This window comes from Phodopus roborovskii, unplaced genomic scaffold, assembly GCF_943737965.1.
Source record: "Phodopus roborovskii unplaced genomic scaffold, PHOROB, whole genome shotgun sequence".
NCBI classification, from domain to species: domain Eukaryota; kingdom Metazoa; phylum Chordata; class Mammalia; order Rodentia; family Cricetidae; genus Phodopus; species Phodopus roborovskii.
Genome location: NW_026125489.1, coordinates 1,722,545 through 1,851,249, shown reverse-complemented (window position 1 = coordinate 1,851,249; position 128,705 = coordinate 1,722,545). Strand labels below are relative to the sequence as shown.

The 128,705-nt window shown below is 55.1% G+C and overlaps 5 protein-coding genes across 6 annotated transcripts; 2 read left to right on the top strand and 3 right to left on the bottom strand.

The window, feature by feature from the left end:
• Positions 1 to 1,638: 1,638 nt before the first annotated feature.
• Stac3 (SH3 and cysteine rich domain 3) lies at positions 1,639 to 6,745 on the top strand. The gene is made up of 10 exons (XM_051176104.1): positions 1,639 to 1,898; positions 2,130 to 2,227; positions 2,420 to 2,492; positions 3,261 to 3,358; positions 5,555 to 5,621; positions 5,735 to 5,787; positions 5,981 to 6,066; positions 6,221 to 6,272; positions 6,354 to 6,491; positions 6,622 to 6,745. Exons 1-10 carry the CDS (start codon positions 1,685 to 1,687, stop codon positions 6,718 to 6,720), a joined length of 978 nt encoding a protein of 325 aa, XP_051032061.1. The 5' UTR covers positions 1,639 to 1,684; the 3' UTR covers positions 6,721 to 6,745.
• Positions 6,746 to 12,633: 5,888 nt separating this feature from the next.
• On the top strand, positions 12,634 to 14,718 carry Ndufa4l2 (NDUFA4 mitochondrial complex associated like 2). Its single transcript, XM_051176103.1, has 4 exons — positions 12,634 to 12,773; positions 13,043 to 13,131; positions 13,863 to 13,923; positions 14,028 to 14,718. Exons 1-4 carry the CDS (start codon positions 12,717 to 12,719, stop codon positions 14,082 to 14,084), a joined length of 264 nt encoding a protein of 87 aa, XP_051032060.1. The 5' UTR covers positions 12,634 to 12,716; the 3' UTR covers positions 14,085 to 14,718.
• Shmt2 (serine hydroxymethyltransferase 2) lies at positions 14,686 to 19,825 on the bottom strand. Its single transcript, XM_051176102.1, has 12 exons — positions 19,687 to 19,825; positions 18,312 to 18,509; positions 17,776 to 17,855; positions 17,436 to 17,636; positions 17,124 to 17,205; positions 16,861 to 16,983; positions 16,594 to 16,733; positions 16,238 to 16,403; positions 15,986 to 16,085; positions 15,747 to 15,902; positions 15,553 to 15,660; positions 14,686 to 15,430 (listed from the first exon to the last, which is right to left on the bottom strand). Exons 1-12 carry the CDS (start codon positions 19,717 to 19,719, stop codon positions 15,303 to 15,305), a joined length of 1,515 nt encoding a protein of 504 aa, XP_051032059.1. The 5' UTR covers positions 19,720 to 19,825; the 3' UTR covers positions 14,686 to 15,302.
• A 3,101-nt stretch (positions 19,826 to 22,926) lies between these two features.
• On the bottom strand, positions 22,927 to 31,120 carry Nxph4 (neurexophilin 4). The gene is made up of 2 exons (XM_051176101.1): positions 30,914 to 31,120; positions 22,927 to 23,802 (listed from the first exon to the last, which is right to left on the bottom strand). The coding sequence occupies exons 1-2, from the start codon at positions 30,968 to 30,970 to the stop codon at positions 22,945 to 22,947; spliced, it is 915 nt and encodes a 304-aa protein (XP_051032058.1). The 5' UTR covers positions 30,971 to 31,120; the 3' UTR covers positions 22,927 to 22,944.
• Positions 31,121 to 34,420: 3,300 nt separating this feature from the next.
• Positions 34,421 to 112,976, bottom strand: Lrp1 (LDL receptor related protein 1). Of its 2 annotated transcripts, XM_051176099.1 has the most exons (90): positions 112,486 to 112,976; positions 105,235 to 105,357; positions 102,575 to 102,712; positions 100,571 to 100,690; positions 97,964 to 98,092; positions 97,595 to 97,858; positions 88,077 to 88,239; positions 87,763 to 87,985; positions 86,579 to 86,768; positions 85,924 to 86,067; positions 84,048 to 84,284; positions 82,737 to 82,917; positions 81,882 to 82,104; positions 80,671 to 80,872; positions 80,280 to 80,405; positions 77,657 to 77,797; positions 77,416 to 77,541; positions 77,011 to 77,127; positions 76,594 to 76,674; positions 75,557 to 75,607; positions 74,619 to 74,786; positions 71,751 to 71,933; positions 71,228 to 71,428; positions 70,017 to 70,262; positions 69,612 to 69,809; positions 68,519 to 68,723; positions 68,206 to 68,370; positions 67,530 to 67,774; positions 67,234 to 67,362; positions 66,516 to 66,743; positions 66,151 to 66,325; positions 65,959 to 66,053; positions 65,377 to 65,526; positions 65,075 to 65,215; positions 64,546 to 64,680; positions 62,808 to 62,939; positions 62,431 to 62,565; positions 62,132 to 62,261; positions 61,882 to 62,008; positions 61,151 to 61,302; positions 60,692 to 60,816; positions 60,169 to 60,546; positions 58,137 to 58,326; positions 54,719 to 54,923; positions 54,243 to 54,435; positions 52,881 to 53,006; positions 52,632 to 52,760; positions 52,387 to 52,506; positions 52,100 to 52,213; positions 51,330 to 51,479; positions 51,134 to 51,256; positions 50,786 to 50,902; positions 50,509 to 50,637; positions 50,142 to 50,264; positions 49,912 to 50,052; positions 49,635 to 49,825; positions 48,961 to 49,144; positions 48,692 to 48,777; positions 48,477 to 48,596; positions 47,935 to 48,122; positions 47,625 to 47,830; positions 47,085 to 47,273; positions 46,508 to 46,656; positions 46,047 to 46,140; positions 45,625 to 45,741; positions 45,332 to 45,451; positions 44,922 to 45,044; positions 44,623 to 44,748; positions 44,130 to 44,246; positions 43,399 to 43,505; positions 43,175 to 43,307; positions 42,368 to 42,487; positions 42,139 to 42,261; positions 41,788 to 41,928; positions 41,437 to 41,571; positions 41,238 to 41,357; positions 40,234 to 40,502; positions 39,123 to 39,301; positions 38,608 to 38,714; positions 38,242 to 38,358; positions 37,720 to 37,896; positions 37,470 to 37,610; positions 37,197 to 37,370; positions 36,850 to 37,011; positions 36,376 to 36,550; positions 36,135 to 36,236; positions 35,928 to 35,992; positions 35,732 to 35,822; positions 35,501 to 35,645; positions 34,421 to 35,359 (listed from the first exon to the last, which is right to left on the bottom strand). In XM_051176099.1, exons 1-90 carry the CDS (start codon positions 112,556 to 112,558, stop codon positions 35,219 to 35,221), a joined length of 13,689 nt encoding a protein of 4,562 aa, XP_051032056.1. In that variant the 5' UTR covers positions 112,559 to 112,976; the 3' UTR covers positions 34,421 to 35,218. The 2 variants fall into 2 exon arrangements, with proteins under 2 accessions (XP_051032056.1, XP_051032057.1); XM_051176100.1 differs by lacking the exon at positions 75,557 to 75,607.
• Between the last annotated feature and the right edge of the window lie 15,729 nt (positions 112,977 to 128,705).

The window sequence follows — 128,705 nt, the reverse complement described above, 5'->3', positions numbered from 1 at the left end:
GAGCAAGTTCTGGGACAGCCAGGGCTACACAGAAAAACACTGTCTCAAAAAACAAAGGAAACAAAACCCAAGAAAGTGAGTGAAGTGAGCCCAGGGAGGGTAGAATTGAAAAGGTTCTTTGAAAGTTAAGGGGAAAGGTATAGAGCATAAATGTAAATCTCGTGAGTGAGTAGGGGGACAGAAGCCCCTTTCCTGCTGGGGTTCTAGCTTGGTGGTCAAACACATGGTCAGCATGGCAAACCCTGGCTTCAGTCCTTGGAGTGGGGTAAGGTGCTACAGTATTGGGTAGAAAATGCCCCTGATGAGCTAATACACTTCAGAGCGTATACACTCTGAAGAGCAGGGGGGGGGGCGGGGGGGAGGAGTCAGGGCCCAGCCCTGCCTCAGACCTCCTGGTTCCAATTTCTGCCTGTCAGCTGTGCTCCAGCTGTCCACTGTCCTCCAGCCCTGTCATTTCAGCTCCGCCACCATGGTGAGGGGCTAGGAGGCCTACCAACACTGTCTGAATAGCTGGCGTGAGCCCAGAAGGTACTGGGGGCTTAGCCTTGGAGGAAGAGGACGAGCCCTCCCCCAGCAATACCATCGAGGTCTTAGGGGCTACCTCTCTCCACACTGAACTGACTTAGGGAGTCTCCAAAGTAAGTCATCTCTTCATCTTTCACATCCTGTGTGTTCAGCTTCTTGTTTCTGTCCTTATCTGTGAGTAGTTTGAATTTTCCAAGTGAAACTGTTGCACTTGAGTCAGGATTGGAGGTGGGATGGATAGGCTGCCGTGGGGTCCAGGGAATGGGACAGGAAGGGAAGGAAAGGCTCATGTTACTCTGAAAACCAAAATAGCAGAGACCTGAGGCAGGCCAGGACAGAGCTAGGCACAGGGCCCCCAAGGCTCAGGGGAGGGCAACTCTCAGGACACACCTTCATACATGTAGACAAGGACACGGGTTAAGCCTGAAGCCGTGAGAAGGTGTATATTGCATCAGTCACAAATACATGTAAGACGGTGGCTCTCAGTGTGTGAGTGGTCACATGTCAGATCCCCTGCATATCAGACATTCACATTACAATTCATAACAGGAGCAAAATCACAGTTATGGAGCAGCAACGAAATAATTTTACGGTTGGGGAGGGGGTCATCACAACCTGAGGAACTTTGCTAAAGGGTCGCAGCTGCAGGGAGGCTGAGAACCACTGATTTAGGAGAACCCTTCCTTGAGCAGCATACTGGGTTCCCCCAGAGCTCCCCTTGGAGGTGCAGCAGGGATACAGGAGCAGAAGAACAGGCAGTTGGGGATTAGATCTCATTGTGGGCTCCAACCTCTTGCAGGATGACAGAAAAGAAGGCATTGGAGTCCCCTAAGCCCCCCTTCCCAACAGAGACTCCGAAAGGTGGGGTGAGTGCATTTGTGGTCGCTGGGCAGAGGTGTCAGAGGGGCTGGGAAGCCTTCACTTCGTGGTGAAAAGTGCTCCAATAGATCCCCTTTGTGTATGGCTCCTTTGTTGTTGGGTTAGCCAGCACTGGCAGCCCCAATCCACTAATCAAGGGCATTGCTTTCCCATGTTAGAAAAAGCAAGAAAGTGGCCGTCCTTTAACACTGAGTTTCCTTCACCCCTCCCCACCCCACCCCACCCTCAGCTCGGAAGACTGAAGCAGATATTCAAGAAGGGCTCTCCAGAGACAACAGAAATGGAGCTTCCCCCAGAGCCCGAGGCCAATGGGGAGGCAGTGGGGGCTGGGGGTGGGCCCATCTACTATATCTATGAGGAAGAGGAGGAGGAGGAGGAGGAGGAGGAGCCACCCCCAGAACCCCCGCAGCCTGTCAACGACAAGCCCCACAAATTCAAAGACCACTTCTTCAAGAAACCCAAGTTCTGTGATGTCTGTGCCCGGATGATTGTGCGTGAGTCTTGAAGGGGAGCAGAAACAGTCAGATGGGAGGCTCATGGGGTGGGAGAGGACTTAGCAAAGCCTCGTGGGTGTGTATAATGGACACTGTGGTGAGAATCACCCTAGGAAAATACCGACATTGACAGCGTAGGGTACCAGAAGGGGGTAGGCCGGTCAGAGCTGAAGAACCAAGAGAAAAGGGACCCAGACCCTTCCTCACTCAGATGTTTCCCCCCCCCCCAAGTCAATAACAAGTTTGGGCTCCGCTGTAAGAACTGCAAAACCAACATCCATGAACATTGCCAGTCCTACGTGGAGATGCAGAGATGCTTCGGCAAGATCGTGAGTAACTGGGCTCTGGGGAGCAAGAGCGTAGAAGAGGAGGCCCAGGCCATCAACTGCTGCCTGTCCCCTGAAGCCATGTCTTCCTCTCTCTGAGCTCATCCCTTCCTCTGAGAAGGGCTGAGCTCTCGGGGGAGGGATGCTGGGCCCTCCCTTGCTTCTTCTAATGGCTCTCCCCGTCCCATCCTACAGCCGCCTGGTTTCCATCGAGCGTATAGCTCCCCGCTCTACAGCAACCAACAGTATGCCTGTGTCAAAGACCTCTGTGAGTGCCCACATAGGACCTGGGGGAGCGGGCAAGTCTCGGAGATGGTTTCACACCACCTCTCTGGAAAGTGAATTCTAAAATGGAGTCGTTCTGGTTCCGAAGCTCTCCCTCAGTCTAGTGTTTTCACAGCTGTACTTGGATGCATGGACTCGTCCTTGGTTTATAGCTGGGAGAGATGCTAAGCGAGAGCAAGGATTCTGGCCTGTTTTCACCCTGCTACAGCGGGACACCACTCTCAGGGTTAGCCTGTGAGCAATGGGTATGCCCCCGGACAAGAGCGTAATCTGGGAGCCCTTAAAAGTAGATTCGTTGAGGCTGCAGTGAAGATGCACACCTTTAACCCCAGCACTCATGAGGCAGAGGCAGGCGGATCTCCCTGATTCCCGTATGTAGCCTGAGCTACATAGGGAGACTGTCAGGGGGAAAAAAAAAAAAAAAACATGTGCATTCGCTGGAAGTTACTCAAATGCATTTGGCACAGAGTAGCATGGGGTCGGAAGACTGCTGGTGGCAGCCCCCCAGCTTGCACGTGGGCTACTGAGCACAACAAAAGCCAGCAGCACGGTGCACAAGGCATTTCCCATGGTGTTTTAGAGCCCTTTATAGATTGGTAACCGAGGGTTTACAGAGCTGGCCCTGTCCTGTCCTCTCCATCTCCGATCCCCAACAAGTGCCTGTGAGTGAGTGCCCACTGACTCTCAGATGTCCCTTCGAGGCCTCCCCTGCCTTCCTAGTAATATGGTCTTCCTTCTCCCACCCCACCAGCTGCTGCCAATAGAAATGACCCTGTGTTTGAGACCCTGCGCGTCGGGGTGATCATGGCAAACAAGGAGCGGAAGAAAGGACAGGCAGATAAGAAAAATGTGAGCTCCATGGGACAGGTCATTTCCCCCTCGGGAAAAATGATAGGAGCTTTGCGCCCGCTGCCCCCAAATGGTGCAGCATTACCAAGCAGAAATATTCCTGTGGGAAGTTTTTTTTGTTTTTGTTTTTTTTGTTTTTGTTTTTTGTTTTTTTGTTTTTTTGTTTTTTAAGAAAAAGAAGAAAGAATTCCTGCCACAGGGCTGAGAATATAGTTCTGTGTTTGCCTAGTATGTTTGTGTGAGGCATCCTGGTTTAATGCCCAACATCAAAAAACAAACTCACTCCAGCCATAGTGCATGCTTCTGCAAGTCGTTCTAAAATTGATGATTAAGTACCACAGAAGGCCAAGTCCCTGACCTGGGCACTTGGGGTAACAGGCAAGATCTGTGTGTTTTGCATCTGGGGAAGAGGATTTGTCATTGCAAGTGACTAAATAATTCTAGAGCCAGCAGGTATCCATGAAGGTCATCTGACGTGACCTGTTCATCTTGTAGATGAACAGACACAAAGCTGTTACTGGTGAAGGGCAGTCTCCTTGTCTTTTACAGTAGAGCTACAAACTTGGTAGTGGTAATTAGTTTCTCCCTGAACCACCTTATGAGCTAATATAGATGGTGCTAGTTAAAGCAATTCCAGTCCTGGGGTCTCTGTGGGTACCAGGCATGCACACAGAGTACAGACATACATGCAGTCAGAGCTCTCATACAATAAATAACAACACATAAAATAGCAGTAAATAAAACCCTAGAGAGAGAAAACAGCAAGCATTCTTTACCATTGCCACTCTCCAGCAAGCCCCACCCTAAGCCAGCATCATTCTCCTTTAGCTAAAGGTGTTGTATACCCTCCTGCCTCCACTTGCCTCCCAGGGGTTACAGATGCATGCCATCAACCAGCTCTATGTGACAGGAGGGATCAAAACCAGGGCTTCATGCATGCTAGGCAAGCAGTCCGCCAGCTAAACTACACCTCTAACGTGTATTCTGTTCCATTCTGCTCTGTGTAGCCGTGGCTTCCTCTTAAGTTGCTTTATAGCCCAGTCTGCCCTTGAATTCACAGTTCTGCCTCTGCTGGAACTGGAGGCATGCACAGCCTTGCCTGGCTTTAATAACTTGAAAGTCCAGCTGGATGGTAATGGTGGCACCTTTAATCCCAGCAGAGGCAGGTGGATCTCTGTGAGTTTGAAGCCAACCTGGTCTACAAAGGGAGTTCTGTGGCAGCCAAGGCTATTACCCAGAGAAATCTGTCTTGAAAATAATAATTATTTGAAAGTTCATAAAGGAAACTGTACTTTTCTTGTGGTAAAAGCAAAACAACAAAAAGTTCCTGGTAACAAAACTTCAGATCTAATCTCCACGTAGTTGATATAAAGCTTGGTTACAGATGACAGATTTCAGTCAATTGAACTATGAATGACAAGGCTGGTTCAGGAAAAACATCCTTAAAAGTTCTTAAGAGGGAACGGTGGAAACTATGTTGCCAGACAGGTAAAGTGATGCACACCCGAAATTCTAGCATGCCTAAGCTGGAGGTCAGAAGACCAGGAATTCAAGGTTATTCTGGCCACATAAGGCGTTTGAGGACAGCTGGGCTGCATAAGACTCTACCTCAGAATAACCAAAAAAAAAAAAAAAAAAAAAAAAAAAAAAAGGAGAAGAAAACTGTGCTGGGTCCATCCACCCCCCCACACACACACACACTGTCTTACACAATGGAGGATTTTTTTAAAAGCAGATAGTACAATGAAGGACCTGAAATCTCGATCATAGGGTTGATTTGCAGGGAAGAGAAGCCAGAAAGGATATATCTACTGTTCTTAGAAATTTAGAGAGACTGTATTTGTTTCACATTCAAAGCCCTAAGAAGGGAAATCAAGACAACTAACTACAGATAACGGGGAAGCTGATATAGGCTTAATAAAAGGAATTTGAAAAGTAAAATCACGTGGGATTATATTGTAAGGTAGTGAACTCCCTGCCATTACTGTATTCAGGCATAATGCAGATAGCCTTGCCTGACAGCATATTTCAGAAGAAATTCCTGCATCAAGTAGGTGGTTGAACTGATATTTTCTCCAAGTATCCTTCCAATGCTTAGATGCTATTATTGGTCTACAACTCTCTGGCCTGCCTGGGGAGGCAGGAAAGACACAGGTTCCTGAGACAGATCCTCTCTAACCCTGGTAACCCCTCCAGCCTCTAGCAGCCATGATGGAGGAGGAACCGGAGTCAGCCAGGCCAGGGGAAGGCAAGTCCCAGGATGGTGAGTGAATGCCACCCTCCCCATCCACACTGATGGCATGGAGTCAGTGTAGTCAAGGGTGGGGAGCGAAGCGTTGGGGAAGGGATGATGGTTGTCCATATTTCCCCTGCAAGGAAACAATGCAGAAAGGGACAAGAAGGCGGAGAAGAAAACACCGGATGACAAAGTAAGCATCTTGTCTACCTGTAGAAGTCCAGTCTTCCTCCTCATCAAGGCTTGACATCATTTACAGCTTCCTCAGCTGTTCCCATCACCCTCCACCCTGAGACCGACCCACACACGGAAACCAATAAACTCCTGTCCCCGAAGAATTGGTAAAGGAGACGGGAAACGAACTCATCCCCCCTTCCACTCCCCAGCACAAGCAGCCCGGCTTCCAGCAGTCTCATTACTTCGTGGCCCTCTATCGGTTCAAAGCCTTGGAGAAGGATGATCTGGATTTCCCGTGAGAAGCCTTCGAGAGAGGCGGGAGTGTGGGGGGCCGGGAGGAGTAAGAGATGAGCTCTCGGTGCGGTGGAGAAGGGCGGGTGCCCTGGGCTGCTGGACCGCTAGGAACTGGCATCTGAATGCAAATCAGAAAGCTCTCCTTCCTGTCCCAGGCCCGGGGAGAAGATCACAGTCATCGATGACTCCAATGAGGAGTGGTGGCGGGTAAGACAACCGGCTAGAGCCAAGGTGGGCTATGGGGAGGGTCTAGAACCTGAGATGTCAGCCATCTACTCCCTTCTCTAGGGGAAAATCGGAGAGAAGGTGGGATTCTTCCCTCCAAACTTCATCATTCGGGTCCGAGCTGGAGAACGTGTGCACCGTGTAACCAGATCGTTTGTCGGGAACCGAGAGATCGGGCAGATCACCCTGAAGAAAGACCAGGTGGCTCGGGTACCCTAACCTAACCGCGTCCACACACGTGGGAGGTGTACCCTTCGTGTAAACGCCCCTCCCCCGCCCGCTCTTCCGTCCTTAACTCAGCCCCTGCTTCCCCAATGCTCTAACTCCCTAGATCGTAGTGCAGAAAGGAGACGAAGCTGGCGGCTACGTCAAGGTCTACACCGGCCGCAAGGTGGGGCTGTTCCCCACCGACTTCCTGGAGGAGATTTAGGTGTGCTAGCTGACACCTGCCGGATGGAGACACCTACACCTGGTCCTGGGCGGGCCCAGTGCGGGCTGGGGTGGGAAGGGGCGACTGGACTCCTGGACGAGGAGAGTTGGAGAGGCTACCCGGGTGGGGCGTGAGGGTGTGTCTGGGGAGGCTCCGACCCCCTCCCACCTCTCCCCTGCCTTGGGCTTCGGATTTCCGGGGCGCTGACCCTCAGCTTCAGACCCCTCCGACCTTCAGGGGGGGTGTGTATCCATAAAGGGGCGTCTAGGGCCGAACTTCAAATGCTGCGAATGATTAAAGTTTTGACAAAAGTTAGAGAAGTTAGTCCTTGTGGCCTGCGGAGGGGGAAGAATGCTCCCGGGCTGCCCGACCTCATGCCTTCAGGATGTGGAAAACCACGTTGGTGGGAGTGGGCAGACTTGCACACGCTCGCCCAGGCTTATGCTGGAGGGTGGGGGAAGAACGGGACTGGAACGCCACCCCAGCGCCATGTGGCTGGGGGAATAGCGCGCAGGGCTAGGTACCTCCGTCTGGTCTGTGCGGTTCAGAACCTGGCTCAGAGCCCAGCGTGGCCGCCAGGGGGCGATGCAAGATCACAGTTGGAGAGAGGGATGGGGAGGGGCGGGGGGTGGCTAAGGGGAGAGAACCGGAGACACCAAGCCTGAGACCCTAGGCCTGGGAGGGGGTGGGGTGCGTGCCGTCTCCATGGCAACACTTCCTCCAGTCCTCCGGGAACGGAGCTAGCGAGGCCGGGGGGCCTCGCCCCTCCCGCGCGGCCCCTGCCCCAGCCCTCCAGCCCTCTCCCGACAGGTACGGAGTGAGAGGGCGCCTGGCAGACAGCTAAGCGGTTCTAGCGGAGACCCCCCCTGCGGCGCGCCATATGCAAATGTTATTATTTGCATATGCAAATATGCAAATGTGCCGGCCCTGGTCAGGGCGGCAGGTGGCGAGGAGCGGGAAGGTGTGCAGAAGGGAGCAGAAGGAGACAGGAGTTTGGGGACCTAGGAGCCCACCGTGGAGAAGCAGCTTGGGGTGGTCGCTGGAGTCGGGCAGGCGGAGGGTCTTGGGTTTGCTAGCGGGTGGGGGAGGGTCGGCCTGGCCATCCAGAAGCTCCTCTTGTAGTCTATGGGTTGTCTGCCAGGACTGAGGTTGGCACCGCCTAGCAAGGTTGGCAGCGGGAGCCCGGGCACCATCTGCTGCTGGAGGAGGGGGGAGGGCAGAGGCTCAGCTGGGCTGGGAAGAGGAGGGCCCCGGGACGGGCACCCCTCCCCTTCCCTACAGAAAGATGGGGTGAGCCTGGGGTAGGGAAGCACACAAAACTCACTCGTCGTGAAACAGGGCTCAGTTTCTCGTCCCCTTTGCCCTTGGCTGTCACTTCCGAGAGCCGGGCAGTGTGAAGGCCAGGGCCTTAGAGGAGCACTCGGACAGACAAGGATGTCCGTATCCATCAAGCGGTCTGAGGGACTCGAAAACTGAGCCCCTCCCCGGGACTGTCAAGAGCCCCCCAAAAATGCTGAAGCAAAACCAATTTACTGGCTCATTGGGCGGCAGTGTTGATGTAGGGGTGCAGGGAGAGCGGCTGTTCTCTCCCTATACTCGCAGGGCGCCCCCTCCTCCCTCGCCTTACCGAGCCGGCAGCTGTCCCTAATTAGAGCGGCGGTTTAATTGGATTTATCAGCAGTTAATAGGAAATTAAGCAAAGGGCCCGAGAGAAGGGGGGCGGGAGGAGCCGGGAGACAGGCTGCGCCCGGCTGGGAGGAGGGGCGCGGGCCCCAGGGGTGAAGAATAGTGTCTTGATTGAACCCGGTGATCATACCCTTCCCCTCAGTATTCAGGCGCTGGGTTGAGCCCTGGCCAATCCCAGGAGAGGGCAGGAGGTATGACAGGGACACTGTTTGCCCCCCCACTCCCACAAGCCAGCTGCCTGGGTGATGGATGGCGCTGCCACACACAGCAAAGGTCATAAGTCTAGGCCAAGGAGCAGACTGAATTGAAAATGGAGCAGAGGAAGGGCCAGGGTATTGTAGGGTCCAAGCTACGAGGTGCACCCACCCCTCTCCAGGTTCTAATCACTGATATTTAATGAGAGAGGCCGGGAAGCACCCTGCAGGTGAGGTAGGACCGACCCTGTCTCCAACACTCTCCTAACCTCCGCTGGGGTCCCTGGGGATCCCCTGGGCTGTGTCCCACCAACCGTGGCTCTCCCTCTCACCTGTTTTTAAGTTGGGGCTGGCAGGGCCAGCGGGAATGGCTAGGGCAGGGACAGCCAGAGGTCTGTACCTGAGGGCTGAGAAGGGAGCTTGTGGGCCAAGCAAGGCGGGAGTGGGGGGCGCTAGGCCTGTGCGTCCACAGCCCCAGGCACCCCAGGCACTTCCTCATCACCTCGCTGGGCTAATGGGGGCTAACAAGGCCCGTCCCAGCCACCTCTGTCACACAGGCAACCCCGCAGGGCACAAATGGCAGCCCCTGCCTTTGCCCGGGTGCAGCCCCTCGAATGCTTGTGGGAGGGTCCCTTCCTCTGTGCTCCTGGTGCATGGTGTATGCGTGTCTGGGGGGGCAATGTATGCCTATATCCGAGCCCCAGATGTGTGTGTTCCTGTGTGTGTCTATGCAGCCCGGTTTGTCTCCCCCCATTTCTGCGGTTTCTGTCTATAAGTCCCAGGGTGGCTAGGTGTGCTGAGCGTTCTTTCAAATGCTTTGACGTGTTGACGCGTCTGTGCGCTCTTTAAATCTGGATGTGCCCCGGTGTGCAGGCGCCTGTGCCTCCAGGATTGGATTGTTATGTGTGAAATTCAAGAGCCACTGCCCTGTGTGTGTGTGTGTGTGTGTGTGTGTGTGTGTGTGTGTTTGTGCGCGCGCGAACACTGCTCTGGCGTCTGCTTGCAGGTGTGTGTCTCAGTGACAGTGCGTGGGCGTGTGCCTGGGTGTGAGCTGCGCGGCAGCATGTACCCGAATGACAGTGTGACGCCCGCGCCCGCGTGTGCGCGTCCCCGTGCACGAGGCTCTGATTGAGTCTCCCGCCCCCGCTGGCTTCTTTCTCTCCCCATTTCTATTCCTCTCTCCTTTCCCGGCCGGCTCGCCGTCCGCATCATCTCCATCCATTATTGAAGAAACAGCCGCGTCCTCTCCAATCACATCAACACCCCGCCCCCTCCCTGTTCTGCTCTCCCCGTGGCCCCTCTGGCTGTCAGGGAGGAGGGGATGCATAGGCAGAGAGGGAGCCCTGGGCAGACGTAGGTTCATGACCCCGTGCCCGGGTCTGGGCAAGGCACCGGGACACCAGGGTCCCTAGCGGTGAGCGCTTTGCATAAACAGATGGCGCAGGCGTCTTTGTCTCTGTCTTGCTAGCCTGCTCGCCGCCAGGCTCCTGGCTCCACTTCTGTCTGGCTGCTGCAATCATGATCATCTCAGAGCCTCGGGACCCAGCGCCCTTAATAGTGGCAGCGGGGGTCAAGGGCCCCCGGGGCTCCTGAGCATAAGCAGGTCATTGTGGCTTCCCTCTCGGGCGCCCTCTCCAGTACCTCAGCTGCAGCGGGAAGACAGAGGCCGCTGCGAGGTGACAGGAACATGGAAGTGATGGGGAGGGGACCCTGAGCAGTGTCCCCAAGGTGTCCGCGAGCTGTTCCGTTGGGTTGCTGCAACTCCCCAGGGATGGGTTTTAAACCACAGACTAGAAAAGAGCTAAAGAATGGATGGAGAGGGAGAAGGAGAGAGAGAGAGACCACAGCAAGGTGTAACGGGAAGGAGACACAGAGAAACAGACACGGAAGGACAAAACTAGGTCAAGAGCAGAGTGACAAGGAGAGGCAGACATACCCAAAGACATAGAGCTAGAGACCGCGTGAAGGAAACGAGCAGGAAGAAGGTCGGCCTGGGGCTTAGGGAAGGCCAAGTCAGAGATGAGGCCCCAGGTGTGTGAGGCCAGCCTGGAGAGAGAATCCAGCCTGAACCTGGATGCTGTCAACACCTGGCGAGATAAGAGTCCTCGTCCCATCTGTGTCCTCTGACTACGCCACAAGAGCAGAGGCAGAGAGGTCCCACTACCTTGGTTGCACCAAAGAGCAAGCCCCGGGCACAGACCCGTGTATGCACACTGCAGGCGCAGACTTAACGAGCAAACCCTGGGAATGCACAGCAGGCGCTGCCCGACAGGGGGAGCCCGAGACCTCTTCCCCGAGTGGGAGTGTCTCGGCCTCCAGAGGGCGCCCGCACCCACGGACCCCCTCAATCTGCTCGCTCTGGAGAGCCCAGCTGCATTTGACTTGCTGCGCCGCCAGCCACACGGATTAGTATCCTGGAGCGGTTTAGAGTTGAAGAGTCTGGTCCCCTTGGGACCACGGGCTGTGCCTAATCCTCGGCTAACGACTCCTGCTGTCCCTCACCTGCTGGGCAAGCGCGGCCTGAGTTACTGTAGGGAGACAGTGCAGGGGAGGAGATGGGGACAGACCTGAAACCCCAAGGATCACGATCCAGATATGGGGACACAGGAGGGGAGGCGGTCTCAGAGACAGGCCCAGGTGGAGCAGACGAGGCGTCGAGAGCAGAAAGGCAAGAACAGAAGTGACCCAAGGAAGGGCGAGCAGTGGAGGTTCCAGGCCAGGCTCTGGGTCTCCCCAGCCTAGGTCACCAGGACTAGGCAAGCAGGCAAGCGAGGCTCACGGAGTACCAGATGTGCAGCCCAGCTGGGCAGCTGCTGGAGTTACAGCTTCAAGACTGGCGCTTAGCACCCGTGCACTCCAACCCCCCAGCGGTCCGGGCTGGGGGGAGGGGCACTGGTGACAGGCCACATCTTCCCTGGCCCAGCCCTAGAGGTGCTGCTGGGCCCTGCTCCGCCACAGGCTCTGACGTCCCATCAGTCCCCCACCCCCACCCCACCCCACCCCCATCCCAGCGAGTCTCTGTCTCTTTGTTCTCGCCATGTCTCTGACACTTTTTCTCATTATCCGCCGGAGGGAGGCGGAGAGCCCGGACCCCGCAGCCTAATTACAGCAGAGCTTGTCAGCTCCAGGGGCGGGCGAGGTATCGGTGTGTAAGGACGGGAGGGGCCCCTCAGGAAGGGTCGCAGGGAGGCCGCGGCGGGTACACAGCTCATCCCAGCGGGTGCCCACCATAGGACAAGTTCTTTAGGGGAGAGGTGGGCGAGCTTCGAAGGATCAAGCAGTGGAAGCTAAGCGGGAGGGGGGTGAGGGAATTAGCATGGGAGTGAGAAGGAGCTGAGGCTCATCTCCTGTGTCCCCAAAATCCGTCCTCCAAAGATGGGGGTGGGGGAGACTTCCTGCCCTGGCCACAGAGCAGATACCTGAGTTGGCTGTTATCTTTCCTGTTGAAGTCTGCTTCCTTCAACCAGAGCTCTAATCCCCAAACCAGAGATGAGTAGTGGCCTCCTGGGACGGAGCTCTACCTTCAGTGTCTCAAGTCCCTGAACTGCCCCAGCCATTGGGTTACGTCTGGAGCAGTGCAGAGATTCGTAGCCTACATCCTCCGCCCCAAAGACTGCTCAGAACAAGAGGGGCTGGCAACATTACCAATGCTCAGTTGCCCCCTCCTCCTCAGCATCATGCTGAGGTATAACTTTGTTCTCCAGGCCTGCTAGCCCCCGGGAGGTCCCAGGAGTGTAGCGAAAGATGCTGTCACTGTCCCTTGGTCCCTCCAGTGGACACTCCACACCCTCATTTCCTTAGGGGTCTGCTTGCCAGTCCCACATATGGACCTCCCTTCAATCTCTGGATGCCAGAGCCGCTCCTCCTTCAGATAGCCAAAGCCCCAAGTATAATGGCGTCTCGTGGGCCGGGTTCCCCCATCAGTAGGAGAGAGTCGGGAAGGAGAAACTTCAAGACGTCCCAGCTATCTCCAGCCTTCTTTGGACCTGGGATTGCTGGGAGGAAACAAGCTGGGTGGGGCTGGCTGGGCTAGGCTGACCCCTCCCCGATGGGGGGCGGGACCCCAGGGGGAGGAATAGACCAGCTCCATCGGAGGAGCCCAGACACTGGAGAAAGATGGCAGGAACCAGCGCAGGGGCCCGCTTCTACCGGCAGATAAAAAGACACCCTGGGGTGAGTTCAGTCCCCAGGCTCTAACTTCCCTCTCAAGACCCTCCCAAACTCTGCCTCCTGCCTCGTTTCCTTAATGCTCCCAGATCTTCCCGGGGGTCCCCCACATTCCTTCTCTGCAATATAGACCTTGTCCCTGGAATCTACCTTGGCGGGATCACCGCAGGCCAAGGCAGAGTGTGGTGAAAATGTGACTGTGGGGTGGCACCAGGACCTTGGGTGAAGATGCAGGGCAGAGTTCAGGCCCTCAGAGCACCTGGTTCTCCCCGCAGCTCATCCCAATGATTGGCTTCATCTGCTTGGGCATGGGTAGCGCTGGACTCTACTTGCTGCGACTCGCACTTCGTAGCCCGGATGTCTGGTAACTATGGGGGGGGGGGTTAGTAGGCAAGCAGGGGTCCTGGGCGGAGCCAAAGGGGACTGCTTAGGAATAATGGTCCTGGGTGACCCAAGAAGGCGGGGGTTCGGTGCTTGGACTATGTCCTCATCTCCACTCTACCACCCAGCATTTGGGAGGGCTGGGGTGCCTGACCCCCCAATCCGGACCACCTGGAGGCTCACTTGTCAGTGGCTAGCCACGTGGGGCATCTGGAATCCCAGACCGCTCGCCACTGGGTTGCCATGGCGACACAGCTCTATGGCCATGTTTAGCTTTTAGGTACATCTACGCCTGCCCAGAGGTGCTGGAGGTCTGGCAGTGTGGGGCTACTGAGGGTCTTTGGTGGCACTGGGAGTTGTTCGTATCCTGCCGGGACCAACAAGCTGTTCCTTGAGAAGCCAGTGGCCAGAACACCTACCCACCCTGACCCTGGAGTTTGAGGCACAGCGCTAAATCCTGCCTGCTCTTCAGGGTTTCTCCTGGTTCCCAGGCCTCTGCTCTGAGCGGTTAACCGAGAGGAGGCAGGAAACCTGGGAGATCTATGGGCTAGACTCGTTCTGCCATTCGGCACCTGCTAATGTGTCCCCCCTCCCCCCCTCCATCACTCTGTAGGAAGGATGCTCCCTCCCCAGGGCAGGAAGCCAGGGGTGGTGATGGTGAGGGTTTGTTTAATACTACTGTCCAGGTCCCTGACTTTCCTGTCCTCTTTACAGCTGGGACAGAAAGAACAACCCAGAACCCTGGAACCGTGTGAGTCCCAATGACCAGTACAAGGTGGGCCTGCAGTTCCCCCCCCCAGCCTCCTTCCTAGGCCCCAGACCTGTACCCCACACGTAAAAGGGGGACAAGAGACTCTAATTCTCCTTCCCTCTCCCTAGTTCCTTGCTGTCTCCACTGACTACAAAAAGCTGAAGAAGGATCGGCCAGACTTCTAAGGCAGAATGGAGAGGTCCGTGCATGGCAGGCTTTCTTCACTGCCTGCCCCAGACCCTAGGGCCTCAGTCTAGCAACCCTGCCCAGCCTTTGCTCACAGGGGCTGGGTTCCCACGCGAATGCCCCACCTCCAACCCTCCTCTCTTGCTCCCAGGAGAGGAAGAGCCTCTGACCCTCGGCTTGAGTCCCACGGTGGGGGAGGGATCCAAGACTTCAGGCAGAAGCTGCGATTGACCCAAAAGGCCCAAGCCAGCTCCTCTCTCCTCCTGCCCCCCTCCCCACGCCTAACTGGGTGTGGCACAGGCTACGTGTTGAGCGTGTCAGACGTGTGCCAACAGCAAGCAGGGGCCCTTGTGCCAAGCGACGTGGCAGGCTCCACGTTAGTGCAGGTTTTGAGCAAGTTCTGGGGGGGAACGGTTGCCCAGGCTCGACTGGGCTCGTCCTGTCACCCAAGCCTGCCTCTGATTGGGGAGCCTCCATAAGGGGTGTCCCTCTACTGCCCAAGCCTGTGCCTACCACCACCTTGTACCTGGGCTTCCCATGCTTTTCCCACTCCACCCTTCCCTAGCTCCTCAGTCCCTGGGGACCAAACAGAAGCAGCCGTGGGCAAAATACAATTTCATTTAACAAATTGAATTTGCTGCGCCTGCTAATCACGTCTGGTGTCGGCTCTGATCAGAGACAGAGAGAGGCGGCTACAGCCCCGGGGGTCCTCGTGGTGGCAAGAGGGAAGAAGAAATACATGCTGGCCCAGGGGACCCCCCCACAGTAATAGGAACTCTGGGCAGGTTAGCATTTTATTAGATAAAAACAGGAAGGAGGGCGCCTACCCACCCCTTCCTCTCAGCACGCAACTCCCCAAGAAAGAGCAGGAGCCTGTAACACTGAGCTATGGCAGAGGGTGAAGTTAGGTGTGATGGTGCATACCTACAACCCAGCATTTATTTGAAAAATGGAGGAGCCTCAGCTAAGTGAGACCGTGTCTCGAAAACAAGCTGGGTGTGTGTCAGGGGGGAGGGGGCTTCTAGAAATGATTACAAAACAGAAGAATCTCAGCTACAAATTCCAGAAAGGAGCTTATGTCTGGCTCTTGCCCTAAACAGAAGGCCTCCCTTCCTCCACCGAAACCTAGAAAGATCAGTGATGTCTTTTTTTATGGTCCAGGTAGGCAGAAAAAAAAAGGGTTAACTTCCAGTGTGTGGGCCTTGGTTCCTGGGCCCTCAGTGTTCATCAAACCCGGGCATCGGGAAGGCCCTGGCAAACTGTTCCACCTGTTGCCTGAGGTCGGCCAAACGCTGACTTGTTTCTGCATCTTTGAGCAGGAAGGATTTGAAATCCTGGAGCTTGGCTGAAAACAGAAGCAAGTGTGAAAAGGCGGCCAGAGCTCTAGGCAGGGCGGTGAGCTGGGTCAGAGAGGGTGGACAGACAGTAGGGGACACGGCCTGGCTGGGGACCTTCGTGGCTACTCACCAGTCTTGCGCTTCACCTCCAAGCCAATGTTGACTCCTTCATCGATAAAATCAACGACCCTGCGGAAGTCATCCTCTCGGAACTGCCGAGAAGTGAGTGCCGGGGCACCTGGAAGGCACAGACACTCAGCCCAATGAGCATCAGGAGGCCTGCCCAGTGTGGAAACCCTTCCCTCCGCAGACCCCGGGGCCCACCAAGCCTCAGGCCTCCAGGAGTGACGGCACTGCGGTCTCCGGGGCAGGTGTTCTTGTTGGCCGTGATGGACACAAGCTCCAACACTCGCTCCGCTCGGGCTCCATCCAGGCCCTTGGGTCGCAGGTCCACCAGCACGAGGTGGGTGTCCGTGCCTCCTGAGGGGACAGTGACTGGGGAGTTGGGGAGCCCGGGGCCTCTGCTTGAGGCCACACAGGCCTTCACCCACCCACGGGCTTACCAGACACCAGTGAGTAGCCTCGCTTCAGCAGGGCGTCAGCCATGGCCTGAGCATTTCTCAGCACCTGTAGGGCATACTCCCGGAACATGGGGGTGCAGGCCTACAGAGAAGACAGTAGCCCCTGTCACCCCAGGGCTGAGTAGGGGTCCGGTCTACTGCTTATACTTAGCAAGTCTCGCCGACTCCCACGTTACCCACTTCCCTTCACCAACACAAGGGAAGGCTCCCCAACACAAGGGAAGGCTCCCCAACCTGCTTGAGAGCCACAGCTACTGCAGCAATGGCGTGGTTGTGGGGGCCCCCCTGTAAGGATGGGAACACAGCAAAGTTGATTCGGTCCTCGTAAGTGTAAGGGGTCTCTTGGCCAGTCTTGGGGTCTACGGTCCGCACACCCTTCCGATAAAAGATGAGTCCTGACCTGCGTGGAAGACGAGTGGTTTGGGATCTAAGCCGATACAGGACAATTGATGGGAGAGAGGAGGCGGCCAGTTTAGACACTCAGAGGCTCCAAGTCCCCTAAACTACGCTTGCTGAGCTGGATCCAAGCCACTAAAGGGGTCATTCCATCCAAGTCCCCTAGCGAGGTCTTAACCCCAGGGAATTCTGACCTGGCCCCTCGAAGAGTCTTGTGAGTGGTGGTGGTGACAATGTCCGCATACTTGAAAGGCGAGGGGATCACCTTGGCAGCCACGAGGCCACTGATATGGGCCATGTCAGCCAGTAGGTGTGCCTTGACGTCATCGCACACCTGGGCAGGTAGAGACATGCCTCAGCCCCAGGAAGACCCCTGCACATGCAGGGCAGCTGTCCTTCCCAGTCCCCCACCCCCGACCCATGGTGGTGGGAGTGTGCTTGACCTCCAGCCCCTCACCAACCTCTCTCATGCGGGCATAGTCAATGAGGCGGGCGTAGGCACTAGTACCGGCTATGATGAGCCGAGGTCGGAAAAGCCGAGCAGTCAGCGCCAGCTGGTCGTAGTCAATGAGGCCGGTTTGGGGCTGGGTAAATAAGGCAAGCAGCTAAAGCCTTGAGGCGGCAGCAGGTAGGGCTCATGCTGAAGGCTGCCCAGACCTCTAGGTCCTCCCACTGGCCAAGAGCAAACCGTCAGCGCCAAGGGCCCAGGCCGTAGAACACTTACATTGAGCTTATAGGGCATAGATTCAAAGAAGATGGATGTGGCGGAGATCCGCTTGACGTCAGACATGTAGCCATGAGTGAGGCTAGAAAGAACAGAAATCTTCAAGCGAAGAGACCCGACTTAAGCAGCCCCTTCCAGCCCTACAACACTGCACCCTGTCCCCCCATGCCGGGCGGTAGGGTCTTGCCTCCTCTGTTGTAACGGGACAAGTGTGGCCCATGCTCACAGGACCAGAATCCGATAGGTATTAACTCAATAATTCTTGCCCCACATCATTACTGCCTGCCAGACCCATCATTTCTTCATACTCACTGGCCCCCATCGGGCAGGTCCAACCCCATGATTCGATCATGGGGCTGAAGAACAGCTGTGTACGCAGCCAGGTTGGCTGGGGACCCCGAGTACGGCTGTACGTTGACTCCCCACTGTGCAGGGTCCAGGTCAAAGGCTTCCAAGGCCCGGCGCTGGCAGAGCAACTCGATTTCATCCACAACTTCTGCTCCTCCATAATACCTACCGTGGAGAGGGTGCATGAGGGTACAGAGAAAGCCACTGGCTGGGAAGGCCACTGCTCCACAAGCACTAACGGGGTTCAAGAGGGTTCCGCCACTAGGGAGAGATGCTGCCCTCCACCCTTTGGTCTAGCCCTCACCTCTTGCCAGGGTAACCTTCCGAGTACTTGTTGTTCAGACAGGACCCCAGGGCCTCCAGCGCAGCTCGGCTGCAGAAGTTCTGGGGTGGTGGGGGGCAGTGTCAGAAGGGGATGAGCCCTTGCCCTGGACTCCCACAGCCCCACGCCCTGCCGGAGCCCACAGGCTGGAGGGAGGGAGTGGAGACAGGATCCATAAAAACACTCTGGGGTCCTTGCCAGGCGAGAGGCAGGACCAGAAAGAGCATTCTCAAAGACTCAGGTGCTGCCATGACGGGTGGCCTTCCTGGGGCCACCCATCCACTCAACCTATGCTTCCTGAGTCTTCTGACAAGAGTGGGAAGAAAGGAAGACAAGCTGTAGGGACTCTAGGAGCTAGCTCCCTAATGCCCCAGCCCCACACTCCAGATTGGCCTAGCTTAACGCTTCAGGGGACAGTACAGAGAGGGCGAAGGCCCAGGGGAAACGGCAGTAAGATGGTATGCTATTTCCTGTATTTCCTGGTAGTTTGCTTCTTGGCCCACATCCTCATTCCCTACCTCTGAAGCGATGAGCTCCAGGCCACGACACTGCCTGTCCTTTTCTCTCTGCAGTAGCTCCCACATCTCAGGGTCACTATCTGCCAAAGTCTCCTGGCCTGTCCAGCCTCCAGCTGCTTCTCCAGCCTGTGTCTGGGCCACCTTGCTGTGCTGAGCCCGAGCAGCCGTCCAGACCAGCTGACCACATCTCTGCAGAGGCTTAGGAGAGAAGAGCCAGGGTTGATTAAAAATTGTCCAGACCTCTCCCAATTACCCTCCACCACGGGTACAGACAGCCCTCTGGCTAAGCAGGCACCCTGGTCCAGCAGGCCAGCTCAGTCCTCGCCACCCCCACCTTCACCTTGAAAAGCAAGTTCTAGAGTCAAGGTTCAGATCAGTATCCAAAGGGCAGTTCTGACCAGCTCTACTCAACCCCCCTCCAAATCTCGTCCATAGAGCAAAGCTTGCCCTCCAGAAGCCCATGTTCCCCAAATTGGGGCTCCCCAGAGGGGCCTGCCTTTCTGAGTCTGGAGAGATGGCTCAGTGGTTAAGGCCACTTGTTGCTTGTATACAACAAGGCAAAGGACAGAGGTTTAGCTCCCAGCACCCACATGGCAGCTCACAACCATCTGTAACTCCAGTGGGGGGCGGGGGGGGGGGGAGATGGTGCCTCTTCTGAACTCTGTGGGTACCTGGCCATGCATGTGATGCGTATACATACACGCTGGCAAAATGTTCATGAGCGTAAAGGGAGTGGGGACTCCTGCAGGGCCTCCATAAGAGACTACCCCAGTGAGAGAAGGCAGCAAGTTAACAGAGCTTAACGCCACAGGCTGTAGGGTAGTTTCCAAAGCAACCACAGTAGGAGAATAGACTTTTAAGCAGTTCTTGGAAAGAGGTGTGTACTGGCGGGAGCGGGGGTAGGGGGGAGGTGTTTGCTCAGAGGAAAGCCAAAGTCTTAATTTTATCATACACACACAGCGCCTCCCTACTTCCTCCGCCCACGCTGCAGCGGGACCCCTGCCTCCTGAGAGCACGGAGGCCCGGTTGCATCATCTCCACAGCTCAGGGCCGGCGGGAAAAATTAAACTAGCGCATCGGAGCCGGGAACCCCGCTTGCTCGCTAGGACAGTGCTAACTCGGGGTCTGCGGACCCCGCCTGACGCGTGGGAACCGGGCGATCACAGACCCTGGGACGTCCGATCGCCAGGACCGGGGGCGGGGGCCCAGGCACGGCACGTGCGCCCACGAGGGTCAGGGGTTTCCTGCTTAAGCATCCGCTCCGCGAGGCCCCGGAGCACGTGCGGTGAAGGAGCCGGGGACCCCACTTGGTGAAAGGGGACTAAAACGGGGTGGGCCTTCCCCCTGGCCACCCAGCATCCATACCCGTTCTTACCCGAGTGGTCCAAAGCAAAGAGAAGGGCACCATCGCTACCAGAGGTCACAGCAGGACCAGCCACCAACTCTGGTCCGGAGTAGTAACGGGCGGGGGGGTCGGAAGCCGGCTGGTCTTAAGGCGCATGCGCGAGAAAAATGCCCCCGCGAAGCCGGAGCTAAAAGGGAGTTTCCTGCGCACGCGCATCTTCGGTCTCTAGAAAATGGCCTTCTGGGAATTGTAGTTTTTCTTCATCCTTACGTCTCGTCTGTACCTCGGGGTTGCCTGAAAGGGTCTTCAGGCTCAGGGTTGTTGTTGTTGTCGTCGTTTTTCCTACCAGTTGTTCAGACAAGCGCTTTTTGGTTTGTTTGTTTGGTTGGTTGGTTGGTTGATTGGTTGATTGGTTGGTGGTTTGAGCCTACCAAGTAGCCAGCACTATAACGTCCCTCTGGGAGATTCAGAGACACACATAGAGGGTAAAGACCTTTGACACAGTAGAAACCAGTATAATTTTAAACAGTAGAAGACCCTAATCCCTGCTTTAGGATTACAGCAAAATAGCATCACTGGTCCTTGGTTTCTTCACTTGTAAAACCCTGATAAGACAACAGTCGTGATGGCCCATGCCTGTCATTCCAGCACTGAGGGAAAGTGGAGGCAGGATGACTAGAAGTTCAGGACTAGCCTCAGTTAGCTACACATGAAGCCAGAGGCCAGTGGGCCACATGTGAGCCTATCACACTGGCCCCCCAACATAATAAAACAGTTTATGGTGGGGATGAAGTGGAATTTTGCATGTGCACAAGCTCCCCTGTGGGTTGTCCTCCTACCTCACAAACCTACTTCCTTCACGGCCATCCACCCATCAACTGCCAGCAGAGAAAGCCATTTCTCCTCTTGTCATTACTTATTTGCATGATATCCCAGCAATCACCAAGTTCTTGAAATTGACCTAAGTGATTGTTGAGTGTGGGGGTGGCGGACAATGACTCACTGACCTCTCCAGGGGAAGAGTCTATGTGAGCTGAGCTGGGGACAGCTTCATGAAACCTCTAGTCCAAAGCTCTCAAAGACAGCCATGGAAGACACACGACCAAACCGCTCTTGGGGGTCCCAGTAAGCCTCACGGACCTGCACAGCCATTTTATAGACACTGAGCCACCCAGGCATGGCTTAGCCCTGGAGAGACAGGGCTCACTGACTGATGGGAAGAGGTAAACAGTGACAACATCCAACACCTCATTCTGTTCTCACATGTACAGAGTGGGAGGACAGAGCCTTGGAGGAGGAATGTTGGTGAGTGACAGACAGAAAGAGGATCATCCGAGGAAGGACACGCACGCTCGCGGGCGCCACTGTGGGCTCGTTTGTTTTGCTTTCCTCTGAGCTGCAGACAGAATCTAGGGTCTGATGCACACATGCTGTTTTATTGTGGGGTTCCGGTCATCGCCACCCCACCCGAGGCGTTCCCACCTGGGTCTCAGGGAGGGCGCTGTCTTCTAGAGCTGGCTGCTGGCTGTCCACAGCTTCAGTCCCAGCAGCTGGCCCACAATAGGGAAACCACTCCCATTTGCCTCTCCTCTCACTCCAGGCGGCTCTTTACCCTTCCTTCCTTTACTTGTGTATTGAACCCAGGGCCTTGTGCACGCTGGGTAAGAGCTACATCCCCAGCTGTAGATGTTTACTTTCTGCCCACGCTCTTTTCACTCTGGCCTGTCCGGGTCAGATCCGCCTCTATACTCAGTATCCGACTGAGCTGTGGGCCATCCTGTGAAGGCTACTGCTCTCTTCTCTGTGGGCACCTTTACCAGGGACTCCAGTGATGTCTGGCTGAAGAGGAAGAGACACTCTGCCTCAGCTTGCCTGCACCCCCACCCAAGCCCCAGTCAGGGGGTCCCAAGGGGAGGGGGGCTGCTAAGCTGAGAGCTGCTAATGAAGCTGCAGCCAATTAACGCCCGGGCCAGGGTTGGGGGCGGATAAAATTAGCAGCCAAGGCTGCAGGAGGGAGCAGCCGGCGGAGGTGGGGAGGGTGGGCAGCTGGCTGAAGGGGGCTGCTTGCTAGCGGCTACCAGCAGCGACTCTGCCCGGCCCTCCATCACCTCATCCCAAAGCTCTCCCTCCCTCATCCGTCTGCAAACTCAGCGCCCACGAAATTAGGAAGGAAAAGGAAGATCGATGACTCCAGATGCCGCAAACACGGTTCCCCCTCGCTCCCAACCTGCCGCTTCCCTCCAGCCTCGTGGAGCTTACCGGGTTTCAGCCCTCGGCCTACACTGTCCCTACTTCTCGTCCCTTTCAAGGTCTTAACCCTCCTTCCCCCTAGGCCTGTCTCCCAAACACACTGCCGGAAGTCCCAGTTTAGGTTTAATCCCCACTCTATCTGCCTCCACTGCCACCGGCTCTCCTTAGGAAGATGAGCCCCACCTGGGCTGACTTCACTCATTGGTCGGCCACTCCTAGATCAGGTCTCAAATGGACACGCGGTGCTGAGTCTATCAGCCTTTGCCTCGGTTTCCCCCAGCAGCCGCCGAGGAAGGAGGCATTGGCTCAGCCTCCACCGGACAAAAACCCACACCTGCCCCCCCCCCTTTCCTACAAAGGTCTCACACAGGCGAGTATTGGATTTCGCTTTATTTTGTTCCCTTTCCCGTCTGTTTTGGCGTAGAAAAAAAAAATATCACGAGCAGCCAGAGAGGGCAGGTGGAGCCGGACTGCAGGCGGGCGGGCGACAGGGGACAGGGCGAGCGAGGGAGGGAGGGAGCAGAGCGGGGGGGGGGCAGGCAGAGCCCCCTGCTCAGGACTTTTCCTTCAGTAAGGCTGGCAGGAAAGGGGACTGACCTAGGGCACGCCGGAAGGGAAGGGGCTAGATGGGCTGGGCCTTGGGGACTTCTACAGCCTTGCGGGGTGGGTAGGACCAGCGCTTGGGGTAAGAAAGAGGGCCAGGCCAGGCGTCGTAAAAGCTGCAGGCTGGGCTAAGGGGGAACCAATAGGCATTCCTAGGGGACCCAAGAAAGCCTCCAAGCCCGCCCACCCTGGGGCTGTGCTCTTCCTCCCCCAATTTACCGTTGGGGACTACCCCAGCCTCGGGGCCACTCGGGGCCACAAGGAAATGGAGAACCACGCTGGCTTGGCTGACAGTCCCGGCCGGGGAAGGCTGTCCTCCACCCCACCCACAGCGGGAGGAGTGGGGGGGCAGTCACAGGAAGTGGGGTACAGGGAAGGGTCCCACCCAGCGAGGCTGCGATCTGGCGGGAAGCTCAGGGCCCAGGACAGGGGGAGCTACCCAAAGTAGGGGTGCTCACTCTGGAAGTTATAGTCTGGGCACACCTTCTGCACCAGTTTGTAGTCAAAACTGAGGAAGGAGACGAAGATGCAGATGACTTTGAAGGGCTTGGCGCAGAGCCAGGCGGCCTGGCTCTGCGTGTGCTCGGTGAAGCACACCTGGGAAGGGTCGTACAGGCACGGGCGGTGCTTGCGAGCGCGGTTTGTCTTCTCGTATTCCACGTGGCAATTAAAGGCGCGCGACTCCTTGGCCCCCGGCACTCCCAGCGCGCCTCCCAGTGGGCCGGCCAGGGCTCCCCCAAGGTTGCCCCCCAGCCCCTGCCCGGTCACCCCGAGAGGGGGCCCCAGTCCGGGAAGCACCCCTTCTAAAGCCAGCGTAGACTGCAGAGGATGGGGGGCAGGCCCAGGCAGCCAGACGCCCCCGAACTCCACACGCTTGGAGGGCGGCACGATACTGACACTCAGGTTACCCAAGCTGGACGAATTGTGACGGAAGTAGACACTGAAGGTGCCGTTCACATGGTCCACGATCTTGCCGGTCACCAGCAGCGAGAACTTGAGGGTATGCACGCGAAAGTAAAAGTCCCCCCAGCCGAAGATCTTCTTGGCGCGGGCCGCTTTAATGGATGGCTTCCTCTTGGTGCGCGGCGCGGGCAGGCCTCCGGCAGCCCCAGGCTTAGCCAGAGCCCCGGTGTGGTTAGAGGGCCAGGCCCAGCTCCAGGAGCGCGCAGAGCCCAGGCCCTCGGAGGAGCCGGGCGCCGGGAGCTGTGCGCTGCGGGCGCCCCCTCCGGCCATGGCGGGTCGCAGTTCCAGATACTGCGGCCTTCCCGACTCCGCGATCTGGCCGCTGACCGCCTGTGGGGGAAGAAAGAAGAGAGACTCTGAACTGGGCAGTCCACAGCGGTGGCTCGGGAGTGTTTTGGGTTAGGCCTTGGAGCCCTTTCCGAGCTCTGTGATCTTGGCCAAAGTCACTTCAGGTGTGAACCCTAGCTTCTACACCCGTGAAAACGGCGGCTGTCCCCGAGCTCCAGTGTGGGCTCAGACGGCCAGTTTTGGTGTGGGAGGGGAAAGGGGCGACCCTTTCTGGGTAGTCTGCCCTGTGATGTTCCCAGTGATGAGCCTGACCGTGGCATCCTCAACCCCCAGCATCAGGAAAAGAGCTCTTTTCTGCTGCTTACTTCCGGGAGGGGCCTCTAAGGACCCAACAGTGCAGACAGAATCTCACACCACCGGTTGAAGCTGGAAAATAAAAGGGGCGCTCCTCCTGTCCCCACTCCTTAGCATGGAGGAGCTGGAGGAGTCACCCTGCCAGCCCACCGTGCCGGCCTGACTCAGGTGGCGGGCGATCTAGGAGACAGCTCTGATGCCCGTACAAGATGGATCGAGAGGCGGGAGCGACGGGGCCAGGCCCGGGCCATCAATTATCTTGGGGTGTGTGTGGAGGGGGTGGCCGGGAGTGAAGGAGCTGGGAGAGAGCGATGGGAGAGTGAGAAGAAATATGGAGAGGCTGCTCTGGCAGGCATGAGAAGGGAGGGAGAGGAGCAGAGTGTGTCAGAGTGTCAGTCAGCCGGTGCTAGACACGCTGCTCGCCGTAGTAGGGCTCTGACTGCCTGCGAGTCCCTTGAGAAAGGCAGTTCTGTGTGTGCCTGGGGTGGTTGTTATCCTGAAATGGTTGTGTATATGTGTCTTCGTGTTCTGTCTGGGGTAGCTTCAGTCTGTGAAGGCTGTGATGATTTTCTCTGTGTATGTGTCTGTCTGTATGCCCGTGCATTATCAGCAAGAGGAGGCTGTGTGTGTGTGTGTGTGTGTGTGTGTGTGTGTGTGTGTGTGTGTGTGTTCCCATCTACTTGTGGCTGCCCATCCATTGTGTATTTGTGCTTGAATTACCTGGGGTGTGTGTGGGGGTATGCATATGCCCCAATCTCTGTGTGTGTGTGAAGCTGGGTGTCAATTTGTGGTTGTGATGTGTGTGTGTAGCTGTGGTAGTTGTGTGCCTGTGTGTAGAGTGGCTGTGTGATTGTCTAGAGGTGTCATTTTTCCTGCATGAATCCGTTACTTGTTCATGTCAGGGTCTTTCTAAGGGGGTGTCTCCACAGTGACAGTGGCCTGTGTTCATACCACAGAAATGAGTGTGTGTTCCAACAAGCATGCGCACATGGTATATGGATGCCAGGGTGTGCTGATTTGCAGGCTGAGAATAGAGTGGTAAAGGACCCGGAAGCATGGGTGACCCCTCTGTTTGCATCCACCCGAGTAGTAGACACTGTGTCCACAGGGGACAAAAATGGCAGAGCTGGTCTCTGTCCCTGCAGCCTTGTGATCCCGGGTTATTAATGCTGCCGCCACCCGCACGTCATACATATTTATTGCCCCCCTTACTCCTCCATCCAGCTCTCCTCCCAACCCAGGTGAGGGGGGCGGAGGCGGCAAGAGTGATTGACTCAGACAGACAAGCTTGAGCTGGCATCTGACACCCGGAGGGTTCACCTGAGTAGGGCTAGGGGAAGAGGCTGGGGTGGTGAGGGCAGGGAAGACACCCCAGGAGATGGGCTGAACCCCAGGAAGGGGGTTGGAGGTAGGAGTAGGTAAGGCTTCAAGGGCAGCAAAGGGTGTGCTGTTGAGGTCTTAACCCTAACTTCTCCCACGGTGGACTAAACCTCTCCTATTTCCAGCTCTCCCAGCCTTCTCCCCCCCCCCCCAAAGCAGCTGGCTCAATGCTAGGATGCCTCCAGCTATTGCTTCCTAGGACATCCTGGCACTCTGTGTCCTGCACCCAGTCTGGGACTGCTCAGGGCTGGTGGATTCAATCTCCTCAGAGGAAGGGATGGGGTGGAAATGAGGTTTGGCAGGGCAGAGAGAGGGGCCAGGATGTTCCCCCCCCCACCTCTGATCCCAGACAAATTGCTGTCTGCTTCTGTGATCCTTGCAAATCCCTGGGCTTTGGTACCCACAGCCCCCACCCCACTGCTGAAGACTGCTAAGATAAAAGGGAAGAGCTGGGTGGGGGGAGGCAGCTGAAGCGACCTTGGGGATGGGGAGCTTGGACCGGGAGGGGCGAGAGCCTGAGAGGAAACGAGCCGAGAAATGGGAACATGGAATAAAATAAAATCAAATCCTCCCTCTGGCTTCCTTGATCGCTCAGGCTCTTCTTGCTCCCTCTCCTGCCTGCTCTCCCTCGTCCCCTGTTTTCCCATCTCTCTCTCCACCGTTTCCTCAAATCTCTGTCTCCAATTTCCAGTTTGGGGAGTGCCCCCACCCCGTGACATTGTGACATTTCTGTGGCCCTCTCCTCCTCACATCAGTCTCCAGCAGTGGGTTGGGAGCACAGGACTCGGGGGGGGGGGACAAGGTGTGGTAAGGGAGCCCCCTGCGAGCCCCCTCCAACGACTAAGGGGCCTGAGCGATGTGTTGTCCAAGGAGGGAACCCCCCTAACTTGAAAGCTAGTTTAATTAAACTAATTGGGCTCTGTGACATTTGCAGAGGGGAGAGGCTAGCCGGCTGGCTGTCAGCTGGGGTGGGAGGTGGAGGTGTGTGGTGGCTGGACTCCTTCAGGCCTGTTCGGGAGGAACTCAGCCAGGCAGGAACACTTTGCCCCAAGGCAGCAGGCCCACGCACCTGAGGGGGAGTTGAGGCTACCTCCTGATGCTAAACAAACTCCACCGAGGCGGGAGGCAGGGGCTCTTTGGGGACAGGACTGCTGGGAACTGGGAGGGAGGATAATAAGGCTGTCAGGCCCTCAGCCGCATTGCAGGGCGGGCGCACCTCCCCTGGGCCTCCAGCCTGGTCCATAGCTTCTCTTCTTCCCCTTGGGTCAGACTGGGCTTAGGGTTTATTCATGGGGAGGCGGCGACAGCACCCTGTGTTTGGGAAGGGAACAGTTTAGGCCTGGGTTGGGGAAGCAAGCAAATAGCACCCTGAGTCCTTGTGAGTAGAGAACTTGCTGCAGTCAGGTCAGGGAAGGGTGAAGGGGTGAAGTCTGCCTGGGAGCTGGGCAGAGTGACAGTGTGCATGGGGGGGGGCAGATAGGACGGGCTGAGGTATTAGGGCAGAGATGGACCGGGACTAGGATTGGGTACTGGGCTGTTGGAAGTGTGGGCTGCAGAGATGAGGCTGCCACAAGGGTAGTCATGGGGGCAAGATTGGAGAGACTGGAGATGGTGACTAGGTGTTTGGGTAGAGACCAGAAGAATGCAGAAATGCAGAGAGGGTATAGAGGAAGGTAGGTGCTAAAATGGCCACAGGCATGAGCAATGACAGATGGGCAGTGGACCCTGGCTGCCATGAGGATGGGACAGGGAGGCAGTGATGGGGCGAACAGGAAGATGGTTGTTAGGTAGAGACAAGGTTGCGGAAGGATAGAGTCCTAGGACGGGGTGAGGGAACCCACTGGGGACCCTGCAGTGGGAAACGGGAGGAGGAAAGAGATGGGCAGCATGGACAGAGATGGGAGCTTGAGGACAGGTATTCAGACGAGGAAAACGGCAGAAGGCCGGCAGGTGGGCCTGGGAATCAAGTTTGGGAGGGGCCCAGGCCCGTGGAGGCAAAGGGACCTCTCCAGACACTACAGAGCGGGGATGAGGGCCCGCTGGTGAGGGGGCTCTGTCCTTGGGCCAATCGCCCTCTCCCCTGCAGCCCCACCCGCAGCCAGCCCGCGGCCTGCTGTGCAAGGCTCACCGTTATCTGAATTTTGATTTTATTTTATTTTATTTTATTTCCCTGCTTCCTAGAGCCGGCGCGGTCCCCCCGGGAACGGCTGCCCCCCCGCCCCCGCCCCCCGCCTCACTTTATTATTGCAATAAATGTGCCTATAAAGGCGCCAGCTCCAGGGCGCGGTGGGGGTGGGGGGGGGAGCCGCGGAGCGGGGATGTAATTTCCCGAAGCCTGAGCCGGAGGGGGAGTGGGCGGGGTAGCGGTGGAGGAGGGGCAGGCGTGGGGAGAAGGGGAGACTCGCCAATTTCCAGTGCTCAAGGCCGGTTCGCTTTTCCTTCTACTGTATATCCTGGGATCCCCTTTGAGCTTAAGCTGGAAGACCTCTCCATTGAGCCCCTCTCCTGTTAATCTTGCCCCCTTTGCCCGCGCCTAAACTGAGTTATTGGAGCTCTCTCTATCCAAAGTTCCCAAGCTCCTTGCCAATTATTCCACAACTGACCCCCTCTCCTTACCTGCTGTCTTTCAAGGGTCATCTTGCCACTATTCAAGCGTGGGTCCCTGCCCCCGGTGACCCTGCCCTGCCTTCCTTCTGCTTCGTTACTTCACCGTGGTTACCTCCTCCTAGATCTCTTATCTAGCTGCTCACCCAGCCCAAGCATGACCCTTTGCAAATTCTCCTTCCCAACGGTGCCCCTCCCATTCAGGATGTGAGGCTTGGCTGCAAGCTCTGGCCCAAGGGAACTGTCACTGTAAACCCCCCCCCCCTGTCTCTGGCCCAGCTGCGGCCCCTGATTACCCCCCCCCCAAATCCCAGCCAGCAGCTCTGGGCCCAAGCCCAGGCTGTGCGTGCCTAAGTGGCCCAGCCAGAGATTAGCTAGGGGGCCTGAGGAGGGTAAGGAGGTGGGAGGCGGTGGTTGGCACACGGTTGTGGCTGGCCTAGGCTGAGAGAGGTCTAATCCTTCCCTGAGGCAGGATAGAGCTGAAGGGTCCCACAGGCATCCCCACCCACCCTCCCCCAGCTAATTAGTAATTAGTGATTAGTGATTAGTGACTATTGATTGCCTGCTGTTTCTCCCAGTAGGCGGCTGCTTTGGCAAGGGGCAGGGAAGGCAGAGGTATGGATGGAAGAGAAGTGCTGAAGATTGTATTGGGAAGATCCTGAAGCAGCCAGGCCAGCCAAGAAGCCAAAGCCCCCAGGGCAATGGAAACCAAGTGTACCAGACCCTGAAAGGAGTCTCAGGGCCTAGAAGTAAAGGAAGAAACCAAACTGGAGAATTCCTGAGGGAAGGTAGGGCTGGTAGTATCGACGATCAAGATTTCCCAAGGAGCTGTCTTGTAAACTGTGCCCACCAGTGTCTTCAATGTGACGTTTGCCCACTCCCAACACTGGCATCAAGATAACCCTGAACGCAGACACACTGACGAGTGCCCATGTTTACATTCAGGTATGTGAACATCTCTGCTGAGGGCTCACAACCCATGCTCACACTCGACTGGACTCCAAGCCACGGGCAGAGCTCAGGGATATACACTCACAAACCCAGACTCACACAGAAACAACAGATGTGCCCCAGCGTGCAAATACATCCGAGACCCTGGGGGGGGGTCTACACATGTGTACACACCCCACTCACAAGTCCATATGAGAACACATCTCTTCACCCAATTCTCTGTGCAAAGTTGCACACATTCTCACATGTCCACAGGCTGGACCAAATGGCAGAGAGGCCCTTCCCTGCCGATTCCCACACAGCCACCCCACAGCTGCAGCTCTCTCCCGGGCAGATAGACCTCATCTTTCATAGCTCCATGCTTCTTCTCCCTCAAGTCTCCGCCAGATGTTTTATTCCCCTCCAGGGGGCGAAGGAAATTAAACCAGATCTGTCCACGGGGGAGTTAATTTGATGGGGGGGGAGTGGAGAAGTTGGGGGTGGGGTGGGGAACAGGGCAATGGAATCCTTCCCTCTTTGACCCCAGGCCTTCATACATTGTGGTGTTGAACCTGACCCTCTCCTACATCCCCCCTGGTGTAAAACCTGGCCTCGGGGTCAAAAGAAACTCCCACTAGAGGTAGCAATGTTCACACAGTGCACCCCCCCAGCTTCCATCCAATCAAGGTCACTGGGCAGGTGGCTTCGGGGGAGTCACAGGACTCTCCTAGTTCATGTGGGCAGGCTCTACCCTACTGTAATTTTTGAGGACACTGGAGGCCCAGGTGTTTCAGAGAATAATTTGCCTCTTCTGGACTCTCTTAGGGGCTGGCGACTGAGTTCCACGAGAGAAGGCTATGGAGCAGCCACCTGCTCGTCCTTAACCGAGCTGGGTCATAGCTGTGAATGGAAGCTGTGGGTCACACACCCGGGCCCATAGATGGCTGCACTGCGAGGCAGGTACAGTGATCCAGGCAAAGACGGCTGGCGTCTCCAGGGCACACCAGCATCAACATTCACTCTGGGCCCCAGTGCTAAACACCGAGCCTGGGTTCCCTGGACACACGCTAGCACACAGGGGTTGGTGTTAATCCACACACTCCACAAGGGCACGTATGAGCACACCGTGCATGTGAGCTGATGACAGACAGTTTCAAGGAACGGGTCCGGTAGGAGGAGGTCTGGGCCCTTCCTAGCCTTTGGGTCTTCACCCAAAAACCCCAGGAAAAGAGGCAGCGAAGAAGGCTGGGGTGGAGGGCGGGGGGGGGGGGGGAGACTCCCCTCCCAGACAACCCCCACCCATCGGCGCGAAAGGGGGGTGTGTCTGTGAGGTTGTGCAGGGGAGATGGTGTCTCCGCGGGAAATGTGATGGGGGACTGTGGCCAAGTTTGGCCCTGCTGGTGCGGGTCCTGTAAGCGCGTGCCTGGGCCGTGTATGCTCGGATCTCAGAGCCTACCTGGCTTTGTGACAAGTAAGGAGGAAGAGAAATGGGAAGGTAGAGGGTGAGGGGTGGAAGGACAGACAGAAGAAGGCAAGCAAAGTAGGCGCGGAAAGAAGGCTAGGCTAACACCCTCTGGCTTGTCTGTCTGTCTCGCACTCCTTCCCTGTCTGGCGCACTCGCGGGTCGCGCTTCGTCCCCTCCCCCGTCACGCCTGAAGCGGATCGGAGCCCGGCCTCCACCCCGCGCCTTCTTCTAACCCTTAGCCAACTTGCGCTGGGCACCTGGCAGTGTGAAAGCGGGCAGTCTGTCTGTCCGCGTCCCCCCACGACGCACAAAGTTGGGACGCTTAGTGCTGGGGGCGGGGCGGACGCACCGAGCACCCTGGCACGCAGGGTTCTGGGCGTCCGGGACCCCGCGCCTTGGCTCCGGTTCTGTCACCCTTACCTTCCTAAGGAGCCACGGCCCAAAGAGCAAGAGGAGCCATTCCGGGAGCAGCCGCATCTTCCCGGGAGGCCGAGCGGGTCGGGCAGGGCGGGTCCTGGGGTGGGCCGGGCTGGGCGCAGGCAGCACTCGGGGCTCCGGGCTGAGGGCGGCGGCGGGAGCGGGCGGCTCGGCCCGCGGACTGAGCGCCGAGCGAGCGGAGCGGAGCGCGGCGCCGGGGGCGGGGCGCGGGCGGGGGAGAAAGTTGGGTCTGAGTCGGGCGGGCGGGCGGGCGGGAGGGGCGGGGCTCCGCGGTGCTCCAATCCCGGCCGCGCCCCGCGCGCCCCCTCCCGCCCAGCTGGGGGCACGGAAGGTGACTTTCACCGCGACACGCCCCGGACACGCCCCTGGCTCAGGTGTGGAGCCCGAGAGGGTCCAGGGGCTTGGGGGGCGGCACCCCAAAGACGCCAGGTCTGGGCGCGGATGAGGGCTAGGACTGGGCGTGGGGCTCGAGGCCCTGGACTGTACGCACGAAGGGGGCGTCGTGGAACAGGGGCCCCGCCAGGCTCGGTGGCGCGCGCCGCAGGACCAGGGTCCTGGGAGATCGGGGCGCGGAGGGGTCCCTTCTGTGCTCCAGGCCAAGGTGGGTCCCGTGCAGGGAGCTGGACAGGGGCTGAGGCGAGGTCTGGCAGGGCCTCGGGCGACTGCCACAGCGCGCGGTACTGACGGGGATGGATGGGCGCCCCGCGGCTCATTCGGCCCGGAGATGAGAATCATTGATCACGGACGGAAACCCCATCACGTCTGTCAATAGGGTTGACAAACGGCGCCCGCCGCCCCGCCCCGCCCCGCCCCGCCCCGCCCCGCAGCACCTCTGCGGTTTCGGGACCCCTTGGCTAGATGGGCTCTTTTTAAGTTTGCCCCTCGACCCGCATTGCTGACCCTTGCCCAGCCCAGAGCCGCCTTACGTGGGGGCTGGGCAGGAAGTCTTGGGTGCCATCTGCCATGCCTCTTGGTACAATCCACAGTCCCATCTTCCCACTCCCCGCCCTTCCCGTCCTGTCCTGTCCCCTTCCCTGTCTATCTCTGTCCTTGTCTCTGTCCCCAGCTCCAGCACTGTCTGTCATCATCCGCTGGCTGGGCTCTTTCTTCGTCTGTTCCCTCCTCCCACCGGTCTCTCTCTCCCCTGCCCAGGGAGTCTTCAACTGTCAGCTGTTGCTATGCACCATGGCTGAGTCTGAGGTGGTGGTATGACCAACACCTAGACAGCAAGAGATAGGAACAAGCGAAGAGATGGAGACAGGCCCACACCCCAAGATATGTCTCCAGGCATATAACACATTCATAGTAGCCTGCTACATTGTAGCAGTGAGTGCACACCGACAGAGGCACACTCGCACACTCGGAGGGGGGCGCGTGATTTATACACAGGGGCATACAGTGAGGTGGGTAAACGGGTAGGTACACAAAACACTCTTCCGCCCTGACAGAGGCAAACACCCATGGAGCTGGGCACACACACTAAATACAAGCCGGAGAATATGAAAAGAACAGACAGACACGTATTGGATGTGACAGACACCAAAAAAGAGAGGGTCAGGGAAAGGACAGGAATGCTGAGGGGATGAGGCGGACTTAGTGACACCCAAGGAGACAAAAACCAGGAAGCAGCGATGTGGCTGCAGTCAGGACTGAGAGAAGAAAGACAGGACGAAAGTGTCAGGTACGAGGCCAAATGGCCCCAACCAGAATTCAGGGCTGAGCCCAAGTAGGGGACCTGTTCTAGTACTAGATGACGGCAAAGGGTAGTCCATGCCTTCAGTGCCCAGGACAGAAAGCCATGGCCAAAATCTCCATCTTTAGGAGACCAGACCCACCCCATCACGGTTTTGGCTAATCTCGGACCATTGGATTCTCTCAGAGATGACACATACGTGTGTGTATACACACATGTGCATGCTACTTATCCCTGGGTCTTGGCCCCGGTTCCCGAAAAATCTCTCTGTGAATCCCTGCCTTTCATCTGATCTGCTTCAGCCGGTATTTTTCTGCTTAGTATCTCTTGGTTCTGGAGATGCCCTCCTCCCACTTGGCTGGCTAGATTGCTGGGAGATTGTTCCAGGTGGACCCTTCTGGCCCTGGCCAGCAGAGGGAGGGTGTTATCCGAAGGGGTATGCTTCCTACGCCACAGCTGGGGGCCCTCTTGCTCTACCCAGGATCTTGAGGTGGCAAGCAGAGAATCAGTGGCTCCCCTGGGGCGGGGGTGGGCTGGGGGGCTACAGATGCAGGCTGGCAGGAGGAGGGGCTGTGAGGGGTGAGGGTGGGACTGCTGGGGTGGGGGTGTGGACACAGTGAGCAGGCTCTGGGGAAGGGAAGAAGATGGCTGACAGAGGGTAGCTGGGGCAGCACAAAATAGCCTGAGGGAAGGAAGGGAGAGGCTGGGCTAGGGTCCTTGGCAGGTGCATAATTAGCGTGTTGAGCTTTCGGATAAACCGTGCCACAGCAGTGTAGATGCCACCTGGTGGCCAGAAGGAGCCACACGCCTGCCTATCACTTAAGGATCCCAGCAGGAGTTGCTCATCCCAGGGCCCTGAGGGGGGGTGGGTGGAAGGAAGCTATGACGATCTCAGAGCAGGGTGTGGGGATAAAGTTGGAGAAGAGGTCTTGAGAATAGAGGAAAGGGGGATAGTCTTGTTCCTGGATGTGCGTCTCCTTTTCCCAAGGGAGGCAGCGAGGGATAAATGCCTGGAGGTGGGGGGGGGGGGAGCTGAGCCTGTGAGGATCAGGGATGAGCAGAGCTGTTCCTTTGGGAAGCATTGTGTTGGCTGCTGTTGGGAGCACAGGGTTCCAACCCTCCCTCGGTTCTGGACAGTGTAAAGCTACCTAACCTTCTGCAAAAGGTTCAGTCCCCTTCGAGAGAGGTCCAAGGAGACCTGGAGTAACTTAGAAGGCACAAGTCTTTTGTTGGTCAACTCCTGGCATGCCCACAGTGTTTGCTGGAGGCCTGTGGGCCAGGCAAACTGTCTGCCTTCTTGACTCTCCTCCTCTCTAGTCCCTCCCCCCTAAGTGTACATGTAGCGATCAGAGGTCAATTCTATGGAGCTGGTTTGTGCTCACTCTCCCACGGAATCATCTTGCTGGTCTTACAGCTGTGGTTTTACTTATGGCATCATAGGGTAAGATGCCAGCATTTCAAAGGGGAGTGGTAGCGGGCCATCCTGAAGGCCTGGGAAGGCTCATGACCCAGTGCACCCATTTCTTTCTGGTGTGCCAGCTCACTGTGGAGGACAGTGGCGGGTATAGAGCAGTGAAACAGATCTCCAAGGCGGTGTGCTGGGGTGGGGAAACAGCTCTTCCTGCCACAGGAAGACTGGAAGATAGAGTGTGGCTGGAGACATTGACCTTAGGTTCTCAGGCCGGCCTCTGGCGTGTGGGAAAGCTCCCTCTGGTGGCTGGAGCAGGCAAGCACAGCCCCAGCCCCGAAAAATCTCACACTAGCAGTCAGACACAGTGGCTTTTTTCTTTTCTTTCTTTCTTTTTTTTTTCTCTTTTTTTCTTTTTTACAATTTTATTTATAACAATATCTGTGTTATTTAGTTGTAAAGGAATTCAGCAAAAATTATTAAAACGTTCATGTCCCCAAAATGGGGCTGCCCGCTTGCCCTTCCTTGGTATGCCCCAACCCTTCCGGTCCTCAGAGGAGGGGAAGCTGGGGACAGTTACCAAAGAATGTATACAGCCCTAGGAGCCACAGTGGGGGGCACTGGAGAGGGAGGGCCTGTCTGGAAGGGATACTGGGCGTGGCCATCTCAGAGGTGCCCCTAAAGTGGGAGCAGAGGGCTCAGGGTGACTTCCCTCAAGAACTAAACAGCTCCTTCTCCTCCTACCTCGCAAGGCCAAATCTTCCAGACAGGGTCAGCAGAGGACGCCACCTCCCAAGAAGTAGCCCCCCCCCCCCGAGAACTGAGAGGGGAAGCTGGGACAGGGAGCCTTGGCCAGGGTGTTGCCCAGGCAGAAGGCTGTCACCAGCTCCCAGGGGTGTGTGGTAGGGAATGGAGGTGGGCTCCTTCGTACCTTTGAGCCACAGAGCCCTCCCTCCCTGCCCGCTCTCGGCAGCATGGGGGGGTGGGGTGCTGAGGGGCAGGCAGGGAGGAGAGAGGAGATAATACTGTGCTCGCTTGCTCGCTCACATATAAAAAGTAACTCCTTCATTTTCATTTTTACATTTGTACATCCGGCGGGGCCGGGGAAGGGCTGGCTGGGGAGGGGGCTCACTGAAGGACTCGTGTCCGGCAGGGGCTTTGTGGGGGTGTCCGTTGGGGCAGGGCCCTATGCCAAGGGATCCCCGATCTCGTCCTCAGGTCCCCGGCCCAGGAGTTCTCGCTTCTCGTCCGTGCTGGCCAGGGAGTGGCGGCTGCCATGGCCCCCCATGTAGAGCGTGGCGTACACTGGGTTGGTGAAGTTGGTAGGCTGCAAAAGTGACAGAGGGTTGAGAGGGTTAGAACATTCGAGCTCCCACTTCTGGGCCATCAGTCGGGGCGACACCTTTAGTCGTCCTGCCCACCCCCAAGGCCTTGCCCTTGCAAGCCCCTTCGATGGCCTCCAGTCTACCTTGTCAGGGTCAAGGGCAAAGTCGGCATCCAGTAGGCCCCCGACATCATCGGGCTCTCCGCCTTCATACATCTTGTAGGTGGGGTTCCCAATTTCCACATTCATGGCCCCATTGGTCATCCGCTGGTGCTGGAAACCCTTGGCCCTGGGGAGAGGCAGGGGTCAGAGGACGGCGACGCTAGTGAAGGGGGCTGTAAAATAACGGAACTCTCCAGACTCCCAGTGGCTCACCCTCGCACTCGCCGCTTATACCAGAACACCACCCCTGCCACCAGGAGCAGCAGCAGGAGCAGCAGCAGAGGGATCAGGATGGAGGCCACGTCTAGGGAGAGAAGCCGGAACACTGAGTCTGGCGCACAGAGTTGGGGTGGGGGCCCCCAAAGCTCTCGCTCTAGGTCTGGGCAGCCCCGCTCATCCCACCACTCACGTCCAGGCTGTTGCTGACTGACAACGTGGTCCTCGCAACGGGGTCCTGTCACGTGGGGTGGGCACCTGGAGGCAGCAGAGCAAAGTGGGCAGGCGTCACCTCCTCTGCGGCCGCCCCATAGTACTGCAGGGACTAGGCGGAGCCACGGGGGCCAGGTGCGAGGGGGAAGGGGCAGCCTCTTCCTGGTGAGGCTCAGGCCCAACTCACCGGCACTCAGGCATCATCTTGCTGTTCATGGTGCAGGAGCCACCGTTGCTACAGTGATCGACGCAGGTCAGACAACTGGGGGCTATCCGGCCATCAGTGCAACTGCAGAGAGGGATGAAAATCTGACCACCGGCTGGGGGGGGCGGCTGCCTGTGGCGCTCTAACAGGGCTAGGGCTGGCAGCGTAGGGGCGTAACGGTTGTGACAGGGCAGAATGTGGAGGCAGGGCTCCACTCACTCACTTGCAGGTGACATCTCCGGTCTGCTTATTGACCACACAGGCTCCCTGGAGGCAGCGGGTGCACTTGTCCACCTCACATTTGGGTCCCTCGTAGTAGACGGCGCAGCGACATTGTCGGGAGCCATTGGCGGCCATCTGGCAGGTGCCAAAGTTCTCACAGTAGCCTGAGCACTGCCCTGTGGTTGGGAATGGAGCCCCACCTTTGTAAGGGTTCAGCATGCAGGGAACAGCAATCTCCATGGCCTAGAGATGACTCCCAGCGTCTCCTGAGCCCCTACGGCCCTGTCACAGACCCCAGGACACAAGGGTGTCCCTCAGCATTCATCTTGTTGAATAATCCTGATGCCTGGAGGCTCCCTACACCAGGACGGTGTGCCAACATGGTGGGCAGCACCCGCAGCCCGGGCACGGTTCATCTGCATGTGGGTTCCCGCTTCCCTCTTCCTCCCCTGGGGCTGGGGATGATTTCACTCACGGTACTGGCAACGATCACCCAGGAAGCCAGGTAGACATCGGCACTGGGGCTGGTTGCCCTGGTTGACGGTGCAGGTGCTGTTGTTCGCACAATAGCCTGCACACACCTGCTGGGTGCATTTGGGGCCCGTGAAGCCTGTGGGGCACCGGCACGTGGGCATGCCTGATGGGAGAGGGTTTGCGAGTGGGACCGCGGCACTGGGAACCACCTGCACCCATGGCAGAGCCAGGAGGGACCCCAGGGAAGCTACAAGCAGAGGGAGCAGATACCGGGGCAACCGGGGAGGCTGAGGCGAGGCGAGGCATCTGCCTGGGGGCGGGGCCAGGGCCAGGGTGGGGGGCACATACCAGAGGGGGAAGCGGCACAGGTGCCCCCATTGCGGCAGTACCCCCAGCACTGGTCCAGTTCACACTTGTCGCCTGTGTAACGGGGCTGGCAGCGACACTTTGGCTGCCTCCGCGCATTGAGGAAACAGCTACCGCCATTGAAGCATTGCAGGGTGCAGGTCCCAGGCCTAGGGGCTGGAAGAACTCGTCAGTGCAGAGGAGTGGGGTCCAGGGTGAGGGAAGGCCCAGCCTCTAGGAAAAGGATGCTAGGATTCCCGAGAGGGGTGTGCATACCATCCGGAGGGGGTGTTGGAGAGGGCACAGGCACACAGGTGCCGTTGTCCAGTCTCTTTCCATTGGGACAGGTACAGACGGGCCCACTGGGGCTCAGGAGGCACAGCCACTCACACTTTTTACGGTCACAGGGGTTGGTCACTGCAGGTGTGTGGAAGGGTAGGTGCTGAGCAGGGCTTGTCCTGCGTCCTGTGGGTCCAGAACACTCCCTCCTCACCGCCCCCCGCCCCCCGCTTCCCCTCTAGCACACCCTCAGGCTGCTTGTGTTGATGGTAGAGGACCACGTCCGAGGCGTGGCTCAGGCTCCCAGTCAGGTTGATCAGGGGGCTGTGTCCAAACTTGTGGATCTTGAAGACACGATTATTGATGTAAGTGACACCGTAGATGTAATCCTCAAACACATCGATGCTGAAGGGGTGACTGAGGCCTGGGGGGGGGGGGGCGGGATAAAGGAAAGGGAAGGGTTAAAACAAGATGGCTGCCTGGGCCCACTCTTTTAAAATACTGGGCTCCATCAGAACCAACGATCCCTGCCCCAATACTGGCAAAAGGTCTCATCACCCCAAGACTTCAGGGGCACAGGAGACTTTGGCTTTCTCTCCCCTCGTTTGCCAAGTTCTCACCCACCCTTCCCCACTGCCGCTGACTCCACAGAGCTCAATATTGGTAGAGTGAATGGACAGAGACCAGGCTAACAGAAAAGGACTCAGTAGGAAGGGTGGATGGCCTGAGAGCAGGGTTAGGGACCGCGCTGCCACCAGCCACCTCTGACCTCGTTTGCTGTCAGCAGCCACGATGGGGTCAGTGCCATTGAGCCGGATGCTGCCGATGACTGAGAGCTTGGCATCTGCCCAGTATAACCGTTCATTGTGATAATCCACAGCTAGGCCTGAGGTGGGAGAATTACTGTGAGGCTCAGCCTCTGCCACGCCAGGCTGAGCACAGAGAACAGATAGAATGGACTCTGTCTGGTGTCCTCGCTCACATGATTTCTCCCCATCGCCCATCTGGAAAACGCTCCCACAGCCTTTAGACCTGGTGGAAGCTGCCTACCCCACTGTCCTGGATTTTGGGTGACTTTTGGAGCGGCTGGGGTCAGAGCCCTGTCCCTCCCACACCCTACCCCTGCCCCAGGGACCTGTGGGCCACTGGATGTTGTCCTGCACGAGAGTCTCTCGAAGGGTTCCATCCATCGCTGCTGTTTCAATCTTGGGATGGTTCCCCCAGTCTGACCAGTACATGGTGCTAAGGAGGGCAAGCGAGAGCAGGTTGGTCACCAAGGCAGAGAGCAAAGGAAGACAGCACCTAGCCTGGTATGGATGCCCCTGGGCAACGGGAGGAAGATGCCTGTCCTCTTCACATTGAGACCCAGGAGACAACTTCAGACCAGCACCATCTGCTCTAATCACAAGATGCTAAGCCAGTAGCATCTAAAGAGGTAGAGCTGCCACCCCCCCCCCAATCTGGGCTACACATGACAGCCAGTCAAGCAGACATTAGCCATTCAACCAGGAGTCCCCATAGTGGCTCAAGGAGGGGCAACGTCAGAGTAGCCTTGAGCCAGTGGTCTCTGTCCCCTGTGGGTGCTAGACCTGTCCTAAGGGCTTCCCAACAACACCTGCCCAAACACCTCCCCCCAGGACCCTTGCCCACCCCCTCAGCGGGTCCACCACGATGGCATGGGGCTCATCAATCATGCCCGAGATGAGGGTCTTGCGGTTCTCGCCCTTCATTTGCGCCACCTCGATCACATCTCGGCCAGAGTCAGTCCAGTACACGTTTCCGGCCACCCAGTCGATGGCAATCCCCCTCGGCATCTTCAGCCCTGAAATCTAAGTGGTATCACATATTCAGGGGTCAGGATCGTCTGTCTTCCCGTCATTATCCCCATTCCCCTGAGTCTGCCCCCCTTGGCTAACATGGCTACACCAGTCCCCAGGTCCTTTTTTTCTTTGGACTAGGTCTCTATCACAGCTCAGGTGAGGCCTGGAACTCACTGTGTAGCCCAGGCCGACCTCTTATCTTTTGGTTTCCCTCTGTTTGGTTTCCAGCCCAGCTGGAATCACAGGCATGAGCCTGGCTCATCTTCAGGTTTTTCTAGTTAATTCTCACTTTTTAAAAAATGGCTCTGAGGGCCGGGAGGGGGCAGTGAGATGGTTCGGTGGATAAAGGTGCTTGCTGCCAAGCCTGATGACCAGAGTTCAGAACCCTGGGACTCATATGGTAGAAGCAGAGAAATAACTCCAAGTTGTCCTCTGAGCTCTCCATGTGCACGATGGCATGTAAATATGACACACAGGCATTTTCTAAACATGTACACATGATACACAGGCACTTCCTAAGTAAATGAAACAGTCTATGAAGTTGGAAGTGTAGTTCACCGGTAAAGCGCTTGCCTAGCACTAAAAAAACCAAGCAGCCTGTAAGATTAGGTATTATTATTGTTGTTGTTATTATTACTATTTTGATTTTTCAAAGCAGGGTTTCTCTGTAGCTTTGGAGCCTGTCCTGGAACTAGCTCTTTAGACCAGGCTGACCTTGAACTCACAGAGATCCTCCTGCTCTGCCTCCTGAGCACTGGTATTAAAGTCGTGCACCGCCACCACCTGGCTAGGATTAGGTATTTATTTATCATCATTCTATCTCCATTTCTGTTGCTGGGGATCACACAGGGCTTCACACACTCTTATCGCCACACTGTACATAAGCCTAGGGGTAGGTACTGCTCTACTCTTCTACAAAATCTGTCAGGCGGGGCACTTACGTTGAGGTGAGTGACACCGCGGTCGATCTGTCTCCGGTGGCGGTTGGAAGTGGTAGGAGGTGCAGCAGGTGGCAGGCTCCGGTAGGAGATTGTCCCTGTGTGCCAGTTAGTCCAGTAGACACGGCCGGCCTTGACGTGGACGTCCATGGCGTCTATTCGGACGCTTTCATCGCCCTGGAAGGTCTGCTCATAGGCTGAGTGGGGATGCCCGGGGAACAAGCTGCGGATCTCGTTGTCATCAGCGATGTACAGGACCTGGTACTCGGAGCCTGCCAGTCAGAGACCACCTGTCAGATGGGTTTGAGAGGTGCAGGCAAGAGCCCAGGGCCCGAGTTCGATCCCCGGAACTCATACAGCCAAGTACTAGATAAGGAAGACCTCCAGCTGAGACCCTGGCACTCTGCAGTAGCCTTCAATCTAATCAAACCGTTTGTTTTAGACAGAAAGGGATGTTTCTGGTATGGGTGCACCCAACATCAGGCCTGAGGTCTCGAACCTGTGCCCCAAACTGGTAACAGAACGACCAGATCCTTCAGAAATCTGTCCTCGCTTCCCTGCCCGACAACCTCAGGCATTCTGCCTTGTAGAATCATTTGTTGAGAAGAGACAGGCATGTGGGGTGTATGCCAATGCCATGTGCGTGTGTGGTGTGAGCTCGGGCACGTGGAGGGTTCAATGCCTTGTCAGAGCATGGGGAGGGTGTGCAGGTGGGCCCCTGTGACTGATTCTAACTGTACAGGTAACCTACGGCGGTGGAGGAGGGACCGGGAGGGTTATATACGCCATGTGGAAGTGTTGCTCTCGCAGGACTTCAGAAACCTAGCTGGTGCCCTCTGCCTCTCCTAGGCTTTGCTCAGGATGGCATCGCCGTGTACCCTGAGTCTGGGGACCCACGCCTGAGCAATGAATGTTCCATTCCAGGCTGGCTCCATTCCATACACCCGCCCACCCGTGTGGCCTGGCCCCCCCCCCCCCAGCCTTCCCGTCCTTCCCGACTCTAGGACCTTCAGCCTTGCACGTGTTGTGTGTCTTCATGAAGTTGCGCGCGCAGCTGCACAGGTGGCCACCCTTCGTGTTGTTGCAGAGCTGTGAGCAGGTGCCGAAGCGCAGACACTCGTTGATGTCTGGGGGTTACATCGAGGGTCATGGGGAGTCTAGGAGCTGGGGTTCCTGCCCATCCATCTCCCGTCCAGCTTTTCCTACCCTGGCATCCGGGCTGGCCTGGCACAGTGTGGAAGCCTGAGCGGCAGGCGCAGTAGGCAGCTTTCTCGGTACGCACGCAACGTGCTTCATCCCCACAGATGCTGGCGTTGGTGGCGCAGCTGGTCAGCTTGGGGTCTGTGGGAGACAGTGGCTTTTCTCACCTAAGCCCCGCCCCTGTGCCTAAGCCCAACCTCCCTGGTACCTAAGCCCCGCCCCTGGCACCCAAATCTTTCCCCTGGCACTCAAGCCCTGCCCCTAGTACAGAGCCCTGTCTCCAGTACATAAGCCTCGCCCATGGCACGCAAGCGCCATCCCTGGTACCCTCCCCTCCGCTCTCGCTCCTGGGCCTACCGATACTGCAGTCCTCCTCATCGGAGCCATCACCACAGTCATCAAACATGTTGCAGCGCAGCGAGGATGACAGACAGCGCTGGTTCCGGCAAAGGAACTCCTTCTTATCTTTGCAGTGGGGGTTCTGGGTCGTGGGGGGCTCTGGGGAGGGGAAGGAAGAGGCTTCAGGTCTGGGTACTGACCACACTACCCTCCTTCCACAGAGATCTTACTAACATAGCCCAGGGCAGGGATGGGTGTGCTAGACCTGCAGCCCCAGGGCCCCAGAGTTCCAGGCCCCAGCTCCAGCCTGGCAGAGCTGTCTGCTCCGCCCCCACATGCAGCTCCGCCCCCTCACTGTCCTCAGCTTACCACAGTCTTCCTCATCAGTGCCATCACCACAGTTGTCTGTGCCGTCACACTGACGCCCAATCCACAGGCAGACGCGGTCATTCTTGCAACGGAAGGGCCGGTTGGGAGGACACACGAACCGGGCTGTAGGAGCCAGGAAACGGGGGATAGGTGGCCACCGGGGAGTACGGGAGCTCTGTCTAGCCTTGGACATCCCCCTGGCCCGGCTCGGCTCCGCCCTAATTCTTACCGCATTCCTCCGGGTTCTCATCTGAGTTATCCCCACAATCGTCCTCTCCATCACACTTCCAGGCCAACGGCTTGCACAGGGTGTTATTACACTGGAATTCATCCAAGGGGCAGGTCCTCACTGGGTGCGGGTGAACAAAGGGGTGTGAGTGAATGAATGCAGGCTGTGGCTGCAGGATCATGTCTGCCATCCCCTCCATGGGTGGGGCCGAGGCCCAGGGGTCACCAGGGAAGCGGGAACCTCGGGTATCTTATTTGCTTGCCCAGCTGGCAGAGGGACAACGGCTTCCTCTGGTATTTAGGGGAGGAGAGGCTACTTAGGGGCGTGTCCCCAGAGATGCTCTTCCTGAGTGGATGGGATAGGACGCCTGAGCCTAGCATAGCCTGTGGCAGGTGCCAGCTTTAGGTGGTGATCCCCAGCCTACAGGAGCATCAGGAGGGCTGCCTTCCAAGTGGGAACCCTGCTCCAACCCTCAGCTTCGATCCCAGCAGGTGTCACACTGCTTTCCCGGGCTACTGAGCAGACCCTGGCTTACTGACTGCCCCAGGGAAGGGAGGTGAGCAGGGTGGTGGGTGGACACAGTCTACAGGCTTCTGCTGGATTCCCACCTCGCTAGCCGCCTTAGCAAGGTTAGGACACACCAGCATCAGAAGCGCCCAGCGGGCCTCAGCCCTGCCTATTGCTACATCCCCAACCCCTAGGACAGTGCCTGGCTCTCAGTACATGCTCAGGAAATGTTTGTTGCAGCGACAAAATGGTCTGGAGGGGGTGTGGGAGGGGTGGCGATGCCAGGCTGGAGGGGCTCACCCCCGGTGCCACAGGCTTCCTCATCACTGCCGTCCATGCAGTCAGCGTCCGCATCGCAGCGCCAGCGCAGGGGGATGCAGTGGCCGCTCTTGCACTGGAACTGGTCCATGTCACAGCGGGGGGTACAGTCTTTCTGTGGGCATGGGAGCCAGCAGACTGGTCAGGCCCCTGGGGTCCTGCCCTAATTCTGAGGCCACCCCCTTCGTTGAGACCGCCCTACTCACCTCGTCTGAGCCGTCGGCACAGTCATGATCCCCATCACACTTCCAGCGTCCCGCAATGCAGCGGCCGTTGGCGCAGGAGAATTCACTCTCAGAGCAGGGCCGAGGGGCTGCGGAAAGACAGGCCCCAGCACAGTGGGCACAGGGCATCTCCAGCCCTTGGAAACACTACTCCCAAGCCCAAGGCTCATCCCTATGCTCGTGAAGAACACAGCTGACTGGTGCGAAGACGAGCTCAGCCAAACCCTGGCAGCTAACTGGCTGTCCTCACGAGACTGGCTGGGCAAAGGGCATTCACACTCGGAGCAGACACAGGGAGAGGGCACGGGTCCCTGGTCCTCTCCTTAGGACAGACCGCATAGGGGAGGGAGGGGCAGGACTCCTGAGACAGGCAGCAGGTCTGGGGACAGGCCAGTTTAGGGTGATGGGCGGAAGGTCAGCACAAGGGTGGGCAAGGCTCCGGGCGTCGACAGAGGCGGCAGGGACAGGGGCAGACACCTACCTCTGCAGCCCCAACAGGACAGTGTAAAAATGGAGAGAAACACGAGATGAGGTGAAATGGCTCAAGTACATGACATGGAGTAGATGGGGTGTGGTGGGGCGGGGGGGGGGTCCCCGACCCCCTGGCCCTGGGAGGGCCACCCCCAGCTGGTGGGAGGGGTTACTGGTGCAGCGGAGGGCAGGGCGAGGCCCGGGCAGGGGTGGTGACGGGCAGGGCGAGGCGCAGGACGTACTGCAGCTCTCCTCGTCAGAGTTATCCCCACAGTCATTGTCGTAGTCACACTGCCAGCGGCCGGGCACACAGCGGTTGTTCTTGCAGCGGAACTGGTACGGCTCGCAGGTACGCTCGTCTAGGGGAGGCAAGATGCGGAGGGAGACATCGGGGCTGTCGGGGGTGGGGTGGGTGGGCAGATGAGGATTGCCAACAGTGGGAGCTGAGTCCCTCGGCCTGGGAAGTCTGGGCTCCAGGGCTCAGGCAGTGAGGGACACCCTCGCTGCAGACACTAAGTGGGGTCTACAGGACAATGCACGGGGACGGCAGCTGATGGGGGGCAGATGAGCAGACTGGGCAGATTTTGGGGGTGGCTGGAGAGAGGATCAAGGCATTGGGAGGTGGTGGGGACTACAGGAAAGCATCCACGAGACGCTGGGGGGGGGGGCGGGCTGAGACCCAGCCAGCAGGCAGCCCAGAGGCCTTCATTCCACCCCTAACCTGACAGTGCTTACCACACTCTTCCTTGGGTTCATCCGAGCCATCGCCACAGTCGTCCTCGCCATCACACTTCCAGCGCGCGGGGATGCAGCGGCCTGAGTCCTTGCAGCGGAACTCATCTACTCCACAGGTCATCTGGGCTGCAGAGCGCGGGCAGGGGTGAGGAGTCCCCTTAGGGGGCCACTGGGCAGAGGTAGAGCAGCGCAGGGGAGGGCATGCATGCATGCGCATGCGCGTGCGCGCGCCTGCTGGAGTAGCAGCATCACAGACGCCGCAGGGGAAGATGGGACTGGGGGCGATGGGCGCAACTCACTGCAATTTGCGGGCTCGTCACTGCCGTCCACACAGTCATTGTCCCTGTCACAGACCCAGACTCGGGGGATGCAGCGCTTGGTAATGGAGCATTGGAACTGGTTGGGAGCGCAGGTTACCTCAGCTGCAAGGTGGATGAGAGAATGAGGACCCTTAGCCCCATGCCTCCTTCCCAGTTTTTAGTCACCATGTCAACCCTCTTCAAAAAGCCCGGCTCTGGTCTTGGTGAGGAGGGAGGAATGGTTTAACCTCAGTCTGGTCTTTTGTTTGGTTTTCTCCATCTGCTGACTGTCCGTACTGAACACAGTGCTTTTATGAGCAAAGCAGGAGACACCCGACACGACTCATGCCCCCCCTCAATGACGGAGTGTGACAGTGTCCCCCGCCCACTCCCCTGAACCTGGCACTCACGGCAATCCCGTTCATCTTCGCCGTCCCCACAGTTGTCCTGTCCGTTGCAACGGAAGATGCCGGGAATACAGCGGTTGGTGTTGGTACACTTGAACTGACTAGGCAGGCAGACGTGAATGTCTGGGGGGGGGAGAAGGGGAGGTAACTAATGACAGGTAGCGGCCTGCAGGGGCCTCCGTGTCCCTTGTGGGGCCTGTGCGGCACAGACGCAGCCTGGAGAAAAGCTGCCGCCTGCTCGTTTTCTGAATCGGCAAGTGCGGGGAGGAAGGGCTGGTGTCTAGGCGGCTCCTTACCACAGTTGGCCTCGTCACTGTTGTCTTGGCAGTCATTGTCCCCATCACAGATGAAGGCGGGGTTGGTACAGATGCCAGTTGAGCACTGGAACTGCCCTGGGCGGCACTTGAACTCGGCTACCAAGAAGGAAGGCTCAGTGTCAGGACCGCAGGGTGCGAGATGGCCCAGCGACGTTTGTCACCTCGGCCTGACAACCTGACCATCCTCAGAACCCATGGTGGAAGGAGAGAAACTGACTTCTGAAAGCTGTCCTCTGACCGCCACACATTCAGCAGGGCACACGCACACGCTTGCACATCACACACACGCACACGCTTGCACACACACGCTTGCACATCACACACGCACACACATACGCACACACACACACACACACACACACACTAAAAATAGAGCGAGCCTCCCCGCCCCGGTCACTCACGGCAGTCTGGCGGCTCGTCCGAGTGGTCTCCGCAGTCATCTTCGGTGTCACACTTCCACCAGAAAGGGATGCACTTGTCGTTCTTGCACACAAACTGGAGGGCAGGCGGGGCAGGATGGCGTTGGTGGGGGCTTGTTGTGGGCTTGGGGAACTCAAAAGATTTTCTTTCGCGGGGGGAGAAACGTCTCGGAGAGATAGTGGAGGGTAGAGTTTGTGGGGGAGGTAGAGCTGGACAGTCAGCTGGGAGGGAGGGAGGGGCCCGATGAGCGTGACTGTATGGGAGCGCACGGGAAGAGGAGGGCGGTGACCCTGGTGAGGTCAGCACTAGGGTACAGCGTGTGTGTAAGGTGACAAGTGTGAAAGTATTGCTGTGGGTAGGAAGACGTGTGCAGCTGTCGGCACGGCAATGCCGGGTGTGGGGCCTGAGGCGTGGCACCTCGGCAGTCTTGGGGGGACCTTACCTGGCTTGCTGTGCAGTTGGACACGCAGGTGCGGCCATCGCCGCCCAGGTAGAAGTTGGTGGGGCAGGCGCATTTGTGACCACCGCCAGGGGACAGCAGGCACAGGTTGCTGCAGCCGCCATTGTTGACTTTGCAGGGGTGATTGGGCACTGCCAGAGAGAAGGAGGTCGAAGGGTCATGACCGGTCCTGGTATATAGACTCTTAGGTCACAGGTTTCGGACTGTGAGGGTGGGTCCTGCTGGGAATGGTCTCTGGCCTTCTAAAGAATGTCCTGTCCACTCCATCATGCCGTGTCAATGCCCAGGATCAGCTCAGGTTTGGTTTCCTCTGATGCTCTGGGCTCCCTAACTTCAGGGTGTGGCTGCCAGGAGACCCCAGTGTTGGGTCCTGGATGGACTGAAACTGCCAAGAACCTGACCATACGGTCTACAGCCTCTGTACGTCCACTACCTGTCAGGGACGCTCAGTCAGTGCCAGGGAGGGGGGGGTGGGAGCTCCCGCTGAGGCTGTGTCCTGAGAACAGGGTCTTTCACGCAGGGTCCACTCCGTTGCCCACGCCCACGCCCGCTTGCTCACCATCTGGCTGGCGCAGGGCATGGAAGACATGAAGGTCCATGGGCCGGTGCAGGGTGCTGATGAGCAGGGTTTTGTTGGCACCCGTGGTCTTGTGGGCTCGGTTGATGGACTTCGTTTCCCAGTCTGTCCAGTAGACGTAGTCTTCAAACAGCGTCAGTGCAAAGATGTGTGGGATGTCTTGGCTCAGCACTGGGAGGGAAGGCAAGGAAAGGCCGCAGCAGTTGGCACCACGTACAGACTGGCTCGCGCCTGCTTGCCCTCCTTAGCTCCCATCACGACCCAGTTGCAGACATTTCTAGGGCTTCCTAAGGTCACACTGACAGCCTGTCCATGTGCTCTACACGAGCGCAGACATACTCAGACAGTTCTCATGTGCCCACCCCTCAGGCCGTCGTCCTGGCTGCACGTGGAATGGGCCCTTCCCCCACAAGGAGCCGATTGTGGCCTGGTGTCTGTTCTGTACACGATGCCCTTTACCACCCCCCCCCCACCAGTCAGCTCAGGCCTGCTGGCCTTGGGCAGCCTCACTGGCATACGGACCAACATGGCGATTGGAGCCGTCCAGGCTGGCAAACTCAATGTAGTCCTCACGGGCATCAGCCCAGTAGATTCGTTCCGTGACATAGTCCAGTGTCAGACCATTGGGCCACGTGATCTTGGTGTCCACAATGACGCTGCGGCCAGACCCATCCATGCCGATCCGACCGATCAGTGAGTGGTCACCCCAGTCCGTCCAGTAGAGATATCTGGCAGGTGGGGAGAGGCGGTAAACCCCAAGAGTCTGGAGACCTATGATGCCAGAAGCCTGCGGAGAGGCTGGGCTTGCTTCCCATCCCTCTTGGCCACTTACCCATTCTGTACGTCCACCACTAGGGCCCTGGGCTCGCGGAGGCCAGAGCTGACCAGCACTGTCCGGTAGGCCCCGTTGAGCTTAGACACCTCAATGGTGTCTCTGCCTTTGTCACACCAGTACAGATTGCCGCCCACCCAGTCCACAGCCAGCCCGTCTGGGTTGCTAAGGCCCGTCCGGTGCAGCACCTGCAAAGAACACAGGAAGAGAGGACCCTGAGTAGGGCCCGGTCCCTCCCGCCTGTGAAACGGACCACAGCTCCGCTCCTCCTCTTGTTAGGAAGATGACAGATCTGAAATGTCCCGTTCAGAGCCTGACACTAAGTGGTAATCTGCAGGGGCCCCAGGAACACCCACACACTCCTAGTGCATGCAGGGAGGGGAAGGCACTGGGTTTAGGGAGGGAGAATCTAAAACAGGCGGGGCATTTCTGTGGCTCAGAGGGGAGGGAGAATCAGCGTTGACAGGAGAGATGAGGGGTGTGGGGTTCATCCCTGGGGCCCCCGGTGCCCGTCAGATCACTAGAGACAGCCCCCTCTTTACCTGCACATTGCTACCATTAAGGTGCATCCTTCGGATCATGCTGCCCTGGGTGGTCACGTCGGTCCAGTAGATCATCTGTTCTCGGTAGTCAAAGTCCAAAGCGACGGCATTGTTCAGGCCCTGGGTTTGGAATGGGGACAGGGAAGTCAGCTGCTGCCAGGGCACATGTATAGCTGGGCAGTCAACGGGTGTGAGGAAGGCTTGGGTTTGGGCACCTGCTTAAGCAGTGTGTAGTTGGAGCCATCCAGGTTGAGCTTGCGCAGGTAGTACCGGTTGGCAAAGATGAGGAACGGCTCCTCGTCTGTAGGCAGAGGGTCCTGGCTCAGGAACATTCTAGTAGCTTTAGTCTTCGTTCCAGTAGCTTTTTTTTTTTTTTTTTATGTTCAGCTATACTATAGTGTCCCATTCCCTCCCCCAACTGCCACCCCTCGCCCCCGCCCACAGCTGTCTGAACCACATCTCAGCCTCCAGGTGCCCATCTCACCAGTCACGGCTTTGCAGCTGTGGGGGTCGCCCCCACGGGGCGCGTAGCCCTCCACACACAGACACTTGTAACTGCCATGGGTGTTGATACAGAGCTGGCTGCAGGGGAAGGTGGTGCTGCATTCATCCACGTCTGCACAGGCCCTGCCATCGTCTTTAAGTCGGAAGCCAGGGCGACAGCGGCACTGTGGATACAGGGAATCCGGGGCTCAGGGCACAGCAGGGGGCTGGGCTTCCCCTTTTGGAAACCAGAGACCAGGAGAACCCCTGGAGGGCGTGGGAGGGCAGGTGGCACAGAGGCAGTGGTCTGGGTACCCTGTCCCCCAGAGCTTTCCGCCGTCCTTCCTTGGCGGTGACCCTCGCCTCCCAGTCCCGCAGTGTAGCTTAGTGCAGGCTAAGGCGCTTTCGCCGTCTGTATTCACTTCCTTGGGGGTTTAAATAGCATCTCCAGGCTGGGCCTTTCCCTTGAGCTCTAGAGCTACCTATCTGTTGCCTGCCTGCTAACCCCGCTCACCTGCGCATGAATAAACCCACACAGATGGAGATCCCAACAGGTACCGCTGTCTGTCCCTGCTACACCGCCAGAGCCCAGCACACTGCCTGGCGGAGTGTGAGCTCAGCGAGCAACCGATGAATGAACGTGGGGGTGGACAAACCGTCCAGGCTCAGGCGCACCTTAAAGCCTATCTTAAGGTCCTCACAGTCCTGACTGCAGCCGCTGAGCTTGTGGTTGAGACACTCATTCACGTGGCACCCATGTTCGTCGGAGCCATCCCCACAGTCATCCTGGCCATTGCACAGCAACGCCTCGGCCACGCAGCGCCCACTGCTGCACAGGAACTGTGATGAGGCGTTGCACTTGTGCTCTGTGGAGGGTGGCGGGGACAGGTCAGTGTGGAGTCACAAGAGAAGGGAAATGAGGACGAAGGGAAGGGAGGCCCGCCGGGCTCACCTGGGCTGGTGCAGTGTGGGTTCTTGGGGGCCTCGTCACTCTGGTCATGGCAGTCATTCTCACCGTCACATTCCCACTGGCGGGAGCTCAGACATCGCCCGTTGGCGCAGCGGAACTCGTGGGGGCTGCAGGTTGGGTACTCTGTGTGGTGGCGGGGGCGGGGCGGGGGGGTGTTAGGCTGCCGCCCTGGCACAGCTAGGCAGGGCTCCTCCCCCGGGCCCAGGACTCACCGCACTCGGGGGATTCATCAGAGCCGTCTGCGCAGTCGCGGTCATGGTCACACACAAAATGCTTGGGAATGCACAGGCGGTTTTGGCACATGAACTCACGGTCGTCACAGGTGCTATTGTACACTGGGGACAGAGGTAGAATCCCCGCCTCAGGCCTGCCCTGCTCCAGGCCTTCTCTATGAGCTACTGGTGGTCACTTCCCATCCCAGGATGTGGGAGGTAGGATGGATGGGGCGGTGGAGGGGATGTGAATGGACACAGGAGCTAAAGTCACTGAAGCTCTCCCGACCCTCGACCTTGTTTGCAAGGCTATGATGCCTGCTTCCCCCCCCCCCCCCCCGCTTTCCTCCTGGCCTCTCCCACTCACAGCAGCCGGCCGAGATGCTCTCATCGGCGCCATCAGCGCAGTCCTTGTCACCGTCACAGAGCCAGCGCTCGGGGACGCACACATGGGTGCCAGGACAGGAGAAGGAGGAGGGGCCACAAGTCTTGCCTTCTGCGTGCAGAGCAAGGAGACAGAGGGACTCAGGAGAGGCCAGGGCCAAGCGGGCAGCCGTGACGACACACCCCACTGATGGACGCACTCTTGCGTGGGGAGGTAGGACGGGGCACCTCCCAGAGCCTGGGTTCAGGCTCTGCCTTACCGCAGTGAGCCGCCTCATCTGAGCCATCTCCACAGTCATCGCTGCCGTCACACAGCCACTGCTTGGAGATGCATCGGTGGTTCCGGCATTCAAACTGAGCCTCTGAGCAGAACTTGTCTGGAATAGTTGGAGAGGACAAGAGGGATGGCAGGGAAAGACGGGAGATGCCTACGCCATCCCCTCCCACGAGGCTCATCACAAGCTAAAGCGACCCTAATCTTGAGTCTGAGAGAGCGAGGCATAAACGGGAAACCCAGGGCCTTCTCCATGAAGGGCACTTTGCATAAGGACTATGAGGTGGGGCCCAGGCGGGGTCTGCATGCGCGGGCGGGCGCTAGGGCCACTCACTGCAGTGCGTCTCATCCTCGCCATGTTCACAGTCATCTTCTTTGTCACATGTCCAGCTCATAGGGATGCAGCGCCCACTGGGGCAGGCAAAGTAATTGAGGGGACACCTGGGACGCTTCACGCCTGGAACAGACGGAGGTGTGAAGACCTGCTAGCCCTGGGCCTACCATTCACCCCGCAGCTACCCCTGGCTGACCTGGGCAGTCCCGCTCGTCGCTGTAGTCTCCACAGTCATTGGCTCCGTCGCACACCCAGCTGGGTGCGTAGCAGAGGGATGTCCGCTCACAAGGCTGGAACAGCACGCCTTTCACACCCAGGCGGAAATAGCTGCTGCAGTCGGTAGCACCTGGTGTGGGAAGGAGGGTGAGGTGAGGGGCTAAGGCAGTTTGAATGTAACTGGCCCCATAATCTCTCAGGGAGTGGCCCTGTTAGGAGATGTGGATTTGTTGGAGGAAGTGTGTCACTGTGGGGGCGGGCTAGGACGTTTCCTACGTCCAGTGTCTCAGCTGACTCTCAGCTAAGGCTCCAGCACCTCGTCTGCCTGCGTGTAACCATGCTCCCTGACATGAAGATAGTGGACTGAACCTCCGACATTGTTAGTGAGCCACCCCAATTAAATGTGGCCTCTGTAAGAGTTGCCATGGTCGTGGATGGGACCTCTTCGCAGCAATAGAAACCCTGACTAAGACAGGGGTCCTAACCCAGTTCCTCTGAAACACACTCTGGGAGCAGCTGCTGGCCCCGTGGTGGCTTTGTTTCCGGAACACTTAAGATACACTTTATATATGGTGCATACCGCCATGGATTCCAGGCGTAGGAAGGGGACAGTCAGGGCCCCAAAAAACATGGGCTGCTAGGCAGGGCCAGGGAGGCTAAGAGGAAATGGGGCAGAACGGGCTGAGGCAGGAGGGTGAGGGACCCAGATGGGCTGAGGACGGGACAGGCACCAGCAGGGGTGTTACTCACTGCAGTTCATCTCATCAGAGGCATCCTCACAATCCACAAACTGGTTGCAGCGACTGGAGTTCCCGATGCAGGACCCGTCGCGGCAGCGGAACTCGCCCACGCCACAGGCTGTCTCTAGACAGGACCCAAGGGTACCGTCAGACCGGAGGGACCACCAGGCCAGAGTCCCTCCGTAGGCCACAATGGCGCAGGACAGAGCTCCAGCCTGTCCTCAAGTGCCCTGAACCTGGGCCGGGGGAGTGAGGGCAGGGCGGGGGCAGGGGCAGGGCTTGCAGCATCCCACTCACTGTTGCAGGGAATCTCATCCGAGCCGTCCCCACAGTCATCTACCCCATTGCACCACAGCGTGTTGGAGACGCAGCGGCCGTTGTTGCACTGGCGGAAAGTCTTCTTGCAGCGGCGGGAGTCTGCGGTGGTGGGTGGAGGGGGCATAGGACTGGTTAGGCCCCTCCTGGAGGCTGTGGAGCTGGGCCCGCCCCCCTTGGGCAGGAGCCCGCCCCCCCGGGGGAGGGGCTCCAGGTGGGGTCCTTACTGCAGTAGGAGGGCTTCTCATCAGACTTGTCCTTGCAGTGCGAGGCACCATCGCAGGTGAGGCTGAAACTGATGCATTCGCCATTGGCACACTCAAACTCATCTTGTGCCCGGCAAGAGGAGTTCATAGCTGGGGATGGAGAGGGATCTGTGAGTCGGGGCTCAGCCCGAGTGCAGCTCTGTAGCCTGGGCTGGAGTCTGGAAGACATCCCCCAGCAGCCCCTGGCCCAGCTCCAAGCAGCTTCCTCACCCCGGCAGGTGAAGTCCTCCTGGAGGACCCGGCCCCCTCGACAGGAGCAGTTGACGTGGCCTTGGTGGGTGAGCAGACATAGATCCTGGCAGCCTCCATTGTTGATGCGGCAGGGGGAGAGTTCACCTGAGCAGAGACAGAGGAGACCCGTGAGCTGCGGGGCGGTTCCCACTCTGCAAACTCTCCAGATGCCCACCCAACAGTCCAGGGCGCTGCATGACCCCAGCAGCCATGGCGGTTCATGGTGGGGAGGACCTGGCGTGGGGTGCTGAGATAGTGAGGCATGTGGGCACTGAGGGCTTTGAGATGAATCTCAGGGAAGATTCCAGTTTTGAGATATGTGCATAGTGTTAGGATTCAGGCATTACGGTGGCCTGCCCCTTTCATCTGGCAGAATGCACTCAGGCAGTGCCCTGGTCAGCCCAGGTGCAAAAGAAAGACCCCCCTCCCCCAACTTATACTCTTTCCCTCTCTTTCCTGCTGTTCCCCTGGGGCAGACAGGACATTTCCTGTCTCCCTCTTCTCTTCTGTCCCCTCTCTGTGTCTCTTTACCTCTTTTCTCTTTCCTTCCCTCCCCTTTCTAATAAAACTCCTCACTAAGCTCTGTCTGCCTGGCATGTTTGTCCCTCGCCTTGGTCACCCTCACCTGCCATGGAACCCGACAAGGCCCCTCACACAAGGTTCACCACACTTTATCATAACACACAGTGGTGGCCAAGGGTGTGCATAAGGCTTGGGAAAGACTTGGATCTGTTAGACACACACACACACACACACACACACACGTATGTGCACCAGGTCATCTGGGTTAGGTGTAGGCATGTGTGTTTATATACAGGCTGAAGATGGGCATAGGCTATGCCTGGCATGTGGATGCGCCTGGTTTGGGGTGTGGTAGCTGTGGGTGGAGATCCTGTGTGACAGGATCTCTAGGGATGGGGATGAGGTCCTAGAGGCAGGAGCAGTATGAATGTGTGTGTGCAGTTCTCATGAGATGGACCCAAGTGTGTCAAGTCCATGCATGTAAACAGATGTCTTGAGGGAGCTGAGGTTGAGGAATGTTGGGCTTTTGGGGTTTTTTGGGGGGACTAAAGGTATGTAAAGATATTTATCTGGCTGGGCAGTGGTACCACACGCCTTTAATTCCAGTACGCGGGAGGCAGAGGCAGGCAGATCTCTGAGCTCGAGGCCAGCCTGGTCTACAGAGCAAGCTCTAAGATAGCCTCCAAAGCCACAGAGAAACCTTGCCTTGAAAAACCAAAAGATCTGTGCAACAGAAGTCCTGAGCGAGGCAAGACTGCATGCAATGTGTGTGCAAACACAGAACAGGGTAGCTAGGCTGGCCAGGCAGGCTCTACTCACAGCTGTTGGTGTCATTGGCCACAGCGATGATGCCCATGGGCTGCTGGGGGATGTCCACCCGAAGCAGCTTCATGTCACTGCCCACATACTTGTTGGCCCGCTGTACTGCCCGCCGTACCCAGTCAGTCCAGAAAATGTGCTCTCCGTACACAGCCAACCCAAAGGGGTGGACGGGCTCTGACTTTAGGATCACCTGTTGGGACAGGAGCATCAGAGTCCCCATGTGGTTCAAGCCGCTTTACCAATCCTATCAAAGTGGGGGCAGGGCGAGGGGAGCGTGGGAAGCTAGAAAGGGGAGGGTCGGTGGACGCGCCTTGCCTTCTCCCTTGTCTAGCGATGTCAGAGCCCCACAGGGCAAAGCCAGAGCTCAGAAGGGAATTTTTATCCTCCCCACCTGGTGCTCGGTGTCTGGGTAGTCTGGCTGTCCTGACTTGGTTTCCCCTATGTCCCTACCCACCCCCGCCCCACAGACTCACATAGCGGTGAGAGCCGTCGTACTCGCACCGCTCGATCTTGTCCAAGGTGGCGTCTGAGAAGTACAGCTTCTCGGCACGGTGGTCGATGGCCAAGCCATTGGGTGTGCGAATGTCCTTCTCAATGAGGGTCAGGACGTTGGCTCCAGACAGAGCTGCCCGCATGATGCTCGGATGGAGTTCGTTCCAATTGGTCCAGAACATCAAGCTGATGGGAAGAAGATGTTAGGAATAATTCGTGAGAAACCTTGGCAGATTCCATGTCAGGCGGGGGTGACCGAGGCAGAGGGACAAACGTGCCAGGCAGACAGAGTTTAGTGAGAAGTTTTATTAGAAAGGGGAGGGAGGAGGAAGGAAAGAGAAAGAAGAGACACAGGCAGAGAGAGGACAGAAGAGAAGAGGGAGACAGGAAAGTCCTGTCTGCCCCAGGGGAATGGGGAGAGAGAGCAGAGAGGGGCAGGAAAGGGGGTAAAAGTGAGCGGGGGTCTTTCTTTTGGCTGACCAGGGTACTGCCTGAGTGCATTCTACCAGGTGACAGCGTAATGCCTGAATTCTTACAAAAGGGATCAGAACCTAAGGGTCCGCCTTGGCGGGCACGGGCCAACCTCGGAGACAACTACAACCCAGGATGTGTGCTGTGTAACTGACAGCCACAAAGGCCAACACAGCCTTGGTGCCTAAGAGCCCAGCCACCGACCATGCAGTCACTGCAGGGCACAGCCTAGATGTGATTTACTGTGCCTGACCACACCTCCTGCACTTGCTGAGAGTCAGGCTCCCAGCCTCTGGTCCTGGTCGCACCACTTTCCTGCCTTTAGTCAACTTACCTGACCACTCTGCACCTTAGTTTTCTCTTGTTTAGTGGAAGATGATACAATGTTGCCGCCTCACAGAGGCGTTGTAAAGATTAAATAGTGTATGTTCACCTCAACGACAGAGTTCTCTTGAGTTTATTGCTAACCGTTCTCTCTGTACTGACACGGGCTCTTCACCAGATTACACAGGAAACCCTTGTTAAGTGCTGACTGCTTCCTTGGTCGTCGGCACACCCATGTGTGTTATCCTCTCAAAATCTGCTTTGTCCACAATTTTAAGGCCTTTGTGAACTTGGAGTCTGACTCTAGCCACGCCCTCGGGGACAGCAAGTACAGTGGCAGCCCTTAGGCAGCCTGCGGTGGACAGTGCGTCCTGGGGTGTGAACCATTTATGTAAAGACACCTTCCCCTGAGATGCTCCAAGAACACAAAACGAGCTTCTGAAACGGAACCCACCCCTGACCACGCCATGCCTCGGCCTCTCCCTGCTCTAACTGATGAACTCGCCTGTTTATTCTTCACATAGGCTCTCCAACCTGGGCTGGCCTTGAGCTCTCTGTGTAGCCAAGGATGACCTTTAACTCCTGATCCTCCTGCCTCCATCTTCCCAGTGCTGGGGTTATAGGAGTGTGCTAACATCCCTGTCTATGCGGTGCTGGGAATGGAACTCAGGACGGTATGCCTGCTAGGTGAGTGGTCCACCGACTGAGCTACAGCTTGGATGTCTTCCATGTCCTTATTCTAATCACAGCGGAAGTCATCTCCTTCTTGGAGGCCCTGGTAGGGTCGGGTCTGTTTCTCAGGGACAAGACTCTTCTGAGACAGGGTTTCTCTGTGTATCCCTGGCGGTGTTGGAACTCACTCTGTAGACCAGGCTGGCCTTGAACCCAGATCTGCCTGCCTCTGCCTCCTGGCTAGTGAGAGAACTCTTTATGGATGAAGGTGGCAACCTGTTCAGCAGCTATAACTCTCTCTCTCCCTCTCTCTCTACCCCTGTCCCTCCTCCTTTCCTTAGATAAGGCCTGATGTATCCCAGGCTAACCTTCAATTAGTGCCATAGCTTAATGAGCCTCAACCCCCATTATTCCTACTGCCAGCTCCCCAGTGCTGAGATTACAGGCAGGCACCTCCATGCCTGGCCCGAGTGCTTTCTGGACTTGTGCGGTCTGGCCTTAGAGCAGCCGCCACACCCTCAGGCCCAACCCAGACTATACTCACAGTAGGGCACCAAACCGGCTTACAGGGGATGCACTGTGGGTTAAGAGTCTGGCTAAGCTGCTTGGGGGTGTGGTGTGGTTAGAGAAGGGAGTAGGTGGCCAGCAGCTAGAAACTTGGTGACCTTTCACCTGTCCAGCTATGCTTCCCAAGGCCGTCGGTGCTCCGGCGGGATCAGGAGAAGTATGGCCCAGCCTCTCTCCTGACACACTAGCTCCTACCAGGTCCCCAAGACATCTCACACCCCGGGTGTCATGTGCCATGGGTGTTAGTGCTCTCCAGTCACCCCTCAGACTGCCCTGAGCTGCCTCCCCAGACTTCCAGCCAGCGCAGGTCACTGGTACATCCACACCATCCTCTGCCCCTAACGTGAGTAGACAGGACCTCGGCATTCTTGGCGCCCGGTCCATTTCCTAAATTTCGGTTTTTCAGAGACCACTGGCTCTGGGCTCTGGAGAGGAACTTAGTGAGTCACAACGAGGATGTCTCTTTTAGAATGGCAGAAAACTTAGCATGACGGTTTCTCCCTGGAGGCTCCAGGCCCAGGAAGGACATGCCCTGGGCCAGATAGGTAAGGTCACTGAAGTCAGGGCAGGGAATCTTTGTGTCCCATACTCAAACATCTGTGGCAGAAGCACAGGGGGTCCTTGTGTTGGGCGTCCTGGACTGGATCTGGCTAGATTATGCCACGTTGAAGAATGAGGGTTATATTCGCTAATCTGGGACGGTGTGTGCGTGTGTGTGTGTGTGTGTGTGTGTGTGTGTGTGTGTGTGTGTGTTCGAGTGCATACATGAGCAAACGCACTCTGACACAAGCCAGAACAGCTATGGAGAGGGTGTGGCTCACTGGGGCCCCACTCAGTAAAATGAGGGAAGACAGGGCAGGCTGGAGACCTGCCCTGCTCAGACTGGCCATGCCCAGAGCAGTGACGGTCCCCTTGTGGCCCTGTTCTACTCCCTTCTGGCTCCTCCCACTTCTCCCTTCTGGCTCCTCCCACTTCAAGGCCTTGTGCCCACAACGCCTTCACAACGCCTCTTGGTCACTGTGTTGCTGCCCCTGCCCCTGCCCCTCAGCTCAGCCGGGGCGTGAGCAGACTCAGGCCAGGGCTTCCGTGCGCCCAGGTTCAGCTGCAGCTGAGTCCAACACTCACAAGGGCTTCCCTGTTTGAACGTGGCTGGGCGGTAAAGGCCGCTCACAAAGCCAGAGGTGTCCCCTACCACAGCCCTCAACCACACTTTGATTCTGGTACTTGTACTGCATCCCGGTGAAGGAAACTGAAGCCCAGAGAGCTTATGTGCCTCACTGAGGTCACACAGCAAGACATGGCGGCGCATGCCTCCCACACAGGTCCCCTCCCCCTCGGCCGGCGCTCCCCACCCCAGCTGCTCACTTCTGGCACTCATCTAGAACAAACGCCCTTGGATGGTCGTCTCCTGACATGGTGATCACTGTCTCCCTCTCGAAGGCTCCTGGGCGAGTCTGGTCCACTGTGTGGCGGGTGATGGTGGATGTCGTGTAGCTTGTCCAGTACAGCGTGTCCCAGCCCCGGTGATAGGCCAGGCCTTCCACAGAGCCAACATCTGTGAGGAGACAGAAACAGCTGTGTGTTGAGAGGGGTCAAAGAGCAGGAGCTGAGGGGCAGCCTGGTAGGTGCCAACCAAGGGAATGACTAGGCCCTATTCCACTGAAGAATTGTGGGATACGGGAGTGCAGCTCGGAGGCCTCTTTGGTCTGACTGCAACTCCTCCGGTCACACATGATCCACGGCCCACCTTCCTTCTCCTCCCCTGCCCCCCCCTGACCCTTGACCTATGTGTGGTCACACTCTTCAGGAGCTCGGGGTTCTGCTTATTCAAGTGTGGAGATTTCAGGTAAGTGAATCCCACTGGGGCCAGACCGGAAGGATCTACTTCTAGAGGCCTTGAACCTGAAGGTTTTGTCAAGCAGACACAAGGTCGGGTTGAAGAGCATAAACAGAGACGGAGCTGAACACTGAACACTGGTAGAAGCAATGCCTGGGGGGGGGGGGGGGGAACGGCTCCTCCATTTACGTCTGCCTGGCTGCCAGAGGTCTGAGTACACTGTAGCATGAACAGCTTGAGGGGAGGGGCCGGCCCCCAGGCTCTCCTGATGAGGCTGAGATTAGGAGTATCCAGTTTAGCTGCTGGGGATGGACCCAAGGTCCCGCGCATGCTAAGCACGTTCTCCACCACCGAGCTCCACACTGCATTTGTAGACACAGTCAGGACACTGTGCGGAAAATGTCCCAGGGCTCTCAAGGACACGCCTGTTCTTCTTCTGCTGTATAAGCTGTAACCAGCTCACCGCCTGGATGGTAAGTATGGACCTGCTCGATGAAGAGAGGGCACACATGGGGACTGGGAACGAACCTCAGGTGACACAGCACTTGCCCAGCATGCACCAGGCCCTGGGTTCAAGTCCTGGAACCATATTAAAAGCATGGTAGTACACACACCTATAACCCCAGATGACCCCCACTGGGGCAAGGTACAGGCAGGGGATCAGAGGTTCAAATCAAGGCTATCTGTGGCTATAAAGAAAGTTAAGGGCTGGAGAGATGGTGCAGAGGTTAAGAGCACTGGCTGCTCTTCCTGAGGTCCTGAGTTCAATTCCCAGCAACCACATGGTGGCTCACAGCCATCTGTAATGAGATCTGGCGCCCTCTGCTGGTCTACAGGGATTCATGCAGACAGAACACTGTATGTACATAAATAAATAAATCTTAAAAAAAAAAAAAAAAGTTAAGAGAGTTGTGTATGGGCGGGGCAAGTAGACAGCCTGAAGCTGAGGACCGGACACAGACGAGTATGGAAAGCGATGAGAGGCTGTCTTCTGGTGTCAGCTGGCTGCTGAGCTCAGCCTTCCTGTGCACACTCCTGAGGTCAGGGTTGGCCGCTCAATGGAGGTGCCACCTGGGACCATGTCTGCAGCTGGCGCTGTGTACCCTCGGGGTGGGGGATGAAACCCAGTGCAAGGAAGGAGGGGGCCCCCTCCTGGTTTAAACAGGGAGAATGTGCAGCTACTACAATGGCAGTGGATCTAGCCAGCCCCCAGGACAGTGGTTCTCAACCTTCCTAACGATGGGACCCTTTACTACAGTTCCTCATGGGCTGACCCCAACCGTAAGATTATTTTCGCTGCTACTTCGTAACTGTAATTTTGCTACTGTTATGAATCCCAAAGTAAATATCTGATGTGCAGGAGATCCGACATGCGACCCTTGTGATAAGGTCATTTTTACCCCTCCTCCAACCCCGGGGCTCTCGACCCATGGTTGAGAACCACTGCCTTAGAACCGTACACAGGTGGGATTAAAAGCATGGGTGAGCTGGTTGCTGCCTGTGAGTCCAGGCTGCCCGCCCCTTAACACCACTGCTGGGGAGGACTCGGGCTTGGCTCACTTTCCACGATGGTGGTCCTTCCTGAGCCGTCATCGTTGATCTGCTGGATGTTCCCAAAGTGGATGTCACTGAAGAAGATTCGGTTAGGGGTGCCAGGGGAGGTGCCCGCTCGGTAGTCAAAAGCCAGGGCAATGACGTTCTTCATGTGCTCAGGGTCTTCGAAGGGCTGCACAGGCGCGTTGAGATTGCGCTCATCCGACAGGTGGATACTCTTGAGGATGGTCCGCTCCGAGTAGAGCAGGTAGCCGGCGTACTCTCGGCACGAGGTCCCATCTTCTGCCAGCATCCCGTGGGCACAAGCACAGGCCCGCTGTCCGCCACCCCGGTACAGGCACAGTTGCTGACACCCGCCATTGGCTACCGCACACACGTTGGTACCTGGGGGCAGAGAGCATCAGGAGGTAGTGCAGTATACAGCAGCAGGCTGTTGGGTGCCTCTGTCCTCTGGGATCCCAGATCGTCTCCTCCCTGCCCCCGGGCTGTCTTGTTCATCTTTCTGCCCTGGCCCAGAGACCAGCCTCACCTTTCTGCCTGTCCCTGTTGAAGACCTTGATGTCTTTAAGCTGCACACCAATGCCAGTTCTCAGAGGCACGGAGTCTGTGGCATTGTCTTTGCATCCGCGCTTGATGGAGCCGTTGGCGTGAGTCCTGGAGAAAGGAATGGTGTGGACAGGGTGCTGATTAACTAGAAAGCAGGGACACACAGGAGAAACAGGACACAGCTGTTATGTAAGCTTTCTGCCCTGGCTGGTCCCGTGGTGCTTGAGCCCCAAACACACACACAGAGACATATATTAATTATGAAACTGTTGGCCAATGACTAGGGCTTCTCATTGGCTACCTCTGTCTTAATTCCTACACTTCCCAGAATTCTCCTCACCTCCTATCCCCGCCTGTCTTCCTGCCTGGCCAATCAGTGATCTATTCATCAACCAATAAGAGAAACATATATAAACAACATCCCCCATCACACGGCTCTCACCTGTCACTCCAATAGATGAAATCCTCAAACACGGACACGGAGAACATGTCCATGTTGTTGCTGGACAGGACGACCTCACGGTCTTCGCCAGTCTCCAGGTCAATGCGTTCGATCTTGTCCATCCGGGCATCACACCAGTACAGCTTTCCACCCTGCAGGCCACAAGTGTCCACCTCACCTCACGGCCCTAAACTTCTAGCCAGTGTCTGCATCCAGGCCACACCCTCCACTCCCTACTTTTTTTTTTTGGGTTTTTCGAAACAGGGTTTCTCTGTGTAACAGCCCTGGTTATCCTGGAACCTGCTCTATAGACCAGGCTGGTCTTGAACTCACAGAGATCCCCCTGCCTCTGCCTCCTGAGTGCTGGGATTAAAGTGTGTGCCACCATTGCCCAGAGAGACCAAGGTCTTAACTGGGTAACCCAAGCCAGTCTTAAACTCACTATTGCAGCCAACATTGACCTCAAGCTTGAAATGATCCTCCTGCCTCAGCCTCTGGAGTGCTGGGGTTACACAGGCACACATCACCACACCCAGCTTTCCCTCAGTCCACACTGGAGTGACCACGCCCACATCATCCTAGGGCAGATGACTACTCTAGGCGACAGATGGGTTAGAAGACTCTGTAACACTCCCTGGTCCATGACTAACCCTGTCTTCGTTTACCCAGAGGGAAAGTAACAGGGAAAGGCCCGGGCCACCTACTCCGTCAGGCCCAGGGAGCATCCATACCTGATAGTCTACTGAGATGCCATTGGGCCAGCTGATACTGACATTGACCAGTACCACTCTCTCTGTACCATCTAGGCGAGACCGCTCAATACGTGGGTAATGACCCCATTCGGTCCAGAACAAGTACCTGGGGAATAGGGATGGGAGTGGGGGTCACAGCCCAAACCGTGCAGGCACTGGGCCTTGTCACAGCATATTCTGTGGCCAGAGTGACAAGACCAGACCCACACCAGCTTGCCTAGATCCTTACCCCTTCTCCGGGTGGACCGTGATGGCCCGAGGCTTGTCTAGACCCTGGGAAATGACCACATAACGGAAAGAGCCGTTGAGCCGGGCAACCTCGATGACATCGAAACCCTGGTCTGTCCAGTAGATGTTGCCTGAGGGCAGAGTTGGTTTGGGAAGATTGGTAGAGAGGCGCGTACTTGCTCCCCTCCATCCACATTGTCCCTGTAGCTCCCATTGGCCTCTGCCCATAGCTGCTTGGACCTCATATCTGCCAGGCCTCTGCCTTTTCCCCTAGAGCCTGTTTTTCCTTCCATTGCTCACCTGCAATCCAGTCCACGGCGATGCCTTCCACACGGCCGATGCCATTGGTCACTACGTCTTCTCGCCACGTCTGGTCACGCTTGGCCCGGCTGATGGTACTCAGGCCCATGTCCACCCAATAGATAGTGTCATTTTCTGGGAAGAGAGGGGTAGGCATGAGAATGCCCCTCCACGTAGAGGCAAGGGGCCAAACCATGCGGAGAGGAAAGACGGGTAAGTCAAGGCTGGAGGCGCCAGGTGCTTGCTGGGGGGGGGGGGAGGGCAGGAAGAAAGGAGTGGGCAGCTGCTACAGCCAGTACAGCCAACTCTGGCAGGACTTCAAGGTGACACTCCCATAAGCCCGTGGTGGACCCGTCCCCAAGGCCAATATAGCTCACCAGCATGGAAGTCGATTCCAACAGCCAGTGACGTCCCCGACACGGGGACCAGGGCATCTGACTTGTCATTGGGATCCAGCGGGATGCCCCGGATTCCCTCGTGCACAGAGTACAGGAGGAAAGATCCCACACCTGAAATGCAAGAACACTCCAGGCATGAGCCCTACTGACAAAGCTGGACTCCTGTCACCCCCAACCTGTCTTTCCTGCTTTCCCTTTGACAGTTTCTGCCACCCATGTCCTTGACCTGGACAACACTCACTCACACTGCGGTCTGAGGCCTGGAGCCTGGACAGGGCCGCAGCTCTGAGGGACCACCTGCAGAACCACTAATCACCACTAGAGGGCAGAAAGAGACCTACGCTCCTCTCTCAGCACCCCGCCCTCCACTTAATTCAACCCTGTGCCTTCCAAGGCCCTCGGGGAGGCTGTGAGGGTCAGAGCAGACAACTGGAGTGGCAAGACTCCAAAATCTAGATCCCCGGTTTGACCCTGAGTTTGACCTTAGTTTTCCCTTCATCCTGTGTCTACTCCATTCCAAATCCTTTCCTGACAGTGTTCCCAGCACCACGCTTGCTCCTGGGGCCAGCCTTGTTCTGTTTTCCCGTTCCCTAGAGGCAGCACTATCAAAGCATCCCAGAACCCTCCCTGACTTTCATCCCTTTGACACAATATGTGCCCAAGAGAATTCCCCCAACAGGCTTTGGTTGCTTGAGCTCTGTGAAAGGAAAAAGAAAGAAAGTGGACAGGTGCACTGGGGAACCCCAGACACTAAAGTCTTGTCCTAAAAGCTGTGCACGTGCACCGGTACACTAGTCTGGGAGGAGCTGTGCAGCAAAAAACAAAAACAAACAAACAAGAAACCATGTTTCCACTTTGCTCTGCAGCCCGGCCTTCCCATCTGTGACCCCACCCACATCAAGGCAGTTTCTGGCAGAGGACTTTGAGAAAAAGTGCTATCCCGGGGCAAGCTTGCGAATGAGCAAATTCTTGTGAAATGTCTGAGTCTCATCCCTTCCCTGCAAGCCCGCTGCTACCCAGCCCAGAGCCTGTCTCCTCTCACACAAAGTCTCAGTCTCCTAACAGGTTTAACTGCCTCGGTTTCTCCCTCCCCCACTCTGTAAGCTTTCTGCCGCCAGGTTAATCTCCTCCAAACACCACTTTCCAGGCACTGCTGGCTGGGAACCCAAGGAACCCCACCCTGGCTCACAACCTTATCACAGACTTCCCACACTCCGCGCACTGCAGGGCACAAGGGCCCTGGAACTTGGCGGTTTAGCTATATCTCTTGCCTCTTGTATAGCACGTGTGTGTGCGTGCACACGTGGTTGGGTTAGAACTTAGGGCTCAGGGCATGCTAAGCACACTCTCCCAGTGTTACCACCAACCCGTTTCTCCATTGTGCCAAGCATTTCATGTTATACCAATTTTATAAACCCAAGGCACAGCACGCCTCTTCAGCTATGCTGGCCCTGGTCTGTTGCCTGGCGCCACCTCACTAAAACCTGCTGCAGACACTGGACCGTCACAGCCACTTTGTGGTTCAGCTCCCTGCTATGCTGGCCCCATCTTCTGGCTCAAGCTTTTATCCATGGTACCCAGAAGAGGGATGCTTGGGGAGCATCGAACCCAGAAGATGCCTGGTAACGTGTGACGAACACGGTCTTTCCCAAATGTAAGATGTAGCGAGCGGTAGGGTAAGAGGAATCAAGGTTAGGCTGGGATGCCAGGAACTGACCCTCACAGGCCTGCTGTCCACTCCGGAGGCTATAGCCAGCTGTACACATACAGGAGCGAGTTGTCTCTGAGGTTGGCAGGCAGAGCTGGGAACAGTCTCCATTGTTGATGCTGCAGGGGTTGGTACCCTCACGCTCTGGAGAAGAGCAGCAGACAGCGTGTAAGGGTTAGTCGGCCTTCACGGAAGACCCAGATGTACTTACTCTTGGGCTGCTAGGGGACAGGGTGGCGCCCCCCATCAACTAGATTCATCTTGGAATTTTGGACCTGTCAGGGTGCCCCCTGTAAACCCAATGCTCAGGTCTTTTGTCTTCCTAGACCCCTGGACCTTCTAGGCACACTGTGAGCCTACACAACACAGGAGATAAGGCAACGAAGTCCCTGTGGGTGGCAAGTGGCACCTAACCCATCCTTTACTCCCATAGCCCACTGCTCTGGCAGGCTGCTCATGGGGACAGCTTTGAAACCCCTCCCCTCCCCCCCCACTGCTGCAAGCCCTCTGGGCACCACACCCCTCACCCTCTGCCTACCTAGCTGGATGGTCTCGTCATACACCTTCATGTGCATGACCAACGTGGTGCTGTTCCTCAGCACCACAGAGCCAGAGCCATCAGCCTTGTTGCACGTGCCCATCTTCTCCGACAATTGATCTGCCCACCACAGCTTGTCCCCTGGGGCAAATAGGAGGGAGTAAGATGCTGGGAAGGAAGGCCCTTTACTCAACCCTCCCGCAGAAGTCATCAGGCTCATGGGATGGTAGGTGGTACCCAGGAGATCCCCCACCATCCAGCCTGGCCTGCCCTTCCATCCTTCCTCCCACCCAAGCCCTCACCCATGATGGCCAGAGCAGTGGCCTTGCCCAGCTGGCTCCGCATGGTGTCAATGACCTCCAGGCCACTCCCGTCTAGATTGCATCGGTTAATTGTGTGGTTCCCAGAGCTGATCCAGTAGAGTTTGCTCTCAGGGAAGTCGATAGCCAGTCCTGAAGGAGAATGGATATCACAGCCATGGAGCCCGGCACCAGGGCCGCATCCAGGGCCGGGAACAGAGAAGGATGTACGGGTCTGGGTGGTGATCTCTTTCTGGTACAAATAAACCCTGTCTGGGGGTCAGAGAATGGAGTTCGCTGCTAGCTAGCCATAGAGGTCTGGAGGTCTGTACAGACAGACAGGAAGTGATGTAGCTGGGCAGAGACAGCATGTAAGCAGGTACAAACAGGAAATGGCTCTCTTGTCTACGAGATGCTGAGGAGGGAAGGTGTGCTGGGGTTTACTCCTCTCTGATCTCATCACCACAGGTCTGGGACAAGGTGGGGTGAGGGCAGGCACGATGGGGACTGGAGGAGACCTAGGGCACCAGAGAGACTGGGAACATCTACCGGGGGACTTAAAGGCCTGCAGGAGCAAGCACATACCCACAGGGCCCTTCTGGCCACTGAAGAGCAGCGTGCGGTTACTGCCATCCATGTTAGCCATGCTGATATTGTCACCATCCGTCCAGTAGAGCTTGCTGGGAAAGTACCGAGAAGAGAGGGTAAGAGTCCTCTCCCTCCCTCCTCACACGGGCGCCTCCCCGGCCCCAGCCCCGAGCCGAGCCGCAGACTCACCCACGAAGCGGGTGGACGACCAGGCCATGAGGCTGCTCCAGGCCCTGCACCACCGCATTCTTGAAGGAGCCGTCTAGCCGGGCCACATTAATCTGCTTCTTGTTGGTGTCGTAACTTGTCCAGAACAGATTCCGGGACACCCAGTCCACAGCCAGCCCATGGGCATTTGGTAAGTCTGAAGGCATAAACGGGGAGAGGCAGATGGTTTTTGCAGGGTATAGGCCAAGGAGAATGTGGCTTCTGGGGCACAGGGGTCAAGAAACCGGGGCTAGAGCACCACACGGAGACGAAGTTTGGAGAGAGGGCATCAGGACTATGGGGGACGCGGCTGCTGTGAGCCCTGGGGTCGGGGGCAGCGTCTGGACCTGCAGAGACGACCGTCTCCACTCCCGTGCCATTGATGAAGGCCCGCTTGATGGCTTGTGTCCGCACGTCGGACCAGTAAACACGCTGCTCTCGGGCATCGTAGTCCAGCACTGTGACATTGTCGATGTCGGGGACCGTGAATGAGATGATGTAGTTGTAGTAGGGAGCATCCAGGTCGACACCCCGGATCTCCATCTGACGTGCGTACAGCAGGAACTTCTTAAACTCTGTGGGGCGCAGGCTGGTCACCGAAGGCACTCCCTTGCCTTCAGGCTTCTTGTCTGCCTCGGTTAGTTCCTCCGAGTCCCCTCTGGCTCTGACGGCCTTACGCTACGACAGTGGTTCTCAGCTTTCCTAACGCTGCGACCCTTTAATACAGTCCCTCACGCTGTGGTGACCCCAACCATGACATTATTTGGTTGCTACACCACAATAACTAATTTTGCTACTGTTATGAGTCATAATGTAAATAAACATCTACTACACGGCGTGCCTGATGTGCAGCCCCTGTGAAAGGGTCGTTTGATGCCCAAAGGGGTCTCGACCCACAGGCTGAGAAGCACCACAAAGATGCGGCATCACCTCTGTCAGGTCCTGTACTAGTCTTGGGAGCCTCTCCTTCCAGCCATCCCTTTGCTAATCACTAGGGATCCCAGGCCTCCCTTCGGCCTCAGTTTACCCACAGCTGTCTGGGGAAGTACGCGGCTTGCTTCCTACCGTAGCAGGTGGTACTGTCCTTCAGCTTCATGAGGTGGGGACAAGCACAGGACACAGTTCGGTTGTAGTTGATGAGGCACAGGTGGGAACAGGGGCCCCGGCCCCCGTTGGCCTCACACGGATTTGGAGCTGACCCAGAGAGAAGACAGCAAGAACACCTGTGACTTGTTGGTCCCTACCGCCCCAGCTCGCACCCTCCCCCGGGCCAGCCCACCCTCACTGTGCCAGCACAGGCCCCTCCTATTCTCCCAGCATCCTCCCTGGCCAATGGCTGCCTGCAAGGTACAGCCCCTTACCCATGGGCTGCCGGGAGGGGTGATACACCTGCAGGTCGAAGGGCTGTGTGTTGGTCCTCTGTACCACGGTGACATTGTGGCCTGTCCACTTGTTGGCCTTGGCCAGGGTGTTTGTTCGCCAGTCGGTCCAGTACACCTCCCCCCCATACAGTGTGACTGCAAATGGGTGTGAAAGGAATTCGTGTCCCCGAAGCACCTCCATGTGACCCGAGCCGTCATACCGGGCTGAGTAGATGGCATCCGACCTGAGTGTAATCAGGGGACAGGGCGGGCCTCGGTGGGACATCCCGCACAGGCACCCATCCTCCCTCACCCAGCCAACAGCCCTCCTAGCAGAACATGCCAGGGAACTCCTCCCCTGAGCCCCACACGGGGTGACCAAAGAAAGAACGGAAGACTGAGGGGGCCAGGGTGGGGTGGGGTCGGCATCCTAGCCCTATGACCCCCAAGGGAGTCTTCTAGCGTTCCTTCCCAGGCTTGCACATGGCATCCGGAGCGTTGGTGTGAGTTCCGGGCAGGCAGAGCCCTCAGCGGAGGACACAGGATGTGTCCTCCCCGCCCCTCGCCCCAAACCCTCTCCTGACAGTGCTGGCTTCACCTTTATTCCCACTGGTCCCAGGCCCCTCCCCCTGCCCAGGTGCTGCTGCCTCAACCCTGGGTGGCAGAGAGCGCCGACCTGGCATCAATCCAGAGGATACGCTTCTCCAGGTAGTCCACAGTGAGCCCGTTGGGCCAGCCCCCAGAGCCCGTCTCTCGGTGGATGGTACGGCGTCCAGCCCCGCTCATGGATGCTGCCTCAATTCTTGGCAGGCTGGCATCCCAGTCAGTCCAAAACAGAATCCTAGGGAGCGTGCAGAAGGCCAGAGTTGGTGGTGGTGGTAGCACCATAAGTAAAATATGGGTGGCGAGCAATAGTACCAAGACATGTCCCTGGCCAGGCTGAACCACAGGGCCAGGAAGGGGGAGGAAGGGATGGACACAGTCCTCACCCATCGCGCGGGTCCAGCGCAATTGCCCTTGGGTGCTCAATGTCACCCGCCAGCAGAGTGGTTCGGAGGGTTCCATCCAGCTTGGCCACCTCAATCTGGTCCAGGTTACTCTCTACCCAGTAGATGTTGCCTGCAATCCAGTCTACAGCCAGGCCCTCCGGTGTGGCCAGGCCATACTGAATCACTACCTCAAAGCTGGTCAGGGCTAGAAGAGAAGGTTGTAAGTGGTAAGAGACCCTGGGGGGGGGGTGGCAGAGGTGTAGCTCCTAGTCCCTCAGTGAGTCACCCTCATCCTGATGGGCTGAGTCCTCTGACATGTCTGGCTCCCACAGGCGGTATTCCCAAGCCTCACCCAGGCCTCCCCCAACCCAGGTGGGGGAGAAAGGGGCTCCGGGGGGGTGTGAGTGCTCTGATGGGCTTAGCTGGGAAAACAGGTCAGGGAGGGTGGAAGCTTCTGGAAACATGTCTGTACACAGTATAAGGATGATGAAACTTGCTAGAAATTACCCCATAAAATGTCCTGAAGATATTCTATGTTACTATGTCCCTGCATTTAGAAACTGTCAAGTTTCCTTAGCTATTCTCCAGACGATGGACATTTGAGATGTTTTCATGTGTACTTGATAACCAACAATACAAATTCCTCCTTTTTCTTGCCTATGTTCAGATGCCACCTCCTGAGGGACCCACCCTGACACATAATTTAAAACCGTCTCCATCAACGCTCTGCCCAGTGCCAGCTGTACATCAGAAGCTCAATACTGAGCCTGTGATGACTCAGGCTACCATGAGACAGAGGGCTCGGGTATCCCATTCCTACATGGTATTTCCCCTCTAAGCCTGAAATTCCAAGATTGGGGAGCTAGTCTTCGGGCCACTCCAAAGAAAGGGTGATCATTTCGTTAATTATCGGGCTAGCAGCAATCGTAATTATGGGCATTAGGCTCTGAGAGATCCACAGCAAAATCTAACCCAATTAATGGGGGGGATGGGGACATAGGGAGCCAGAGCCTCAGCCTTGGGTCTGTGACCCTGAATGCCCAAGTGCCATCTGTGTGTAATCCTGGCACGGCTCCCAGACCCAGCGAGTCACCTCCGTTGTCCAGCAGCTTCCCACGATAGATTTTGTCTTCTACCACATCGGTCCAGTAGAGGGCGCTCTGGCTGAGGTGGAAGTCCAGGGCAATAGTATTACGCAGGCCGGGCACCAAGACACTGTAGTCCCCTTTGTGAAGGTCAATACGGCGGATCTCATGGCGGTTGGAGAAGATGATGAAAGGTTTGAAGGGATCTGGTGGGGAGGGATGTGATCGGGTCGTCAAGGGGTGTACTGTGCCTCTGGGCCAGGCATACAGGGGTCTCTGTTGGCCCTGGACTTCGTCCACACGGAACACTCAGACTTCCATGTTTGGCCACGTGAGCGCCCAGCCCACTGCAGCTTAGGGGCATGACCAGGACTGCCGGGCTGGCTCACCACACTCCACCATGCCTGCCTTACCCAGACTGCGGCAGCTCTCGCCATCAGGCTCCAAGACCCAGCCCTCATAGCAGGAACACTTCACACTGAGCTTGTTCTGGTCACACTTCTGGCTGCATTTGAGGTGCTTGGCACAGTAGCTCTGGATCTGGCAGGTATGGTTGTCAGGGCCCAGCTCCATGCCCAGGGGACAAGAGCACACAATGCCTTCGCCGGGAGCCACCGAGCAGTTGTGACTGCAGCCACCATTATTCAGAGAGCATTGGTCTGTGGGGACAGGCAGGGGACAGGTCCAGGGTCAACATCTGGAAGGAGGTAGGACAGGGCTCTGTGGAGCCAGCAAGTGTTTTGTATCCCGTTCCAAGCCCTGGATTCCTACCCACAGCCCTGTAAAGCCTCCGCCTTGCTTCCCGCGCTCCTCAGGACTAGAACGTAACACAGGAACCTGACGTCTAGGCCATCGTTGCCTTCTCCCCACCGAGCTCTCGACGCTCTCTCCGTTCCTGTACCCTCTTGGGGCCACAGCTGCCATGGGGGCATTTTTGCCTCCTCTCTGGGAGAGACCTCAGGCCAAGGCCCTCTCTTTGATCTCACCCTCTGAGGTGTAATTTGGGGGAGGGTGCAGAGGGGAATGCCCTGACCTCTGACACGCCCTGGAACTTGTACCTTCTTACCACCGCCAGCCGTTTCTGGGCCTGGCCGGGGTAGCTTCATCCTTCACGGTTGTTCTCTTTCCCAGAAGTCAGGTGTCCTGTTTGCTTTGCTCACCCCGTGTGGCCCTCCCTGAACCTGACCCTGTACCTTACCCCTCAATCTGCACACTTAGCTCATTTCTGGGAGCCCAGTTAAATTCCCCTCCCCCCAGAAGACGGCTCAGATCAAACCTCCAGCCTGGCTCCCTATTCAGTGGTTAGGTTAAGGGGGTCTATTCCTGGTCAGGAGTCCTAAGCACCCCCTCCCTGACATGCCTGCAGAGCGGTAGGACTCTGCACTATTTTATTCAAGGCCTCCTCTTTCTCATCTGGAGACACCATCGCTCCTTGCTGGGCCACCTGGTAGAGGCCATGCTGTCGTCACGGGATGCCTCCCACAGGGCCATGGTAAGCCCTAGATCAACGTACACTGTTGGAGACACCCCAAATACTGACCCCTCTTGCCCCAGGCCCATTCCTAACCGCCCTGGCCCGGATGCCTCTCCACACTGCTGACACCAAGACCTTCCCGGGCCTCACCGCAGAGCTCGCCCTCGTCCGAACCATCTCCACAGTCATCTTTGCCATCACACAGCTTGTCAGGGGGCAGGCAGACGGAGGTGTTGTTGGCACAGGGATGCGACGGTGGCCTGCAGGCCAGGGCTTCACAGTTCTCCTCATCCGAGTTATCCTCACAGTCACTGTCACCGTCACACACCCACGCCTTGCTGATGCACCGAGCTGAGGGATGAGATGGGCGCAGAATGAGGAATCAGGCCTGGAAATTGGGACTCTCCATGCCCTGGCCACACCCAGTGGGCTAATCTAACAGGGTCACTGCTGAAGTGCTGTGGAACCCACCACGAACCATGAAGCCTTTTCTATCAAACAGGGTAACAGGGAGGGAAGGAACGTGCAGAAGGCGCTGACGCTCAATCCTGGCCAGGGTTTGGGCTCCCAGGGTCCTTTATGCAGTCTCTAGCCATCCCCAACACTATGCCACCGTTAAGGCTTCAAGATAGCCCCCCACCCCAGGCTGCCACATCTGGGGTCTTCTTTTCACCTGAGTCCCTGCAGCCAAACTTGACATTTGGGTCACAAACATGGGTCACGCCCTCGCAGCTCTTCTCGTCGCTAGAATCCATGCAGTCAGTGTCTCCGTCACAGCGCCACCGCAGGGGGATGCACAGGCCATCTAGCCGGCACTGGAACTCATCCGTATGGCAGCCACCGGGAGGTCTTGTGGCTGGGGGGGGGGGACACGGGTGAGGGGGACATCAGGAGGGAGAGGCACTCTGGGTCTGAACTTTCCCAACCAGCAATAGCGGAGATGCCACCATGTGAACCCTGGTCAGATGCTGGGCTAGGTCTCTGCCTATTCTGCACACCAAGATGAGCAGGCCCAGGGCATGCTGTGAATCTGCCGACAGCCCGGAAGCCCTAACCCATGAAGAGACTTAGATGTCACACCTTCAAGGGCCCCCAGTGATCATCTTATTTAATGTCTCCCTTTTTGACACTTGGGACGTGTACCGGCTAAGAATTTTGTCAGGACGGATCTCAAGCACAGCAAACCTAATTATTTCCCTCATTCACTCCACCCTCACCGAGGGCCAGCTATGCAACATCCCAGGTGCATTCAGGGACTAAAGATCAAGTTCTTGCCCCTACATAACTCAGGGTCTAGAGGAGGGAGCTACATCAAGGCTTTGACTGCAAGCAACGACCCACGTTATGGACACAAAGCCAGTAACGGTGCCAGCCTCGCGGGGTGACACTTCAGACTGTCAACAGGACTCTGTCCAGAAGTCATTTGATCAGGGGGAAACGAGAACTAAGTAACAGCAAGGCACTAAGATCCCTGCAAGAAACGCACCCAGCCAAGGGAGCCCCAGTGTGAAGCCTCTGACATGGGAGAGACAGGGTGGGAGGCAAAGCATGGGTCAAAGGTGGGCGAGGGGTCCAGAAGTCTCAGTGATTATTTTCCTACGTGTGCAGAGCCCCTGCAGCCTGGGGGCGGGGTTGGGGCACAAGCTCACTGGTCCATCAGGGCTTTCCTGTGCCCCATCCGACCCTGTAAGACCAGCAATAGCGGAGATGCCACCATGTGAACCCTGGTCAGATGCTGGGCTAGGTCTCACGCTGTCAACACTGCCCACTCTCTCTGCCATGACAGGCCGGGGACTCGATTCTCACGCCTCAGCTTTCACCAGCTGTCTATGATCTGCCTCTCCTTCCCCAGAGTGCCTGACGTTCAATCTAATTTCCTTCCAGAGCTGTCACCAACACGGTACCATTTCCCAAAGTTCCCACTGCCTTCCAGGTCACGCTTTGGCCGGACTCTCATGCACTATTGGAAGCTGCTGCTTGCAGAATACCTTCATTCCCTTGTAATGCAAGAGGTTTCGCTCGCTTGCCCGCCCGCCCGCCCGCCTGCACCTCTGGAACCCTTCAGTTCCTCCTTTGGTCTTCATTTTCAGAGTCTCCAAGCTTCCCTCCACCCCATGGAAGTCCCACATGCACCTCCTCCTGACGGGTCCTAGGTCAAGGCAGCTCAAATCACAGGTTAACTATCACTGATCTCCGATCTCTGATCCCATACGGCAGGCCCCACCCAACCCATCTCCTCCTATTGCCTTCAGGAGGAGGTCCACGCGAAGGAAGCCATTGGTCCAGTCCCCTGGCTTGCTGGGCAACAGCCTGTACAGATCCTTTCCCAGGCCCTCCTACATCCTTTCAGAGATGATCCTGAAGACTGTCTCCTCAGCCTCCTGTCTCTCAGCTGGATGCATAGTGGGCTCAGGGCACCTAGTATTCACAGTTCTAACTCTGAGGCAGAGACTGCAACTGGTGGGCCGTGGGCCAGAAGAAATGTCTGTTGTCATATGAGCTGAACTACAATCCCCAAAATGATGCTGAACCACCGTACATGTCAAGGCCGCCTTGTTCGGCAATAGTGTCTTTGCTGTATACAACCACTGGGGTAGTAGAGCCTAATTAACAACATTAATGTCCCTATAAAAAGAAAAACATGGGCCCAGAAACAGATCCACTCAGGCAAGGCACACGTGAAGATGAAGGCGGAGTATCGTAAAGGAAGGCCAAAGGTTTCTGAGAGGCAAGAGACGTGTTTTCCTTCATGGGCTGGGGAGGAGCCAGCCCTGAGGATTTCTCTTGTTTAAGTCACTCAGTTTGTGGCACTGTGTTACAGAAACCTTCGGGAACTAATACGCCAGTGTTAAAACAAAGTAAATCTCACAGGGGAAAAAAAAAAAAAAGGCATTTCAGGCATTTCTAAAAGCCAGAACAACCCTAGGTCTGCAGTCTTCCATGGTAGCGATGGGCCAAAGCATAGAAACCAACACCCCAGACAGAGAGGGCCTCCCGCAAGAAGCCTCTTCTGGGCACTGGGCCTCCCTCCCTCCTTCCAACCCTTTGAACTCTTCCTCCTGTTCCGGACAGGGCCTTACTCCGTAGCCCAGACTGACCTTGCCTCTCAGTACCAGATCTCCTGCCTCTGCCTCTTGTGTGGAGGGATTACAGGCGTGAGCCACCATGTCCGCTTAGACTCCCTGTCAGTCTGATGCTGTAACTGGATGTGTCACTGAACAGCATTTTTCTGTGCCTACCTCGCAGACCTCCCTATCAGTATTTACCCTGTTCTTACCCCGGAGGCCTGCAGAGATTAAGTACCTTGCCCAAGGCCACCCAGATAACAAGTTGAAGAGCTACAGCTAAAACCTAAGGCCACCCAACTGCCAGGCCCTCAATCTTAACAGCGTGTGGCAATGACCTGCCAGCAATCTCTTTTTCCCGTGGGACTGGAGCCTCCTCAAGGACAAGAGGCAAACCTCAGACACCTCAGAGTCTCCGGGCGATGACACAATGGAGCGGCGGATGGACGGACCGACGGCCAGTCCGGAGGGCTCACCCTGGTTGGTGCAGTTAGCATGTGTCTCATCGCTGTAATCTCCACAGTCATTGTCCCCGTCACAGGTCCAGTGTTCAGGGATGCATCGCCCGCTGTTGCACTTGAACTGCGTACTAGAGCAGGAATGGCTACAGCCGGCTTCGTCACTGTTGTCCCCACAGTCATTGTCTGGGGGAGGGGGAGAGGGGAGAGTTCGAAGATCTGGTCAGCAGAACCTTTTGTGTGACCCCAGCTTGGCCCACTCTACCCGCGTTCCCACCCACGGCCCGCCCCACCCCCACTGAGAAAACAACAAACAGAAAAAACTGCATAGACTGCAACATGCACCATGGCCCACAGGTGGGAGGGCAGGGGCGGGCTCTAGGAGGCCCCTCCCTTGAGTCTCAGAAAGCCAGGGGGTGGGGATGGCCTTTGCAGCACAGTGAGGGCACAGGGACCCTTTACGTCTGAGGGGCTAGGCAGAGGTTCCTCTGGTTTGTGAGAGGAAGGAAGGCAGAGTACAGGTAAGTGCCCGCTGGCGGAGAGGCCTTTATCCGACCACACCCTGAGCTTGGACATGGCCAGACACTGGCACTGGGTGCTAACTCCCGGGGTTTGCCTGCAGCTGAGGTCAGGGAATTCTGAAGTAGGTACCCGGGGGAACGTCCTGCCTCCCGAGCTCTAGAGTGACGTCCTCTCGCACTAACAGGACTCAAAGACAAGTTGACCAGTTCTCTCGGAGTATACTCCTGACCCTCTTGACGGGGTTTGCGTTTCCTCCCCCAGGTCTCAGCCTCCTGGGTGACACCTCAGGCCCCGTCCCCACCCCCATGCCCTCTCTGCCTCTGCTGCTTTCGTGTGCATGTGTCCTGCAGCTCTGGGCCAAGGAGCCTAGGGGCTTGGGGAAACTGAGGCCAGGGGGGCCTGGGGTGATGGTGCATGTGTTTCTATGCACTGACCGGCAGGCTCAGGACAGGTCTTTTCGTCAGAACCATCCCCACAATCCTTCTCTGAAACACAGAAACCGCCAGGGCAACCATTGGCACTTGAGACGCAGCAAGGAGGGCGGTAACACGGTACCCACCCAACCCATCCATTCTCATCCTCACGTGTGAGCCAGGGCTGGAGCCACCGGGACAGCAAGCACCGCACTGCACCGCACCGCGCACACACTGCACAGCATAGCACAGCGCAGCACCACACACACACACACACACCACACACACACCACACCACATCGCACAGCACCACACCGCACACACACACACCACACACACACACTGCACCGCGCGCGCGCACACACACACACACACACACCACACACACACACACACACCACACACACACACACCACACACACACACCACACCGCACACACCACACACACACACACACACACCACACCCACCGCACCGCACCGCACACACCACACACACACACACACCACACATACACACCGCACCGCGCGCGCGCATACACACACACACACACACACACACACACACACCACACCGCACCACACCGCACACACACACACCGCACCGCACAGGACAGGACAGAGCCTGAGACAGCACACACAACAATCACTTGCACATGTGTTTACGCACACTGTGGTCCCCTGTGGCCGTGCTTCCAAGCCTGCAGCCCAGGGACTGGGCATGGAGTAAGGACCCCGGGAGAGAGGGGTGTAGGTAAAAGGGGGTGGCCACTGGGCTCCTGGTTTTGCCCTCTGACCCTCACTTCCCTCAATCCTTGCATCCTCCCAGAGGATGGGCAGCTCTGCCCTGCCGGGGCAGGGATGACACAAGGCAGGGCCTTCCTTCTGCCCACCCTGGTGCCCCCACAGAATTCCTGGCCCCTCCTCCTTTACCCTAGCCAATCCCCCAGGGCTTCAGTGCCCTGCTGAGGGCCCCAGCCCTCTCCATCTGGGGTCTGGCTGTGACCTCTGGTCCTTTCCTAGGAGCCACAGTAGGAGGAGGAGGTAAGTTCTTCTTACCATTATCACAACGCCAGTTGATGTTGATACATCTGCCATTGTTGCAGGTAAACTGAGTCAGAGGGAAGCAGGTGGGGTAGGCTGTCAGGGAGAAGGAACAGTTGAACAGGGGCCTCAAAGCCGCACATTCTCAGCCTGAGCAGTACATCAGCAGGGACCCCGAGCCAGACGGCGTGAGGGGCTTCACCCGGAAACGGTTCATTCACCCCTGCTAGGCACCAACACAGCACTGAGCCCCTCTGGCCCCCCAAATCAATGCTGTGATGGCAATGCTATTGTTGGATCCCTGCTGTAGACACAACTCAAGAGGCCACAGAGATAACTCCCTCAGGGCTACCAGGTGCCCAAGGTTCTCCAGCCCCCACCCGTGAGCTGCCCCTCCCTCGGCCAGCCTGGCTTCCCTGCTATCCCTCTTACCACATGAGGCTGACTCATCGGAACGGTCCCCACAGTCATCATCCAGATCACAGGTCCAAGAGATAGGGATGCAGCGGCCGCTAGCACAGGAGAACTGGTTGGGTGGGCAGGTGCGAGCTGGGGGCAGGGTGGGGGCGCAGGTGTAAGTTTTCATTATCTGGTCCCTCTCTTCACGGTCCCCTCTCCCCCATCATCATCTGCTCCCATGCCTGCTCCGCTTGACGGTAACCCCTAGTGTCCCAAACCACACCGGTGCCCAACTCCTCCCGAGGGGTCTCTGGGATCTCCTCATGTCCATCTGCACCCATTTCCCTGTGGACCCCTTCCCTCCGCTCTGAGCCCCCTGTCTCTTTTCTTTCCTTCCCCGAGGCTTCCATCTCCCCAGGCCTGGCTGCCCAGCCACACCTGAACAGGTAGCGTTGGATTCATCCTCACTGTTGCCACAATCGTTATCCCCATCACAGAGCCAGCGGTTGGGGATACACCGGTTGTTCTCGCACTTAAATCTGTCCGAGGGACAGGTGTGTTGATCTGGGGAGGGGGAGCAGTCAGGGGTCAGTGAGAGGGCAGAGTCTCAGTTCTGGGTGCACTCAGGCTCAGGCACAGGCTGACTGCCTGGCTGCCAGGGGTGGGCGGGGTGACTCACGGCACAGCGCAGGGGCCTCGTCGCTATTGTCCAGGCAGTCATTGTCTCCGTCACACTTCCAGCGCTCCTGGATGCAGCGGCTGTTGGCGCATGCAAACTCGCCCGGCTGGCACTGGGGTGGGGGCACGTAGGATGGGTTCGCTGTGGGCACCACGGGAGCGCGAGGGGGGAGGTTAGACCCAGGTCATGGCACAGGCGCTAAGATTCCCATACTTCTCAGAGTAATTTCCCCCAGAACGTAATTCTCCATGAGCTAATTATTTGGTTAGAAGTGGTAACTCTTTCTCAGGCAGCCTGTGGCAATTTCTGTATCTCCCTGCAGTCTGCGAGTTAAACAGCTTTGGGGAGAGCCCATTACTACTCATCAGAGATTTGTGTGGTCCACTGATGACTTCCTGAGTCATCTCAGGGTCCCCCAAGGTCCTGTCCTGGATTTTCTCTTCCACAAATCCATCAACTGCACTGCAGGAGTGAAGACAGGCCCCAGACCTCGCGCTCCACACATCCTTTCCCCAACAGGGATACCATCACCCTGTCAGTGGCCCTGAGCTCTGTGCTTCCTCCCCTTTCTCGCCATCTTTCTAGGGTCCCGCGGTGACCACTTCTCTCCTCTGCTGCATGAACCACTCTTGGGGTGTGTGTCTTTGCTACACACACAGTTTCTTGACTATTCGTCCCCCGCCACTCCCTGTCATGGCTGAGGATGCCCTCTCTGCCCCTGGTCCAGTGCCATTTTGTCTCCAACCATTCCTGCCTCGGCTCTCAATGACGTCCATGCCACAAAGACAGTTGTTACCCTGGGCCCTCTCAGTCTCACAGTCTCTACCAACGTGCTCAACCGCCACCCTAGCTTTGCTCTCAGCTGGGTCTCTTTTTGTTTGTTTGTTTGTTTGTTTTGCTTTTGAGAGAAGATTTCACTACGTAGCCTTGACCAGCTTGGAACTCTGTGTAGACCAGGCTGGCCTGGAACTCACAAAGATCCACTTGCCTCTGCCTCCCGAGTGCTGGGATTAAAGATGTGTGTCACCACCGCCCGGCTACTGACGCCTAACCCTGAGATAAGAAAAGTATTCCAACTACAAGAAAGCATAAGGAGGTGACAAAGGCATTTTAAGAAACGGGCCCTGGGCTCAGGCTTTCAGGTCTGATTGCCTGTGCTGACTTGGGCCTCAAGTTTCTTCGCTTGTGAATAGGGCTAATAAAAATGCCATCCCCCAAAGAGATGTTTTTGGGAATACGAATGTTACTACACGGGAAATGCTTGAAACACATAGTCTATGCTCAGTGAGTGTTGGCTACGATCATAAAATAGGAAAGGTGTTTCTCTACAGCAGTAGGGAAACGGCTGAGTAAACGAGAGGACATTTACTAAGTGGCACAGTTGGGCCATTAAAAAATGCTGCTTATGTATTCGAGACACACTGCCGAGTGACAGAAGCCGGAAGCAGCAGAGAGTATGTAGTAGGACCCCTGATGCGGAGACACGGTGTGACATCGAGAGCCGGTAGAACTGGGTGTGATCTGCATATGCTTCTTCATATTTTCCCATATTGTACATTTATTCATTTTTACAAGGAGCACTCTCTTTCATTTTGATCTGAGTTGTGTGTGTGACACAGAGAACTGGACCTAATGCCTTACCTATCGATCAACATCCCCAGACCCTACTTGAGAAAAACATCGCTATTTATAATCATGAGCTCGGGGACTGGAGAGCTGACTCAGCAGTCAAGAGCAATGACCCAGGTTCTATCTCCAGCACCCACGTGGTGGCTGTAACTCTAGTTCCAGGGAATCTGATGCCTTCTTCTGGCCACTGTGGGTACTGCATGCACACAGTGCATAGGCATACACACAAGCAAAATAAAAACAAATAAAATCATGAATGTAAGGGACTGAGGTTGTATCTCCATTATAGACTGATTACCTAGTGTATACGAGGCACCAGATTGATTCCCCGGCACTTTAGAATAAATCAATAAAGGTAATATAGAGAATGCTGTGACAGATAAGAGCCAAAGAGGCAGATACAAATTACCAACCTATGTGACTTACAACAATATAGCAGTGGTCACAGTCCTCATTTCCTTTTTAAAATTTGCTTTTGATATGGGGTCTCCATGCTGGCCTGGACCTTGCAACCCTCCTGTCTCAGCTCCCCAGCCCTGGGATTACAGGTATGTACACCTTACTTGGCTAATTTACAATATTTTATTGGTTTCGTTGTTGCGGTTTTTTGTTTGCTTGTTTTTTGTTTTTTTAAGAAAGGGTTTCACTATGCAGCCCTGGAACTCACTCTGTAGACCAGGCTGGCCTCAAACTCACAGAGATCTGCCTGCCTCTGCCTCCCGAGGGCTGGGGTTAAATTCCTGTGCTAGCATGCCCAGGTTAATATTTTACTCTGCTAATAGCAAATAAAGCTAAAAGGGGTTAAGAACAGCTTCCTCCATACACGGCTGCCTTGTTCCTCACTCACCTGCCCTGAGTCTCCGCACCCAACCTGCCTTTGCCCCCAGAGCCTTCCCTGAAGTTCCTCCCTTACTTCCTGTCATCTCAGACTGAGACCAGAGTGCTTTTGTGCTGGAGCTACCTTCCCATCCTTGCCCAGCCAGGCCCCTCATACCCAAGCAAGTGACGCCATCTGAATCCAACACCTGGTCCTCAGCACAGGCACACTGGCGGCTCCCCGGGGTGGCTAGGCACAGGCTGCTGCAGCCTCCATTATTTACCCGGCATTTGTTGGTGCCCACTGCAGGGGGGTGGACAGGGATGGAGCAGCAGAGTTAGGGAAGGATACACAGAAACTGAGAAGCTGTAACAGGAAGTCAGGAGAGGAACAGCATGTTGAGAGAGAGAGAGAGAGAGAGAGAGAGAGAGAGAGACGACATGGACACGGGACAAGAAGCGACTGGGGAACAGAGTCGGAGGACTCTGTAGAAGGCTTAGGTATCAGAAGCTAGAGTCCCACCCACAACCCACCCTATGAGCCACTGTCCCTGGCCTGTGAAGAGTACCTTGCTGCTGCTGAGCATCATACATTCGGATCTCAAAAATAGGAGGCCGCTCGCTGCGCAGAAGCGTCACCGTGGGGGGCGCCCCTGCTGCACCCCGTTCCAAGCGGTAGACACTGCCACTCCGATACTCGGTCCAAAAGAGGTAGTTGCCATGGTGACACAGGCCAAAGGCATGATTCAGCTCAGGACCCTCATACACAATCTAGGAATGGAGAGGGTGTTTCTGAGGAGACGAGGGTAAATAGAGATGCCTGAGGGGCCCCGGTATTGCTTACTCCTCCAGGTCACCCAGAAAGGACTGCCCATACTATCCTCTCGTGGGGCCATTCGTACTCTGTTATGGCTCCCAAACACACACACGCCCCTGCTAGTATACAACCATTCATTTCTCCACATAATAAACATTTACTGAGATCTAGGGGTGTTTTTTTTGTTTTGTTTTGTTTTGTTTTTTTCCAAAACAGGGTTTCTCTGTGGCTTTGGAGCCTGTCGTGGACCTAGCTTGGTAGACCAGGCTGGCCTTGAACTCACAGAGATTCACCTGCCTCTGCTTCCCAAGTGCTGGGATTAAAGGCATGCGCCACCAACCCCTGGCCTACTGGGACCTGTTAAGGGCCATGCTGTGAAAGGTACGAAGAACAGATTTGTTCTTGAGAACCCATTGTCTCTAGGAGGGCATATATGGGTAATCTGGGAGAAGAGGGCCAGGAGGAGCTGGGTAGATTCCCAGGAAGCAAAGGCTGAGGAGTAGAGGCCTTAGGATGTGTGCAAGGAATCACCGACAGTCTCTAGTGTTGCTTGTTCAGAGTGTTGAGATGTGGAGTGTAGGAGATGAGACCACAGAGGTAGCCAAGAGTTGTGTTGTGAAGGGCCTGTTATACCAGAGTTTGGTCCACACGCCGAAACACAAACACAACTCCTGAAGTACAAAAACCACCCAAGTGGACAAACATAGCTGCCTCACACTCTGGTGCACGATTACACAAAAGTGTGTCGTACACGTGTGTGCAAGAACAGAGGCGCACACACAGGCACGAAAGTGAGAAGTCAGATGGGGACAGACATCCTCAGGTGATCACAACACACACAATACACACACACAGGCGCGCACACATATAAGAAGCACACAGGCCCGGATACACAGACATCCACACTCCCACGGAGTTTCCTGCGTAGAAACAGGGCTTAGCAATGCACACATGCCTGCCCACCTTCCGGTCTGTGCCATTGAGCAGTATGGTCTCGATTCGGTCATAGAAGGCATCAACCCAGTAGAGGCGTCCAGCCGGAATATCCAGGCTTAGCCCATTGGGCCAAAGCACTGTCTTGGAGGTGACAAAGATATCTCGGTGTGAGCCGTCCATCCAAGCCCTCTCGAGCCTCCCTCGCCGGCTGTCCTTGGGGTCTTCCTCCCAATCTGTCCAGTACATCCACCTGTGGGCAGTCAGCACACGGGATCTCTCTGAGCTATTTATGTAGGTTGCACTTACTCCGGCCTCCATCCAGCAGACATCTGGTAAGTGTCTACAGTAGCTGGGCAAGCCTCTGGCAGAGGGGTGCGCTCCCCAACCCTCGGGAGCGCACATCCCTCAAGAAACAAGTCGCTCAAGAAGGTTGTATCAGAGAGTGATAAAATCAGGAGGAAAAGTAAGTGATAAGAACTTGGGCAGCAAGTAGGGGAGAAAACAGCCATGGACGGCTTCCCTGAGACTCAGACTCAAGGCTGACGAGATACTAAATCTGCTGGCACCTGGCGTTCCAGACGGCACAGAATAGGGGGAGAACGGCTAGGTATGGGAAGCTGTGGGCAAACACACACTGGGCAGGCCCAAAGGCTGGGGCAGCACAGGGCCAAGGGGAGCCGGGAGAGAGCGCTGGACTTGGAGAGGCAGAAGCAGATGTCTGGGTACGTATCAGGGTTTCATTCTCTACCCCAAGACGGATGGACAGACACCTGTTTTCTTCTTCAGGCTCCCATTCCTACTTCAGAGGCCTTGCCTGCCTTGGCCCCACGGCCCCTGCTGTGCCCTTCCCCTCCCCCCAACCCAAGGCCCGGGCAGACTAACCCATTGAGTGGGTCCACTACAATGGCCCTGGGGTGCGCCATCTTGCCCTCGATTAGAGTCTTCCTGGTCTGGGCGGCTTTCTCCAGCCTGGCCACGCTAATGGTCTTCTTGGGGCCGTCATCAGTCCAATAAAGGTTGTCTCCCATCCAGTCCACAGCTACGCCCTCCACATTGTGAATGCCTGTGGGGCGGGAGAGAGAAAGGGTGACCCTTTAGAGGACACATGAAGCAGGGAGAGATGGGGGCCAGGCAGGGAGAGTAGATGGGGAAGAGAGGCTGGGGGGGGGGCGGGGTTGCCACATCTGTGTTTAGTCAGTCAATGAAAACTGCCATCGGGTAGCCAGGTGATGCTGAGGCCAATGCTGATTCGAGCTCCTGAATGAGGGCATGTCTGGGCCTGTGCTTAGGTGGACAGCTGAAGCAATACACCCCCCGGCTACTTGTTCAAGTGTGACGCACAGCAGGGGCCTAAAATCCCTGAGCTCACAAAATGAATAAACTAGGAAGTGACTTTCCCCTTAGCCAAAGGCTTCATCTTAAGTATCCTTAAATATCAGTTCCCCCGGTAAAGGGAACCCCAACCTTTTGCTGACCAGGGGTTACTTGTGATTTCCACACAGTCTTATGATTGCTGACTGCTGAGGTTCTCTGGGTTGCATGGAGTGTGGAGAGCAAGGTGCAGGCAGGGCAGTGACTGGCATCAATCAGCCAGACTGACTGGTTAGGGAACCAGATCCCTGGGGACCCCAAAGTACAGATCTGAGGCAAAACACACACAGCGCAGAAGCCTCCATGGGGACGGCTCTGATGAACTCCACAGCGGCCCTGCCAAAGTAGGTCAGAGGGATGGAACTAACAGGACACGTTTTTTCTCAGGCCATGCAAAGGTGCAGGTTCCTGTGGCCATGAGATCCAGCCGAACACAGCAAGCACTCTATATGCTTGTAGACTTGTGGACTGGCCAGCCCAGCTCTGATTCAGGGCCTCAGGCCTCTCCTGGCTGCGTGCTCCAAACAGTTCCAGGGCTCTGAGCCAAAGGCAGAGAGACCCTACGTTTTCCCCAGGGCTGGCAAAGGCGGCCCACGCTGCCTAACCCACCTATCCTCCCGACTCTTTTTGGCTCAGCCAAGAAGGAGGTCATGCAAGGGTCAACCTGTCTATCCCCTCATCTCCATGCCAACCAGCCCAGCCAGCCAGTCGGCAGAGGACTCTTCACACTGTGAGGGAGATGTCTAAGCCTCTGATGTCTTTTTCCAGGCGCCACATCCCTCAGGAGTGCTACCCACACCCCTCCCACTTCTGACGCCTTACCGTCCTTCAGGATGGTCTCCCGCTCCGTGCCATCAATTTTCTGGCGTCCAATGAGGTAGCTGGTGGTGTCCGCAAAGTAGATGAAGCCAGTCTCAGCGTGGAAGTCCAGAGCCCGTGGGTTCATAAGGTTCTCAATGGGGATCATGTGCTCATCTGGGACCTTGGCCCCCATGTCCATGCCTCTAATGATGCCTGGCCGGCCCTTGCCATACACGAGGAACAGTTCATGCTCAGGCTCTAAGGCAGGCACAAAGGGCATGAAGTTACACACACGCACATGCACACATGCATGTGTGCGCACACGTGCGTGCGCACACCCACATGCACACACGAACACACACATGCGCGCACACATGCACACACACCCTGACATGCACACACAGTCACCACCCAGCTTGGAGTCTGGGTCTGAGGAGACGCAATGCCTTGGCTGTGCTGGTCAGGTGACAGAGAGCAGACGGGGCTCTGAGTCAGTCAAAGAGAACACAGGATAACATGCTCAACTCTAGTCCTAGGACAACTGTGCCTGGGGGTTTGACCTGTGGGATGGGAAGTCGGAAAAGGGAGGCTTGTTGTCACTTTAACATTCACTATTCAGTAGTGAAATCTGGGACCTAAAAGGAGTACTTTCAAAATATGTTGGAATTTGGTCATTCTCCACCACTTCCTCTACCTCCGTCCTAGCCTAAACCACATCACTCTTACCCATGCCACAGAAATAGCCGCTTAGCTTCTTCCTGCCACCCAGCCTCTGCCCGGCACCAAGTAAGCTTATTCAGTATGAACCCAATCACGCCATTTCTCTCCACAACGGCCATAAGTTTCTTACCCCAGCAAGGAACATTTCCCTTCACTCACACCCCTGGGCCCACTGGTCTCTGCAAACAACGCCCTACACTGGCCTCGGGGTCTTCGCATCCTTAAGTTCCCTTCTCTCCTCTCTCAGGTAAATCGTGTGGCTATGGCTGGCTACCTTACTTCATCAGAGAGAGCTGGGCTTAGATAGCATGGCCTCTGAGGCTCTCACGGTCATAATGCTCATTTTATTGTCCTCACACATTCTTCATTGTCAGGACAGTGTCAAACACCCAGTGAGTGTTTGCTAAATACTCCTAGAATGAATGGATGGATGGATGATGGATGGATGGATGGATGGAAGGAATGGATGGATGATGGATGGAATGGATGGATGGATGGATGATGGATGAATGGATGGCTGGATGATGGATGATGGATGATGGTTGATGGATGGATGGATGGATGGATGATGGATGATGGATGATGGATGGATGGAATGGATGAATGGATGGATGGATGATGGAATAGATGAATGGATGGATGGATGATGGATGATGGATGGATGGGATGGATGGATGATGGAATAGATGAATGGATGGATGGATGATGGATGATGGATGGATGGGATGGATGGATGATGGATAGATGATGGAATAGATGAATGGATGGATGGATGATGGATGGATGGATGGATGGATGGATAGAATGGATGGATGGATGATGGAGTAGATGAATGGATGGATGGATGATGGATGATGGATGGATGGGATGGATGGATGATGGATAGATGATGGAATAGATGAATGGATGGATGGATGATGGATGGATGGATGGATGGATAGAATGGATGAATGGATGGATGGATGATGGAATAGATGAATGGATGGATGGATGATGGATGGAATGGATGGATGATGGATGGGATGGATGGATGATGGATGGGCTACAGGAATAGCACCTCTGCCCTTTGCTTCTCTGCATGCCCACAGAGGCAGTGGGCTGTGGGGGAACATCTGAGCACCCGCCCCGCCCACCCAGCAGGCCCGCTCGCCCAACCCTCCAAGTCTTTGTCACTCACTCTTGCAGGACTTCCCGTCGCTTCCCAGGCTGAAGCCGGAGCGGCACCTGCAGGTCTTTGCCTTGTGGCTGTTGGCCAGCAGGCAGATGTCAGAGCAGCCACCTGGCTTCCCATACTGGTCATTCTCACAGGCATGACTCCGTACTGGGGGCAGATTGGAGAGCTGTCAGCACCCTCAAGGCCCTGGCTCCTGCTTAGGCCATCAGAGTGGGTCTTTGTTCTTTGGAAGCCACAGGACTAAGGCTGGCCACTAAGGAAGACACAGGCTAAGCCACAACTTAGCCTCAAGCACAAGGGAACTGGGTGTGTGGAGAAGCCAGGCTATCCATGAGAGAGGATGCCAGCAGGGCGGGTAGCTTGGGGGCTGGTTACTAGAAGTACTCTTGACTGAAATAATAATGTCTCCCATTGGGTGGTGGTGGCACACACCTTTCATCCCAGCACTCGGGAGGCAGAGGCAGGCGGATCTCTGTGACTTTGAGGCCAGCCTTGACTATGGAGGGAGGAGTTCCAGGACAGCCAAGGCTACACTGAGAAACCCTGTCTCAAAAAACCAAAGAATAAAAAGATAATGGCTCCCTAGAAGAACTGTGGTCCCAAACCTGGAGTCCTGTGGGGCGAAGCCAGCTTTGCAGGGGACATGGGACCTGCTTACCCCGGGGCTGCCGTCTCTGGTGGTAGATGTGCACGGCGCCACCCTTGTCCACTCGGGTGACAACCTGGTACTCAGTGCTGTTGAAGCGGTTCACTCGGATCACGCTGGTCTTCTGCTGGGTGTTGGCGTTGTCCGAGTTGGTGGCGTACAGGTAGTTCTCGAACACGGTCAGCCCATACAGGTGCTCGATCTGGGGCGGCAGGTGAGGTTGGTCACAGAGACAAAAGTTGTGTTTCCTTTGCCCGACAGGCCTGTAGCTAGCTTCTGCCCAAACTCTACCATCTACCTTCCCGAGTTCACCTTCCAGTTTTATTTAAGGTAGCGCTAAATTCTTGACTCTTCTGTTCTGGAGAGTTTGTTAGCCATCCTTCACAAAGCCCCTCTTTAAAGAGTTTCTGGAGCTTCCTAAGAGATGCCCCCCCCCCCACACACACACACACTACACTCTGCCTCTGTGGCGACACTGCTATCCAGCACCTGGCGTGCTGATCAGTGGACCATTCCACCCACTGAGGGCAGGAAAGAATGTCCTTCACAGAATTAAACTCGCTGTAGATGCTTTCACGCTTTCAGCTGTGTTAGGCTCGGGCCCTAACCTCCCTGCACAAAGGATTGTGGACGATGCAGCTTGACACAGCTTTGGGGGGGGGGGGAGTGCTGAGTATACACTTGTGTTCCACGGAAGCCTACAGCAGCCAGTTGCTTCAATTTGCCCAAGATCAGGGGTTTGCTGGTCTGCGAGATTTCCAAGGTTAAAACCAGAAGAGTCCCAGGCAAAGCCCCAGGGACAGCCGGCCGCTCACGGCAGTTACTCCAGAATGGATGCTCTACCGCAGAGGTGAGCGATCAAGCGCTCACTGCCCAGTTGTGCAACCTCTGGCAAATTACCAAACACCTCTGAACCCCACTTTTGTCGGCTGCCTGCTCATCCCCAGGGGCTATTTTAAGCGTGAAGTAAGAAGAAGGAAGTAAGAGGTGCCTGAAGCATCGCTTGCCATCGGAATGGAAGCCATACTCTCCCTCTTTGAGGCATTCCTGGTGGCTCTGCTCACACCAAAGACCTGAGTTGACTCTGCTCTCTCCCTCCCATACTGTCCACACTTACTGGGAGCCCTAGAGATCAATGAACTGACCCCCTCACCAAAAGACTGGTTAATGGTTCCTTCGGACAAAAGCTCCCTCACCAGGATGCCTTGGATGATGGTCTGCCGGCCTTTGCCCTCATAGTCTACCACCTCAATGTAGTCTAGGTAGGCATCCGCCCAGTAGACGAGGCGGCTGACGAGGTCCAGGGTGATGCCATGTGGGAATACGATCTTGCTATCGACCAGCTTGGTGCGGTTCTGTCCATCCATGTCGCATCGCTCCACCTTTGGGATCTGCCCGTAGTCGGTGAAGAATACCTTCCTGTGAGGGCACACATGTTAAACAGGGTGCGGGCTGCAGGCCCGGGGACCCCTCTCTCTCCAGGGTCAGAACCCTGGCCTGCCACTCTCACCCCATGGCAGGGTCCAGGGCGATGCCTTTGGGGTTGTAGAGTTCCAGGTCTAGCAGAGTGACACAGGTGTCCCCATTCCCGTTGCAGACAAAGATCCTGTCGTCGATGTCGTCCACAAAGTAGAAGTTTCCTGTCAGCCAGTCAATAGCCATCTGCTCCACGTCTGGAGAAGGAATGGAAGGGAAGAACGAAGTGGGCCAGGCCTCCCACAGACATCCATCCCTCCTCTGAGCTCCTCCTGCCTGGGGCCTAACCCTCCCCCAGCCAGCTGCAGTCACCTTCCCCTGAGCTCCTGAGGGTGTCACGGGCAGAGTCACACTCTGACACTCTTTGTGTTCCCAAGTATCTGGTCTCTCCAAATAGAAATCTCCGAATATACTCAGCTCCAGCCCCCCAGCCTGGACTCAGGGTTGTCACAGCGGGAAGGATTAGGTAACCTTGGCTGACTGACAGGCTATTCCAATTCTAACCCTGCCTTCAGCAGGAAAGAGCTTCTCCTGCAGTCCCTAACTAACCTAAACAGCACACATCTTTGGTTTAGGTGAGACTTACATTCACTGTATATGGCAAGTCTAATTATTTCATACTAACAAGAAGTACTGGTTGGAAGCTGTACACGTTGCATAAGTTCAAAAAAAAAAAAAAAAAAAAACTGGAAAGCAGCATGTTCATAAGTGAACCCAGCTTAGAGAAGCGTGTTTCAAAGCATTAAGCCCTTAGAGCATGACACAAAATTGGTGGCACAAGGTTGGGAATTAGTAACTCGGGTCAAACTTCCCCTGTTTCTTCTATGTTCTTGATGCTGAATTCCCTCACATCCCAGGGAAGCAGAGAATAGGAAAGGCGGGACAGAGAGTCCAGGAGGAAGGGGAAGATAGGACCCTGGAGATAAACCAGGAGAAAGAGGAGCTTCTGATGGGAGCAGGGGCTGCAGCCAGGGCCACTCTAAGCCCCCGAGGGGGAGGGGCAAGGACAACTGCTGGCCTCCTTCCCAGTGCAACCCTGGCCTCTACTGATACCTCCCTCAGAAGTAATGCCTCTCCAAACTTGCAAATTCCTAAGGAAGATATTTTTGCCTGCTCTGTTTCAACAACAGGTAAAGACACCTTTCCGACATCTGCCTGTGGCTGAAGCTTACCCCCACACTATGCACACTCAGCCCGTAGGGATTCCTCGGCCTCACAGCTACAGATATAACCGTGGGCTCAGCTCAACTCCTCCCTAACCCCCTTCCTCCCCACAGGCACCTAGGGGCTACTTCTTAATAGTGGGAGGGGTAAAAGGAATAGCATCGTGGCATCCAGGGAAGTTGGCTGTCCAGGGCCACTGACTCATAGTCACAGGACTGAGGTCAGAGAGAGGGGGAAGGGCAAGCAGTCATTGGACACTCTCATAAATGGTTTCCTCTTCAGGCCCCCTCTGGTAAACCCCACCCTGAGACGACTGGAGAAAGAGGTCACAGGGATGAAGTTATTATCCCGACAAGTGCTGACACATTTCCAAGCCTACCTACTCTGTCCTCTGGGCTCCCAACAAGTGTCCCATCTTGAGTGGGGGCAAAGGAGAAAGATGGGGACAAGGCCCACAGAGGAAGAAAGCTCAGTGTAAGAGTTAAAGTCAACCCCACACGTGGTCACCACGGGGCCACCTCCAAAGGAAACTCAAGTCCCAAAGTAGGGGCCTTGCTGTGGTTCCACACCGCCAGTGGAGCAGCTAGAAATGAAGAGGGCCATGTGTCCTTTACTTGGTGGGCGGGCACTGCAGGAGTCTGGGGGCCACTGGCATGTATGCAAAATTCAGCAGCCAAATCTTGTTTTCCCAGCACCAGCTGGCACAGATGGCCTTCTCTCCTCCTTCCTCAGGCTTCCTGAGTCACTGCCCAGCCCTAGGACTAGCAACACCCTGGCCCTGCCCCCCATCCACTCTTGCAAGAGGGCATGAGACCAGCCCCCAGATGCAGCACCATGCTCTGTCCAAGCCTCAAAATGGGGTGACCTGCCTGAGTGAGAGCCCCTCTCCTGGCTTGCGTTCCCTCCCACTTCTGGAAAAGAAGGGTAGTTGAAGTTCCTGCTCTTGTATATTTGCTCTTGGCTGGGCTCCCCTCACCTCCCAAAGGCCAAGCAGGGTCCCATTCAGCAGGCCGATGAGGAGAGGAGCTGGAGAGAAATGACTTCCCCGGCCAGCCTGGCCACCCCTTTGGTATTTTTGCAGCTGGAGATTATTAGTCGTAAGCAAACTCCTTTGTTATACCCCCCCCCCCCCGCGACTGCCACATTATTTCCCTCTCTCCTAAAGTTCAGATTCCTCAACCCCCAACAGCCACAGGCAACTACTCCAAAACTGTGCGGGGAAAGGAGGTCATACTGGGATTGTCATTCCTCATTGCCCCTTAGCAGTCGCTGGGGGTACTGGCCTTGGTCCTACAGCTCAGGGTTCAGGTGGAACCCTGGGCTTGTGTCTACAGGAGCTGAGGATTCCTACTCAATAAACCTAGATGGTGAAAGCTGGGCACGGTGACAAACATTTGTAATCCCAGCACTCAGGAGGAGGAGGGAGGGTCGGGAGCTTAAGGCCAGCCTTGGTTACAGAGTTCCAAGGCCAGCAGGGGTGATACGAGACTCTGTCTCAAAAACCCAACCAGGGGCTTGCAGAGATGGCTCGGTGCTTAAACACTTGTCACTCCTCTGACACCTGGGTGTGGCTCCAAACACCTCCATCAGGTGGCTCACAGCTGTCTATAGACATATAGACATATAGAAATATAGACACAGCTGTCTATATTTCTAGCACCACGGTATCTATCTGCACACACACAATACACATAAACTCAAACGGGCTCCTAATACAGACCGAAAGCTAAAAGTGGACAAATAAATCCAAACAAACAAACAACCAAAAGAAAACCACACCCCCACCCAACCAACCAAACTAAACCAGGGGCAAAAGCCCCTGAAGGGTAGGGGTCGTCTTCTACTTTCACGGGGCTGACCTGCCCTGGGAGGAGCTGCTAACCCAAGGGTCGGAGAACCCAGAGGAGGAGGTATCCATGCTGAGGGAAGGCCTGGCGGTGGTCTCCTGAAAGGAGCTGAGGACTTGAGAAGGGTGAATGAGTCAGAAAGGAAAGACCACAGCCCGATTGTGTCATCAAAAGAGACTTTCAGTTCCAGGCCCTAGAATAGCCTGGGTGAGTGTTCAGAGTGCTTAACTCCCTTGCTAAGTCTCAGCACACACAACTCCAGTTTTTCTCAACTTCTCCATCATCCGCATTGCTCAAGAGATATTTCTTAAGTACTTTCTTTCCCAGAAACACGGCCCCCAGCAGACCCCTAAAAGACCCTGGCTTCGATTACCCGACTCCAGCTACTTTCTGTAAAACAAGAAGGAAATCTGGGTGTGGAATGGAGGTCTTTTTAATCTTTCAAAAGTAACTCCTAGCACATCTGTACACCCGAAGATTACAGAGCATGCACCAAGTCCCTTGACGACGAAACAACCCTTTACACTGGGTTCCAGTCCTTACTCTGACCTGCTCCACCCAGCACTCTCTCTGCTCTGCCCTGGGTTCTGCTGGTCTGAATTCCGGTTCTGTCCACCTCCCAAATGGAACTACAGACAGGGCAGTCAACCTGTTTTCTCGTCAGTGAAATGGGACGGTACAATCAGTATGAGTACCCGTCCGTGCACGATACTCCCTCCATCCACATCACCCTCTTCTCTAACCCAATCCTTCCTGCGCCTCCATCAGCCTGTGGCCTCCTGACTAAAGGTGGGTAACAGGATGGGCTAGGGCAGCGGTATGTTCTAAGGAGACAGTGTCCCCACAGAGTGGAGTTTCCCTACACGGAGGAACTTCCCCCATAGGGAGCAGCTTGCCCACCCAAAGGAGCTCTCCGTGCTGGAAGGAATTTAACCTACCAAAAGCACCTTTCCCTGTGATTGGCTTGAGCAGCCCCGGAAGCTCCTTCATCTTGACTTCCATGTGACTACAGATGTGGGGAGAGGTGTCACTATCTTTACATTTCCTCCCTGGTGCCAGGCACACATGTATTGATCAGTTTAGCAAATATTTACTGAATACTGAGGTTCCCCCCCCCCGCCCCGTGCTGTTCCAGAGCCAGGACATCCTTTCCCTTCCCGTCTTTGGCCTTGGAATATCCCAGGACATTGGCAGAGGACAGTTTGCAATCCCACTCAGGGATCTGGCCAGCGAGGCAGGGCTGGCAGGTTTTACTAAATAACATGGCCCCGTGTTCCTGTTTGCTACCAAATCTTGACTTCAGCTCTTGCTTGTTTTACCAGAAAAGTCCAGAACTTACCAGTAACTTACACCCTGAGCACCCTTCCTACCCCTGCTCGGACATCCAGCCAGGATCCTGTGGATGAATGCCTGAATTCTGCTGTGCCTGACTGAGGGTCTCTGCATGATTGAGAAATTCTCACTGGGCTCTGAAATGTCTGTCTTGCTTAAGTTACTTCCTTTGGCTTGAAAACAGGGAGGACAGAGCTGGGGGTAGGCTGGCTTGGGAGGGAACTTCAAGGAGACAGCGGGGGAGGAGAGGGCAACACTGGATCTCGGCCCGGAGACACAGGGCTGGTGCTGGCCAGGAGAGGAGGGGCAAGGAGAGAGTTGTTACTGAGTAGGAACTGGGAAAGGGGACGAGAAGCTGAGTGCCAGGACAGGGGTGGCAGAGGACAGGGCAGCTAGACCTCGCCATATCACAACGCCCTGTGGGAGTCAGAAAGGCCAATGGGGGGGGGGGCTTCACATGTAAACTCTGGAAATGCTCCTTTGGGGAGTTTTGTGTAGTTTTTTTGTTTTGTTTTAAGGTTGGGTCTCACTCTGTAGCTCACACTGGCCTGTAACACACTAAAATCCTCCTACCTCTGCCTCCCAAGTGCTGGGACTGCAGGTATGAGCCATGATGCTCAGGTTCTGAAGTATTCTGCAAACACAGCTTGGGACGGAGACAGGGTGGGGTGCTCGACGTGGTAAGGATACAACTCCCAACTCCCCTCTTTTAGTACATCACAGACCGGGCCGGGGAGCTATTTCTCTATTTGCCTCCCCTCTAGAAAATCACTACTCCATTTCCTCTTGTGATTTTCTGTTTTAAACACACCGCCCACTCCACCCTACTCCCCATAAAAGGTAGAGAGGAAGGAAAGGAAAAGCAAAGAGAGCCAGCGGGGGCTTGGGGATTTGTTTTGAGACCCCGGTGCTTGCTGGGTCCTTTGCTGGACCTTCCCACCTCACTCAGTCCTGGGAGGAAAACCCCAGGGACCCACCAAACACTCCAGACTACCCTGTGGCACATAGTGCCACACAGCTTCATCAGGTGCTATCTCCTTCCAGGACTATTTGCAGCTTCACCCTGTCCCAAAGCTTCCTTCCTACAGTGGAGATACCCTCAGGAGTGAAGGGCCAGAGTCCTTCAGCTGAGGGATTTAAGCTGGAGAGAGCACATGTTTTGTGGGGTGGGGGCAGGCACTAGACTGGACTACTTCTACTCTGGTCCTAGAAGACATGGAACAGGAAGGCCCTCTCTGGGCTCTGGAAACACCAGACCTGTTGACTCCCTTGGGTCTCAGTTTCAAAGCTTTAGACTTTCATGTGTCACTTTCAAAATATGTATGTGTATGAATACGTAGCTTACAGTATTATTTATTCATGATTTTATACATTACAGATTCCAAGCATGGGCACGGTGACTCACACTTGTAAGCCCAGCATGTGGAATGCCGATGGGTTAGAGCCAGCCTGGGCTAGAGTACTCCCATCTCCACAATTAATTACTTAGGGATGGAGAGACGGTTCAGTCAACAAAGAGCTTGCAACCTATGCATGGGGGGCCCGAGCTCTCCTCCCAGAATTTACTTTTAAAAGCTGTTTGTTGCTGGATGTGGTGTCGCATGCCTTTAGTACCAGCTTTCAGGAGGCAGAAGCAGGCGGATCTCTGTGAGTTCAAGGCCAACCTGATCTACGTATCAAACCCCAGGCCAGGCAGAGCTACACAGCAAGACTTTGTCTCTAAAAACGTTTTAAGGTGGTCCTGTCAGTGCACGTGTGTAATCCCAGCACCAGAAAGGCAGAAACAGGAGGCCCTGGGCTGGCCAGCCAGTCTAGCTGAACTTGCAAGCTCCCCTGAGACCTTACCTCAAAACAAAACAAAACAAAACAAAAAACAAGGCAGGAAACAGGGCCAGAGAGATGGCTCAGTGGTTAAGGGGACCTGTTGCACCTCCAGAGGTCCTGGGTTCAGTACCTAGGTGGTGGTGGTTCACACTGTCTGGAACTCGGGGTCCAAGGGATCTGACGCCATTTTCTGGCTCCCTTGGCACTAAACATGCATAGGCACACATGCAGGCAAAACCCTCACACATGGGCTACAATAATTAAAAAATAAGGTAGAAAGCTACGGAGGAAGACATCTAACAGTGACTTCCAGCCTCGACATGCATGGTGCAGACTACATGCACACATACACCCAAGTGCACACACACCAAAAAGACAATTAGTAATAAAATCACAGTATAGGAATTTCCCAGAGATAACGTCAGATAAGAACATATAACTGTAAAGCTGAACTTTACAGCTGGGGTGGGGGACAGAGGCAGGAAGGATCAGAGGTTCAAGGCCAGCCTTAGCTGTGAAACAAGTTGGAAGTCAACCTGGGCTGCACCGCCTTCAAATTACAAGACAAAGCCTGTTAACAGGGCTGGTGAGATGGTGAGAATTCGATCCCAGGACCCACACAGGGAAGGCCTTTCACAGATTGTCCACAGACCTGCACGCACGCACAGACACACACACAAATGTAAAGCCTCAAAACCTTTAACGTGTTTTAAAAGCTTGTGCATACTGAAACGAACACAATCCATCTAGAGGTATAACCGAATTAAAATTCCCTTACTGTTTTTCGAAGGAAGGCTCTTGCTGTATTGAGATGTGGGTCTATCCATTTCTCTGCCCTTAACTTCAACCCCACTAGGCTGATTTTGTTCCAGCACTGGGGATGCGATGCGGGGCCTGCCATGAGCTACACTACCCGCTCTCTCCCCTCCTTTTCTGGCCTCATCAAACGTGGCCTGGGAACGTGAGGTCTCCGGGTTCACTAGGCAGGAGAAGGTGGGTTTGGGCTGCAGCTAAGGTGGGAGACAAGCCACTCCAGCCTAGGCCTTTGACCGCGGGGCTAGGGGTTTCGCAGCCTGTCCCATCTGAGGGGAGAAGTAATTGGCCTTGGAGGATGCAGGGCAGACTGGACCCTCCCGTGCTTCGTGCTTCGGGGCCCATGTGAACAGGCTCTTTTGCAGGCTTCCTTCCTTCTTTGCATTCTATTTCTGTTTGCAGAGGTCTAGGCCTCCCCCATCTCCCAACACCAGTAAGCTGTGCTCACTGGCCCCCCACCTCTCAATCATAAGACATGTACCCTAACCTCCTGACCCCCACCCCCCCACACACACCATCCTGCTTTGGGCATGTCCCTCGGGATCTCAGAGATCCCAGTCACAGGCAAGGGTGTGGGAAGATTGTTGGGAGAGCTACGGTGCAGGACTGAGAAGGCCAAGGTAGGGGATAGGGGACTTTTCCTTCATCCTCCAGGGAGCTAATTATAGGACAGCAGTCCCCTGCTCACAGGTGTGACCCCGAGGCCCCTGAAGTCCTCTGACCCCAGGGCAGGCCTCCTCCTGAGGAAGGGGTTGTGCTAGAGGTGGGGGTGGGTGTTACAGAGACACTTCCACACTTCCGACATCCTCAGCTCAGGGCCCATAATTAGTTTGTGGGATGAGAGCAAACAACCATCCTCATGGTGACAGCCAGACATTCTGGCGTCAGGGGTGGGGGTGGGGTGGGGTGGGGGTGACGAGGTAGGGAAGGGAGAGGAGCTAGGGCATGGAGCCTGCTTGCTCCTTCTCCCCTCGAGTGTTTTCCCCAAGAACCTTGGTCTCTTTCAGGTCCCTGGACTCTGCCCCAGACCCAGTAAAGTTTGGGAGCCTGGGGAGGCAAGGCAAATCTGTTTGCCAAGGGAGGGGTATCTACCCAAGGTTACTTCCTGCTTCTGTAGAGAGGAAGTCAGGAGAATGGACCAGGCCAGAGCAGAAGTGGAGAAGGTTCCCGAGGGCACATCACAGCCACCCACCCAGTGCACCACTGCCTGGCCCTGAGGCAAGCCTGGAGAAAAGGCTGTCATGTCTCTTTGCCCAGGCCGGCCTGTCGAGTGGGACCCTGAACTAACAGGGCAGTTGTCTCCAATCTCACCACATAGGGTTCCTTCCTTCACAGCCCAGCCCTCAGGTGCTTGGCAGCTTTGAACCCAGCACTCCAGAAGGACACACATCCATCCACTCATGGGCGGACCCTTGGATGCTGATAGCAATGGGAACCAGCAACACAAGTCTGAGCAGTGTCCTGAGGCTACAGACAGTCAGGGTTCCTCCGTCCCCCACCATCCTCAAAAGGTCTCCTCTCACTGAGACCAAATCCTTCATAACTTCATGGGACCCTACTACAGGAGCTGGGGCTACAGCCAGCCGCAGAACACATGCTTAGAGCTTGCCAGTGAGGCCCCCGGGGCTTACTGCTGGCACCGGCAAAAACAAAACAAAACAAAACCAAAAAATAACTACGAGAATCCAAAGTTCACAACCCTAAGTCATGACCTTCATTTACCATGAGCTTTCACTTCAGCTTAGCAGACCTTGACAGACCAGCACCGACCCATTGACTAACGTAGGCAGTTCTGGTTTACTCGGGGGTCAGAGATCCAGCTACATCTGAGGGCTGGGGACAGATCAGCCACAGGCCAGCCCTGTGTGGCCCCTCGGGGAGTGTGAGTCTGCCAGCTGTCGACTCTGAAGTAGGTTTGTTTGTTTGTGTAACAACACTGGAGTGGATCTGCAGTCAGCTATGCGTGAGCCCACCCGTGAGACCCTTCTTCAGTGTAGGACAATAAAACCGCGTAGGCAGATAGCCTGAACGGGAATGGCCAGCATGTCCTAAATGCTTAAGTGGCTCATGGCTCCTCCCTTCTTCTCATTGACTGCCAAGGACCGGAAATAGGCTCAGGGACTTGGCACCTACCCAGCAGTGGGAAGTCCTTTCGCCATACTCCTGGGGGTAAGAGACTACACGATAGCCCTTCTCCAGATCCTTAGCTTTTTCCCCCACCCCTAGTACCGGCTATATGGGAAAGCCCCTTTGTAGTCTAACCCACACTCCTCTTTCAAAGACGGGACAGTCCCTGGTCCCTGGAGAGTGACCATTCATTGCCTACTCAGCCTTCACTTCTCCACTAAGGCCTCCCTTAGTCCTGGATCAGAAATGCAAAAGCCAGCTCAGGGTGTAACAGGACAATAGCCATCGCTCTGCTCCTCCCACAAAGAGGCATCAAACCCCTGTCTCAGCTTCTGTTGGAGGCATCCTCACTGGGCTCCTGACCCAAGCTGGGCTCATGCTGTCTAATTTTCCCAAGTAGGGTCTCTCTCGCCCATCTCCCCAGCCCTCTGAATGGGCAACTCACGGTGCAGACTGAGGGAGATGTTGATGGTATGCTCGTCCACAAAGCCCTTCAGGCCAGGCATCCGGGCGCATTTGAGTTGTGTCTGAGAAGCACTGTCCCCAACGTGTACCCAGCAGACGGTCTCGTTGGCGTAACTGAAGTCCATGGCTGTCGTCTGTCGGGTGCTTGTGGGCGTGATGGTGGATACTTGGGCTCCACTCAGGTACGTGGCTAGGATGTTCTGGGAGTTGGCAATCAGCAGCACTGGAGGCCGATCGACTGGCTCTGAAGACGGGACAGAGAAAGGTCCGTTGGGACTTGTGACTGCTGAGGCCCCTCCTCACTGGGGACCTCCACCCACCTCGGTAGCCATGGGGCAGCCCTACCCACCGTTCTTAGCCTTGCAGGAGCGGTTGTCTGGTTGCAACAGGTAGCCTTCAACACACCCACAGGTGAAGGAGCCATCTGTGTTGGTGCAAAGCTGGCTGCAGGTGCCATACACTGAGCATTCGTCAAAATCTGTGAGGACAGAAAAGGACAAAGGGCGTCCTGAGACACCACCAGCCTCATCGATGACAAGCCCACTGCTCCATCATGCCCGCCCACCATCATCCGTTCATTCAGAAAACATTTCTCGGGATAACCGATGAGGCAGGCGATGGGAGAAACAGCAATGAATTTGAAACAGAACTTCATTACCGTCTTCGTGAAATCTACATTCTGGTAATAAATGTAATGATGCTATGATAAAGGAAATAAGAGGTAAAGCTTGGATTAGAGGTGGTGGCATGGTGAGAAATGGCTAGTGTTGCTGAAAAACACAGGGCTAAGAGGGACTGTCGTGTACATCAGTGGCGGGTGCCTCCTAGACACGCGCAAGGCCCTGGGTTTAATCCCTAGCGCTGCATTCAAAACAGAAGGCAAGGAGCTGTAGAGATGGCTCAGTGGTTAAGAACACTCACAGCTTTCCCAGGGCACCCAGGTTCTGTTCCCAGCACCCACACGGTGACTCAGACCATCAATAATGTCAGTTTCAGGGTTCCTAAGGCCCCTTCTGACCCTGAAGAGGTCACCACGTATGCATGTGGGACACAAACACACATGTAGGCAAAACACTCATGTAGTGGCATAACCTGCCTTCACACTCATACATATAAAAATAATATAAAAAACAAAAAAGGCAGAGGGGCTGTGGAGGTGGCTCAGCTGTTAAGGGCACTTGTTGCTTTTGCAGAGGACCTGGGTTCAGGTCTCAGCACCCACATGATGGCTTACAACTGATGGGAGATGTCATTCTGTGAATATGTTTCTCATACTGGTTAATGAATAAAGCGCTGTTGGCCAATAGGAAAGCAAGATAGGTGGGACTAGGAGACAAGGAGGAAAGAGGAAGTAGTAGGGAAGAGTCAGCATGGAGAGACTGGAGAGAGCAGAACACCCGCCCCCTCTCTCCGGTAAGATGAGACCACGTGGAAGTACTTAGACTAATAAAAATGGGTTAATACTTAAGACAGAGCTAGCCGATAAGAAACAAGTAACTGGCCAACAGTATTATATCAAATACAGCGTCTCAGTGTGTTAATTGGGGCTGGCGCCGCGTTGGAACCAGACCGGCAGGAAAAACCTTACTTGTAGCACACAACCATCCCATAAAGTTAGTTCTGTTTTGACCCAACACCCTTTTCTGTCCTCTACAAATACCACATATGAATATGGTGCACATACATGTATGTAGCAAGACAGTAACACACACATTAAAAAAAAAAAAAAAGTAGAAGAAAGAGAAATCAGAGAAAGCTGGTTGTGGGGGCGTGATGTGGAGCGGTCAAGCCCAGCTTCATGAGAAGGTGCTCATTTGCGCAGACACAAGGCAGTCAAATTTAAAACAGCAAAGTTCGCATTGTTTGTGACACAGGAAAAACCAGGAACATCTTACTCATCAACAGGGAAATGGCCAAGTAAACTGTGGTAACAGCTACACGTCACAGTGGTTTTCAGTGAATGAGGTAAATCTCTACAAACTACCAGGGGGGGTGTAGGGGGAACCCCTAGAATGAACCGAGGAGCAGAAAACATTAAGTGGTATCTACAGTATGGCATGACTTACGGAAAAAGAACATGCACACAAGCAAGATTCACAATTAGATTTTTGGTGAGCACACATACACAGTAGAGGCCGGCCTTGCAGAAGGGCAGAGCGCACTGCTAAGAGATTTTGCCTCCAGAGAGATGGGATCGGGATTGAATAGGATTTATCTATTTATTTATTTGTTGTTTTGTTTGTTTGTTTGTTTTTTGAGACAGGGTTTCTCTGTGTAGCTTTGAAGCCTGTCCTGGAACTAGCTCATGTAGACCAGGCTGGTCTAGAACTCACAGAGATCTGCCCGCCTCTGCCTCCTGACCGCTGGGAGTAAAGGCGTGCGCCAGAACCGCCCAGCTGAAGAGAATTTATTAAGGAGCTTCGTTTTATCGGTAATGCTTTAATCTTTTTTGTTATTGCTATTTAGTTTTTTTTGTTTTTCAAGGCAGGGTTTCTCTGTGTAGCCTTGGTTGTCCTGGAACTAGCTTGTGTAGACCACGCTGGCCTTGAACTCACAGAGATCGGCCTGTGAGTGTGCGCCACCACTGCCTGACTTTGATTTTTTTTTTTTTTTTTTTTTGAGAAAAGTTGAAACATTTTTACTCTGTATCTATCGCAGGCTATCCTGGAACTTACAGAAATCCACCTACCTCAGCTTTTCAAGTATTGGAATTACAGGTGTGAGCCATACCATCTGGCTAATGTTTTAATTTTTGACAACAAAATTCATGGGCAATCTACAATATTTGGAAGAAATTTTACGGGTCCATTAAAAGCAATGCTTAGGGCGCATAGCCACGCTACGTCTGGACCACCTCCTTGGGCCCTCCTTTTTGTCTTTTCCTCCCCCAGCCCAGCCCGGCTTCAACCCACCTGGCAGCCAGCTCCGTCACAGGCACTCACTCACGTTCACGTACCTTTGCACGTCTTGCCGTCTGCCTGAAGCTGGAAGCTGCTATTGCAGAAGCAGGAGGGTCCACTGGGTGTGGGGACACACTGGTGCTGGCAGCCCATTCGAGAACAGTTGACTCGGAGCTCTGCACGAGGGCAGTAGAGGCACACTCAGCACACCCCAAGACTGCAAACTGCCCCCATCTCCAGCCACCCTTCAGAAGCTGCTTTGAAGGACAGGCCATGCAAGTGCATGATTTTGCAAAGTCTACAAATGGCCAATGTGGCAGGTACAAGGTCGCACACGCAGCTGTGGATTGGCAGCTGCCTCTTTCTGCTGTCTCCCTGGGCCATCCATGCCTCCCCCACCCCACCCCCACGATGGTGTCTGCTGTTCTGAGGGGGAAGAGACAGTTTCTTTCGTGTGCCCTGTGTCTGCAGCTGAAGGGAGCCGGCCATGCAACGACTTCTGCCCTCTGGCCTAGAAGCACTGTTCCAAGTCATCCTTGAACTCAGAGGGAAGACCCAGGGCCCAGATGGGGGAAGAGGAAGAAGAATCAGATGAGTTCCTCCTTCCACCGTGACCCATTTCCACAGGGGACACAGAGGGGGTAAGACAGGGGCGGGGAGAGGTGGGAGAATTGTGCCCCCTCTCTGACCAGCGACCCAATTAAGGGTGTGCTTGGGGCCAGGTGACCAGGCCACAAAGACCCCCTTTGTCCAAGTGCTACACACCCCCACCTAGGAGAGAACCTCAAGAGGTTAAGGTGTTTAAAGCAGTAAGCCTGTGGGGCGGAGCTGGGGGAGGGGCAGCTTTGGCATTCTCTCTGTGGCCCTCTGATCAGACAGCCCAAATGCAATGCCTTTCCAGTCTTTCACCGAGTGGGTAAATGCTGCCTGCGGTGGGAAATCTGGAAAAGCAGTCTTGTGGGGCGCGTGAGTGAGTGCGCACGTGTGTGTGTGTGTGTGTGTGTGTGTGTGTGTGTGTGTGCGCGCGTGTGAGTGCATGTGTGTTTGTGTATGTGTGTCTAATATCGGGGGAAGTTCCAAGCCAAGATTTATGTCTGTTTCTGAAACTAACACTGTATTGGAAAAGGAAATAAACCTGGACACATAATGCTGGTTAAGACTGGCCACGGGGCTGAAGCTAGCCCTAAACTTACTTTCTGTATCTCATCCCAACAGCTCCAGATGAAACCAGCCAAAAGAAAGAAGAGAAAAATCTCCCACAAACCCCTTCGCTCCACAGCCCCTGCCCAAGTGAAAGGATCCAGATGTGTCCTCCTCCTCCAAGCAGATGGTTTCTGACAGGCGTATGACATATGACACTGGCCCCACCCCCGACCCCATGACTCTCCTCAAGGCCTGTCAAAGGTTGCTTGCTCCAGGCCCAGAACCCAGGGCAGAAGACAAGCAAATGACTCTAACAGCCAGGCCTGAAGGCTGGCACTTTCCATGTCACGGACTCCTCTTAAACCGCTAACACAGCCACCAAGAAGTGTGACTTGTCACTAATGTCCCCTCCTCAGTCTGAATGGCTTTCCGGTCAACCAGCTTTGAGACTGTATGGGAAGGAAGGACCAGAGCAACTCTTGGACTCCTCTTAGACTTGCAGCTCTTGAGGGATGCCTTCTAAGACTCTGGCAGGGTCAGTGAGCCAAACCCGGGGTCCCTAACCCTAGCTCTGATGACATCTCTGCTCCTATGTGTGCACACCCAGGAGTTATGTAGGAAACCATTTGGAGAAAGCAATCTGATATTAAAAACAGTGAAAAAATGCTAAGAACGGGCTTGAAGGGAGGTGACTTGTTGAGCATACACAGCAAGAAGAAAAGTGTCCACAATTGACGTCCACAGGGCTGCCTGATCAAGCTCCAAACCCAAGGGACCCACTAAATCCATTGACGAGTCTGGGCATGGGAGTAGGACGAGGTCTCATACCCATGAAAGGACCCTGAGCTGTGACAACCCACCAGATGTTGCGCCAAGAGATCACATCCCCACGGCACAGGAGTGTGTGACGCCCTTACCTCGGCAGTGAGCCCCCTCGTCCGAACCGTCCATACAGTCTTGTACCCCGTTGCAGAGACGAGTCATGGGAACACATAGCTCAGTCCCCAGACAATTGTGCTCATTTGGTTGACATCTCTGGGCTTTACTCTGGGGACCTGGGAGCGAACAGATGTAATAGCATGACCAAGATGCCTGAGGTGGCCGTTTAGTCACCTCTGACCTGGGTTGGGGCAGGTGAGGGATAAACCAAGATCGGCATTTCAGAGAGCCACACACTTTGGATTTCAAGAGGCCTTAGGGACCAGATGGTCCCATCTACCCACAGCTCCACCCTTCACAACAGTAGCCCGACATCTCACAACCGCGTGAAGGGGAAAGCTAGGGCCTACCCTACATGCTCCACATTTATGGATCCTGAAGCCTCAGTATTCTATAAATCAGGAGACAGGCAGAAGGCAGACATGAAAGGCTCTGATGAGTTTAAGGAAACACAGTCCCTGGCAGAAGCGGAGCTCAAGTGCTGCTAAACAGAAACAACTATCTATCTGTGGCTCTCCGAGCATAGAGCAGGCTGTTGAGTGAGGCACTAAGTCTAGGAGTGACCCAGTTCACACACACAGCACCAGCCATGCACAGCTCTCAAACATTTGAAGTGTGCTGAGTTAAAACCATACATAAAGCCGGGCTCGGTGCTGCACGCCTTTAATCCCAGCACTTGGGAGGCAGAGGCAGGTGGATCTCTGTGAGTTCGAGACCAGCCTGGTCTACAGAGTGACAGCCAGGGCTACACAGAGAAACCAGGTCTCAAAAAAAAAAAAACAAAAAAACAAACAAACAAAAAAAAACATACATATAAAATATATACTAGTTTTTTATATCAAGTATCAAAAGATCTCTAGATCTCTATTAATTACATACAGGTAATAGCATTCCGAAATTGTATTTGGGTGCATTTGATAAAGATATCAAATTAATTTTAGCTGTTTCCTTTTATAATCTGGCTACTTGGAAGTTTCAAAACTGCTAATGTGACTTATTTCTCTTAAGCAGTATTATTCTAGACTTCCAACACAGAGCAAAGGCCTAGGGGAGGATCTAGAGAGGTCCAAGGTCACGCCTACTGATAACATCCCTCTTAGTTTCCAGTTTCCAGGAGAATGGATGAGGTAGCACCAAGGGTCTCAATAGGTGAGGTATGGGAGGGTGTGTCCTCGACGGTGCTGGCCCCACCTGTGCGGGGAAGGATGCATGTGAGGCCTGCAGTGGTGATTACAGAGGTTCTGGGCAAGGAAGTTTCCATATTCGGGGTGTGTGTGCGTGTGTGTGCGTGTGCGCGCGCGCATGCATGCCTGTGTGTGAGCCTGCCTGGGTCTGTGTTTGGGCATCTGTCTGAATGTTTCTGCAGCCACTCTTTGGTGCATCCACAGGGGCTACACAAACTACCTGTGTCTTTGTGTGCTGGGTGTTTGTGCTGGGTGGGGCTGTGTGTGTCTGTTATGGTCCAGAAGAATGGATGCCTGTGAACTCATGTGTAGGGGGATTCAGTAAGACTAGGATTGCATCAAACGGAAGGGTTAATAAAGGGTGCGACCTATCACCAGCTCCTCCATGAGGCGTTCAGTCCTTCCAACATACAGGTGTGGGGCAGAAATGTGGGGGAGGGCAGGGGCGTAAACACCAGGAGGTTTGGGCTGGGCCGTGGTGCCCACATCTGTGATCCCAGCACTCGGGAGGCAAAGGCAGGCAGAGCTCTGTGAGTTCGAGGTCAACCTGATCTACAGTGCGAGTTCCAGGACAGCCAGGGCTACACAGAGAAACCCCGTATGGAAAAAACAAAACAAAAGAAAAAACTAACAGGCGGCTCCAGGTCTAAGAGCCAGGCTCTTACTCTTCCAGGGTGGGATGCAGGGGTGAGGGAGGAAGGAAGCTAGTTCTCTTCCCACCCCAAACACTCCCCTGGACAACCATGCTGGAGGTATTAGAAGGGACACAAGATGGGACTGAAGTTGGATGAAGCCCAGGAGAAAAGACAGCACACTTAGACCTTTGGCCAGGATGGGCCACGCAGGGAAGATACTGGAGGTAGAGACCCCAGGACTCTGGGGTCCTGACAGCAAGTCCTTCACCCTATTCACCCCCATCCTGGCCACTGGGAGGGTGAAGGTTGGGTGGGGACCTTTCTCCCAGTTCAAACAGCTGCCTCTGATTACACCACTTAATGGGGGCAGGGGGAAGGCGGGGTGCCGGGAAGGGCACGGGGTGGGGCTTCTGGTACATGGACTGAGCAAGAGCAGTGGCCTTTGACCTGGGAAACTAAGGGCAGAAGGTTACCTGCCAGGACCTGAAGGCCACTCATCGAGTGCCAGAGAAGCTTCAAATCTGGGAAAAAGAAAATGCTGGAAGGAAAAGGGCAGCTTGATTATCTTCTTGTGGCAAAGGCGTAGCCCAGAGGATACTGTCCCCAACAGCCTTGGGGATGTAGCACATTGCTACCCACACCATGCCTGGTACTTTGAAAAATCGAGAGGACACTTTTAGCTGTGTCATGGGCAGATACAACCACAGAGCAAGGTCCATGCCAGGCTAGAGACTTGCTGCTCCTGTCCCACACACCCCACAAAAGGAAAGAGAAAAAAACCCCAGGGTTTAGAGGGACGGACCCAGAAAAAGTACTTACAGATCTCAGGGGCCTCGTCAGAGCCGTCTGGGCAGTCCCTCTCCCCATCACACCGCCAGCCCTTCGAGATACAGGTGATTTGGTCTCTGCAGGCAAACTGCTTAGGGCTGCAAGTTTTGGGGGCTAAAGGCAAGGAGAGAAAGGGGAAATGTGGAAGAAGGAAAGAGGTCAACTCTTGGACCCCGGAGCTTTCTAGGATTTCTCCTTCCCACCATCAATCCTTCATACCGTGCACCTGTAGCAAACGGCACGCTCCAAGAGGGTTTAATGGCCTTTCCAAGTTTTCCACCCCAGGCTAACTGTGGCAGGAGGGAAGGGCAGACGCCTCTGCTGTCCCCTGCAGATGGCCTTTCCTAACCACTGACCTCAGGGACACTACTGTCCTCTTGACCTGTCCCTCCAGCTCCAACTCCTTACCACTGGACCCCCACACGAGAACTGTGGGGGACAGCGTGGCTCAGAGACGCTTTCTGCAGGTTACAGCAGGGCAGGGCCACACAAGGCGGATGGGAGGTAGAAGGCTCACCTTCCGCAACATTCAGTTTCCCTTGCCCGTCAGGCCACAGAGCAGGGGACTTTCAGGGGGAGTTTTCCCATTAAGAGAGACCTAAAGATCACTCCCCAGCAGAGGCAGGGTGCTGGCAGGCTCGATCTATACCATCTCACTCTGACGCCCCTCACCTGTGGAATGACTATATCCCTGGGGGCCACCTGACTTTAATTCCTCTTGTTCCATACATTACCCTCATGCCAGGGGAGGATCTATATCAGAGACAGCTGATAGTTCAGTGTGCAGAGCGCTGGGGCACTGATCAACCAGCTACCACCCCATTAGCAGAGAGCTGTTACCCAACCCTTCGAGTAACAAAACCAGGACTCAACTCAGTGCAGCTGATGCCAGGCTCTCTCTCTCTCTCTTCAGTTTTATTTTAGTGTACAGGTGTTTTGCCTGTGTGTGTGTGTGTGTGTGTGTGTGTGTGTGTGAGTGCGCCACATGTTTGCCTGGTGCCTGAGAAGGGCAGAAGAGGGCAATGAATCCCCGGAAGTGGAAGATGGCTACGAGCTGCCTTTGGGTGGTGGGAATCGAACTCAGGTCCTCTGAAAAAGTAGGCAGTGCTCTTAACCACTGAGCCATCTCTCCAGCCCTAGGACTCTAGGGTTTTGGTTTTTGTTTTGTTTTTTGATTTTTTTGAAACAAGGTTTCTCTGTGTAGCTTTGTAGACCAGGCTGGCCTGGAACTCACAGAGACCCTCCTGCCTCTGCTTCTCAGTGCTGGGATTAAAGGCGTGCGCCACACTGCCCGGCTGACTCTAGGTCCTTAGAGTGTAGTCCTCAGCCATCAGTTGCCCTGGTCACCATGCCCAGCACCGGCAGGGGTCTTCACCTACCCCACAGCCTGTCTCCCCATGCCCATCCCTGTCAGGGAGGACTGTACCCAGGCCCCTGGCCAGAACCAGAGCTGAGTTCAGGAAATACATCAAGGATGGCCTAGCCAGGCCCCCCTGGAGTCCCCCTTCCTCCCTCCTACCCTGATCCGGGAATAAAGGCCCCTTGAGGAGGTGGATAATGCTGAGTTCATTGCTCCACTGGGCCAGCTGTGAGGTCTTCCCGGGGAAACAGCCCGCCAACCTAGTTAGCATGCTGGAGACCATCACTTCCCCTGGCCAGCCAGGCCGCTGGGGGGGGGGGGGTGCAGTGGGACTCAGAGGCAGATGGGAAGTTTGGAGCTCAGAAAGGGACCCGTGAGACACCAGATAGATGATACTTCTTCCCTACCCCACCTGGGGCTGAGCCCATGCCCCAACTTTCCCCAGGGCAGAACTCACAGCCAGGGTCTGAGGTCACTGGCTGGTCACGCTAACCTCCCCTGCCTTCCCTGCCCCAGCCACAATCCCCTCCTTTGGCCCTCACATGGCTTCCCCACTGTCCCCCACCCCCATTTTTGGCCCGAATTCGACAGAGGAAACAGCAGCTGGCAAACTCCAAAAGCTGAAACGAAACGAGAGATTCACAAACCAGATGTGCTCTTGTGGAGAGAGGGAGTGGGGGATGGGCTCCCCTCCCTCCCTGAAAGGAAGAGGGGGGGCTCAGACCCTGTCCTTTCTGTGCCATCTCCTCAGGCTCAGGAGCCGGGGCTGAGCGGAGTGGGCGGGGGTGTGCGTCTCTCAGGAGAGCCAGGATAGCAGAAGGATTGGAGCAGGATAAGTGAAAGAACTTCCTGTCCGCCACGGGGGAGAAGGCCCTAGGAATTCTGAGTGAGAAGGCTGAAGCCTGTCTTTGATTTCCTTCAGGGAGAAGGAAAACACATAACCTACTTTGGGGCAGTCGCCACAGCAAAGTGAGGCCTCCCCCAAGCTGGGAGGGAGCTGAATCCTCTGCATCTGAGCTACCATCCAGTCCGTGCCTGCTCCTGCCCAGTGACCACTCAGTGCCCTGGGGTCCTACTGTCGAGCCGGGAGGTGTTTGCTAGTGCGATCCCATCTTACAGAGGAGAGCACTGAGGCGGAGGAGGCGGCGGCGGCGAAAGCATGGTTCCCCTAGCAGAAGGAGGGGACAGGGCGGTACAGGCTGGGTACACGGAGGACAGGGACAGAAGAGGACTGGGCCTCAGGGAAAAGCAGGGGAGAGGGAGGAGGGAGAAGGGGCATGGGGACACAGGGGCCGTCTGTTCCCAGTTTTCCTGGAGATGTGACCGCCATGCTAACTTGGCCAACACCCTTCCCCTCCCCAACCAGGCGCCCAGCCCAGCCATGGCCCCCAGGGCCACCAAGCTGGAGCCAGGGCAGGAGGTGTGGGGTTGGGTGTGTATCCAGACACAACACAGACCCCACTGCCTGGCTCAAGCCTTGGATATCATCCTCTGTCCCACTCTGGGACCTTGGGGTGGGGTGGGGACAGGAGGCCAGTACGCCTGGCTAAGGAGGAAGAGAAGAAAGCCCTGGGCAGAGACTTCTCCAAAAGAACAGGACCTGTCCCTCAACAACCCCGGGGAACCTTAGACATTCTTCCTGGAGGACAAGGAGAGGGAGTCAGGGACAGTGAGGACAGTGGGAACGTGACCCTGGGGCCATTTGGAGAGTGACAGACGGAGGGCTAGGCTCCTCTGGTAGGTACGGGGACATTCTGTAAGGGAAGCCACATGGTTAACCCAGGGAACAAGAGGAGATGGGCAAGCGACAGGAATCAGTGCTTTCAAACATCAGGAGCAAGGCAGAAAGGGCCTCCAGCCCAACAGGAAGCTTTCCCCCCAATTTTATGTATTTTGGGTGTTACCAGCGGCTCCTTCCCGCAGCTCAGTGAGGTTCAGACACATTTTTGTCATTCCTGAGTCTGGAACTCAGCTTTGCGGCCTGGGACGGATGGACAGACAGCCAGGGGAAGAGAAGGGTCTCCCCATCCATCCTGAATAGGGACATTAGCCTCACCCACACCCTGTCTTGTCCTTTCCCCCACAAATAAAATCCAGATCCCCTCGACTGCCTGCGGAGGTCAACATATCTCTCCCAAGGCCGAGTCCATTATTAGCCCCCCCTCCCCGCCCTACATGGCCTCCGATCACCAGCAGGAAAGCCCTAAGCTCCTGACCCGTTTCAGTTCTTAGACTCCTGTTAGCAGGAGGTCCTACCACAAGCCTCATCTTCTTCCTTTCCTTCTGAAACACCCCCAACTCCCCCCTTCTAGTGTGCATTGGCATCAGAGGAGAGGAATCTGGGGAAGCTGGAGGGGACGGTCTGGGTGTGGGAAGGGAAGAATGAACCTGAGAGGGACGTCAACCAGATATCTAGGCAGTCTGCAGAGGTGAGGACAGGTCGGGACTGGGAAGATCGAAAAGTACAGGCAAACGAAAGACGCACCAAGACGGCCAGAGGCAGAGCTCCTGGGAGACCAGTAAGAAGATGGACAGGCACACAGCCAAGAAAAAAGACAGGACAGGGGCTCAAAGCAGAGGTTGCCCATAGGGTGACACAGCTGTCCTGGGGTCAACCCAGGGAATGACCCCCTTCCCTCCCCTCGAGACGACGGGGCAGCAAATATTCTGGCTTTGGGAGATAGAGTCCCAACACAGCAACTTCTGACCTAAGGAGTCCAGATCAGAGTCTGCTGCCTCTCATGGGGGGGGGGGGACGGGGACGGGTAAGGAGGTCAGGCCTGCGGGACTGTCATCTCATGGGAGTGTGACAGACAATCCCCTCTGCCCTACCCCTCACCTCCTGGGAGGCTCTACCCTAGTGCCATGAGGCTACAGCACGGAAACACTCCAGAGCCAACTGCTTCCTTCTCCAAACAATGCAGGATCCTGCTAACCAGCTGAAATCTGGGACAGAAACACAGGGGGGCGGGACCAGGTTCCCTGGCACCAGGCACCACAACTCAGGGACCCTTGCATAGTCCTACTCAACAGCCCTAGGTTCCCCAAGGACAAGCAGGCCCCCCCTCACTCAGATGTGGGTCACAGGCAGAGTAAGGAATCCAAGAAGTGGGAAGACCCCCAGAAGAGAATCCGGATGTGTGGATGTGAACCCACTCTGGGGGGGGGGTCCTATGTGCAGGGCCAAGGCAGGGAAGAGTAAAACTGGAACAAGGAAGGACTTTGCAAAGATTTGGGTTTTGTTGGTGCTGGGGACAGACCTGGGGGCCTCAAGCACTGGTAAGCTTGCTCAGTCACCCACCTGAGCTGTGCCTAACCTCAGGAAGGGGTTGGAAAAGGGTGTAGGTTTGGGAAGGACCAGACTTAGGGCTGGGCCCTGGGCGACATGGATAGAAAGCTCAGTAAAGGGGAGTGATACAAAGTAACAAAAGGGGAGTGATACAAAGTAACAAAGCAAACAAAACAAACAAACAAAACGCCCTGGGAATAAGACTAGAAGAAATTGTCTTGTGAATCTGTCCCTAACATCAAAATAACGGCGGAAAGGATTTCCTACATGTGTCTGGCTTCAAAGGAGGACGCTAAGCAGCAGTGTTAGCGAGGACAGAGACTGGGGTCGTCTCCCAGGCCGTCAACCTCATAACTCATTTCAACTGTCCACCTTCCCTAGCAACTAATAACAAGCTCAAGCAGGACAGGAGAGGGGCCGGGAGAAGTCTTCCCTGCACTGCCTGGCAAGCTCCCTCCACCATGGACTGTCCCTTCATCTCAGCAGAGCCTTCACGCTTTGCCTTTTCCATCCTCTGTGGCTGCAAGTGCATTTAACTCTGTCTACTAGGAGAAGTGAACCCTCTCGCCCAACAACGCAGAGAACCCCAGTATGAGTTCCAGATGCAGGGAGAGGAATGGGGTGCGGGGAGCTTGAGCTATTCCCAAGAAGCAGGAGGGCAATTACACTATCAGGTAAGTAGAGGCAGGAGGCCCCTTCCCTGGAAAGCTAAGAAGGACATTCAGAGTCTGCGGGTTCTCTCCTCCCCCTGAGGGGGAGGAATATGGGTGTGTTTGGAGGTGGTCTCTTCCCTGGGGATTCTGTTTCTCGTCAGGGATGGAACACAGGGCATCCAGTGTGCTAGACAAATAGTCTACCACTGACCTTTGCCCCCACCCTGAGGGACCATGCAGAGTTGCTATGAACTAGGATTCACAGGTGCATGCCCAGACAGTTAAGGAGAAGATGACACACTCCCGCCTTCAGTCACCTCCAATCAACTTAGTGCAACGCTTAGGCTCCTCAGAGTGAATGGCCCCAGGACCCGGGCCTTCCAACAGACAGCTTTTGCTCTGACTGGACTCTACCTGCCCACTTCCCGGGATCCTGATGGTCTGTTTCTTGCTTCATACTGTCTTCTTCCCAAAGCTCTCTGCCTCAGTTTCCCCTCTCCCCTCACAGGGCTGAGCCCAAGAAGAGTGACATGAAGGGCAGAGGGCAGCTCTACAGGCCTGTGGAAGGGTTTTCAGGACAGAGCCCTGAAATTTCCTCCTCACAGGCAGAAAATTAGGGGTGAAAGCCAGGCAGGACAGTCCCCAGCCTGACCTGACTGAGGGCCACGGAGTACACTGTTTTTCTGGGCACAGCTGCTTCCTGTCCCTCTTGCTCCCTTCTCTCCCAATTGAGTTAGAGAAGGAGGAGAACAACTTTCCCAATCCCAGCCTGGCAAGTCTGGAGGGCAGAGGAGGGGTTGCCATGATGCGATGGGGCCGTTGTCCCCAGTGCGAGAGAGCAAACCTGACAGGAAGTAATGAAATCTCACCCCTCCTCAAGTTAGGGGCCCAACCCAATTCAAAGCTTGGGCAGGTCTTGAACTGCTGACTCATACATAGCAGGAGGGAAAACAGCCGGTAGGAAAGAGAGGAACATGCGATTTCCCCCAAAGAACATGGTAACCCAAGCCTAACTACTACATAAAGCGTATGTGTGGGGTGAGGTAGGGCTGAGCTTAAGCACATTTACTAAATGAGCGGGAATTGGGGTGTGGATGCAGAGCCGTAACCCCGCGTCCAACCTCCAACTCTTCTTGCAACACACACTGTGTCAAGGCAGAAATCCTCTGTTCCAGACCTTTCTCGGCTCTTCCAGAATGATGACATCTGATTTTTTTTTCCCCCTCATCTCAAAGCTCCCAGGTTTTAAGAAGGGAAATCCAGTCCAGAGCATCACCAGACCCTCTCTGTCCCTGCAAGACCACTACTGACAGAGGCCATCAGAGGGGGTGTGCTCACTTCGGAGCCCAGGCGGGCAGCCCAGGCTTCTGGACCCAGGCCTCCATGCCTGGGATGCAGGGCTCATTCCACACCCAAACAGGGGGCCCTCCCTATCGCCACCCACAGCTTTCTCGGCCTGCCTGCCCTCTGGCCAGCAGGGCACCCCTAGCCAGCTTTGCCTTCCAGCCTCCAGAGTCCGCTGCAAAAGGCCCTCCGCCCCCTTTTGCAGCGGTACACAGCAAATCCGGATTCCTCCACAATTCAGATGGGGGGAGGTGGGAGGGTGGAGGATGTAGGGGAGGCAGAGGCCCTCCCCTGCCAGAAATAGGAAGAGAAGGCCTCTCAATCCCAGGATCAGAAAAAGGGGGAGCACTCCTTTCTTAGCCAGGCCTGTGGTCTTTGTCTGAGCTGGGGGGCCCTGGAAGCATCATTTGTCCCAGGCTCCCATCCCCCAAATCAGACCCCATCCCCGCCCCCAGTCAGGCCGCTGCTGTGTCAGCTGGACCGGGATAACAAAAGGCACCCCCTCCCGCGTCTCCCTTCCCCATCCAGACGCAGGAGTGGGGGTTGGGAAGGGGGAGCCCCCAGGGTTCCAAGGGGGCCCGCGGAATCTCACTCACCATCGATAGTGGCCCCGGCGACCACAGCAGAAAGCAGCAGCGGCAGCAGCAGCAGCAGCGGCGGGGTCAGCATGGTGTGGGCCGAAGCAAGCAGCAGCCCCCAGCCTCTGGTCCTCTTACTTCTCGTCCTCGCCCCCCCAATTGGGGGGTCCCCCTTTATCTTCCTCTCCCCGGCTTCTTCTATTCTTATCCTTTCCTTAGGCAAGGCGAACCAGGGGCGTAGGTGAAAAGGACCAGTTCCGAGCCCCTTGGGAAGGGCCTGCTGACGCGGGTGCGCCCCCTGCCCCGAAATTCGAACCCTTCACCTTTGCTTTACTCCTCGCTCCTTTCCCCCTCCCGGGGCGAAGCTCACAGCCCCATCTCGGAGCCGCCTCCGGCTGCAAAAATGCACAATTGGGAGGAGGCGGGGTGGGGGGTGGGGGGCGTGCACCCGATGGGGTGCCTTTGGTGGGGGCCTGATGGAGCACTGGGGGCTCCCCCGTTTCCGCCTCCTCAGTGCACTGGCCCGGAGCTCGCACCGCTGTTTCCCCGGACTGAAGTGCCGCGGGGGGGGGGGGGAGGAGGCAGGGAGGGGGTGCTGAGACGGGAGAGGGAGGGGACAGGGAGAGGAGGGAAGGAGGGAAGGGGCGGGGAAAGAAAGGAAGGGAGGGGGGAGAAGAGCTACGCGGCAACCCTGAGAAGGCGCATGCGCCGCTCTGGCGCGCTGCCCTGGGGAGGGGGGGTCGCAGGCGCGCGCCACCCGCTTTGGAGTTGAGGGAAGCGGCCCGGGCGTGGGAGTCCCGGGGGCGCCCGGCGCCGTGACTGCGGCTGCCTCCCCGCGCTCCCGAGAGCCGGAGGAGCCAGCCCGGGGTGGGATGGGGTTAGGGATCTCAGATCCCCCCCGTGGGGCCCTTGGGGAGCCCAGGCCGAGCCCCCGCAGCCCGGGATCGGGGTGGGGGTCGGGGTGGGGGTGGGCGGCTAGCCCGCGGGAAGGTGCGGGAGAGGAGCCTGAGCTTTGGTTTGGAGACTTGGTAGGAACCGGCCCGGGATTGGGGCCTGCGGCCTCGGGGGGCGGGGTGGAGGAGGAGGCCCGCGTGCGCCCGCCCCCACCTCGCTTCGGGGCGCAGAGTAAACAGGGACACCCGCGGGGACACGCCGGAGCTTGTCGGCCGGCTCGGCCGCCCGGGGCTCAGGGATGGAGCCCACCTTAGGACCCGCCCAGCCCTGCCCGCCTGGCACGGGGCGCGGGAGAGGCAGGCTCTGCTTGGGAAGGCGGTGACTCACCCGCGGGTGGGGTTGGGGCAGGGCCACCGCCGCCACCCCCTTTCGCCCTGAGAGGTCGGGCTCCGTTTCTGTTTGTTGTTTGTTTTGATTTTGGTACCTTCTGACTGGCCTCCCACCAAGTCAGGGTTTCAGATGCCGGGCCGCGGGGAGTTGGGACGAGGGACCCCGTCCCAGGGGCTTGTCTGCCAGGTGCCGGACCTTTGTCCCCCAGGCTCGGCCGGTTCGGGAGTGACACTTTGCAGTCCAGAAAGCATCGGGCGGTCCCTAGGGCCGGCGAACGTGCTTCCGGCCCCTGCCCTCCTCTGGGCGATGTTTGAAGGCTGTGCGGGTTAGAGCCTGACTGTATGCACCTGAAGTGAAAGTTGGGGGACGCTGGGCGGGGGACTCCTCTGCTGTGGACGGACTTTAAGGGCTAGGGGCCGGCCAGTGCGCCAAGTCCATCAGGGAGGACCCCCCACTCCAGCCTGTCACTGCAGAAATGAGAAGACCGACTTGTCCTTTAATGACAGCCTTTCCCCAGATGAGAGCTTCGGCTTTGCACTGGGAGACTTTGCCCAGGGCCATGTGGGACAGTCTTTACAGTCTCAAGGCCAATCCCACTGTGTCCATCCTTCCCGCATCCAGCCTTGACAGCCTCGCTCAAGTCAAGGCCCGCTGTCTTCCCTCCTTTTGAAATATGCCCCAGGTTTCCTTCGTTTTCCCTCGTGGTGGTGGATTGTTCTTCCCCTTTATCCGGCTTCCACCGCCTAACAGTGCCAGGCTGAAGCAGGAAGTCAGTGGATGCCTATAGGGTTTCCTGCTAGGTATTCACCCGGGATTGCGACCCTAGGGAAATCTGGATGAAACAGACCTCAGGCAACGTTGCAAAGGAAAAAAGACAGCCTGGGAAGGCTGAGGGACTGTCATTTGTCTCACACAGGTGACACTTCCTGCAACCTTTCTTGCTTGTGTCTCTTTCATGGGCCCATACTTCATTTAATGTCTTTGCCTCAGTGTCTTCTCTTTCTAGCTGCCCTTTAAAACACCTAAAACACCACACACACACACACACACACACACACACACGCACGCACGCACGCACGCAGGCACGCACGCGCCAGGCTGGAGCCGGTCTTGCTAAGTTCCCAGCACCCACATTGGGGGGCTCACAGCTAAGCTAGGCGGTGGGCTGCTGCCCTCTTGTGGCCTCTATGGGCACCTGCACACAAGTGCACACACCTACACGGAGACCTGAGTAAAAACTTAAAAGAAAAATTCGAGAGTTTTGTTTTTATTTTATTTTTTAACTCGTGCATGTATGTGAAAGTATGTGCACATGAGTGCCGGTTCCTGTCGAGGCCAAAAGTGTAGATTCCCAGCTTGAGCTGAAGCTACAGTCAAACTCGGGCACTTTAAAGGGAACTAAGTCCTCTGGAAGAAGAGGTTGTTCTTACCCACTGAGCCAGCTTTCCAGCAACCTTGCCACCCCCTTAGAAAGCCTCTTCCAAGGACTGGGAGGTAAGATGGAGTCTGGTTTTCTGAGTGCTTGCTTAGCAGGCATGAAACCCTGGGCTCAAAGTCACCGTATACACCATGCCACTGGCTCACACCTGTAAACCCAGTACCAAGGAGGAGGAGGCCATAGGATCAAGAGTAGAGAGTCAAGGGTCATCCTTAGCAATACGGAGAGAAGGCGTTAGATCATCCTGTGCTCATGAGATCCTGTCTCAGAAGGAGGTAGAAGAGGAAGGAGCAGCAACTTAGGCTGGAATTATGACGAAAATAACCGAAAATCACGTGTGAACTCTCAGTCCTGGCCTTGCAGAATCTGCCTTTAGCCACAATGTTGACATTCGCTATCTTCTAGTCAGCCTTTGCTGTTTCCTGAATACAAATTCGTCTTTATTTTCATTAACTTTGCATTGCAAAAATGATAATAATTATTAAAAACTAAGAAAAGAAGGTAAAAAGTAAATTTGTCACTTTTCAAACTCTCCCCCCCCCCTTTTTTTAACCTCACCCTCTGGAAAAAGAAAAAAAAAACACTACATGCATTCCTTGGAAGTGTGTTCCAGGAAATCTGTTTGTTTTAGTGGTATACAATTTTAAAGTGATACCCTTTAAAATTACAGAGGATCTAGTATATATATATTGTTCCAGAACTCATTTTCTTCAGCTTAGCTTGTCCTGACCTCCTTCTGTCTGTACACACAGACCATGTTTTGTATTAGTATCTCCTGGATGACTGGGTGCTCCGTCCCTTTTTCCTGGTGTGTGAACTGTGGAGCCTGGCTCCATGATATTTCTACCCAAGTCTATACTCTGTTTCCCCAGCCCCTCAGACAAGCCTTGCTGTTATTCCTGGGCTGAACACCTTGGGCTATTCAAAACTTGCATCCAAAAAGCCAGGTGTGGTGGCACAAGTCTATTGTCCCAAGAACAGGAGACAGAAGCAGGAGGGCCCCAAACTTGAGGATGGTCAGGGCTCGTGGGGGTTTTTTCACTCCAGTTTGGGCTACCTGGTAAAGTCCTGCCTGAAACAGAACAAATCTCAGCCAGGTGGTGGTGCACACCTTTAATCCCAGCATTCAGCAGGCAGAGGCAGGTAGATCTCTGAGTTCAAGCCCAGCCTGGTCTACAGAGCTATACTGAGAAACAAATCTCTCAACTGCACTCACCACGGCCTCAGACTCTAGAGTTTAGCAGTTAATTTTTATGGATTCCTGGTCCACCACCAGGCCATAACCTCCTAAAGAGCAGAGTCTGTGTCCTGACCTCTGTGAACAGCCCCCTCATCACCCCCTCATCCCCTGCATTCCAATGTTCCGCCCACAGCCCCAGCTCTTGACTGGTAAGGAAGTGGGAGTCTGTGGGTAAGGAGGTAGGGTGTGCCTGTGAGCATCTTCTCCCTGTGGTTTCCCTACAATGCTCATTAATCATTTTCCCCCTCCCTCCCTCCCTCCCACTTCAAATGCAGACTGAATCATAACCTAAGCAAGAGAATCAAGCCAAAATTTCTGAAGTTCTCGACACGGATGCCAAGAATGGTGATAGGTTAACAAGAAGTTGTTTCGGGAGAGGATATCCTCCTTCGGCAAATTATTAACCGCCCTGCTTTTTTGTCTGAGTGTAATAGGGCCTGGGATAGGCATTTAGGGAGGTGGTGCTGGGACAATCAGGCCTCGGGCTACCCCCACCTAGTGGTCACTTAAGGAAGTGTAAGTAGGAAAGAGTATCTCTGAAAAAGCTTATTGAGCAATCGCTGCGGTGCTAGCCACTGAAAGAGAATATGGAAGCCCATCACTCAGGAGGCAAAGGCAGGTGGATCTCTGTGAGTCTGAGGCCAGCCTGGTTTACAGAATGAGTTCCAGGACAGCCAGGGCTACACAGAGAAACCCTGTCTTGAAAAACAAAAAAGAAAACAAACAAAACAGAATATGGATATCTTACTTAAGGTACAGTTGATAGACCAGGAATACAGAGACTCAAGGGATCAAGGAATCTGTCCCAAGCGTCTACACAGACTGGAGACCAGATTCCATTCCTTTACTAAACATTTCTTATGTATCCTACCATGATGGTAGACCCCCTAGAGTCAAGAGTTAAACACATGTGAACCACCTTTCCAGAAGTTTCCAGGTCAGTGGGGATACTCAATAAGGTAGCTGACAGACTGGAGAGATGGGTCATCAGTTATGAACACTGGCTGCTCTTCCAGAAGACCTGAGGTCAATTCCCAGCAACCACATGGTGGTTTACAACTATTTGTAATGAGATCTAGCGCCCTCTTCTGGCCTGCAGGTGCACATGCAGGCAGAGCATTGTATACATAGTAAATAAATCTTTAAAAAAGCTCCCTGGGTGGCACATGCCTTTAATCCAAGGGGGGAGGGCTGCAGGAGGATCTCTGTGAGTTCAAAGCCTGGTCTACAAAGCAAGTTCCATGACAGGCTCCAAAGCAATACAGAGAAACCCTTTCTCAAAAAACAAACAGAAAAACCCTTAAGGGAACTAGGTGAGAGACACTTAGGAGGTGGTATGAAAGACACCAATGGCTGGCCAGGCAGTGTAGCGGTGTGTGCCCTTTAATCCCAACTTTTAGGAGAAAGAGGCAGTCAGAGCTGTGAGTTCAAAGCTAGCCTGGTCTACAGAGTGAGTTCCAGGACAGCCAGGGTTACACACAGAGACTCTCTCCTGAAAACATACATAAACAAAGATCCTAATGGATTTATCATGCCATCCTACATAAAGTGACTAAAAAAGCCAGGTCTAGAAACAGATCACACTCGAATGTTCTTGGATTGTGAGGGGCCAGCAGATTGCTCAGTGGGCAAGGGCTCCCATTGCCATGCCTGGTGACAGGAGTTTGATTTCTGGGACCCACGTGGTGGATAGAGAGAGGCTACTCGTGCAAGAGACCCTTTGATCTCCACACACACACCTTGGCATGCACTCAGAAATACATACAAATAAATAAATGTGATACAGATTTTAAAAGAATGTCCCAACATCTGGCTGAACATTGCATCTCAGTACTAAAAACTGCTGGACCCCAAGACTTGTAAGCTAAAAAGAACCAAGCCACAGGGATTCACAGATTCATGAGGCAGAAATAGACTTCACGGGCCATTTTATTTTTAAAATAAAAATTGTGTTTCTAATACTTGTTCATTATAGTTTTATACATGTTCACCTCGGGATTGCTTTCCATTTTATTAAGCAGCTGTCACCCTCCTTCTGAATCTTTTCAATATAATACATTCAGATAATTATTCCATTTCTTCTCAGTCCTTAGTGTTAACTCTGCCTTGAGTCCCTTTCTCCCTTCATCTGCCCCAGCACCTGCCAGACAGAACATTCACTCTTTAATTCCTCTTCCGCATTGATCCGGGACAGCATTTGGCTCTGGAATCTGTCTGGGACCAGAGTAATATATGCTTCTCTGCTGGAGATGGGGGCACTGGACTTCAAGACTCAGAAGTGATACAGGATTAGTTCAGTGTGGTCACTCTCCAGTCTGTCCTGTGGCCACCACCTAGATTCTAGGTTTCTTTTTGTCTGTTTGTTCATTTGTCTGTTGTGGTTTTTGAAGACAGGGTCTCTCTGTGTAGCTCTGGCTGTCCTGAAACTCACTCTATGGACCAGGCTGGCCTCAAACTCACAGAGATCTGCCTGCCTCCGCCTCCCGAGTGCTGGGATTGAAGGCGTGCGCCACCACCGCCCTGCCAGCCCTAGCAAGTTTTACACAGTTAAACATACATCCACCCTATCTATGGTCCAACAGGCCTACTTCCAGCTATTTACTAAAGAGAAATAAAAACATTCGTTCTATAGATTTGGACACAGAATAATCATAGTTTTCTGCCTAATAACCCTAAAGTGGTTATTTTACTGCTATCCATAATTTCATCATTAAAAATATAGCAAACTGTGGTGGCTTTCTGGTCAACCAGCTTTGAGACTGTATGGGAAAGAAGGACCAGAGCAACTCTTGGACCCCTCTAAGATTTGCAGCTCTTGAGGGATGCCTTCGAGGACTCTGGCAGGGTCAGTGAGCCAAACCCGGGGCCCCTAACCCTAGCTCTGATGACATCTCCGCTCCTATGTGTGCACACCCAGGAGTCATGTAGGAAAGCATTTGGAGAAAGCAGTCTGATATTAAAAACAGTGTAAAAATGCTGAGAACAGGCTTGAAGGGAGGTGACTTGTTGAGCATACACAGCAAGAGGAAAAGTGTCCACAACTGACGTCCACAGGGCTGCCTGATCAAGCTCCAAACCCAAGGGACCCACTAAATCCATTGACAAGTCTGGGCAGGAAGATCGTGAGTTAGAGCAGGCCTGAGCTATACAGCAAGACCCTGTCTCACTAAAACAGCACACAGACCCCCAGGAGAGTGATTCATCCCTGTAAACCCAGCACTCAGGAGGCAGAGGACTGCCTGTGGACCTGGGCCAGAACAGGCTACAGAGTGAGATCCTTCCTAAAAATTAAAAACAAAATAAAACAAAGGGAGCTGAAGAGATGGCTCTGTTTAAACTTTTGCCACCCAAGCACAGAGACTTGCATTTGGATCCCCAGAACCGCGACAAAATTTAGGCCATGCCTGTAACCCCAGTGCTGGAGGGAGACAGAGAGATCACTGGAGCTTGCTGGCCGGCCCACCTGTCAGTCCAGGCTCAATGAGAGACCCTGTCTCAAAATATAAGATCGAAGGGGATGGAGAGCAACTCCTAATGTTGACTTCCAGCCTCCGTGTGCCCCTGCACTTAGATACATACATGCACACACAAGCAAACAAACTAAAGACACTTCTGCTGTTTGTTTTTATAACGGAACGACGCTTGACAATAAAAATGAACTACTGCAAATGCACACAACAGCATGCATGAATGTCAAAGGACACCTGGTGAACCGTGTCAGGCCCAGTCTCAGTTTAGGTTCCGGAATTCTAATAAATGGAAATGTTGGCTCCCTTGGATGGGGTGAGAGAGAGCAATGGCTTACAAGGGCCTGATGCATGTTAGTTAGCTAAGGACTCTGCCACCAAACTGTACCCCATGACTTACATCATAAAGGACTTTGTGTCTTATAACACCCCCCCCCCACAGTAGCTTTGAAGCCTATCCTGACACTTGCTCTATGCTGGCTTCGAACTCACAGAGATCCGCCTGCCTCTGCCTCCTGAGTGCTGGGATCAAAGGCGTGCGCCACCATTGCTAACTCAAAACCTCATTCAAACACAGAAATTTGAATCCATTTGACTTGGCTCCAAAAGCCACTGTGAACCAGTCGCAGATCACATCAGGCCAACCCTCATATGTGAATAAGATCTCACAAGAACAGTAGAACATGCAAAGAGGTAGAACAGAAAAGAGAGGCCACAGGGAGAGCCAGATGGCTCAATGTGTAAAGGTGTAAAGGTGCCTAATGCCAAATTTCAGGATCTGGGTTCTACTCCCGGGACCCACATCATGGAAGGAAAGAACAGACTCCTAAAAGTTGTCTTCTGAACTAACATGGGGTACAAATGTGTGCCCCCCCCCACGTACATACCCACACAACACGTAAGTAGAATCTAAAAAAAGTAAAATTGGCTGGGTGTGGTGGTGCACACCTTTGATCCCAGCTCTAGGGAGGCAGAGGCCAGCCTGGTCTACAAAGCTACACAGGAAAAACCCTCTCTCGAAAAACCAAAAATAAATAAAAAATAAACAAACAAACAAGTAAATAAATCTAAGAGCCAAGCAGGCAGCACTTGGCCCCATGGTTCTGGGCTTAGGGCCACGGAGGGTACAGGAGTAAAAGGTCCGTGGACTCTTCCTTCACAGTTAAAAAAAGCCGCTGTGGCCAGGCAAGCCTGTGCGTTGAGGGCTGGAGAGGCCATTTTACGAAACTGTGGAAGAAAAGCCAGGGTTGCATTGGAGGCTCCAAGCTGTTGGGGCGGCCAGAGCTGTGGGATACCCTGCCAAGGAGAGCAGCAGACAGACGGGTGGCGCCACCCCAAGGGACAGAAGAGTGTTGCAATCAGCAAAGATGGAAGGGCAGGGCCATCTAAGCTCGGTGACATCAGACTCCGAGGAGCTACAGGATTTGGCGTTTGTGCTGCTGCGTTTTGGACTTGCTTCGGTCCAGCATTTTCTCACAGTGTACTCTTTCCTGTCTTTTGGAACGGTGATGTGTATCCTGTGCCATTGTGTGTGGGGAAGTTTGTGGCCGACTTTGTTACCTTTATTTTACAGGGATTTACAGTTAAGAGATTACATGAATCTCTGAAGAGACTTTGGACTTTTCAACATTGTTGAGGCTGTGATAGACTATGAGGACTTTTGAATTTCGAATTATATGGCCGCAAGCCTATGCGGAACAGTTAGGCATGGCCTTAAAACTAAGGTCATGACTAATGTTGACATTTTTTATTGAGACAGAGGTGGGGGCCCTCCTGGTCATTCTTGACACCCAGAACGGCATATGTGACTGGGCAGGAACATGTCTATCCAGTTGGTGAGTGCAGTAGTCAGCTGGCAGTGTAATGAGGTGAATAAGGGAAGATGTCAATTGTGAGAAACTTTCCCAGGAAGCTTGGCTGCACAGGGAAATCAAGAAAGGCAAGACGCTAATTAGAGGGCTGGAATTTCCTTTCAGAGGTTCAATCTTGACCGCAGCTGGCTCTCTCCAGAGCAGCTTGGCTTTGCCCGCCCACCAGGACTGACTTGTGAAGGTCTGCTGGCCACTATAAGTCACTGCCTGAGGGTTCTTTTTGGAGCCCTGAGCTCAGCTGACCCCGCCATTGCTCACATCCTGTCTTCCTTGGCAGGACCTGAGGGGTGTCCACCCCTCTACCCTAGGCCCAGGGCTTCCTCTTCCTAACCATAGAGCACCCCTTCCGGTCCCTTTCTGGTGCAAAGCCCTGGCCACTCTGCTCCTTCCCTGAGGGCACACTTCCTTTAGTGACACTGGTGGCTGTGGGGGAATGGAGAGGTGGTTACCGTGGGCTGTGTTTCCCACATCTTCTGCAGCTCTGTAGTTAGGGATGTATTTATTAACAAGTAACAGAACGCCCAGTAGAGCAGCCTGAATCCAGAGCAGCTGTGGGTAAGGGCACTGGACACCCATCAGCCTGACAGCCTGAGTTCTAGCCTCAGGACCCACAAGCTGCAAGTAGAGAGCTGACTCCCACAGTTATCCCTTGACCTCTGTCTGCCTGTGCATGGGCACACACAAAAACACAGACAGACAGACAGACAGACAGACACACACACACACACACACACACCATTAATATAAAAAGTAAAGAGTTCTGGAGCAGGTCCAGGCTGGTTAATTCATCAAGGGTTGATTACCTTTTCACAGTGACTGGTAAGATGCCATCACTATATGGTTCAGCCATCCCAGAGGCACCGAAGATGGACAACATCTTTCCCAGGGAGTTTTCTAATTGGTCAGGCTTGGGTCACTGAATAGGGGAATGTAAATAGCTTGATTGGCCACACCAATTAGAGGCATCCTTGGAGCACCTGAGAGGGAGTGCCCGTAAAAATCTAGACTTTGCTAACAATCAAGAAGGGCTTGGCTCCTGAGTAGGCAGGATCAGTGATTGCCTGAGAAATGACTATGTGTCCCTGCTGGGAGTTCTCATAACCCTTGTCCTCATCAGAACTACAGCCCTGGTTATCTTGTATTGTCTGCTAAGGAGTCTGAATCCTCTTGGGTGGAGTATAAACACCCAACAAATGTTCAAACTCCCTGGATGTAGGTGCTGCAGGCCTGGGTTTGACTGGTAGCAATTTGACTTAGTTTTCTCTAAAGATGGGGACTTTGAACATGACTATATGCTAAGAATATAGACCTACAATAACAGAAAAGCTCACAGTTGGAGACTAGGGCGACTGAGGGATTGTAAAGGGCCCTGCTGGGTACGGTGACGACACCCAAGCAATCCCAGCTAAAGTGGGGAGGACTGGAGGCTAGCCTGGGCTACACGGGTGAGGCCATTTCAGAAGCAAACCATAACAAAAATAAAGCAGGGGCCTTGAACACACACCTTGGGCAGGAGAGGAACAGGCAGGGCATGCGGGAAGCTCCTAGTAGACAACCTGGCTTAACCTAAGGAAGGAAGGGGTTGCTGTCACAGTGAGTGGAGACTTGTGAAGTCCTGAGGTGGGGGGGGTCAAAGGGCGCCCAGTAGCTTCCTTCTTTCCTGTGACATCATCTCACCCACCCACACCCCCACAAACCCCAGACCTCTGCCCAGTGCCCTCCAGCTGAATTCAGGCCACTAGTGCCCCTGATCAGTCCATTGATAAGGTTAGTGTCTTTATTGTTTTGGAAGCAAAACCCTTTACAAAGTTTACAGAAAACTGATCAGGAAGGTGAAACTTCAGAGAATTTTTTTACTCTTTTTTTTTTTTAAATATTTTATTTACTTATTATGTATACAACATTCTGCTTCCATCTGCAGGCCAGAAGAGGGGACCAGGTCTCATTACGGATGGCTGTGTGCCACCATGTGGGTGCTGGGAACTGAACTCAGGACCTCTGGAAGAGCAGCCAGTGCTCTTAACCTCTGAGCCATCTCTCCAGCCCCAGAAAGTTCAGAGAATTTAAAATAGAAACGACTCAATTGGGATATATTTGTGGCCTAGGTTGTAAAAACAAAACAAAACAAACCCACACATAACATTGTGTCTGTTTTCTCAAAATGTGCCTTCCCATCAAGCTGAGGCATCTGAAGAGTGCCCAGGATGATTGGCTGCGATGATGTCTGACACTTTCTTGATAGAAGGGTTCGCCTTCTCCGTGCTGGCAGATATGGAATCTACTAGTCATGTACATACTGAAATGTGGCTAATGTGATTGAGAGTATGAGACACACTGGGCAGTGGTAGCAAACACCTTAGTCCCAGCACTCAGGAGGCAGAGGGAGGCGGATCTCTGTGAGTTCCAGGACAGCCTGGTCTACACAGATAGTTCCAGGATAGTCTCCAAAACAAAACAGAAAAACCCTGTCTTGAAAAACCAAAAATAGAAAAAAAGAAAAAGAGAATGAGGCTTCCATAACTGACTGAAGTGGTCACCTGACTAGTCATTACTGACGTGTTGTGTGGGTCAAGCCATGGGTTTATGGCCGGGGTGTAGGGGGGTGGTGTGGGGTGGTTCTCTAACCACTATTAAGAAGTTAAGGGTTGGGTAAACTGGTAAGAAAGCTCTAGATTCGTCTGGAGTCTTAGCCGGTGGGGCTGGCACTATCCACTGAGGGAAGGGCTTCTGAGGACAATTCCGAACGATCTCCCATCTCCTGGCTAATGACATAGGAGTAAAGGCCTGAGGCTCTGGTCACTCAGGAGGGGCTCTACAGACACAAAGTTAGGGACACCCCAGGGCTACCTGTGTTGGTACCACCGATGTGGGATAATTAAATGCCTATTTATAAACAGGGTTTCTAGAGCCAGAGGACGAATAAGGAATAGTTGCTATTGCTGTGATGAAACACCATGACCAAAAAAGCAAGTTGGGGAAGAAAGGGTTTATGTAACTTATACTTCCTTCAGCCCTGAATGAAATCAGACAGGACCTCAAACAGGGCAGGAACCTGGAGGCAGGAGCTGATGTAGAGGTCATGGGGGGAGGGGGTGTTGCTTACTGGCTTGCTCCTCATGGCTTGCTCAGCCTGCTTTCTTATAGAACCCAGGACCACCAGCCCAGGGATAGCACTACCCACAAGGGGTTGGGCCTTCCCCCATCAACCAGTAATTTTAAAAAATCACCCTACAGGCTTGCCCACAGCCTGGGTTTTTGGAGATATTTTCTTTTTTAAAAATATTTATTTGTTTATTATTTTATTTTACATGCATGGTGTGCGCATGTCTGTGTGAGGTGTTGGATCTTCTGGAACTGGAGTTACAGACAGATGTGAGCTGCCATGTGGTTGCTGGGAATTGAACCCAGGTCCTCTGGAAGAGCAGCCAACATGTTAGTGCTATCTCGCCATCCCCAGAGGCATTTTCTTAATTAAGGTTCCCTCCTCTCAGATGACCTTAGCTTGTTTCAAGTGGACATAAATTATCTAACACCTGGAGCTAAGGTCCCAGGCCTTTTATGGCTGCCTGCAGGCTACATAAGCCCTTTCTTTTTTGAGATTAAGATCTTGCTTTTAAACCCTTTGCTGGGATCCAGCCAGTCCACAAAAGAGTCCATTTCTCCTGCCAGCAGGCTTGTATTGTAAGAGATGGGCTTATACATATGAAACCGTGGCTTGGCCTGTGGGCTAATGCCGAAGCTGGTGAAGGTATATTGCCACAGGGTCAGGTCCAGGGGGGGTTGATGAACTGGCAGAAACAGGTTGCCAGTATCAGTATAATGTTCTGCCCAGGGACCAGATCTCATAGCTAATCTGGGTTCCCATGGTTGCAAATGAGGCAAACCTTTCCATCTCCATTGAAACTTAAATACTCCACTGGGGGGGATCACTGTGAGGCTTCTCTGCCTGGTGTCTGTTGGTTTCATGAGTATCAGCCCCCAGGTCTGACAGAGTTGGTGCATGGAAGACTTGGATGAGCTGAGTCTCTGTGGCTGTCACATTACCCCCTGTGCCTCCCACCGGAGCAATGCCCTCATCTCGTTTCCATTCATCTAAGTGTTTCCTCGTGGTCTTACCTTACCGGAGAAGGGTCCTTTGGTGGCTCACATGGTGACTGCTAAGCATATGTGCAGAGAGCGATTTCCTGTTTGTCCCTGCTTATACCCTGATTCTGCCCAGCTACGTCACTTCCTGTCTGCCTGTACAGACCTCCAGACTGGTTATCTAGTGGCAAGTTTCTGCCCAGCTACGTCACTTCCTGTCTGGCCAACCAGGCAATCAGTGTTGTATTCATTAACCAATAAGAGAGACATAAGCAGACATTACCCATCAGTAGTCAGGTAAAAGTCTCGCGCGCGCATGCACGCACACGCGAGAGCATGCGCGAGCATTACACAACCATTGTCTTGTTCCCATGAAGGGATACGACACTCAGCAGGCAGCTTTTCTATTTCGATCACCTCTGTCACGCCTGGGATCTCTACAGGCTGCAGGTGTCAGCTGCCTATGGGGCTTGCTGCCACCATGCAGTGGGAGCAGCCTCCCTCTGTGTCTCACACCACTGCTCCTTGATTGTGGCACACAGCACCAGCACCCACGTGATAAGTTCACCTCTTAGATAAGAGAGTCCTTGTGAACCACTTAGCCTGGTGCTGCGCACATAAAGACGCTGGATGGATGGTAGCCCTGGTATTTACTCAAAAGGCTCGCGCTATCTGTCCCAGCCGCTGTACAATTCGATGACAGTGCCATCCTCCTCAAGCTTAGACTCTACCTGAGAAAGAAAGACGCGCCCGTAACGTAATTCTAAAAGCAGTACAGAGTCACGTGTAACAATCACCAACATCCAAAGGGTGTTTTAGATTCTAAAGTCTGAAAGGCTACTTATTTATTATTTTATTATTTTTGTGTGCGTGAGTGGGAGGGAGGGAGAGAGTACCAGTGAGCTTGTGCACTTGTGTTGGTCAGAGGACAATATTTTGAGCTGGTTCTTCTATCTTATAACGCAGGGTCTCTCTTTTCTCTTCTGGGCTAAGGACTATTTAGTGGGTGAACTGCCACCCCATGTCTTGCTATAGGGATACAGATGTGCATCATCAAATCTGTCCCGTTTGTGAGGGAGGGGCCAAGGTCTCAGAGTGCAGTCCTGGTTGTCCCGGAAGTCAGTATGCGGACCAAGCTGGTTTTTTGCTGTTTGTTTTTTTCTCAAAATGTGTTTGTTGGGGTGGTTCCCACTCAGCTTGAATCAGGTGCTGTGCAATGCTGCTTCCTCCTGAAGGAGCATCCTGCTATCAGCCATGTTCTTCAGCCTGCGGGCTGACAGAGGACAGCGGAGCAGCCAGCACACGAGACTACCGATTGTGCGTGGCTGAAGCCCGCGGTGATTTTATAGCATCCTGTGCATTTCACACCCATAAAGCGGGATCTGGGGCTCTTCACCAGGTGCTTTTTCTTGTGTTTCCTCGTTTCCTCTTCTGGGGAAGAGGAAGGAGATCCTTTGTTCTCATAGGAGGTTGTCACCGCCAGAAAGGCCCAGGCTGGCCTTGAACTCATACAAACCTACCTGCCCTCTGACTCCTGAGTGCTGGGATTGACAGCAACGAGCATCACCACGCCAGCAAAACATGGCTTTTTTTTTTTTTTTTTTTAACTTGGGTTCCAGGTTTTTAACTCAAGTCAGTCACGCTTGTGCAACAAACACTTTGATTCATACACAGAGCCATCCTTTTCGCTGGTTTGTTTTAAATAAACACAACCTGTACTAGAAAGTAGGTCTGGGAGTCAGACACACACAGAAAATGGGAACAAGGGTTCACTGAACAATCGGTCTTACTTTCTTTCCTATTGCCATAACAAAACGCCATGACCAAGACAACTTGTAAAAGAAAACATTTAATTTGGGGCTCATTGTCCCAGAGAGTTAGCGACCAGCGCTGAGAGGATTGTGGCAGCAGGCAGGCACGCATGGGACTGGAATAGTTGCTGAGGGGACACATCTGGTGACAGCCACAAGGCAGACAGAGCGCTGGCTTTTTTTGTTTTTATAATTTTTAAACTTTTAAAAGATTTATTTACTTATTTTATGTATGTGAGTGCTATGTCTGCATGCACACCTTTAAGCCAGAAGAGGGCAGCAGATCTCATTACGGATGGCTGTGAGCCACCATGTGGTTGCTGGGAACTGAACTCAGGACCTCTGCAAGAGCAGCCAGTGCTCTTAACCTCTGAATCATGTCTCTGCGTAGTCCCGGCTGCCCTGGAACGCATGCTGTAGACCAGGCTGACCTGGCCACAGAGATCCGCCTGCCTCTGTGGTCAAGATACTATTATGGGATGAGCTATGTTCCTTGAAAAATTAGTAGTTAAAGCCCTTCGTAGTCCTCAGGAAAAAAACAGCCTGGCAACACCTTGATCCTGGGATTTTAGCTTTCGACACCATGAGTCAAATTTCTATTGTTTAAGCCACCCAGCTTGCTGTGTTTTTACTATAGCAGCCCTAGCAAAACTGATACGCCCATCAGATTGCTTTTGTGACTCAGTATTGGGTTGTAACCTCAAGTTCTCACACCATAAAGTTGTCCCCCACCCCAGGGCTTTTTCTCAGAGTCTCTGGGTGGGATGCAGGGCCTGGAGGGAAGGACAGTGTCATGCAGACAGGTACCACTAATGAAAGCTGGCCTGAGCCTACAATTACACAATCTAAAACGAGGCCCAGTCACCTCACTGTACCTCAGGCCCACTGCAGCCGGGGCTACTCCGGTCTCCCTGCCTGTCCTTGGACTCGGACCTCCTGAGATCTTCAGGTGGGAGAGCCTGGCTTCCATACCGTCTGAGGACATTCGGGTGTACGGTGGGCACCTGGAAACACACAGAAGGGGTGTGTGTCGTGAGCTCACTT

What these genes read in the sequence shown, in the direction of transcription:
- Stac3 (XM_051176104.1), top strand. Translation starts at nt 1,685, where the DNA reads ATGGAGCTTCCCCCAGAGCCCGAGGCCAATGGGGAGGCAGTGGGGGCT. An exon ending in TGCCTGTGTCAAAGACCTCT is followed by an intron (nt 2,493 to 3,260) that starts GTGAGTGCCCAC and finishes CCACCCCACCAG; the next exon opens with CTGCTGCCAATAGAAATGAC. An exon ending in GACAGGCAGATAAGAAAAAT is followed by an intron (nt 3,359 to 5,554) that starts GTGAGCTCCATG and finishes TAACCCCTCCAG; the next exon opens with CCTCTAGCAGCCATGATGGA.
- Ndufa4l2 (XM_051176103.1), top strand. Translation starts at nt 12,717, where the DNA reads ATGGCAGGAACCAGCGCAGGGGCCCGCTTCTACCGGCAGATAAAAAGA. An exon ending in CTTCGTAGCCCGGATGTCTG is followed by an intron (nt 13,132 to 13,862) that starts GTAACTATGGGG and finishes TCCTCTTTACAG; the next exon opens with CTGGGACAGAAAGAACAACC. An exon ending in GTCCCAATGACCAGTACAAG is followed by an intron (nt 13,924 to 14,027) that starts GTGGGCCTGCAG and finishes CCCTCTCCCTAG; the next exon opens with TTCCTTGCTGTCTCCACTGA.
- Shmt2 (XM_051176102.1), bottom strand. Translation starts at nt 19,719, where the DNA reads ATGGTGCCCTTCTCTTTGCTTTGGACCACTCGG. An exon ending in TGGAGCTCATCGCTTCAGAG is followed by an intron (nt 17,856 to 18,311) that starts GTAGGGAATGAG and finishes CCACCACCCCAG; the next exon opens with AACTTCTGCAGCCGAGCTGC. An exon ending in TCCTGGAGGCCTGAGGCTTG is followed by an intron (nt 15,661 to 15,746) that starts GTGGGCCCCGGG and finishes TGTGCCTTCCAG; the next exon opens with GTGCCCCGGCACTCACTTCT.
- Nxph4 (XM_051176101.1), bottom strand. Translation starts at nt 30,970, where the DNA reads ATGCGGCTGCTCCCGGAATGGCTCCTCTTGCTCTTTGGGCCGTGGCTC. An exon ending in GGCCGTGGCTCCTTAGGAAG is followed by an intron (nt 23,803 to 30,913) that starts GTAAGGGTGACA and finishes CTTCCCCCACAG; the next exon opens with GCGGTCAGCGGCCAGATCGC.
- Lrp1 (XM_051176099.1), bottom strand. Translation starts at nt 112,558, where the DNA reads ATGCTGACCCCGCCGCTGCTGCTGCTGCTGCCGCTGCTGCTTTCTGCT. An exon ending in CAACATCCAGTGGCCCACAG is followed by an intron (nt 38,359 to 38,607) that starts GTCCCTGGGGCA and finishes CTCCCACCTCAG; the next exon opens with GCCTAGCTGTGGATTATCAC. An exon ending in GGGTGATCGTTGCCAGTACC is followed by an intron (nt 36,551 to 36,849) that starts GTGAGTGAAATC and finishes TCCCAACCACAG; the next exon opens with GGCAGTGCTCAGGCTACTGT.